The sequence below is a fragment of the Callorhinchus milii genome, unplaced genomic scaffold (assembly GCF_018977255.1).
Source record: "Callorhinchus milii isolate IMCB2004 unplaced genomic scaffold, IMCB_Cmil_1.0 Scaffold1, whole genome shotgun sequence".
In the NCBI taxonomy this organism is placed as follows: Eukaryota; Metazoa; Chordata; class Chondrichthyes; order Chimaeriformes; family Callorhinchidae; genus Callorhinchus; species Callorhinchus milii.
Window position 1 is genome coordinate 65,787,348 of NW_024704742.1, and position 120,937 is coordinate 65,908,284.

Here is a 120,937-nt window from a genome sequence, read left to right on the forward strand (position 1 = left end):
GAGGCTATTTTTAACTCCCAAGACAAAACATTTCTTCAGTTAAGACACTGTTGGGCTACTTAAAGCATGAAAGTTCAGCTTAATTTACATAATTTCCTCTCAACTCCACCGTTATTCCTTCACTTGTAAGCAGACCACAGGCCATGAAAATTGTGAAATTCAAACAATCACTAGTTGATAGCAGGAAGTGTTTTATTTTCATACATCTTCATGTAAGCTAGTGGTTGGGCCAAATTCCCTAACCACAGGTGAAAAATTCAATTCACTACTGAACTGAGTTTAAAAGCAGTGATGCCAATTTGAGTTTATCATTTGTGTGCATTACTATCAGAATGTTGCTTTAACAGAACTATGCTTATGTACACTGTCCTGATTGGTAACTGTTGCATAAGGCTGAGATGATACAATTGGAAAGGGGGAGGTGGGATTTTCTAACCTTTGTGGGTGGTGCCTTCTCTACTATCCCTACTGGTGTATTGGCATAAACTTACGTTTTACCTGACAGTGCCATGGTACAAACTTGCATAAGTCGTATCAATTGGGTCCATAACATTCAATATGACTTATGCAAATATGAGTTACAGGCAAACTTGCATAAAGTTATGTATAAGTCAGATTTTATACGACTGACACATAACCCAGTAAACAAGTATAAGGTCCTCATCCCTAACGTGCACTTATTGTACTTGTATTGCCCGATGCCATGAGAATGGGTCAAAACTAGAGTTCCCTCAAATTTTTTTTGGTTATGCGCAGAATGAATTTGGGCTGTGTGCACCACTGTAAAAAAAATCAAAACTTACTCCGAATAAGTGCACGGCCCACAACAGACTGCTGCACGGCTGCACACCCGCGCAGCTTAGAGGTAACAGTGGTCAAGACCTTGTTTCCCGCACTTGTTTCAATGGAATACACATAACTGCAGCTGGTAAGTGTGCATGCCGTGACGGATCAAGACTTCGAGCACTGCCCTGCTCCATACCCCCCACCCTGTCTGTTCCATCACTTCCTATACCCACCCTCTGGAACTCCATCCTCAGAGCTACTCCATGTCACCCCCTTCAATGCTCGTCTCAACACCATCCTCTTTTGACTGTACCTTCGGTCATCTTCCCATCTCCATCTCTCTCTCTCTCTCTAGTCCAGAGCTCAAGCTCAGGTGTATGCCCTTCACTATCCAGCGCACTGGGGGCATCCTCTTGACGTGAAACACGTTATATAAATGCAATATGTTGTTGTTTGTTTCCCATGCTGGTTTCAAATGGAACACTGCGCATGCATACTTCAATGTAGCTGGTAAGTGCAATAGCGGGGTTACGGGTTAGGAGATGATAAGCATGGGATTCGGGACCAAGAAACCTTTACAATTTAGCTGTTTATCCAACTTATAAAATACAACTAGTCGAAAGAAATTTAAGTATTTTTTGGGCAAAATTGAATGCGACTCGGGTGCATATACGACTTAGGCGATTGTATATGATTTAAAAAAAGACAACTTGTGCAAGTTTTACTGTACATTTGGACCATGGCTCTGTAACAGGGAAGATGCACCAACTATGTTCCTTCTAAACTATACACATTTGGGTTGGACAGTAAACAATATTCACAACTTTTGTTTAAAAAAACAATACCAAAAAATCTGAATATCATGCGCTAAGTTGATATCCCCCAAATCATGTTCCAGTACTAATGCCCACTTGGAACAAGGTTTTAGGTCCAATTCAATATAAAAGACAATGTTAAAAATTAAAAGATTTAAAAAAACATTTTGCTTAGAATATACAACTGAAACATTCAATACCACAGTGACCAACCCTAGATGATGGGAAGGAAAGGGAAATATACAACAGTCTGCTGAGTGGACAAGGTTAAATCTCATACAAGAAAATAACGGGTGGCATACATTCCAATTTAGTCCTGAGATGAAATTTCATTACTAATAAATTTCATTAATCACCCTGAAGGAAACTTTCAAGGTAGTAGCTGCAAGCTACCAAATCAGGGTGTAGGTGATGCCACAAGCAATATGCAAATAATGGAACATGAAAATTATTTATTTTTATCCAACATATGTTGGATAACAAATTTATACCACTGCATTTACAGACACTTGTGGTATAAAATGAAAATATCACTTGTGTAAATCTGAAAGCTGTCATGGGCTGGTCTACTCTTCGACCCTTACTGGAGCTACTGAAGGACGAGAATAAACCAATATATACAAAAAACTAAAGCTAGGGATTGAACCCTGTGAGCGTTGCTTTGAACAAAGCACAATGTCATAATTCATCTCACAGGTTAATAAAAAAAACGTTGGTTTCCTTCTTGTATGATTTTTGCACATTGTTAAAAGCAACATGTTATCCAAAAAATACAAATAAAACCTCTAGAGGAAACATCAACACTAATCCAAAACATTTTCAATTAAAGTGAACATGGTTCACAGTTTGGTACATATCTGACTAAACAGAACTTGTATTTACTGTTATTACAGATGGTTTAAATAAAATTTGTCTGACCAGAACTTTCCAGTAAAAAACCCAAATTGCTGTAATGACTGAGTAACAGCAATACAATTTCAATCCCTGTTTGGACTCATTTGGACAATTCAAACAGCCCTGAAAAAGAGACATTTTAAAACGCTGAACATGAATGATTATCTATGCACTGCCATAAAAACCAGCAGGGTTACAAAAGGTTCTATTAATGCAAACTACACTAACGCATACAAACACAATGAAGAACAACTAATAGTGTCATTTCTTTCAGTATTATATTTCTAACACTTTTAATGACTGATAAATGCTATTAATTTCTAGTTTCAATCTCAATCTGCATTTTGGTTTTTGTAATCTACCCTTTTAAAATGCTTTGATAGGATAGTTTAACCAAACATTCCCAGTGTAAATGTAATGCTGTGTAGTTTTGCTGTCCCGGTGACTGTGAGCTTATGCAGCCACAGTCTTGAGTTATCAGTGCAGACGCAGTTAAGACTGCCGGAGATGGCTCAAGGAATCAAGAATGCTTTTCCTGCAAACGTATCTTGTATAGTAAGTTGTGAGGAGTGTATGTCTGGAGTATTTACCAAAACAATTTCAAATAGTGTTTGCAGTTCAAGTAATTCACTGTGCATTGTAACTGGTTCGATTGCTGGCTTTGCGGTTCTTAAGACTCTGATTTCACTGTGTCCTTCAGAGAAAGGACGGTCTCCATTTTTTTGCATTGTTCCAGAGGTTCTGCTGTGTTGCAGTGGTCATGTTCGGAGCAGCAAGGACGTCCATCTAGTTTGGACTTGAAGACTGTCTCTTTCTGATGGTCCTTGCAGAAAGAGTTGGGGCAGAACTGGCAAAAAACAACAGAAAGCTTTCCGCAGACATCACAGTGGTGCCAGGGGCACTCCCACTTCCCTGAAAGAAGGATGACAGAAGATTAGTCCATAATTGAGTCATGGTTGCTAACAGCAGAACAGGACAGTTCATCAAGTGATTAATATTTTTTGTTTCCAGTCAAAATTACACCTGGATTTTCATTGAGCACCAAAGGTCAATAATTTGTGGTATTCCACAATCCCACTTCCCATGAAAATTGAGTTACTCTCTCCATTACCATGAATTCTGATCTAGTATGGAAACAGTTGCATTTTACAATTCAACACAATGGGAAATGGGAAACTGAGGAGAGAAACATGACCGATCATGCAAATCTATTATAGTTCAGGGATTCTGAGTGTATTTAAATAAACTGATGACCATCATCACAATGTCAAGATCTATTGTACCATATTTACTAAAATAAACAATCAACAAAATAAGGCAACTGAAACATTGCATTTCTATAGCACCTTTCACATCGGGAGGATGTCCCAAGGAATTGGACAGTCAAGGGCTTGTACACCAGCTGGGGGTTGGAATCAAGAGGGAAAAGGAGGTGGGGTAGGATGATGACTGAAGGCACAGTCAAAGCGGAAGGTGTTGAGGCAGGCCTTGAAAGAGGCAAGGGAAGGGACAAGAACATTCTGAGTATGAACTGTATTCCATTTTATTCACCTTACAGTTGTTGAGATTATTTTGAAGATATGTGACAGTTGTGCAGCACTTGGGAGAGATTAGCTGCTTCATAAAACTTAATTGCGTGAATGGACAAACTTAATTAAGCGTGAATAGGATTACTACTGAATTGGAAGAAAATAGTTAACGTTCAATAAGTATGTATCCAATTCTTTCATAGCAAGTTATTTTAGAACTTGGTATATCTGAAACGTAAAGTGTTCTCAGTAGTGTAGCATTACAATGTCAAGATAATGACTCACACATCTCAATAGAATACCTTCCTTACAAAGAATATACAGCACAGAAACAAGCTACTCGGCCCAACCAGGCAGTGCTAGTGTTTATACTCCATGAGTCTTCACCCATTCCTTCTTTCCTCCTATGCTCTTATATTACCCTCTCCCTCATGTGAAGGTCCTCTTGAACACATCTACACTATCTGATTCAACCACCACCTCAGGTTGCGAGTTCCACAATCTTATTACCCTCTGTGTGAAGTAGCTCCTCCTAAATTCTCTTTTAGGTCCCTTAGATATTTGTATCTGGTTACAGACCACCAACCAGTGGAAACAGCCTATCTATGTTAACCTTATCAAACCTTTTTATAATTTTATAAATACTTCTATTGGGTCCTCCCTTAAACGTCTCTTCTATAGTGAAAAAAGACCTAACCAATCCAGTCTATCCTGATAGCAGTAACCTGCCAGCCCTGGTAATAATAATAATAATATTTGCATTTGATATAGCGCTTTTCACGTCTTCTCGACGTCTCAAAGCGCTTCACAGAATAGACTGTAAGGTGAATTGACTGTATATTTGTGGGCGAAACATGGCAGCCAATTGCGCACAGCAGTGTCCCACAAACAGTTGTGGATTGAAAATGACCAACTTATTATTGTTTTATTTTGGAGGGATTATTATTCTGCGGTATCATTCTTGTAAATTCCTGAACTGCATCAACTAAAAATCTGACAACACAAAGATATATGGAGAATTATTCATAGCCAACCAAATTGTTTTGGAGTCTTTTTTACCCTGAAAAAAACTTGTTCCCAGGCTATTAATAATTCTGTGGAAACCCCAGTGGACCTTTTCACCACAGAGAGATCAGATTAGAAACTTCTCTGGGTATCAAAAATTCACCAAATGAGAAAATTGGTCTAAAGTCTAAATCTTATGACTTCACAGCACAATGTGTAGAGCATCAAATATAGCAAAGAACTTTGAGGCTAATCACGGTCAATTTGATATTTTATTGCAAGGTGGTGCAACCTTTTGGCTGCTGAGGGCTGGATGTCATCTTTGAGAAACATCCGCAGGCCACATAAGCAATATTTTTGTCTCCCCTCCAGAAACGTAACATATCCGGGTTTTGGAGGAAGCAGGTCGGCAAAATGAAATGGGTGGGGGGGGCGGATAAAATCAGCTTTTTTTTGTTTTCTTTAAGTGTCAGATCACACTTTTTAAAATGATTTAGTATCCTTGCCTAATCTGAAATGTTAACACTGACACTCTATGGCTGTGAGAGACATTTCACTGTGACAATGTAGTTCAATGCATTTTATATTGTCTCAAGATTCAATTTAAATATATTTAGATTTCACCAAAGCTTTCGACAAATTGCTACCCTGGAGATGGGTCCAGAAAATTGGAAGACGCAGAATGCAGGGGTTGAACTTCTAAAGTGAATAGAAAATTGCCTAAGTAGAATTTACAATTATAGAGCAACTTTCACATCAGGAGGACGTCTCAAAGCAATCCGAGGAAGTCTTTTTCCAATAGTGCCATTGCACATCAGTATGGAAGAAATAACTTTTTTTTGGTCAGCCTAGTGTCTGACACATGCGAAACCCATCACCACGCTTAAGAGTATTCCTGGAAATCCCAGAGATCAATTGTTGGAATGGAATGTGCACTCTCTCCCTGGAGGAACCCATCCTTCTTACATAATTCCGGAAAGTATTAGGTGCAGGGGTAACTGCTGGATTCCAACCAGCTAAAACCGCGTAGCTCACCAGATATTGCTGTTTAGCAAGTTTTCCCGCTGCTTGTCCAGTTAGGACCACCCTACCCGTTAAGAGCTTTGGCTTGCAGGGTTAACAGAAGCTGAGTGGGATGACTCCCTGCCCCCAGTGACTGGTCTGCCCTTCCAGGTCCTGCTCGTCGGCCAGGCTAGCTGGGCTGTCATCAGCAGTGCTCTGGAATACTGTAGACCCTTGGCTCAGGAACTGGACTACCAAGACCACCACAGATTCCGACATTCCATAGCCAAGCATGTCACCTTGGAGCCAGTTCAGCTCCAAGAGACCCCTGAAACAGGCTGTGATGGCTATAAAGAAAATGATCCATATTGCACACAACCCCCCCACCCCATATATTGTTTATATGGAATCATAGAAATTGACAATGCAGGATATCATTCAGCCCATTGAGTCTGCATCATCTCTCAGAGCAAGCTGTTTATTCAATTCTACTGCCCACTTTATCTCCATACCACTTAAAACCTTTTTCTTTCATGTAACCTAACAATATTTTTTTAACACGATAAAAAGAAGCTAGAAATGGGCACTGAATCTCAATAGAGTCATGATGAAGACAATTAATTCCAATTTAATTACTTCAAACAAAGTGGAAGTCTGCTCAGAGAGACAGTGGTGGCAAATTGCACTACCAAAGCCCAAGGGGGAATTAGATAGCCATTTGGCAAATAATTCAAATGAGGGATTTAAGAGCATTGCAGAATTACTGCACTCTTTGCCAGTCAAGGGCATTCCTATTTTTGAATTAGGAGGTCAATAATTTTCTGCAATTATTAGCTCAATAAACCAAAATACTATTAGGTTCTTGACAGTTTGATTAATAGTGATGGAGTGCATATAAAGACACTCATCATCATTGTAGGATGCTGTTAATCAACATTAATGAGACACCGCATCGAGCGGTTATGAACCCACGGCTTCATCAGCATCCCAATCAGACTCAGCTTCTCTCCTCATCTGTCTAACTGAATCTAAGAGAATACTATCATATACTTAGTTTTTCACCAAAAAAGTACCACATGGAGTTAATATTTCATGGATGACTGTTGAATTTAAAAGTTTAAGAATTTACGCAATTAACATTTAAGAGATTACACAGGTTATGAACTGCAGTTACCAAATGGAGGTTTTGTAAGACTGAGACAGGATAGGTGATAAGCCTTCGAACAGATTTTTCTGTCACACAGTACAAGCTGTCCTCCATCTCTGCAGCGAAAACATTCATCTTCATGCTCTTTCCTTCCTTCATGTTTAGTTTTACGTTTTCGGATTTTCTTCTTTCCCCTTTTTCCTTTGTCATCCGAACCATTGCTTGCAGTCTGTAAAATTAAAAACGAAAGTAAATGCATGATTGGTTAGCTAGATTTGGGGTAATAAAACTGGTTTCAAACTAGATTAAAAGTTGACTGACTAAAGAAAGAAATATCCATTAGCCCTGGTTTTCTAATAAGAATCCTTGCATTTGAAATAGTGCCTTTCCCAGCAGAAGGATGTCTCAAAGCAATTCAGAGGGCATAATAATAATAATCCTTGCATTTGATATAGTCCCTTGTTACGTCGTTGAGACGTTTCAAAGCGCTTCAAAGAATATATTGTAAAGTAGATTGACTGTATTTTATGAATGAAAACACAGCGGTCAATTAAGAAGTGTCCCACAAACAGTCGTGGTTTGAATGACCAATTTTATTTTGGGCTGGGGTGGGGTGGGAAGAGAGAAAAGGTTTATTACCCCGGGAAAGTGATCCGCTAGTTCCTAGTTACAACTGGGTTCCTAGTTACTGCTGGGTAAACAGAGCTGTGTGGAATAAGGAAACTCGTTTAAGGATTCGCCCCGCTCGGGAATTGAACCCGGTTCCTCTTGCTTGTGAGGCGAGAGCTCTAACCACTACGCTATAAGACACCTTTACACTGTAAAATGTAGTTACTGTAGATTTTGTAGGCGAATGGGATAGTTCGCACACAGCAATGTTCCCATAAACAGCCATAAAGTGAATGCCCAATTTTATCTGGGGAATTGCTGAGGCAGCAAAAAAGCCCAAATAAGCCAGCGAGAGTCCGAGTGAGGGAGCGAGCCATCCCATTTCCTTCAAGATTTCTTCAATCTTTCTCTAAATCATTTTAGTTGAAGAGATTATCCAGTTCTTTTTATGAACATTTTTAGTTGCACCAACGTAGGCTGTTTCACATGCTCATCATCCTTTCAATACAAAAATCCTGCAATTCCGCTAGTTTATTATTTTGAATACAAACCATCCTGTTCTTCAATTTTATAATAATAATCTTTGCATTTGATATAGCACCTTATCAAGTCTTTGAGATATTTCAAAGCGCTTCACCGAATATACTGTGAAGTGAATTGATTGTATTTTTGTGGGGGAAATGCTGCCGCCAATTGTGCACAGCAGAGTCCCACAGCAGTCGTTAACGTTTAGTTACTTATTGAAGGAATTATTACCCTGGAAAGCGATCCACCTTTCCACATTTGCAGATGTGGAAAGGTGGATCTGCAGCACCACATCTGCAGATAGTCTTCTCATTGCCAAGACAATCCAGGTTGTAATAAGACTAATAACCAAGTTCCTACTTACTAAGGTAAACATAAGCGTGAGGAGTAAGGAAACTTGCCTAAGGTTTTGCTCTGCCCAGGGTCCTCTCACTTGCGAGGCGAGTGCTCTAACCAGTTCTACAGAATTCCAGATTTTGAAACATTAGATGCCAAATTTTCCTCACAGAAGCCATCCTTTAGTTATCGTCCTTTTCAATGAATTAACCCAACATCCTCCATCAGAAGATCACAAGAGAGATTCAGATGAAGGTCTTTCAGACCATTTGCTCTCATCCTTTTGAAAACAAATTAAGTGATCCCAAAACCTAACTAGATTTAAATGTGACGATGGTTTAAAAATTATTCCTGGGTCGAGGAGAGCACAAGTTTCCTCTTTGGCTAATTAGGACCAGAAAAACATGATAAGCAATAAAAAAGTTACAAGGTACCCAAATGACTAAAAAAACACATTTTAAAAGTCTGATTTAAAAAAACTGGAAGAAGGAAATACAATGTACACTTATTATAACGCCTTTCATGTCAGAAGGATGTCAACAAATTCTGTCTGGGCACTAGAGCGGAGGGTGGGATTTGAAGAGGGGAACAGTGACCAAAAGCGTGGTCAGACATATATTTTCCACTTACCTGGAGTAGGTGCTCCACCTACTGGTACATATCGAATGTTCCTCGATTAATGCAAACAATCAAAAAAGACAAATTTTGCCCTATTACTTCCTTATTGTTCATACAGTTATATGCTTTCCTTCCTTACAGAATAATTAAGCATACCTTTGGTCTAACTCCGAGGAATCCACTGCAATTGGGTGCACCACATTTGCAGATAGTCTTCTCGTTGCCAAGACAGTCTAGGTTGTAATTAAAGGTGAGCTCAATCCCTATGAATGACAAATAAATAAAAATATGCATTATAACTGCCACAAACACCTTTTACAATATGAGAAGAATGACTTGGGTGGAAGAACAGACCTTTTATCAAAAATCCGTCCACTTGATATAATAAATCTAAGGTATATCTAAAAACTAAATAGATATTTGTTAGGTCAGGGTATTAAGGGATATGGGGCAAGGGCGGGTAACTGGACTTGAGGTACAGATCAGCCATGATCTTATAAAATGGCGGAACAGGCTCGAGACCTACTCCTGTTTCCTTTATCCTAATCAATGGAAATAAAACAAATAAACAAGACACAAATTGGCTTTACACAGATAACCTCAAGCTAGAAGGAAATAAATACCAAATTCTTACTGAGCATGTTTCTTTACTGTCAGTGTAACACTGCCAGAGTTTTTACAGATTTACTGTTCAGAAAATAGCCTAAAGTGGGAGTGAATCCATTGAGAAATTTAGGAGTCAATTGGTAGTATTTCCACCTCTTGAGTCAGAATGTTGTGAGTTCTAAGGCCCACGTTGAGATGTTCAGCTCATACTCCAGGCCAGTGTTTCTCAAATGCGGTCACATGCATCTCTTGTGGGGCCACAGCAGCCCCAGGGCTATGTGGAGGAACAGTTGTGGAACACAGTGCATGGTAGACCTTGCAGATCGAACGTGCGCGGAGCCCATTACTTCGGAGGAGCTGGCCAGGTTACAGCTCCTAGGGAGCACCGCAAGGGTGGGGGCTGGTTGGGCATGCGTGAGCTCCCTTCCAGTCTCTCAGACTGGTTTGAGAAGGGGAGAGAGGGAGAGAAGAGTAACGCGGATTATGAAAAGTCGCACCGCAGCCGGCAGTATGTGTTGGTGGCTGCATACCAAGATCACCAGATAAATTATTGGTTTAGGCTGACATTGGAATGCAGCACTGTATTGTTGGACATTAAATATAGGTCCCAGACGCCAGTTCAGGTTGGCATTAAAGATCCCATAATAAGAAAAGTAAGTTTTCCCTAGTGACCTGACCAACAAGTCACCACATTAAAAAATTGATCATTCACCATGTGACATTATTGTGTCTAAATCGCCTGCTGCGTTTGGCTACAAATACAGTCACTAATACTTTACAGAAATATACTCTGAAGTGTTTCGGGATGATTTGGTCTGATAAGATTCTATATCAAATGAAGATTTTTTTTTACTGGTACATTGTCTGGAATAGATCTTCTCCACAGTATATTTTGCGAAGTGATAAGGCGCTATATCAAATGCAAGGATTGTTATTATATAACAATATTCCTGACATGAAAGGAACAATACAATAGTAAATTGTACTGTAGTCAGAAAACTGAAAAAGAGAGCTCAAACATGTAATTGAGTGATGTTACTGTACAACGGATGAATTCTCACCAGCTGCAAGTTATTCAACTCAGCCATAAGCCAACAAGGACAACTAGGAGGTGAGAAAGTATGTTCTTCTAGGGAAGGGTAGGGAGGGGGGAAAAACATAGCTTGCAAAAGTTGGCAAGTCCCCTTTGAAATTCAGTGGTAAATCAACTACACACCTCAGGTGTAAAATCAGCAAACTGCATTGATCATACGGACTGCAGTAGATGAGCTATCTTCAATCTGAGTTTGCCTCTGATGTTACCGGTGATACACTAATCACTGATTGTGTTTAATTATTTTTGGAGAGAAACATGATATTCTGGCAAGTGAAGTTTTCAGCAATTGGCTGCACTAAAAACACAGCTGGTGTAAATCTAAGCCTTTAAAGTTTAAAAATCTCTGGTGGCCTGCTCACATTTTAATGATTAACAGAACTGACTACTTTGTCATCTGTGTCCAATCAGTTTAAAATAAAAGAAAATCACACTGTTGGCACTCAGTCAGTGAGCAGTGCCCCATTTGACCACCATGCAAGCAGGTGGTGAAAACATGGCTCCTGCCAAAGCTGGATTTTCGTTTGAAAGATGTGGTGTGGGGATGTTGAGGGTGCATTAACTAAATAGTCTTCAATTTGGTTTAATTATTTAGCTCCTATAAATGTTTCAGTCAAACTAGTTCTTTCTTTACAGCAATGGTATTCCATAGTATTACACAGTGGTGATAAGACTCTAATATTATGATTTTCTAATATAATCCTTGCATTTGATATTGCACCTCATTAAGGTCGGAAGGGTGTCTTGAAGCACTTTACAAGATGAGAATGAATGTTAGTGAATGTACTTTTTAGGCTGAATCAATGTTCCAGTCATGAAATGAATGACCATTTTTTTTAAATCTGGGGGATTATTGGCCAGGATATTAGGGAGAAATTCCTTTATCTTTTTTAAATAACGTCCCCTGAACAGACCGACGAGGCTCAAGTTCAGGATTTCATCTGAAGGATAGCACCTCCGACAATAAAGCTCTCCCAGCACTGCATTGGAGTGAAAGTTCAAAGTCCACACATGGGGCTTCAACCACAACTTTCTGACTCAAAGGTGTGAGTGCTACCAATGGACCCAGGCTGACATCTAATTTTACCTACAATAGAATTTTTTTTCAAAAAAGGTAAGGCAGTTGCTTCATGAATTCCTGGCTCTTTGCCAAATCTCTTAAAACACTAGTAACTGAGGGCATTGTAGCTGGAAATTCCGATCCAATTGAGGCTAAGCCCATTTCCCAATCATTTGCTTCCAACTGGGAAAGACACAATAGATACTACATATTTACTTTCTCGTCCCCTTGCTCTGAGAACTAGTACAGACTCAATGGGCCGAATGGCATCATTCTGCACTAATTTTTATGATTCTATATGGATGGTAAGGGCCTGTAAATTGCACTAGCTTGCTTTTGATCTTCCCGTGGAATGTATTTTGAAGCAGGTGAAGTGAAAAGATCAACAACAAACTATTTGATTTTATAATCCCTACATCTTGGAAGGAGATGGGAAAGTTAATTACTATAGAATTTCTATTACTTAGCAGTCATTTTTTCTCGAATTAAGATAAGCATCATAAGTCAAAAGTAATGTAGTGTGCCTCCACCCAAGCAATCAAAATTTAAGTTACAACTTGTAAAACTATGTAATAAAATTGGATGAGCTCATGTCGACTATAATATCCTACTTGCCAGACTACCCCAGCTCCTCCCTACACAAAGTGCAGACTATTTAGAACTCTGCAGCTTATGTCCTCTCCTTCAACAGATTTCATAAACCCATCACCCCCATCCTCGCTAGATTCCACTAGCTTCGCTCTACCTTTACAGCCTTCTGTGATCCTAGTACCCTGGACGTTCCCTCCATTCAGCAAACATTGGCCTTCCCACGGCCACTCAAACAACAATAAATTGCATTTATGTAGTGCCTATCATGTTGGGAGAACATCCCAAGGCAATCCACCCTACTATTGGTACATAACCGTTCAGTCATTCTGCTGCTGCTCTCTGAAACTGCATCCCACCTGCCTTGCCTTCAAAACCCAGCTTAACCCATCTCTTTAGACTGTGCTTTTGGTGACCTATCGGTCCCTCAACTCTCCACACCACCCCCACCCAAAGGCTCCCAGTCATTTGCATGCAACAACAACAACAACAACAAGATTCCATTTATAAAGCGCCTTTCACGTCACGAGGACGTCCCAATGCAGTGCTTTGAGATGTCCTCTTGATGTGAAAGGCATTATATAGACGTGAATTGTTTGTTAAAATGGATTATGAGGGTCTAATTGCAGGCTTCAAAAACAGATTCCCTTTTGTGAACCCTGAGAGTACCCAGATACATTTTAGACTGACTACGGAAATCCACGCGGAATACTCATACACTTCTGTAAAGTTGGATTGTAGTTAAAGAAGGTTCGTCTCAGGAGAATGGTGCCTCAGCAGAGTTCCTATAGGTCATCTTGAAGCTCATCCAAGTAGTGCAAGATTCACTCCTTACAAAACGTTTTGTGAATCTCACAAATTGCTCTACAATATTTGAAAGATCTGAATTATTATTTATGAGAACATCAATGGTGTAACCTACCTGCTGGAATGTCACAGACAGAAAATAGTCCAACCCGAGTCTCTCCATTCACAGTCCATTTCTGTGTTTCACAGTTGGGCTGACAACTATGGTTCATAAAGCGAGAATAGTTCCCTTTTGGACCAGCATCAATTATTCGGTCCTGAAACAAAGCAAATCATTAAACTATTATTGTAGGACAGTAAGGCTTTAAATAAAGTCTGCAGAACTACCATACAATAGGACAAGTACCTATAATAATAATAATCCTTGCACTTGATATAGCGCTTTTCACGTCGGGAGGACGTCCCAAAGCGCTTCACAGAACACACTGTAAAGTGAATTGACTGTATATTTGTGGGCGAACGCGGCAGCCAATTGCGCACAGCAATGTCCCACAAACAGTCGTGGGTTGAAAATGACCAATTTATTATTGTTTTGGGTTTTGGAGGGATTATTATTAGGCTCTGTGTGGAGTAAGGAAACTTGCCCAAGGTTTCGCCCTCTGCCTGGAATTGAACTCAGGTCTCTCGCTTGCAAAGCGAGTGCTCTAACCACTGAGCTACAGGGCTCCACTAATACTAATAATAATCACTTACAGTGCCTTGGGACGTCCTACCACAGTGAAAGAAGCTATATAAATGCAACTTTTTGTTGTTGTTGGCAAGAGGGACTCTGAATTGTTTTTATCCTACTTGACAACTTTCTCTTCTCCCTTTTCCAGCTTGACTCCCATTTTCCCCTTTTATTGGCTACGTTTTCAAAGTCGTCAATCATCCTCTGGTACCTCTCACAAGTGGCGGCTAGGAATTAAATGTCACCCCTCTATTTTACACCTTAGTAGCATGGTAGCTGAGTCTAATCCTGCCGTCACCCAAAATCCACACACATGCCCTTTCTCTATTACAAGTTGCTTCTTTCTACTTTGGGCTAGATTTTGTTCTTAAACTATTTCAGGGTTAACTAATTTCAATATTGTATTTTTATTAGATTTTTAATTAAGCTACAGTGAGGACGACGAGAAGGAATGAGAAAAGGAAATCTAAAATGAACAATTATCCGTAGAATGCGTTATCTACCTTGTTTTGGTACCTCCATTGCTTTAGACTGCTTTAAGACCCATGCAAATTTGCAGTTAATGTAAACATGTACAGTCTACACAGAGACCAACATGCTGAACTGGGCAGCAGCAGGTACGGTGGGGTACAGGTTTCTTTAGGTAAAACTTTATTTTTTAGTTATTTTAGCTTTCAGCCATAATTGTCTCCACCTCAGTGAGGTTCAGCTCCATATCTGATGTTTCTCTGTAATTAGCATTGAAACCATTAATCCTTAGTTACTATTATTTCCATCCTTTAATGTTTGTGGTCATTTTTTAAGCCCTGTTTATATCTCTATTTGTGCAACATCTAAGCACTTGGTTATACTTTGTTAGTGCATAGGTATATGGGGTATAATGATAATAATAATAATCATCCTTGCATTTGATATAGCGCCTCATCACCTCTTCAAGACGTCTCAAAGCGCTTTATAGAATATACTGTAACGTGAATTGACTTTTTTTTGGTGGGCAAAACACTGCAGTCAATTGCGCCCAGCAGTGTCCCACAAGCAGTCATGGATTGAAGTGACCAATGGAAGGTGCTATACAAATGCACCTGAAAGGTGCTATACAAATGTAATTTTGTATTGTACTCCCATTATGCTACTGGAAAGCAATTACCTAACAAAATTTTTTACTTAAGTACAGTATAAAATAATTTTAGATACCTTTTAGATACCTTGGAATAAGATCTGGGCCAATATTGATCTTTCAAAACTTTATAATAATAATCCTTGCTTTTGATATAGCGCCTAATCACATCTTGGAGACGACTGAAAGCACTTCACATGTAAAGTAAATTGATTGTATATATTTGTGGGTGAAATGCAGCAGCCAATTGCACACAGCAGTGTCCCACAAACAATCATGGATTGAAGTGACCAATTTTTTTTAAAAAAAAGGAATTATTACTCCTGGAAAAGTGATCCGCCAATCGACTAACAAGGGTTTCTACTTACTGATAGGTAAACAAAGACTTTAGCACCAATACAATCAATTACAACAACACCGTGCACTTATATAGTGCCCTCTGCTGAGGGTAGTGTCTCAGCGTGCTTAACAGTGGTGGAACCTGACTCCAAACCGGGGGGAGTGGGGGGGGGGGCGTACGCACGGTTGAAGAGGAAGGTTTTTAGGCGGGACTTGAAAAAGAGGAGAGACGGGGCAAGGAGGAGGGAGTCAGGGAGAATGTTCCAGAGTTTCGGGGTGTAGTGGCTGAGAGTTAAACCTCCGATGGTGGGGCAGAGGGTGAGAGGGCTGAGCAGGAGGCTGTTGTGAGTCGAGCGGAGGCGCCGGGTGGTGGATTGGAGAGTGAGGAGGTCGGAGAGGTAGGGACGTGTCAGAGAGAAGGGATTTGAACACGAGTGTGAGGATCTTGAAGTTGATGATGGGGAGCCAGTGGAGCCTGTCCAGAACTGGGGTGCCCCACAGGTGATGGGGCGGGGGCAGGAGGAGAAACCATTTGCCAAGATGAAATGGAGGCGGTTGATTAAGTAGGACTCAAACCAGGCAAGTGTGGTCCCACTGAGGTGGATGAGGGAGGAGAGGCGGTGGAGGAGAATGGCGTGGTTGACTGTGTCGAACGTGGCAGAGTCCAGGAGGACGAGGAGCCAGAGAGAGCTCTGGTCAGATAAGAGAGGACGTTGTTTGTGACTTTGATAAGCGCTGTCTCTGTGCTGTGGGCAGGGTGGAAACCAGACTGCAGGGACTCGAGGAGGGAGTGGAGGGAGAGATGTGACCAAAGTTGACCTACAACAATGCGTTCCAAGACCTTAGCAAGAAAGGGTAGGTTGGAAATGGGATGGTAGTGTGAGAGATTAGAGGGATCGAGGGTGGTTTTTGAGGAGGGGTGTGTTAACAGCGGTTTTCAGGGGGAGTGGAACAGAGTCTGAGGAGAGTGGCTGGTTGACCGTGTCGGCCAGCAGGGGGAGAAAAGGAGTTGAGTGACTAGCAGCTGGGTGGGGAGAGGGTCGAGGCAGCAGGTTGTGAACTTCATCTGGGTGATTGAGGTTGATTGGGAGGAGGGAGAAATGAGGGCAAAGGAGTGTAAGGAGGGAGGAGTGGCAGGAGCCGTGGCAGAGGGAGAAGGGGGCGTGGATGGTCTGAGTGGGGTGGAAGGAGACATGGGAGAGGTGGGGGGGGGGGGAAAGGACGATGCAGCCAAGCAGATGTTTTCAATCTTTGAAGTAAAGAAGTCTAAGATCTCTGACTGTGAGGAGGGGGCTTGAGGATGTGCATGGAGGAGGTGATGGATTGTAAAGAAAATATTCAACAAATCCAAACCATTCTCTCACTTTAAAATAATCACTTGCTTAAATTCCCCCATCCAAATAATTTGATGGAAGTTAACTTAATGTAAGATTGAATTTTTTCTCTCCAATACCTTATCAAGAGTGAGCATGTAGAAATTGGCGATATCATGTTCCTGGGCAAATCGAATTCTTGCTCGGCACTCATCCTCGTCAATCACTTCTCCAATGTACTCATTTACAAATACTCCCTGGAGGAATCAAAACATGCACTGATGGAACATTTTCAAGCAAGAAAAAGCCATTTTCACATTTCAAAACCTTTTTTTTNAGATTGTTCATTAGAATAGCATACTTCCAATCCCAAATAGCTGCCCTTCCAGATATGCTACAAGTCATTCCCCACCTAATGGCAGTAATTCGAGGGCATCAATTTATGATAATTAGTAAACATGCAAGTAGAGGAGGTTTCGAGAATTTTTAACACAGAAGTTATAATATGGAATGCCTACCAGAAGCGGTGATTGAGGCAGAATCATATTAGCTTTTAAGAATACCTTAAAAGAATCAGCTCTAGGGGTTTGGGGCAAGGCCATGTAAACAAGAATTAAAGGATTGTTTTGGAGTGAACTGGCACAGAAATGATGGATTGAATGGCCTCTGTGTGCCATCAAATCCTATGGTTTTACTGATCCTCTTCCAGATCTCTCCCACTGTTATTCTGTAACTCTAATAGTTACTGTGTCAAAATACAGAAATTCATCAATAATTTTTTATCTTATAGGAAGCACCTAAAGAGGCATATCAAAAAAGTTGGACACTGCAGTTTTCAACTGACGTCCTAACAGTATGATATTGCATTTCAGGGGCATCAGGAAAGCAGTACCGTTGGGACTGCCTCATATTGATGCTGCTTGATTAAGCAATTTCTGGGTAGAGAAAACATTATGAAAAATACTGAAAACAATTTAATAGTGTTCCAATTATTCTTCACTAATCTTTGTAGCCCATGGGAGTTGAGTGACTTAGGGTAACACAAGAAAATAGTTATAGCTGATAAATGGCATGATCATGATCATAAATACACTTAAAGAGAAAAGGAAAAAAAGGAAAGTGCAACAATTACTTACCTTTTTTATACCTGTCTTTGAAATCAGGCCCCAACCCTTTCCAACAGTTTTGACAACCTGAGTTTCAGGGTATTGACGTTTGGTAAAGCACTGGTTTTGGCATTGTCCAGCAGCTGGGCAGACAGATGGATGACATTCATACATTAACATTCTGTTCAGACACTCTGAATCCAGGCCACATGGGTTGTCATCAGTAGGCTTACAGTTGCACCTTGGGATCTCTGAAATATCAGCTGTGTATATCTGCACTCTTCCAAAAGATTTATTGATCTTTTGAAGCCAAAGAAGAAAATAATTAAAAACTCATCGAAACTCAAAAATAGAAGTAATTTATAGTGTTGAAATGAATGCACAATTAACCAATTTGAATACAATAGCTTTATTCACATATAGTATACAATTATATGTAACTCGTTTTCACTTTTTTTAACAATACCTTTTCATAAAGAACATGCTAAAATACAACACAACATTATAAAGGGGGAATATGTAAAACATTTATCTATACACCTTTTCAGAACTCACTCATCAGAAGTAACTGAAGTGCGAGCAAGCTAAGAGGACAGGATCAGCTCCATTAAAAAAAAATCTTGCCAATATTCACGCACCAGTACAATGGCCAGATGGTATACTTCTGTGCTCAAATATCTATGATTCTATTCGCTGTCAATACTTGCACACGAATGGTAATTTTGGGCAAGTGCTGGAGAGCAGCCCATATTCCATATGCCAGTGTCTTTAGTAAAAGGGTAAAGCAAATAAAACAGTTGACTATTGCATTCCTACCTTTATGGGTTTATACGGTGGAGGTTTTCTACCATTGCGCTCATTTTCCTGAGCCTCTCTCGTCTCTCGCTGAGCTTTGAGATCCTGAAAACGGTCTCCAGCTTCCTGTAAAGCTGCAATATTATTTTCATTAAAAACATTGTAATGAAGTACAAATGTTCACTTTATGATCATAAAAAGTGACAACTGATTGTGCTGCTAAAGAAAACAGGCTTGTGGCAACTGGAAATGAAAGACGATCTGCTAGCCATCAAGATTCCTTCCCCACCTCGTTCCCCTTCTAGCCGACAATATCAACCTCTCCCTCTCCACTGGCACAGTAGCCTCTCTATACCACTCTCTCTTCCATTCCCCCACCCAACCCTCACCAGCATACCTATCCATAATGAAGCACTTACTATCCATGTTCTCATCCTAGATGAGCACATCAATATTCTTGGGCTTAGGGAAACCTGGCTCTCCCCCCCTCATTGAAGCCTCCCCTTCTGGCTACAATTTTCCCCACACCTCATCCAAAGTGGCAGCGGGGTGGCATTCATTTCCCAAACTTCCCTTGGTCTATCCCCCTATTACTCTGGCTGTTTCTCCTCCTTTGAGCACCTCACCCTCTACCATCCCTCCTCTCTCTCCTCAAAATCCTCCTAGTTTACTGGAGGAGGTATGATCTCCTGGCTCCTTCCTCACTGATATCTCCTCTCTCCTCTCATCCCTGTCCCACTGCACTGAACACCTGCTCATAATGGGTGATTTCAATCTCCACCTCAACTACTCTTGCATCATCTCCTCAGATTTCACTGCCCTCTCCTCCCTAAAGCTCACCCTCCACATCAACTCGTCGACCCACTACTGTGGCCACCCCCTCGACCTCGTCATTACACATGGCCGAGACATTTCCGATTACGGACAAGGCCACCTCGGACCATTTCCTCATCTCCCTCTCCTCCCGCATCCCCCTCGCCTCTTCCAAGCCCTCCACCATTTTTTTCCACCCTTGGAAAAAGTTTCCCCATGTCCTTCACAAATGCCCTCTCTCCCTCGGACCTTCCCTCCCTCTGGTCCTCCACTCGCAGCGATCCTGATGCTACCATCAAGCTGTTGACCGTCTCTCCACAACATTCAATTCCCTGGCTCCCCTGAAATCCACTGTTTCCAAATCCACTCACTCCCCCTGGTATAAGTCATGTCTACTCATTTAAAACACAAACCCGGATTTTCTAACACAGATGGCAAAAATCCGTCCCCGTGATTCACCGCCAGCTGTAGCTTGAACACCTCCTTGCCTACTGCCTCTCCCTTTCACAGGCCAAAACTGACTTTTACTCTAAAGTCATCCTGGAGGCCAAAAACAACCTAAATACACCGTTTCCCACTGTCTATCACCTCCTCCGTGCACCCGCTCAAACTCCCTCTATCCTCACATAAAATGGCAGGTGTGAAGAGGTCCTAGACTTCTTCGCCTCAAAGAATGAAAATATCTGCTTGGCTGCATCGTCCTACCACAACCCCACCCCCCCCCCACGTCCCCTTCCACCCACCCAGATCATCCACACCAGCGTCTCCCTCCGCCACGGCTCCTACCACTTCCCCTTCCTTACACTACTTTGCCCCCATTTCTCTCCTCCCAATAAATTGAAGCTATCGCAACAGTGATCAGTAGCAGTGAGTAAGGCAAGCGAGATGCTGGGCTGTATCAAAAGGGCGATATTGAGACGAAATAGTGAGGTAAAACTGCCGCTTTATAAATTACTGGTGCAACTGCACTTGGAATACCGTATGCAGCTCTGATCACCGCAATATAAAAAGGATATTGCCGTGATTGAGAGGATACAGAGGAGGGCAACCAAACTGTTTGAGGGGATGGAGTGACGGGACTACGATTAAGTAAACTGGAGACGTTCACACTGAAGGAGAAGGTTGAGCAGCAATATGATTATGGTCTTTTAGATTCTGAAGGGAATAGATGATTTAGACCATGATAAACTGTTTTATCTTGTAGTGAACAGTAGAACCAGAACAAATCTGCGGAAACACTACTTCAGTCAGCGAGTAGTAAACTTATGGAACAGGCTTCCTACGGTCAGTGGAAGCAGAAAATATAGTTTCTTTCAAGAAAAAAAGATCTATTTCTGCTAGAAAATAGTATCTCAGGATACAATATATAGTTTGGGATACGACATGTCAAGCGACTGCTAGGATTGTGGAAGGCAAACTAGATGGATCTTGGTTTTCTTTCACTGAGCAAATTCTTATGTTCTCCTTACTCTCTTTGCTGGTCGACCCACTCTTTCCTTCTTCAGTCTATACTTCTTGCTCCACTTCCACTTCTGATCCTTTCCTGGTTTCATTCTAATCTATCCCAGCATCTTCAGCGCGCCTCTTCAAATAGTTCTCCTCCCATACCTGAACAGTCTCTTGCGGCATTCCTCAGGGATTTATCCAAGGTCCTCTCCACTATCTATTTGCTCTCCTTAAGTGATATCACCCGTGAGCCTAGAGTTCATTTCCACACGAATGCTGATTTGACCCAACACTCTCTATTTGCCTCTACCCATGATTCCAGGACTACTGCTGTTCTGACCAATTGCTGGATAAACATCACGTCCTGGATGAGTTCCAACTTTCTTTAGCCAAACGTCAGTAAAACCAAGGCTCTCCTTGAACCTTATGGAAGCTCACTCCATCTTACTGAGCCAGTGTGAAACCTCAGTAATTGATAACTGAAGCATGAAATACTCCCTTTCAGCTATTATTTCAACAATTATAACTCAAAACTCTGAATTATAGTATTTTGTTTAACATGGTTTTCTTATTCCAAATGATAATGCAGTGACCATTTCAGCTATTCGCGAAGTCGAGAGCCTAAAAACACAAAAATATTTTCAATTAACCATTACTTTCATTATAGTACCTTTTTTGAAGGCTTTGCTGAGGCCTTTGATTTTGTTGTCTTTGCATCCTTTATCCCCTTCCATATAGGGAAACACACGTGCCCGATGAGTCCAAAAGTAGTCGTTTGATCCAAAGAAATGAACTGGAAACTCTCCAATCTCATGTTTCATATTCTGAATGTTTGTGGGAACGCTCCTTGGGTGGCAGATCTCTGCTGGCCACCACCTGTATTCGGGGGGGGAAAAAATTATTTGAGATATTCGTTTCAAAAACATGATCTTAAAGAGGTTTTCAACTTCAGTCAAATGAAGCAAAGCATCAAAACAAATCAACTCTAGTCTCCAGAAACACATAAAAATCCATTCAGTTTCCAAATATTATAGCAACACAATTCAGCAATATTTACAATGAAAATGTCAGGCAATTATACACAATTCATATCCAGGACAGAATTCCAGAGAGCAGGGTAAATGGCTGAAGACCCACCCAATGGGGTGGATAAGGGCGGGGGATATGAAGTAGAACAAAGATCGTTCAACTAAAAACTTCAGGTTAATATTTCAAGTATACATTCATTTTATTCTGGTAAATGTGCAGTGCACATTCACCATTTTCTGCTTTTATTTCAGATTTCCAGTATTTTCTGTATTGCAATGTGACAGAATGAAACTGAATTATAGCCAATCTCTGCAAATGGAGATAGAAAAGCACAACTAATCAGCAAGCGTTCTTTCTTATTTTAAAATGCATTAAAATGCTCACTCTTTGTATTTATTCAAATTACTTTCATTTTAACTTCCCAATTTATATTATCTCAACATGAAATCACTGGTCAGCATTCCTCCGAATAAACACTGAGGTTTTACCCCAGCACAACACTAAGTGATATAGATTACACGGTAACAATTCCTTATAAATATAACATTAGATTTTTCAAAACAAAAAAATTATATTTATATTGTGCCTTTCATGTCAGAAGGGCACCTCAAGGCGCTGGACAGTTAAGGGTTTGCACCCGAATTGGGGTTTGGAATCAAGAGGGGTGGATGGGAGGGCGGCCGAAAGCACGATCAAAGAGGAAAGTCTTGAGAAGGGCCTTGAAGAAGGCAAGGAAAGGGGCGAGACAGAGGGATTCCTGGATCGAGTTCCAGAGAGTGGTGGCAGAAAAGCTGAAGGACTGGCTGCCAATGGTGAGGTGAGCAGGGTGGGGAACATGAAGCAGACCAGGGAACATAAAGCAGGCCAGTGGATGCTGAGTGGAGAGGTTGGTATGGTGTTAATAGGTCACCGAGGTAGGGAGGAGCAAGGCCGTGGAGAGCTTTATAAGTGAGGATGAGGAAAAATGACTCTGGGACTCAAACGGTTTCCTGCCATTGGAATTATGTATTTAATTTATACCTTCGTAATGCATTTTCATAGTTCACATGAAACAAAAAAGTTGTTTGAACTGACCTATAGCTTCCCAGTTTCACCCATATGATGTCTTTATAGTGTGGTTTCTTGCCTGCTTTGCAATCATTGCAATACCAGCTGCCTTCTGGCATGTCAATATTGAGGCACTCCGGGTGAAATGCGGCTGGACAGGACTCACAGCACAACAGGCTGCCCCCTGCAGGAAATACAAGACCTTTAGAGAAATCTATAACACAAAATCCATTATTCATCAAACAAAAATAACCTTTTACAGTAAGAGTGGAAGAAGGTTTTGTGAATTTCAAAACACAGATACCTTTTTGCCTGTGCTTTGGTTCAGTTTGTCTCTGGGAGCAACCTTGATGACTTGCTCAATCCTCTGACCAGCAGCTCTCCTTTTCCATTAATATAAAAAGGTACAGCTTGTACTTATCCAGGCCGGAGTCAGCTACGAATTAAGGCTCAGAGTTGAGGATTTCTCTGTACTACACTACATCTACACTATATCTCCCAGCTTCATTGATGAGCCAGTTCAGATGATCAATTATCAACAGTACTTTGTATTATTGCATACCAGCTTAGATAGTGACAGATGTGACCATGTGGAGCCACAGGCAGATTCCAATTTATCTTTTTCCCATCACCACATTAGCAGACAGAGTACTCATTTTAAAATCCTGAAGAGTGGAGAGCCGAACAGATCCACTGGAATTTCGACTTAGAACCTTTTGCATTTGGTGTTCAGCCAACTAAGTAGTCCAGGGCGTTAGATTAATGGAATTTTATGAAAACCAGTGATATTTTTCTACAAATGGATTCGGACTCCATACACTGAATGTGAAATAATGAGATACGTTCTTTATTTATAATAATAATAATCCTTGCATTTGATACAGTTCCTTATCAGTTGTTGAGACGTCTCAAAAGCACTTCACAAGATTTTACACAGTAGCTAATTTGCTCACAGCAACATCCCACAAACAGCCATGAAGTGAACGACCAATTTTATTTGGGGCATTGCTGGCCAGGATACTGTGAGAAACTCCCAGCACTTTTTCGAATGGTAGACAGTTACTGAAGAGACTATGCATATATATATATAATATATATATACACACATGCACACATATTTGCAAAAGAGCATTATCAAACAATTTAGGGGCACATGCAGCACAAAGAGAACAGGCAAGGAAGTAGGGTTAGATATTAAGTGTCAAATGTGGGGAAAAAACATCAGTTCAGATTTGGACCCCCAAAAAACTGCTTTTTGCCAAGCCATACATATGGAGAACCCTTGGTAGTTTGGTTCAGACTCTTAAGCACCATGATGAGTTTCTGCATGTGTCAGCTGACCAAAACACGTGTGTTGTAACTTTCTAGGATCTACTTAAATACTTTATTTTCAAGTTTAAATTTAATTTCAAAACAAATGATGCATATTTGAATTTGTTACTTTTATTAGTTTGGAAATATTAAATGTATTCAGTCCCAAAGATGTAAGTTTTAATTTATATTGTACAGGTCTTGAGGGCCTGCTAAATATCAATGCAGCAGATACAAATTGTAAGAGAAATCAAACAATTTCAAGTAATGCAAGGACAAGTAAAAAAGTAAAAGTAGTTAAACTTACCTTTTGAACACACAAAGCACCAGCTGACATTAACATGAGCATGGTGACTATAGCCCTTTTTTGGAACAAAATGGCTGGTGCAGATAATACTGTTTGCTGCCAGCACCACAGAACCTGCCGCAATACAGGTCTCTCCTCCATGATAAGCAACAGGACAGCGGACACACCGCATCATTCTTCCTGATAGGATACAGAGAAAATTTAGCATTATGCTTTAAATATAACTGCAAGCTTCCTAAAGCTCCATTCACCCATATTTGTTATTGAAATGTACCAAAACTAGTTTTAAAAAGACCCTTGGAAATACTTAAGTCTGAAGAACTGTATTTTTCTTCTTTAAGTAGAAATAGCCTCCATTTTTAAATGACACATTTGAGGCTTGCTGTTAACCGTTGTAATTTTCATTGTTAAGAATAATTTTTAATCTGAACCATTTTTCAGAGGAACTGCAAATACACAATAATTACGCAGAACATTATGATGCATATTTGAATTTGTCACTTTTACTAGTTTGAAAATATTAAGTGTATTCAGTTCCAAAGATGTAAGTTTTAATTTATATTGTACAGGTCTTGAGGGCCTGCTAATGATCAATGTAGCAGATACAAATTGTAAGAGAAATCAAACAATTTCAAGTAATGCAATGACAAGCTTTTCCAGCATTAGAAATAAACCAGTTATTAGCTTTACATTTGTATAATTGTTGTAGAAGTGACTTGGTTGGCTTTCCTATGGATTTCTATATTTAATTGCAGACAGAATAAATTTAAAAACTGCTGAGAACTGATAACAAGGGTGCATCGCCTCACAGTCATGAAGTGCATTGAAAACAGTCTACATTTTCAAAGGAGAAATAAATGAGGACTTCCTAAAAGGATTTAAAACAATAAATGGGGAAATGGAGCTTTAAGATATTTCTCATCAATTGTACACACACACACACACACACACACAACACAATAGCTCTACTTTAGCAAGTATAGTCATGTCTTGGCTTTTAATATCGTACCCACTCGTCCCCTAAGGTAGGTTTCAGACTAAGCAATAGCAGTTTAGATGCACATAAGTCAAATTGGGAGTTTATTGAAAATATTGTTTTATTCCACTGTGACTAAACCAGTTCAGGGACTTGGTACAGAAGGTACATATATGATAATTCTGTCGTATGACAGTGGTCTTTTAGAATTGGCAGTACAATTATACTGCATCTTAAGTTAGTTTTAAGTAGTGTAAGCAAAACTTACCGCGTTTCTTTTATAATATGCTGTTTTGAGCCAATTCCCATTATACTACACCTCAATACTGTACCTAATTTTATAGCTTATCTAAAGTTGAAACCCTGTCATACAAACTTCAACATTTAAGCAAATTTAAAAAAAATTACAATGCTTTTTAACAAATCTGTGCTCTAAGGAATTTTCACTTATCCTAGGGGTTTTGCACCTTTTGTTACCCTGGGGTTAGAGGGGTTTGTGGCGTTTGTGGCATGGCAGCTGATACAACTGTGCAGTGGGCATCGAAATCTCTTGTTCTCAAACACAGTTGGGGGGTATTTTCTCACACAGTCCTCGTGGTAGAACTTGCCACACAGAGGAACAATGCAACGTTTAACATCAGGCCCATTCTTCTTACACACAAAACAAGTGTGAACACCTGCACAAAATAAATACATAATAAAAAGAAAAACACAGAAACGCTTAAGACACATACCTTAAAATTGGCACAGAAGCAAATTTTCTTAAAAAACAAGTAAAATCAAAATACCTCACTATTTAATATTTAGTGCTTAAAAGCTGATGTATGTATAAAACTGCAGTTATTGATTGCTCTTTACAGTTTTCAGAATCGGTTGAAGTACTCGGTTGTGAACTATTTAAAAATGTGTTCATGTAAATATGTTTAAGCTGATTTAGTGCCTGAGAGATGTTATCAAATATACATTACCAAAGTCACATTAGTTTCTGAAGAATTATAACTACTGTAACAGAGACCAACACTATTTTTACAAATGAACTTGAAATGTTAGTTGCTCATCTTATCTCATAGAATCTTCACTCCCTGTCATCAGTGCCTGAAGCAAATTTGTGTGACATGGCAGTCAATTGGAAGCCTGACATGAATAACGTAGGAAAATGTGGCCAAGCAACTCAGCCAGTAAGCAACTTTTCTGCACCAAGTCAGAGTGCTTTAATTGTATAAAGCACTTGAACCAGCAGAGAACTGGGAAAATATGTATGCAAAGAGATTACACCAGTTTGGACACAGGTTCTGGCTGACGTTTAAAATTGGGGGGGGGGGGGGGAGGAAGAAAAAAAAAAGTCCAAAGCTTTATACAGGGCTGTCTCCAAAATAAATCTTTACCCTCTTTATACTTGCTAAAGCAGCTTGTTAATAGCAACAGACAAATATTGTGCAATATCTTTTGCTTTGTTGTGCTTATATATCATGCTGTAACAATGAACTGAACTTCACCTGGTAAAATCCATGGCAGAAACAGGTCTTGTAAGCAGTTGCAACTGCTGTGAGTTTCAAGTCAGGCAACTTGATCAGTCACGTAGCAGCAATAAGATGTACTGAAATGATCACACTACCCCACCTCATCACATAGCTTTATAAGTAGCATGGGGACAGAGCTGTCAACTTCAAAATATTATACTTGTGTTAGGATTGAAGGTGCAAAAGCAAAACAAGTGTGTGCAAAATGAAAACAAAAACACAAAGAAGCATAAGGAAAATTCCTATGATCACACAGGTGATGCATGTTACAATGGAAACAGAAAACAAAACACAAACAAGCATAGCATAAACAGATCAACTACTTGTTCTAGCAAAATTATAGCAGCACAAGTTAAAACCCCTGAACGTATGAAATAATGATAGTTCTGTAATGCACATAATACAAAACAACAATTTGTTCACCTTCTTCCTATTGTGGCCAGTCAATTGCTGGCTTAAAAACTTTTTTGGGATCAGTGTGAAAAGAGAGTAATAGCTGTTGAAACTGATTATAGCACTATAACGTGGAAACATTGCAAAGCATTTCACGGAACCAGGTAAAGTGTAAGTAATTATGCTATGCTGATGTTTTGCGTTGTACTGTCACAGACACTGATGATCCCACTTCACAATTAAAAACTAAAAGGTAATTTCTCCTGATGTGCTAGCCACCGACAATCCAAATAAAATTGGTCATTTACTGCATGACTGTTTGTAGGGCATTGTTGTGCGTAACTTGGCTGTCATATTCGCCCACAAAATACAGTCTCTCCACAGTACTTTGAGATGTCCTCCTGACATGAAAGCGTTATATTAAATGCAAGGATTATTATTTTATTTGATTGGAAGAAGTGTGGTACATGTAGCTTCACACACTAAAAAATTGGTGGCCTTCTGGGTCACCAGCGATGTGAAGGAAGATCAGATAACTCAGAAAAGACCAGGGTTTGAAACTGGCACCTGCAATAGTTCACTCACTCAATGGTTAAACACCATTGGAAAATGGAAAATGCAAATGAAGTTACAATGTATTCAGGAGGGAAATGGAAGGAAAAAAAGAGGGGGGTGGCAATACTGATTAAAGACAAAGTTACGGCCCTAGAAAAGGATGATGTGCTAGAGGATCAAACAACAGAATCTCTTTGGTTAGGGTTAAGGAGCAGAAAAGGAGCTGTTACTTTGTTAGGTGTAGACTATAGACCACAAATAGTGGGAAGGAGATAGACAAGCAAATCTACAAGCAGATTTCAAAAAGATGCAAAACCAATAAGGGGGGATTTCAATTATCCTAACAGCCTGGCAAAATAACAGGGTAAAGGGCAAGGATTCCTAAAATGTGTGCAGGATAACTTTCTGGATCAGTATGTTTCCAGCCCAATGAGGAAGGAAGCAGTGCTGGATCTAGTTCTGGGGAATGAAGTGGAGCAGGTTTCAGTAGGAGAGCATGTGGACAACAGTTATCACAACATCATTAGGTTTGGAGTACTTATGGAAAGGGACAAGGAGCAATCAAAGGTGAAGATACTCAACTGGAAGAGGATTAATTTCAGTGAGTTAAAAAGGGACCTAGCCAAGGTGGACTGGAAAGAAAGATTGGCAGGTAAAAAAGCTAATAAGCAATGGGAAGCCTTCAAGGAGGAGATAGTTTGGGGACAAATACATTCCCACAAAGGGGAAAGGTAAGGAATCCAAACCTCCCTGGATGAATAAGGAAATTGGGATTAAAATAAAACAGACAAAGGAGGCTTATTGATAAATGACAGGTCCAAAATATAGAAGATAATCAAATATAATATAGAAAGTACAGAGAGGATAACTGAAAAAGGAAATAAGAGGGGCAAAGAGATCGTATGAGAAAAGATTAGGAGGCAACATAAAAGGGAACCCTAAGGTATTTTATAAACATATAAACAACAAAATTATATTTGTAAAGCGCCTTTCACTTCGGGAGGACTTTACGAGGTGCTGGACAGACAGTTACAGACCCGAGCTGGGGGTCGGGGAGGGTGGAGGGCAGAGGGGAAAGCAGGGAGATCGAAAGCACGGTTGATGAGGAGGGTCTTGAGACAAAGAATAAAAAGGTTAGTCAAAGGTTGGGAGGGTCCAATTAGGGACCAAAGAAGAAATCTTCTTGTGGAGGCAGAGGGCATGGCTGACGTACTGAATGAGTACTTTGCATCTGTCTTCACAAAAGTAGAGATGTAGCCAATGCCACAGTATCGGAGGAGAGGGTAGAGAAATTGGATAGGATAAGAATAAACAGAGAAGATGTACTGAAAAGGTTGTCGGTGCTCAAGGTAGATAAGTCACCCGGTCTGGACAGGATGCATCCTAAGTTACTAAGGGAAAGGAAATAAAAGAATTGGAAAGTTGCGAATGTTACTCCCCTGCACAAAAAGGGGCAGAAGGATAAACCCGGGAATTACAGGCCAGTCAGCCTACAACGACAACAACTTGGATTTATATAGCGCCCTCCACGCCGGATGGGACTGTGCCAGGGGGAGGGGGAGGAAGGTGACCAAGGCGCGGTTGAAAAGAAAGGTCTTCAGCAGAGACCTGAAAATGGGAAGGGAGGGAGCGAGACGAAGGGAATGAGGAAGGCAGTTCCAGTGCCTCGGGGCATAGTGCCTGAAGGCATGGCCGCCGAGGGTGGAGTGGAGGACTCGGGGGACGAGGAGGAGGCCAGACCCGGAGGAACGAAGGCAACGTCAGTAGTGGGGAAAAACTTCTAGTGACTATAATCCAGGACAAAATAAATTTTCACATAGAAAAATATGGGTTAATAAAGGACAACCAACACGGATTTGTTAAAGGCAAATCATGTCTAACAAATCTGATAAGTTTTTTGATGAAGCAATGGAGAGTGTGGATGAAGGTAGTGCAGTTGATGTAGTTTATATGGATTTTCAAAAGGTGTTTGATAAAAGTGCCACATAAGAGACTTGTAAGCAAAATAAAAGCCCACGGTATTAAAGGGACAGTGGCAGCATGGAACTGTCTAGGAGCCAGAAAGCAGAGAGTGGTGGTGAACAGTTGTTTTTCTGACTAGAGGGAAGTGTGCAATGGTGTCCCCCTCAGCAGTCAATATTGAGACTTGGTCTTCGGTATAGGGAGTACAATTTCCAAGTTTGCAGATGATACTAAGCTGGGAAAAGTAGTAAACAGTGAGAAGGATAGTAGCATATGGCAAAAGGACATAGACAGACTGGTAAAATGGGCAGACATGTGGCAGATGAAGTTTGATGTGGAGAAATACAAAGTGATGCATTTTGGGAAGAAAAATGAGAGGCAGTATAAGATGATGGTACAATCTTAAAGGAGGTGAAGGGGGTTCATATAAGTAAATCTTTGAAGGTGTCAGGACAGGTAGATAAAGCTGTTAAAAAAGCATACGGGATACTGGGCTTTATAAATAGGTGCATACAATATAAAAATCAGGAAGTTATGATCAATCTTTATAAAACACTGGTTAGGCCTCAGCGAGAGACTGTGTTCAGTTCTGGGCCCCACACTTTTGGAAGGATGTCAAGGCATTGGAGAGGGTGCAAAGGAGATTTACCAGGATGGTACCAGGAATGAGGGACTTCAGTTATGAGGAGAGGCTAGAGAAGCTAGGATTAGTCTCCTTGGAGCAGAAAAGATTAAGAGACTTAATAGAAGTTTTCAAAATTATGATGGGGATTTGATGGAGTGAACAAAGAGAAACTATTTCCACTGGCGGGTGGGTCGGTAACCCAAGGGCACCAATTTAAAAGAAACATAGGGGAGGTGAGAAATTTTTTTTCAGACAGTGCATTGCCTGAAACTTGTCCTCCCCAAAGAATTATCTACTTCTCTCTTAATGCATTGCCTGAAAGGGTGGTGGAAGCCGATTTGATAACAACTTTTAAGAGAGAAGTAGATAATTCTTTGCGGAGGACAAGTTTGCAGGGCTATGGGGAGAGAGTGGAGGAGTGGGATTGAATTGGATTGCTATTTTCAAAGAGCCGGCACAGACACGATGGGCCAAATGGCCTCCTTCTATGCTGTATAATTCTATGATAAGTGGGAAGTCTGTAGCTAAGGAAAGTTTTCTTTAAGATAAGCTATTTTTGTATGAATGATGCATTGAAGGACACTGCATATTTATTACTGTATTATGTAGAATAGGTTGCAAAATGCAAAGAAGGCATTAACAATTAGTCAAAGCAATTATAAAAAGGCACGTGAACACTAAAACTGACATTATCAAGAAGCACAAGTTCTGATGGCTATCACACCAATAATTTTGTCAAATGACCATATTCTGATTAAAAAGGATCAAATCTTTATTTCATAATAATTTTCAGAGTATGGATTTAACTGTCAACCCTTAATGGAACGCTGCATGTAACCTCTCAATTCATGTTAAAAGGACTTTAGCATTTATAATAAAAATAAATTACCTGACAGGCATTCACTGCACATGAATTTGCCTTGAGGCATTTTAGACAGCCCGAGACAGGTCAAGTGAAAAGCCCCACAACATTGTCCTTCACAAAAGAGCAGTTCCCCAGCATTCTCGCACACCTTTAAGAAGAAAAGAACCATGCATTAATCTATGGAAAGGATAATATCCTCAAATTACAATCAACATAAATCCTTCATGCACCAAGATTTTTTTAAAAGGTGAGCAATCCAAGCTTAGTTTTGACATTTGAATAGTGTGTATGCCATTCCTGAATTTCAAATACTTGAGTATAAATCTCCAGCTTTAACCACGCACAATTATATTTAGTTTTAATCTACTGCACCTCAGCTCCGATAAACAAAAATGTAAATTCTGCTTTTAAATTAAAATAAACTAAGAAGAAAGATAGATTACTCACCTTTAGGTGCAGTATTCCTCATTCTTCAAATGAAGTAGTCCTCCACATACCGTGGGTGAGGTCAGCATACCAACATTGGAAATCACTAGGGACGCCTGTCCCTTTAAGACTTTCAGGCAGAACCACACCACCGCCCCCTTCCCGTTCCCTATTTACAGTAACCCCACGAGGCAATCTTCAGTTCTTTTTGATAAGAGAAGACAAGGCAGAAGAGGAATAAGCAAGGAGACCAACAAGGAATCCATTGCTCTCTCACTTTTTTTTAATATGAGTATAAACTCATTCAACTGTTTAACCTTGATGTTCATTTGTCAGTTTTTTAAAAAAGTTAAACACAGGTGTATAATGTAGGTATAGGAAATTCATAAACCCAAGTTAAGGAACTTAATAAGCCCCCAAGACATGCAAACGGTCAAATAATTGGTATGTGCAGGTTAACTTCATTTAAAGAATGCACATAGTGCTGCTCAACACCCGATGGAGTAAACTACCTTACTACTTTACTTTGTTATCCTCCACATACCAGGCACAAGTCCCCAAAAGTAATACTTCTTTAGGAAGTGGGTGAGGAGGAAGGACTTGTCCAATTTGTGTTCACGTTGAAGGTAGAATAACCTCTTCCAATCTAGTCAAACCGCAGCTTCAAATAACATTTGGTAAATGTGTAAGGATTTCTCGATGTGTTGGCTTACAGATGTTCTCTGATGCAACATATATAAAACCAGCCCACAAAGGTTGCTACACGGCCGAGATGGTGATTTTCCACGGAGTAACATTTTAAAAATAGTTTATATTTTTCAATTATAAGTTCATTTTCAATCTTCATTCTTTCAAACCATATGGAAGAATCACCGACTTGAAATGATTTCTGTGCATGCATGCGTGTGTACATGTTGGAAAGTAGGGGAAGAGAAGAATCCAGTCTTAATCTGGGATTGATGAGGCTATATTAAATCCAGAGGACTTGCAAACTAAGATGCTATATGATTTAAATTAAATCTGGAAATTCTCTGTTCCATACTATTAACCTGTAAACCAAATTGTGAAATATCTTCAAATTCTTCGGATATCAGTATTATCACCTGAGTGAAGGTACCTTCATCACGCAGATTTCCAATATTAAAAAAAAAATAAAACGCACACAAATAGGGAGCCAGTTTCTTTATTCATAAGTCAAGCACATAATAAAAAGAATATCCAGCGACCAGTAGTGTTTATCTCAAGTCAGAAAGACGGATGGAACGCAGTCACATCTGCAGCACTCATGATTTGAGTTTTCTTTCTTGCTCATGAAATAAATTGATCACTTGACCGAACAGCTATAATTCTTTCAACTGTATTTATGCTTGAAGTCCGTCTCACCTGACAAACACTTTCTTTCTTAGCTGCTGCACTGCCTCCTCGCTCTCCTTGGGATTTTTTGGATGACACAGATGAAGCCTCTGTTGGAGTCTCATCTGCACTTTCATCTGCTGACTCCAGCTGCCCATCAAATGATGTCTGCACATAAGGGCAAAAAGACGAAGTGAATTTAAATAACTTTTATACTTACATTTACTAGTATGACTAGTATGACATGACAATAGTACAACTCCAGTTCAAACAATGTCAAAATAGTACTCAAGAACAGCAATACATTAAAACTCTCATAAGTTCGACCTATACAAATCGAATAATCGCCCGAGTCGTACAGCTACCCTAATCCTGTTAAGGAGTTTATAGTCGATGCAAGTTTGACATAACTCATACTTTGCATAAGCCATATTAAATACATCAACTGATACGACTTTTGTGAGGTTAACTGTAATTGTATAAACAAGCAAACTATTCTATCTGTGAACCCCAAGAAACACTTAAAGCACCAAACATACCTACGTAGTTTGGGGGAATTTACATAGAACCAAATCAGTAACAATTCTACTCCCAGTCTGGATTTAAAAATCTTACATAAGCTGTTTGGTAGGTGTAATTAAATTTTTAATATCCATTCAATGTTTATAAATTCAGCAGTTGCTTAACAAGTTGTGTTTCTTAGACAGTATCCTGTGTGAAGGCTTCTATATCAATGCAAGTTGTTGTTTATTCCCATGGTTCATTCATATACCACAAAGGCACAGATTCAATTCATAGTCTTTGCTGATGTGTGATGAGCTCTCAGACACAGCACTGACTTTTTTTTGGTCAGCTGGGTGTCTGACACATGCAGAGTCAGCAGATGAAAATCCAGATGAAACTCCAACCGAGGCTTCATCTGTGAGTACCCAAACCAGAGTTCCATATAACAACAACAAATTACATTTGTGTAGCACTTTTATACATCCCACCTACACATGGAAATTCCAGAGATGTTTATTGGAATGGAATGCACTCTCTCGCTGGAGGGACACATCCTGCTTACCTAATTCTGGAAATTATTATGCGCAGGTTGGCCAGATCCAAGGCTTGGGGATCCAGAATGTGTGCTGGTGTACGACTGGAGTTTAACCAGCTAAAACTGCGTAGCTTGCTATTGACATCACTGTCTGGCAAGCTTCCCGCAACTTGTCCAGCTGCAACTTCCCGCAACTTGTCCAGGACCACCCTACCACCTGTCATCAGCAGTGCCCTGGCGTACTGCAGACCCACCTGGCTCAGGAATTGGACTACCAAGTCTGCCACAGAGGGTGGGCTCGATCCTGACATTACGTTGCCAAACATGTCACCTTGGAGCCAGTTCAGCTCCCTTTTGCCCAGCAGATCAACTTCAAGAGTCTCATCTTCTGTACCACAGCAACCTCCCTCAATCCTATTCCACAGCCTCACCCCCTCTCCCAATTGGCTGGGAAGCCTCAGACACCAGTCATTCTGGAACTCTCTTGCCAAATCCATCTCTGCCTTTTCCCATCCCTCGCTGCTTTCAAAACCAATCTTAAAAACTTGTGCACTCTCTTGCACCAGGTTCCCCACTCATTTAGCTTCACTGTTTCCCCATCCATGGGACTGAATTCAAGGTTCTTTTCTTCATGTTCATATCCAGCCCGGCCCGTGCGCTCTGCCCCGCAACTTAGTAGTATTGGCCAACTTGCAAATTGCAACTCAAAACAATGCTGTTTTGCTGTGCAGAGTCTGTGGCTACTCTCATTCACATTGCAAGGACACAAGTTCATTAATGGTTCCCAGAGGAGAAATCACCACTAGCCTGCCTCTTTGGATTATGAGTGCAGAATAATGAAGCCAGTTCAGTTCTATGCAACCGTCTTACTTTTTCATTACCTCATTTTCTGTAAACACAGTTAAAGGAGATGGATTCTTGCTGACAGCTGGTGCCAGAGTTTCTGTAGTAGATGCTCGACTTCTCTTTTTCAGTGGTTTACATGCATCAGAAAGTTTGCTTATATCTGTAAAATTGCATAAAGAGAACATGTAATATAAGACTGGTCAGTCAAAACGAAAATGAAGTACAGGTACACCCTGCTTATTTTGATTCATAGATCATAATAGAAATTAGAAAGCAAAATTAAGGCAATTTCTTCAAAATAATTTTGCATACTAAAATTCATTTTTCCAGAGGCATGTTGCCTTCACTTTACCTGACTGGCTGTTTTGGGGTGCGTTAACAACAGAAGAGGTTTCTCCAGCCTCAATACCATCACTTACAGATGCCTCAGTTTGGTTTGCATTATTGGAATCATACTGTGCATAAAAAGATTTAAAAAAAGTAATTTAGCATGAAAGAAATAAACAATGCAATTACATACACATGAAAGGCTACTATAGTCGTTAAACATACTCAAGTCCAGGCTGATATCTGCTGAGCATCATCTGATTGAAATAGATCAACTCCATTGGTTGAAGCACACTTGATGACGAGTTATTTTTCTACTTCACCTTCCTAATGATTTTAGCTTTCCCTAAAAAGCTTGTTTTCCATTTCTGCCCTTTTCATTAAATGTAAATAATAATTGTGAAAAACAAATTTTGAAGATAGATTTTAAATCAATAAGTACCTTTTCATCCTCGTAGTAATCACGCTTTAATCTTCTGTTAGAGCCAATTCGCTCTGGAGAATCCTCCCTGTAATCTACTATTTTCCTGGACAGTCTTCTTTGTCGAGTTGAATCTGAACTAACTATTAAAAACAACACAGAGGCATATAATTGAGCTTAGTAGCTTTTGTTTTGGTCAGCCCAGTGTCTGACATGCGAAAACCCACCACCATGCTTAAGAGTATTCAAACCAAGCTGAGATTTCCATGCATCCCACCTACACACGCAAATCCAGAGATAGATTGTTGGAATAGAATGCGCACGCACTCTCTGCCTGGAGGGATGCTTAGTCAGTTTGGAAATGTAGGCTTTTTGCTAAGATTTTCAGTTACCAATCCAAGATCCAAGATTGTCCCTTTCAGTTAAGAAATTATAATTTTGAAAACCATGGCACTAACCACTAATAGCATCTCCAGGAATTGTATTAGACATGGCAGTTATTATAATTTTATACAGACTGTGTAAATATTTCCATCATACTTGCATGAGGTATGGAAATGTGTCACTGTTATGTGTGAACCCTCAGATCCTCTTTCACATGTGTGAAACAGTCACTAGAGACCGTACACAAATGAAATAAGTGACTGCAAGAAAAACTCCATTTGACCTACCACTTGATCTAGTTGTTCTCTTTGGGGAATCCTGCAACACTTTACGTCTGGTAGCTCCAGGAGATGCTGCTGAAAATCCTGTACAATAGGAAAAGTTGCTTTGGAAATGCTTTTCCCAATTGCTTTAGGTTTCTAGTTTTAATATTAGGACGTGAATTTTTCTAGAATACAATTGCTTTCAGCACACTATGAATTCTTAAACATTTTAAATTACAATAAATCTGATGCAGCCAGAGAAATTTAAACTAACTACTACAGTAATTTGGTATGTGTTTTGGCAGTTTTCACCTTAATTTTAAATTTAAAAAAAGAGTAAATTTTACAACACTATGAAATTTTTTTTTTACTTAATACTTCACAAAATATTTAAAAAACTGACATACAATTTTAATGTACAGTAGGTCTTTGGACAACTGAACACTTAAATCAAGATATTTGACACGATTTCTTTTTTAAAAAAAGCTTAAAATAATAAGGTTATCCCTTTGAAGCAGCTGCCTATCTTTCAATTAATTAAAAGTGTAGAATCAAACTATTGCATTGATGATCTATTCTTACCTGAAGCTGCAGGAGATTTGTGATCAGTTACTGGAGTCACTAAAGAAAACTTGGTATTGTACCGAGCTCTCTGCTTATCACTAAGCATAGCCCACTGAGACTCGAGCAGCTCTTCAATCTCTTCACTGGAAGCATCTGGATGCTCTTCAGCTAACTGTAAATATCAACATTTTCAGAATTATTTCCCAATTTCAGCAGAGCCTTGACCGTTAAAACAAAATTAACCTTCTCAAAATACTGTTTCAAGACGTTGACTATTTTTGAATGTTGAAAAGCCTCAACATTCTTATATGGAGTTCAATACAATCAAAGGTTTTCAAGCAACTTTATATAGTACATCTAATTTTAAAAAACTTATGCTTTTAGGGCAGTGTGCAGTTTAGAAGACTGTTCCCCCAAAATTGTGCCATATAGCTGCAAGGGGAAAATCTGTTCCAGCAAACCTTAATGTTTATCACTTGAAATCCTCGTTTCCTACTTGCAATTTGAAGACATTTAAAATTGTTCTCTTACATCAAAATAAATGTTTATATGCTACACCTTCCACTTTCTTATTCATTAAAATAATACCAGCAGCAACACTAGCAATTTCACCCAAATTGTACTTTTTGGTTTGTGCATACATCAAAAATTGTTCAGTGAAGTCGAGACTCAGGCTGTAATCTGATCTGCATAAAAAGCTGCATTTTTTTATCTCAGAAAATACGATCAGCTTTTACTCCACCTTCTCTCTAATTGGGCAATATAGTAACTTCAGCTTTCTCATACCCTCTGAAGAGGAAAAACTTAAACTCAATGTTTAATATAGTGAAGCGCTTTGAGACATCTCAATGTGAAAAGGAAAAGGTGCTATATCAAATGCAAGAATTATTATTAGTGCCTAAATATTTTATTCCTGTAGAATGTTTCATACTACATTCCTGGAACTGCAAACCTGCCCCCATGGTCAGGGTTTGGAAAGAGAGAGAATTGTAACCTTGATGCACCACAAGAGAAAACTCTCTACAGCTTTAAGCAACCAAAATATAATATAATCCTTGTATTAAATATAGCCCCTTATCACGTTGTCAAGACATCTCAAAGTGCTTTGTAGAATATATTGTAAAGTGGATTGACTGTGTATTTTGTGGGCAAAACGTGGCAACCAATTGTGCACAGCAGTGTCCCACAAACAGGTGTGGATTGAGTGACCATTTTTTTGGAAGGGATTATTACCCTCGGAAGGCAATCTGCCAATCAACTAATAACTGGGTTCCTTCTTACTGCTAGGAAAACAAGTAAGGAAACTTGCCTAAGGTTTCGTCCTGCCTAGGAATCGAACCCGGGTTTTCTAACTTGCAAGGCGAGTGTTCTAACCACTAAGCTACATGACTACATGTGTCATTTAAATATCTATGGAATATCCAGTATCCATCAGTCAAAAAGTATACCAGGAGAATTTGCACTTAAGCTATCATGTTATTTCCAGTTGAAAGTAACGGGGAACTTATACTTATTACATCGCTCCTCAGTCTCGCCCCATGCTACCGCTGCAATGTTCTTCAACCCTACTGACCCAGCCACTAAGCAAGTGGCAGCCTGCTTCATGTCCTCTCCCCACCCCCCCATTGCCAAGGGGCTTTCAGTATTTCTCCACCCATCCCTCACTCCGACTCCTCCTCTTTCAAGGCATGTCTCAAATGCATCTCATTGACTGTGCTTTCAGTCATCTTTCTCCTCCCCACTCATCTCGGCTCACTCGCCCATCTCGGGTGCCCAGCCAACAATGTGAATGCAGATGTAAAAGGTGCCATTCAAATGTAAAGTATATGGTATACTAGCAATAAATTGAACCCCACAATACTGGACAATTTGTTTCTAATCTGAAAACCTAGAAATTTGATTTTGTTAAGAAATAAAACTTAAGGATCAAAATAAGCTTAATTTTAAAGGGCTTTATGCAATACAGACAAACCTCATCTCGGTGTTTCTGACAAAAGGCCATGAACTGAGCGAAGGCAGTATCACATTTCCTGATCCGCTGAGTGGGTGCTCCAGATTTTCTCTTAGTCATTGGGGAGCCAGTTCCACTCTCAGAGTCTGAAGATCTACAAACTGTCCTTTCAGATGGAGAACCTTCACTGGGTTCTACAGTCCGATTTATACATTGCTTAGTTGGAGTCTTTTGAGACTCGGATGGTTTGGAACATCGCCTGTTCTTATTTGGCACGCTACTATTTCTTTTTCTGGATCCTCTACTGTCCGCAAAATTTTCTTTAGTACTTAGAGATTCTTCAGCAGGGTATTTCCTGCCTTCTATACGTTCAACAGGAACCCCAGTTTCTTTTGCAACCTGAGGAGGTAGTAGTGGGCGGTCATGATCGTAGACAAAAGTATATTTAGCTTTTCGGTCCTCGGGAGTCATCATCAGTGCTTCTTCAGCTTGGGAAATGCCAACATCCCACTGAACACGTATTTTGGCAGGAATTGGTTTTAAAAGCTGGAAAACAAAAGGTTTCAGTGATTCCATATTTTAGAAACAAGATATTAATGAAAGATGAAGTATTACATAAAACCTCTTCAAACTTTCCAGTAATGGGTTTTACACAGCACATCCTCAAAATATACAGTCAATTCACTTTACAGTATATTCTGTGAAGCGCTTTCAGATACTCAATGACACAATAATGTGCGAGATCAAATGCAACGATTATTCTTATAATCAAATATTAATCTCACTAAAAAACAATTGCACACATATGCTTACCCTCAGAAAGTTGCTGAATAGCAATTATTTTAGTTTGATAACGCAGGACACTTATGAACTGCAATTAACCTGCAATAGTAGATATGACCATTTAACACTCAAGATTTTAAACAATTACTGGGACCTCCAGGCTCCCTAGACCAAATATATTTAAAAAGACAAAATGTTTTAAGTTGAGCCCAATGATAAAGCATTTCATACAGTGCCTTATCAAGTCCTTGAGACGTCTCAAAGCGTTTCACAGACAATACTGTAAAGTGTAGTAACTATTTTGTGGCCGAAATCCGGTAGCCAATTACGCACAGCAGTGTCCCACAAACAGATACCAGGATTAATATTCAAATATTCATGTCAGGATTAATATTAACATTTGACAGGTACAAGAAGGAGTTACACGGAGTCTGGGTTCATATATCCAGGGCTTGGAAATGACCCTGACTGGTATGCATAGAGGTAAGCAAATGTTGCTCAAGCTCTGCCCCTCCAATTGGTGGAACCATCACTCAAGGTGTCTCCAAGGTATGTATATGAAAGATGTGTCTGTGCTGCTCACCAGGAATCTTGCAGGGAGTTCTTGGTACCTGCCTTCCACCTAGTGAGGGGGCTCAAACCTGTGCTTGTCGGATGTCAGATGACCCACTAGTGGGGGAAGATATTATTGGGGTTTCTCTTCAAGGCGAACTGGCTTCAAGATGAGGTGTTTGACAGAGAAATGTCGGAATGTAATCAACCTGCTATGGTGGTCTTAGTACTGCCAAGCTGTGTGATTTTAACCCTTTAAACTCCAGCAGTACCCCAATGAACACTCTGACATCCCCAAGCCTTGGAACTTGCTAACCTAACCTGCACCTAACCCTCTCCAGAAATAGGGCATTCGCCAGGAGAGTGCGTATTCCATTCCAAACATGGGAATTTTCAGAAGTAGGGAGCATGCGTTGAACTGTCTGGTTACTCTTAGCATGGTGATGAATTTCTACATAAGTCAGACACCTGGATGATCCAAAAAAATTGACCAATATTAACATCTAATTTGATTTTAAAAAATGGGATATGGAGTAGAGGGGAAAGAGGAAAAAGCCAAGGTTTTCATTTTGAATTGCTATTCGATGACCTCTGCAGGAAGTTCAATGCAAGGGCAGGATGGAGCCGGGTTGTGTTGCACCTCCCCCACCAGACTTTTTCAAGTCTGACCACTCACGATCTCGGCTCACACACAAAGAACGTCTCATGGGTTTGCAACAACTGCTAGCTTTGATGTGAAAATCCTTTCCAATTCAACTTTTTTATATTGAGATATTTAACAAGTGAAACAAAGGGTGTGCTGTAACATCAAGTTTCCATAGTATTATGGAAGGAACATAAGGCAAGCTGTTTCTCAGTCCTTATTGCTCTTTCTGCTTTACATTTACATTGCTTTTGTTGTGTAACAGAAAAAATACAGGATTAGGATAGGTGGAAATAACATGGTGTCACAGAGAGTACTCGACCTCATGGACTCAAAAGTCCAGTTTATATCCATTTAAATACTCTTACTTCCAAGGAGATATAATTTTAACTGTAGTTTATATTTAACCCGATTAGATCAAGTTTGCTTATGTACATTACAAATTGGACATTGCTTCAATCCATAATAGGAAGATACTGTAGCATTTCAAGTAGAACCCTTCTTCAGAATGGTTGTGCTGGAGAAGTCTTAAAAAAAATACATAAACAAAATTCCAGCATCAGTGGTATATTCCGATTAATGTAAAGAAATGTAATGTGGATTTTGAAGGACAATTTCAATAAATACGTACAGTTCTAAGAATGGTTTTGGTCCACCAGGTTACTTCAGCTAACTTCCTGCTAAGGTTGGAACTACTACTTGTGCAGTAATTAAATAAAGAAAATTGTGGCTAGTTCCAAAATCAGATTTAGCATTTTATACTTTGTTAAGCTCCAGACAATTTTCTACCTTGTTTTTCTCAGCTTTGGAAGTTGCATGTTTGGCGCAGTCTTGGATCAACTGGTCATACTGTTGAGCTCCTTCGAAGGGCACTATACTCTTCTCAAAAATCCAAGCTCTTTCCGGGGCTTCTCCAAAAAACTGAACATGGTACTGACGACCAATTGCCCTGTTCAGACCTGAATAAGCACAATAGAATGGTTCAAATTAAAAAGATGACAACAGTTGACTGTATTCATTAAAATCTAGGACGCATAAAAATTGACAAATTAGAAATTTAATTCACTTTCCCTTGCCGCCCCACCTCTCTCGACTCCAGCTCTCAGCTTGGGTTCAAACCTTTCACTGTCCAACGCTTTGGGACATCCTCCTGAGATGAAAGGTGCTATATAATAATCCCTGCATTTAATATAGCGCCTTATTTCGTCTTTGAGATGTCTCAAAGCGCCTCACGCAATATACTGGTAGAGTGAATTGACTACATTTTGTGGGCGCAACACAGCAGCCAATTGCACACAGCAGTGTCTCACAAATAGTCGTGGATTGACATTTTATTTATATTTTAGAAGGGATTATTATCCCCAGGAAAATGATCCGCCAATCGACTTATAACCGGGTTCCTACTTACTGCTAAGTAAACAAAAGTGTGTGGAGTAAGGAAACCTGCCTAACATTTTGCCTGGCAGGGAATCAAACCCAGGTCCTCTCGCTTGCGAGGCGAGCGCTCTAACCACTAAGACATAGGACTCCACATATAAAAATGCCATTTGCTGTTGTTTTCATACTTGGTTGTAACACACACAAGAGTTCTAGGGTGCCCTGGTTGAATACAGATTTGTTCAAAGGTCTGAGGTGAACCCATGCTGCACTGTACACCTAGCTTCTGATTAGACAGTCTCTTCTTGCATTTTTTAAAGACAAAGGATGAGGAAAATTCTGTGATTTCCTTTACAAATTTGGTCACTGAACCACAGCAATGATTCTTTCTCTAAATAAATTGTTGAAATGTAAATCAAGAAGTATCTCAAAACTCATAACATTGAATTGTTAAGAGAATCACATTGTTTCATTAATTAAAAAAAGTATCATTTCAAATACCTTTCACTTTTGTGTGGGTATTCAACAGGGGATCTGAAGAAATCATACAGGCCCACCAAGGGTAACCAGAAACCTTGGACCACACCATGTCTCCAACATTATACTTCACTGGGACATCTTTTTCTTTGTCTTTTTCTTTTGTTTCCTCATCCCTTTCTTCTTCCTCCTCTAGGTCTTCTTTAGCAATCTGTATGTAAGAAAAAGACCAATGCTAGTGAACTTCAGAAAATAATTTTTCAGACTTCGATTCCACAAGGTTATACCATACGAATAACCCTTGCATTTGATTATAGCATTTTATCACATCATCAAGATGTCTCAAAGCACTTCACAGGATACACTGAAAAGTGGCTTGACGTATGTTTTGTGGGCAAACCACGGCAGCCAGTTTGCGCACAGCAATGTCCCACAAAACATGCCAATGTGCCAACAAACAGGACACCGGGAGAAACTCCCTTTTGTTTTTGAATAGTGCCATGGTATCTTTAACCATCTGAACAGGCAGACGCGACATTGGTTTAACGCCTCATCCGAAGGACGGCACCTCCGACAATGCCACAACCCCAGCACCGCATTGGAGTGACAGCTTAGAATATGTGATTCCAAGTCCCTATGCAAAGCTTGATCCCACAACCTTCTGACTCAGAGGGACTGAGCCAGGCTGATAGTCTTGTCAAAGCATTCATCAGCTGAGGCAACAGGTTCATCTACTTCAGCAATTTAAAAGTAGAGTTTGATGCAATAATCTGTATTGAGTATTCTCTTTTTGCATAGGTAGACAACATTAGTACAATATTATTTTTCTTTAAACTCAGTCACAAATTCTAAACCATGTCAAGATATTCTTGTATCATGAGCTGCAATGGATCTATACTACAATGCATTTAGCACAAAAACTGCCTATTAAAAGTCATAATTTAACACCTGTTGGTGGTTAGAGAACATCGGACAACAAGTTATGAAAATTCATTATTGTTAAGAATTCTGCTGGGCAATTCTGTTTGGTTTGGAAAAGTTGCAATTAGAAAAAGTAGGGAGTAAGCTCTTGGAAAATCTAGGAGGCAACTCTAGAATGACTGCTATTGACATTGGAAAAGATGATCAGTGCTCTTTTGTTCCCACTTTCAAGCACAATTAGTTTTAGAAGAGTACAAAACCTACAGCACAGTTTTCGTTTCCAATTACAAGTTAAAGTGGATTAATACGGTTTTAGACTTTTTGGTCTCAAATGAATGGTTTCCTCCTCCTCCGCAACACTTTGTTTCTATAGAAAGGTTCTACGATTCCATTGAGTTCCTTTCTTTAAGTACTGCGTAGGTAGTCAATGACAACTCATTACAGTACTACAGTTTATAATTTAGGGATTTTCGCAGGAAGTGTAGAATGTCTTGGTGTTTCCAACCCTTTTAGCATTTTTTTCAATGTCAATGTTGCTTGCATTTTTAATTATTCAAATGTGAATACAATATCCATAAGTTGATAATTTTAAGATTGTTTCTGCTGTCTCGTTCATCTAGTTCACCATCTTAATAATCATTCTAGCAAAAAAAACTCAGTGTCTTCACTTTTAAAGTCCTCCTTGGTCTTGTCCTCCCTACCCCTGTGACTGACTGAAACCTTACAAACCTGCTTGCTCTCTCCGTTTGGCAATGGGCTGCTCCATGCCCCCTGCCCTCCCCAGCATCGGCGGTCGGGCCTTCAGCCTTTCTGTCCCTGTTCCTATGTCCCCACCTCTCCATCCCAGCGTCCCTTTGCCTCACCCACTCTCTTGCCTCTTTCAAGGCACATCTCAAGGACTTCCTCTTTGACTGTGGCTTCGGTCATCCTCCGACTCTTACTAATTCACATGTCCAGCTTAGGTTCAAACCTTTGACTATTGGGTCTTGGTTGTCCTCCTGATCCTTTCAATGTGAAAGGTGCTATATAGATGCATTTTTTGGAGTTAACAACTGAAATTTAAGTTTGGAAAATTATCAACTCTCTGTATCAACTATCCAACATGTATTTGAACAGGGATTCTGATATTGGATGCTGAATGAAAAAAACTTCTTCTTTCAAAAGCGTTGGCGTAAGGACCCGAACTTATCTATATGCACAACTAAGTTGCAAACCATAATCACTGTTGAAATACAGCATGTTCACCTGTAGACAAAGCTTTGTCACCTCTGCCCCAAACCAATTTTTGTAAAATCGTAGAGTGTACTGTAACCACTTGTCCTTTGAAAATCTGAAACCTCCACCCCTCTCTGATCCCAACCCACAGGTCATGTGCAAGCCTATCATTGTCCAGCGCCTTGGGATATCCTCCCAATAGAAAAGCGCTATATAAATGCAATTTTTTGTTGTTCAAACTAGGAATTTAAGGATTCTGAATACATAAACTCATTTTTTTCATCACTTAGTATGCATACAATTCTCCTAACACACTGCAGCACTCCATCCCCCTAGAAGTTCATCAGCCAATAACCCAACTTTTAAAAAACAATTTCCACAAAATAGTTGGCAACCATCTCAAACTACTTTTATATGAAAAAGTCAAGTCAAAAATACAACTCTCTACCTAAAAATAAACATTTCAAGCTGCAGTAGAAATGTTCTTGTGCACAAATATCAGCCAATCTACTGCTAAAATGAAACCATACCAAGCAAGAATGCTTCTAGGTCTTAATTTCTGCGCTGAATCAGATGATCTGTGACAGGGCAGAGAGATAGAACTACAATTACATATTTGGCTTCAAAACCTTTTGGTTATGGTAAGGGGGAGGTGGGAGAGGAATTAGCAAGGATTATCCTTGTGAGTCCTACCGGAAAGAATGCTTGTATGAATGTGGGTGAGAAACAAACGTAGGTCATTCAAACCTTCAAGCCTATTCCATTTTATAAGTTAACAGCACATCTATAACCCCATTTCCCTAACCTCTCTAATTTTCTTAATATCCTGACTTCTGAAGTATCTATTCTTGCCCCTTTTAAACATCAAATAAGATAGGTACCAGCCACCCTTTGGCACCTTACTTAAGAGGTTTTGGGGGGAGCAATGCAGCTTAACAGGAGAGATAAAGAAGAATTTTGAAAAGTGTATTTATTTTTCAAGCTTGGAAATATTGCAGGACAAAAATGAGGTATGGAAACGATAGTTGAGGGATTTTCATTTCGAGAAGAAGCTGTGTGAGCAAACAAATCAAAAAAGCAGTTTTAAATATTGTACTAAGTAAAACACAAGCTTGGAACGCAAGGCACAATAAATAAATGATTAGTTTTTTTCTTTTATAAAGGATGTAGAAATTCAGCTCAACAATTAAGTCAAGTTTTAAGACTACAAATCCATAAACCTAAAATCTTATACAAATACAGTAATACAATTTTCAGGCACAACTTCAAACCAACATTACGCCAAATAAGATTGGTCATTCACTTCATGCCCTTTTGTGGGACATAAGCTGTCTGCAATTGGGCTACTGGGATTGCCTACAAATAGTCACTACATTTCACAGTATATTCTTTGAGACTTCCTCCTGATGTGAAAGGCATTGTACCACATGCAAGGATTATTAGTTCATCTTGGCTTCCAGATAATGAGCAAGCCGCATGCACGGGAATGAAGGGAACAAAATGAGAGGGAAGCTAAACATGCTTGGAAATGCATGCTAAAATTAAAATCAGCACAGGGTTTCATCTAAGAGCACCTCTTTGTCGATCCTCATCAGACAGGTCACATTTCCACACCTACTGGGAAATACAGTGAGTTTTATAAAGATAAATACAATACAGTACTTCACTGAAGCATTCCTTAAATCTTATTACTCATTACTGAAAATACATTTTATAAGTAGATATAGAACTACGGCTCATTTTAAGTTAAATAGTCTCAATACTGCAGCTATTTGCCTCCACAAAAAAAATGGGTTCACAATCTCTATTACTTCCTCTTGGTCACAACTTAGTGTTTTTGTTTTACACATACCTAAAATGCAATAAAATGGTCATTTTTAATGAGGAATCATGTAATATCCAGAAATTTTATTAGCAAGGTAAGTATTCACTGTTTATATTTCTTTGTTTGTTCTATTTTTTCAACCTTACTACCAAAGAAAACAAATTGAAGATATACAGAACAATCTGTGAATGTTGGAGTTAAATGACCTATGTCTGTTTCAGATAGCCACTTATTGTACTATGATCAATTTGAAAACACTAGCATGAAAGAATTGAGTCATGTTGCGTACTTTTATGCCTTTCCTATACGGTGTTGCAGAATTTCCCGCATGGCCTCCATTTCATGTCTTTTCTGCAAGTCTGTAATGAATTGTGAATGTGCACAGGTTCTGATGACATACTAATGGCAGGGTACACAACAGGAGGTAAACATTTTCATCACCATTACTTAAGCACATGAATACTTCCCATCATTTATTTAGAATTAATACTTTACAATGATAAGTTACTAATGTCACTTTTCACCATTTTAAAATTATATAAAATATTTTAGCTGAAATAAAAATGCACATTTTACCACCATTGCATTTTAATTCATGTAGCTATTCAGTAAATTTAAGATTCTAAAAAATATAAACTTATATTGTACAATTTTTATGTTTCAAATTGTCCTTCATTACATCTGATAATACTTTCATTCATTCTTTTGTGGTGACCTTTACTGGTCTTTCTTTACCTATTTGCCTTCTGATCTTTGATTAGATATACTTCATATCTTAGTTTTGTGTGTGAAAAGAAATCTCCTCATTTGCTATCCATCTTAAATTGACACCGTCTAGTCACCACCTCACAATCAGTGGAAATAAATGTCTCCCTACTAACTATCAAAACCCATCATGGTTTTAAAGATCTCTCTATAGTATGGCCCATTCTAGATTTGCAACTATTCCCATACAATATAGCTTTCCTGCAATTAAATATTTTTTTACTTCAAATACCTCAATGATCTGATTAAACATTTCAATTTGTCCAAAAATAGTACTCTTAGCAGTGCGTGCAATATTTTGCTATGTATTAGAAGAGTCAATGTAAGAAAGTGCAGTTTTTCCAGTAAGGTATGTTCTGTGGAAGGCTTTATGGGGTGTTGGGTGAACCTATAGTGCGATGCGAGAAGAAGTGACCCCAAGGACTCTCTGAAAAAGAAATCTTGAAATGAACTAAAGTTCAGCATTTTTAATTGTGTGATTTTTAATGGTATGCCTCATGGTATACTGTATATGCACACTATAAAGTTGCACTGATAAAATGAAACCAGTAAGTCTTAACATCTATTTGCAAATATCTCTTGTAAATGCTAAGAATTATGCAAAGAGTTCAGAAAGTTACACCAACCACACATTTAGAACAAGAACTTTACTACAGTAATAATTTTCCTCATTTCAAATACTCTTTTCCCTCCTCTGAATACTCATGTTCAACAGTGAGATTGGCATGAATTCAAAAGGTATCAGATGGTAGACTCCCAATGTTAAGGGCACCATCTATGAAAGCAAGGTGTACCATCTCTCCATCTGGATCACAGGATTTGTCGTAGATCCAGGTCACGGCTCTTCTGTATTTTGGAAAAGCTTCACAGTTCTCAATGTTCCACCACCAGTGCTTCTACAGTAAAACTTGCACGTCTTATCTTTATAAATCATATAATCGCCTAAGTCGCAGAATCCCACTCAGTTTCCTATTAAAATCACCCAGATTTCTTTGCACTACTCATATTAATCACCTCCTAACTCATAACACTGGTCTCCTACTCTCCATTACTCCCGCACTTTGAGGCTGTAGGGAATCACGGGAAACAACGCACTAACCATTCCGCACATGCGCACTTACCAGCTGCCTGCATTCAATCGCAGGAAACAGTTTTGATCCGTTGACACATGTACAGTATTTCTTTTCCGGCGATTCAATGCAGTGGGAAATTAAGTCCTGACTAGTCACCCCATACACACTTACTGGCTGCAATGAATTACGCATGCACAGTGTAGATTATTGATTAAATCAGATTTTATATGACTTCCACAAGTTGCCTGCAACTCAGACTTTGTGTCATATTGACTATCATAGTCCCGACTGATACAACTTGTGAGTTTTACAAAAGGAATACATTTTTGCAATCGGCAAATTGTGCAGAACCCTCACCCTGTAGAATACTGACTTACATATGTTGACAAACCGCACAACACAGTTGACGGACTGAATGGCGTACTCCTTTTTTTACATTCTTAACTCTTAAAGCAATCTGTAATCACAATCCCTTCTAAGTAAGTAACATGCTTCCTGGCAGGCTGAAACTTTGAGCAAGTTTTCTTACTCCACAGACTTGATAATAATCCCTCAAGAAAAAAAATCATAAATTGGGTACTTCAATCCACGACTGTTTGTGGGACACTGCTGTGCGCGATTGGCTGGTGGATTTCACCCACAAATATATAGTCAATTCACTTTACAGTATATTTTGTGAAGCGCTTTGAGATGTCTAGAAGATGTGAAAGGTGCTATCTCAAATGCAAGGATTATTATTATTATGCTTGTCAAATAGTTTTTTTTTTAAAAATTCAATATTAGTCACTGGCAAAAATGGAACAATCAAATGACCAAAATAAATTAAATTTAAGCACCAAATTGCAGAGAACCTAAATATCCATGGTATATTCAAAACCAACTTTTCAGAACATAACCAATAAAATATTCCTTTCAACTGCAACAAATTACAACTTAAAAGTAGAGCAGGTCGCTTAATATTTGTGTGAAATATTGTTTGCTTTCACAAAGAAGCAAATATTCTGTATGGTCCCCAGGGCACATAAGAATAAAATACATCTGCTTCAATAGTATGTAATCTACTTTGATAGTGTAAAGAAAAAAAGCAACAGCTGAGTGATAAAGAAATTTGGGTGTTCCAATAAAAATATACTTTTAGACTGGATATAGAAACATCCCATGTAAAGTATCCTGCCATACTTCATCCTACAAATATATCAGAAAGTATCTTATTTTTTTTAATCTTTGGGGCTTCATATCTTCACCAACACGATTATTTAACAGTTAAGAAATAAAATAGTTTGTGCATATTTCAAGAATATAAATAACAAAAGAAAATATTAAACTTGTATTTACCTAAAATTCACCATATTTAAATTGCAATATTAGAAGGAAACTTCTTGATCAGAAGTATTTGTAGTCAAATATATTCTGGAGGTAAGATTCTCTACCCAAATCGCTGAGAATCAAATCAAATATTTTGCCTGAAATTGCTTACTTTTTTTAAAGCTATTTTAATATTTGATAGACAGAACTTTACTACTGAATTTGAACTAATCGACATTAAAAAAAATCAATTTAATTAAGGTCTCTGGCACCCTCCTGTTAGATTAAAAATCCAGAATTATGAAAATCAAACGGCTCCACTAGTTCCACATTAACAGATGTTTTGTCCATGCCTCAACATAGTTTAGAAATGTAATACCAGTACTAGCCAGGCCCCACTGCTCCCTATCACCGAACGGATCGATTTCAGGTCTTCAAATCCTTTCATGCCCCTTCCTGCCTCTGCTCGACGAGCTCCGGACTCCTACTTGTCCCTCGTGGCCGCTGTTCTACCATTTGTGGCCACTATGCCCTGAAACTCTGGAACACTCTTCCTCTATCCTTCCGACTTGCCTCCTCTTTCCCCATCTTCAGATTGTCTGAAGACCTTCCTCTTCGACTATGCCTATGGTCACCTACGCCCTTCGCCACTGTCAAGCGCTCCTGGACGCTACCCTGCGTGAGGGGTACTATAAAAATGCAAGTTGTTGACTAAGTAAAATTACAAATGCACTAATTTTTTGTTTTGCCTACTAAACTACATTTACACGACTGAATGGGATTAGTGATCCAAAATATTGCTATTTTGATTGACAGTTTCCTAACATTGCCTGTGCACAAAAAGTGGTAAAAAAAACAATTCCAAATACCACTGAAAAAGATTTGCCAAATGGAGATGAAAAAAAGATAATTGATAAACTAAAGTTTGTAAGAAAATGCAAGCATAAGACTTCTAGCGTCCATTTTATAGAAACTATCCTCCTGGGTGGGTGTGCGGGGGGAGTGGCAGAAAGTAAGGATAACTGGCTCCAAGGTGACATGCCTGGCAATGTAATGTCAGAATCGAGCCAGCCCTCTGTGGCGGTCTCGGTAGTCCAGTTCCTCAGCCAGGCGCGTCCACAGTATTCCAGGGCACTGCTGATGACAGCACCGCCAGCCTGGCTCATTGGCAGGACCTGGAAGGGCAGACCAGTCACTGGGGGCAGGGAGTGCCCCCACTTTGCTCCTGTTAACCCCACTAGCCAAAGCCCTAATTCAGCGCCTTGGGACGTCCTCCCGACGTGAAAGGCGCTCTATAAATGGAATCTTGTTGTTGTTGTTGTTGTAGCTGGACAAGCAGAGGAAAAGCTTGCTGGACAGCAATATCAATGGCAAGCTATGCGGATTTAGCTGGATAGACTCCAGCAGTACCCCAACACTCTGGGGTCTCCAAGCCTTGGCTGTTGCCAACCTGCGCCTAATACGTTCCAGAATTAGGTAAGATGGATGCGTCCCTCGAGGGAGAGAGTGCGCATTCCATTCCAACAATCTATCGCTGTAATTTCCAAGCTTATTTTGGATACTCTTAAGCATGGTGATAAGCTTCCGCATGTGTCAGATACCCGGCTGATCAAAAATTAAAAAAAAGAAAGTTGCACACGGCAGACAAGTACACGAGTCAACGTGTTTGAACACACATCTTGCAGTTTTTAATATATTGCACAAGTAAGAAGATAAGTGAAAGCAGTTTTCTTTCAACTCAACACGTAAGTAATAGATTATACTAAAATGGATTTTAAATCCACGAAGTAGATGAATCATAAATAAATGTAACCAATTCAAAAGTAAACAGGAAGGAAAAACATCGGCCCAGTTGTCACCAGTTTGCTGATCGGGTATAAACAATAAATTATCAAAAATGCAACAGGAAATGCTTGTTACACCCCGGGTACTCAGAGACTATTACAAAATTCACCTAATCATTTTATCCATACTCACTTTTTCATCTGCATCAGGAGTATTGGATGTCTTGGACACAAGAGCCACCTCAGCCAGATTCTGCTCAAGAAGAGCATCATACTTTACACTTCTCTTCCTCTTCCTCTTTCTTCTCTCTTGATTTTCTTCTTTCTCCTCCACATTCTGCTGGTGTTCTATAATCTCAGGATCATCAATTTGGAGATCTCCACAAAGTGAAGATTCAAAAAGGGGTTTTCCATTCAAATAGGTTTTAGTAATCCTCAATTTAATCTCTGGTGAGCCACTCTTTTTAGGAGTGGTGTGAGGCGGTGTTTCACTCCCTCTATTCTCTATGGAGCAATCAACAGGAGAAGATGCCTGTACAGATAGTGGTTCTTGAACTGCACCCGAATCTCCATTTAACATAAGGGCAGTCAAATCCTTCAGTTTGTCCGATCTGTAAGCAGAAGTCGCATCGTGCCCATTTAATCGGTGCATCACACCATCCTGAAGGGCAGCAGATAGTTGTGTGGCAGTTTTGTCAGGCAGCAATGAGTGCTCGGAATCCATTTCACCATTCTGACTCTTTCTGTTTGCAATGCCGAGGATCTCAGGCACCTGCTTCATAGATATGGGATTAAGCAAATCCTGTGCTAGCGGCAAAGGATTTCCGATAAATCGGCAAGGTTGAGCCATGCTATGCAGATGTTACCAGTTTAAACACTGTAAAAGGAGAAAAAATTCTAATTATATGAAGCATTATTACAATAAGGGAAAAAATGCTTCAAATGCCATAAAAAACTTCCAGATTTATCAACTTTTAGCAATGTTGCATTCCCAAGACTAAAGCTAATTACATTGTTTGGCTTTGTCTTATTACAATAATATAATCTATAATTTTAAGAGTACTAAAACAGAAAATGAAATAGAAGTCTCTTCCAGCATAATTCACTCACACACAATTAGAGTTTTTCTTTATTCTGTGTTTGCATATGCCATGAGATTTCAATAATACGGTTAACATTTTAAAGATCACTTTAAACAGCCAGAAAGTGACTTGATTTCCAGAAGTCACAATGATATTCATCAACAATGCAATTAATTTTAATAATCCTTACATATCATATAGCACCTTGCCACATTGTTGAGTTGTTTCAAAGCACTTCATAGGATTTACTGTGAAATGTAGGCTATTTATAGGCAATAATACATTCTTAGTGAATTCTTGGTTCTGTTTGATACACATCACAAATAGGGTTGTATATTAGCTGCACAGGTGGTTATGATCACTTCTTGGGACATTAAAATAAAACGTAACTAGCAGTCTCCCTGAAAGAGTGCCTAAATTAAATTTGTGGAGCATCACTGAACCATACAGATCACGAAGGGTTTGATCATTGTTGTATATTCAGTTAACTTTACACAACTCGGAGTAGGATACAATTGTACTAATTCACTCCTGCTTTGTTTTTGGACGGTGAAGAAAGAAGATGCAGTTTATATTTCTGAGTAGAAAAAAGATCATGATTGCCCGATGGTTTCCATTTGTTTGGTATGGAGTATGCACTCTACCGATGGAATGATGTACACTGCTTACCTAATCCTGAAAGTTCAGGCAGATTGGTAAAAGCCATGCTTTGGTGACCTAAAGTGTGCATTGAGGTACTGCTGGAGCTTAACCAGTTTATAGGATGTTGCTGGTTGCAAATTGGCTGCCATGTTCTCCCACAAAAACACAGTCACTGCACTTCACAGTAAATCTTGTGAAGCATTTTGGGATGCCCTCCTGATGTGCAAGGTGCTATACTAAATGCAAGGATTATTAAAGCCATGCTGTTGGTCCAGCTAGGACTACCCTACCCCATTAGGTTCTAGGATTAACAGGATCTGAGAGGAAAAATCCCAAATTTGTAGCAATTCTAAAACTGTTTTCCCCACACCAAATAATCAAGATACATACATCTGCAATTTCAGAAGATTAGGACACTTAATGCAAGTTCTGTAATAAATTATTGTAGTGTGTTTACATTGTAGCCCAATTCTTAACCTTTTCTAAGTACTTTCTGATAATGAATGATAACAGTACGCTGGATACTGATAGCAACTCTACCATCAAGTTTGGTTGTAAATGGTTTGATTTTATTTTGAAGAGTAGTATCCAAGGGACTCATTACACTTTCTTTTGCCCAAAATTAAACAGAAATGTAATATATATTAAGGTGAGCAAGCAAAGCAAATCTAAAAATATTAAAACATAGTCAAAGGTTTATCTTGTGTTACTTTTGCAATTTGAATGCAAAGAATCACAGTAGGTCATGTTTAGCAAATCACAAAAGCAAGTTTAACCAATTCAAAAATAACAATGAGCTGCCACACCACTTTCCGGAGGCAACCCTAACCTGAGCATATTACTTTTAAGTCAAATTCTTCAAAGCAAAGCACGAGTCCAAAGGAAAAAAACAGACATCACAATATAGGTTAGAAAAAGCTACATTGCAACATGACAATTTTTTTCTTTTACACAAGATATTGTGTAAATGTAATCTTTTACATCATATGACTAAACCGGATGAAATTGAAGCAAACATTGGATTCCTCATTAAAAATCAAACAGTACTGTTCAAAGATATAAATTAACTTCAGTTATACAGGGTGACCAAAAAGTTATTTTCAGTTACCATATTATCTTTTTTAAAAAACTCATAATTTCTTTAAGATATATTAGACATTGTAGACAATTCTTGCATATTAAATGCAAGGATTATTATTGTAAAGGTATCACAACTTTTTGGTCACCCTGTAGTAACCAACTATAGTAATATACATTCAAACAGATTTGTATCCATAAAACAGTGCAATACCAATGCGTTTAGCATTTGCTATGAAACATGCTGACATGCAGATTTAACACAAGTTATTTAACAAATAAATTGTTCATGAAATTAAGATGTTAGTGTAATACAGTATATGAAGATTAAAAGATGCACAGTCCCACAGTCTCAGGAAAGCTAGAAGTGTTAGTTGATCTGTGTAATCTTAGTTAACTTGTTTGCTTCATCAAATTCAATATAAAGCAACCACTGCCAAAATTAAAAGTTGAAAGTAAACATCATATTGAAAAAAATCTTCCAAAGGCCTTTTTACACTTAATGCATTATTCACCTCACCTGCACTAAATAAAGTACATGGCCCTTAATTAGGTTCCTGCATAAATCAAACAAACACAGATTAAATGTTTAAAATCATGATACTATTATAACTTCTACGGGAAAAATAAACGTTTAAATTGCCGCTCCTCACATCAGCATGTACACTGCTCGTGATTAAAAGGCAGTCAGCGACATTCAATCTAACAGTTTTGTTAGTCCAACTGCAGCAAATATAACCAAGTTGGTGTGATACCAAAAATGGCCTTTTTATCATTCCAATGGTTCATTCTCAAATCTCCAGAAGCACATCTTACCCCGTTCTTCTCGAAACAGTAAGAAATATGCAATGAAGCTTGAACTATGCATCAATACTGTGTCTTCAAAAAAAACTTGTTGCAAAACTGAAATAAACGTAAAACCCATTAAGAAATCACACAGTAAAATTAAAAGCCCAATCTTAAAATTTTACAAACATGGCTGCCCTCCATACATTCAGCAGTAGCAGCAATGCACACAGACAGACACTCAACCCACATCACAACCCGATTAAATCTAAGCTCACCGCCTTTTGCACGTACATTTTCGTCATCCTATGATTGCGTTGAGGATTAATAGGGGCGCCTAACAGTAACTAAAACAAGCCTCTTTTGGATGGAAGTTGAAGGGGCAAGAGAGTAGTGGAGGGGGGGAAGGGGTGGCGGCAAGAAGACTGAAGACAAAAATCTGATGCCCCCTAACTCAAGCTTCTGTTTGGGCCAATTCGGGGCCTACTTCTCTGTAACTAGTGGCCACTCTCTCACACTTGGGGAGTCAGCCACCAGTTTTCTCCCCCTTCCTTCCTTCCTTCCTTCCTTCCTTCCTCCTCCTCCTCTCTCCCTCTCTCTCTCTCATTCCGTCCCTCCTGTTCTCTGCAATCCCTCACGGCCTCGAGAACCACACGTCCTTCCCCCCTCCCCCCATCCCCCCCCTCCATCACCACCAGAAGTTTACAAACAAGTTGTGTGATCAATTATTACATATCTATTTTTTTAAAAAAAAATACCAGCAAAAATAAAGAGACCTGTTATCCTTGCATCCTCAGCGGGGACACTGTACTTTCAATAGGGTACAGTAAGTAACTCCTCGGCTCGGCTCGGCTGCCTCCCCCCCCCCTCCTCTCCCCTCCCTCCCTCCCGCAACGAAGCCAATCAGCGCGAAAACCCAGGCGTCTCATTGGCTGCGGACACGGCAGAGCCGAGAGGGAGAGACAGTTTTCTTTGCTGCGTTCACACAACATTTGAAAGGAAAATAAAAATTCATCGCCGCCTCCTCCCTCCCCCCCTCCACTCCACTCTCTTTCTCTACTCACTCACTCACTCACACACGATAAACTCAGGCGGCCTCTCGGTTCCCCCCCTCCTCCCCTCCCCTCAATGTATATTGATATAGAAATACGAGCGTGTTTCGAGCACCATTTTTTTTCTTACCGGCTGGTGTCTCCGGGGATGATGATGATGATGGCGGTGGTCGGTTGGCTGGTGGTGAAGCAGAAAAGGGGTGATGGAGGGGAGAGGGGAGGAAGGAATTGGGAGGAGAGGACCGATTTAAAAAATATAGATATTTTGATATAGAGTATTACAATGGTATTGACGAGGGATGGGAGGCGAGGGGGGAGGGGGGGAAGAGAAATAAAACCGTAGCGCGCGTGACGTCAACCTCGGAAACACACACACACACACAAAAAAAAGGCGGAAGATTTTTTTTTGCCCTGAAACTGATGGAGAGAAAAAACCGCCAGTTGGTCGCGGGGAGGGCGGGGGAGCGAGAGGAAACGGGGTTGGAGGGGGGGGGAAGGGGGTGGGGAGCGCGCGCGCTCAACGCGGTTTGAAAAAGTCAGGGCTCGCGTGATTGACGCACAGACGTTGACGTGGTGGGTGGCATTCACAAATTGGCGCGAGATGGCAGTTGGCGCTCTACGTATGGACGTACGCATGTGCGTACCCGCGGACGGTTGGATCCTCCCCCTCTCTCTCTCTCTCTCTCGCTCTCTGTAGCGCGCGCGCGCGCGCAAGTTTTGCGCACGTGCCCTTCTGTTTCCGATCGAGTTCAAGCGAAGCTCCCGCTTTGGTCCGCGCGCGCGGCGCCGTCTCTCCCCCCCCCCCACCACCTCGACGTAGGCCACTTGTTGCGCATGCGCGTTATCTCGCCTGCTCCCCCATCCCCAGCCGCTGTTGCTGGAGCAAGCGGCGGCTCGGCGCGCGTGCGCACTGTGCTCGGTGCGGCGCCGCAGTGCAGAGTGGCTGCGCCCTGTTGACTTTCGAGGGCGAGTCACGGCACAGGCTGGGAGCAGCCGGCTGGTTAAAAGGACAGCAAGAGAGGTTTGAGGGAAATGGTCGTGCAACGTGCTGAGTCACTCAAACGTGGATATATTTCGAAGAAGATCTAGAGTTCCTTTTGTATTTGAATTATCTCTGACCCTCTCTCCCCCCCCCCCCCCCCCCCTCTCCTGCCGTAACGGCGTCTCCGCGGCGAAGGAAGAAGAAACCATGACCTTCATGTTGTTGTTTTCGAGCTGTCGCTCGTCTGTGTTGAAAGGGCCGAAAGTCTGGTGCGGAAAGATGGGGAAAGGTGAGTCCCGCTCCTTTACCGGGAGAAGGAGTGCTGTGTGCGCGTATGTATGTGAAACGTGAATTTAACTTGAACTTCACCGTCTCGCACGCGAAGCTCCCCGGGCGGCTCGGCTCGGCCCGGCCTGGCCTGGATGCTGACTGACCCGGGGTGGGTGGTGGGGGGGGAGGGCCCGGCATCGCGGTGGGTCCGGTCCATCTGCTTATGAGATTGGGCTGATTCTGAGCGGACGTGGGGCGAAAATAAAGTGAAATGACGATGCAAATACAATGTGAGCGTGTAGGCCCGAGCCTTCACCAGGACCCGTCTTTCTCTCCCCCCCCCCCCCCAACCCGAGCAGCGGGAGCCCCGCAGGGAAATCTGCAAATTCACAGCAGTGGCCGAGTCCCGCCGCGGTGGCGCCGTCCGCGGTAACGTTAGTACGTGTGACCGCTACAGCGGTGTCGTTTAACGCGTTTGTGTTTGTGGTCCCACACACTGTACTGAAAATAGTCCGCGCAGATTGCCTTTGAGGCGGGTCTGCGTGGACTCGGTTGCTATGGTGCTTGCGCCCTTCTCAACCCGCCCGCCCGCCTTTTTTTTGCCGGGAAAGGCCATGTCTCTTCCGAGAAACGCCGCCCCCTCTGCTCCCCTCCCTGACTGACACCGCGCACCCCCCGCTACTGCCGTGCGGTACGGCGCCCCCTTTCCCCTTCGTTGCCGAGTTATCCGTTGAGTGTTTATCTCAAAGGTTGACCCCCGTATCTCCCCGGTCGCAGTCTGGGCCCGAGCCGAGTCGCCGGGGCCCCGGTGCCGTTCGACCGAGTCCCCGACGTGTGACCCGCAATTTTCTCCCGTGTGACCGTTTCGTTGGGGGGTGTGCAACAGGGTTCAAAAGTGATGGCGGGTGCGAAGGTGACGGCCCCTGTGCTGTTGATCAGTGACAGTTCGTATGACTGGGAATCCCATCAGCGGAGTGTCAGTGCTGATCATTGCAGTATTTAACCGGGATGAGTAATCAGTTTTAAACGACATCTTATATAATGTGTTGTGCAATGTTAAATATCGAAGTGACTTATGCAAATGACTCCATTTTAGGATTCACTAGTTTTTTTTTAACCCCCCCCCCCCTCCCCTCCCCCACTCCACACAGCAAAGTAATTGCTTTTGCTGAATGGTAATTTGGGATTGTATATACAGTACTTCTTATTTGCGAGAGTATTGAATCTGGCTTTCAGATGTTATGATTGGCATTTACTGGAAGTATTGAGGGAAATCCCTGGTTGTGGCATCCTGGATTGCTTTCATCCCCTCCGCTCCACCATCGGTGGTCGTGCTTTCAGTCACTGTGCTCAGAAACGATGGAACTCTGCCGCAATCCTCTGTCTTGTCCCCTCTTTTACGTCTTCAGATCACCCCTGAGTACCTTTCTCTTTGACTGTGCCTATGGTCTCAAACCCTCGAAGGTCGCTATATCAATGCTTGTTGTTGTTGTTGACATAATGCAACATTTGGTGAAGAAATACAACCAAATGTATTGAAAATAACTTGTCGAGATCAATTCAGAAGATCAGAACTCATAGATTAATTGCAATTATGTCGTCTGTTGAAATATTTGCTTCAAGAATAATATTTGTTACATTTCATATAGCATCTTTCACGTTGGGAGGACAACATACCTTCCATTTATATAGCATCGCTCAACTAAGGTAGTGTCCCAGGCTGCTCCAAAGCACTTCGTAGGATACACTCACTGTTTTGTGAGTGATTACGGTAGCCAGTTTACACACAGTGACGTCACACAAACAGTCATGAAGTGAGTGACAGATTTTATTTGGATGAATTTGCGGCCAGGACACTGGGGGAGCGAGAAACTCTTCTCTTTTCGAATAGTGCCCCAGGATCTTCAAGGTTCACAGACAGGAAGTGAGAACCGCACCTCTATGGCATGTGCCAAATTAGTAATGCGATAGGACTTAAATATTAATACCAAATAGGTTTATTCATTTTTCAGTACTATTAAAGAATGAGTTGTATTCTTAATCTTCCCATTTTATTTAAGTTTCCATGACAAGAATGCACAAGATTCCATGACCAGTTTCTATGACAAGAATGCACTTCAGTTTGGAAGTATCTAAATTGTAATATTTTGTATTTGTATTTTGAAAGCATTGAAACATTTTTTTATTTACTACAAAAGACCAAAACTCTTCTGGTCAATGAAATTATATGATTTTATTCCCCTTAATTATACTTTTAGGATGTTTTGCTCTTATTCGGGTTATTTTTTAAGTTGATTGTAAAGATTAGAAAGCTTGAGCTTTTGGATTCAGTGCCCTAACCTCTGGACCTCCCTCACCCCTTTGTTCCGCCTCCTCTCTATCTGTCTACAAGTCCCACCTTAACACCTATCTATTCAATCACGCTTATGGTTTCCTTCACCTCTCCTTTGCTCGGTGAGTGACCCTATTTTCCTCTGAAACAATATTGTATGTGAAGGGTCCTAAATAAATGCAAGTTATTGGAATTCTGAGTAGATCACAATCGAGGAAGTACTTGGATTTTCAAATCTTCAGTTGGAACTTTATTATGTGACACGGAGCAGATTCGTATTTACTAAGTTAAATGTGGGCACTCAGCATTTATTACACTCGATCTTTGCAGCCTGGATTATGATTTTAAAGTGGTTTCAGCAACAACTTTAAATTATATAGCACCTCTCATGCAGGGTAGTGTCCCAGAGTGCTTGGATTTCAGTTGTATAATCTGCACAACTGCAAACTATTTAATGTTTTTTGTTGTAGTTTGTATGAACCATGATATGAGATTAACAGGGAGTTTGAAGGGAGTTTCTCCTGGCCAACAATCCCCCAAATAACAAAACCAGAGAGAGCTGGGAAAACTCAGCAGGTCAGGCAGCATCTATGGAGAAAGGAAAAGGAAAGTGGGTCAACATTTCGGGTCCACAATCCTTTGTCAGAACTGGGCATGTTGGGAGGGAGAGGTTGTTTAAGGACAAGTTGAGAGGGGGAGGCAGGATAAGGAAGACAAAAAAAGAAGACAAAGGAGAGAATGTGTTAGTTGATGGGTTAAAGAGTTGATAGAAGCATAAAACAAAAGGGGGTTGAAACCAAACTGGGGAGAAGAGATGTTAAAGTGCACTATTATTACTGGGACATTGCTGCGTATAAAACTGGCTGCTGTGTTTCGCCCGAGTATATATTATTGCTTTTTAATCACTCCCCAATATTATTCTCTATTTTAATGCCCAAAATCACACTGTTTCCTGTAAATCTCTGCAGGTATTAAATAAATAATATAAATAATCCTTGCATTTGATATAGCACTTTTCACGTCTTCGACGTCTCAAAGCACTTCACAGAATATGCTGTAAAGTGAATTGACTGTATATTTGTGGGTGAATGCGGCAGCCAATTGCGCACAGCAATGTCCCACAAACAGTCATGGGTTGAAAATGACCAATTTATTATTTTTTGTTTTGGAGGGATTATTATTAGGCGTGTGAAGTAAGGAAACTTGCCCAAGGTTTTGTCCTGCCTAGAATTGAACCCAAGTGTCTCGCTTGCAAAGCGAGTGCTCTAACCACTGAGCTACAGGACTTAACTAAGTAGCAGTGTAATCCAGCATCCTGTTTGCTTTGTTTAGTTCTGCCTTGCCCCATTTGGACATAACGATTGGTGACCCAACCAACAATCATACTCCAATACAGTAATATATAAGTGTTATTTTTGATCACTGAACATTTCCCTGAAGACTAAAACATTGCAGGAACTTCATCTGGAGTCCTGTGTAATGCCCCAGACATGTTGTATCTGGGGTCCTGCACGTACAGTAGTTCAGGTTGCCATAATACAGGGCACTCATGTTATTAAACAGCTCATTTACAGTGCAATTTTGCAATGGGTGTCCTGTGAACCCGTGTTTTCACTTTCAGCATAGACTGAAAGCAGAACGGGCTCCCCTGGGAGTCGGTGGAAGCAGAAAGTGTTGATTCTTTCAAATGCAAATTAGATAGATTTATTTTAGGAAAAAATACAGTATTTAAGTAGTTCAGGACATGACGTGTCCATGTGACTGCCAGGATGGTGGAAGGCGAACTGGGGTGGACCTTGTTTTTTGTTTAGTAATTCTTATGTTCCTATGACTGGCAGATAGATGTCTGGATGATTGAGCATTGCTCTCCCCCTTACTGCTGCTGGGAAGGGGGCTGGGAGAGATTTCTTTAATCTCTGTATTTTCATTAGCGGCTTCTTTTTACTTTGAGTCCTCCAGTTTTGCTTTCACAATTCAACTTGAATGAATGCTTCTTTAGAATTTTAATTTATAATTTTAAAAACTTGGTGCACTTTTCCCTTCCATCCTGGTTTGTTTGCAGTATTGAATTTGTCCGCTTCATGATTAAAGACTCCCAAGTATTAGAACAGATTTTCTTAGAACCCGATGCAAGTCTTTATTTTTCATAGGCTTTTTGCCCTATTCTTCCTGATATGAATGGCATCAAATTCAAGATCCTCATCCTCACCTACAAGGCCATTCGTGGCCTCGCTCCCTCCTACCTCTCTGACCTACTATCCCCCTACTTAACTGCCCTTACCCTCCGTTCCTCTGGCTCTGGTCTGCTCCACATCCCCCGCCCCAACCGCCCTACCATCGGTGGCCGGGCCTTCAGCCCCGAGGCTCTGGAACTCCATCCCCCAGTGCCTTCGCCGCTTCCTCCCTTTCCTCCTTCAAGGCCGGTCTCAAGACCTTTCTCTTTGACCGAGCCTTCAGCTCCTCTCTCAACTCTCTACCCCCCCTCGCTCCCTCCCTTCCCTCACCCTAACCATTTCCCCCCTCCTCACTCCCTCCCTTCCCTCCCCTCACCCTGACCATTTCCCCCCTCCTCACTCCTTCCTTCCCTCACCCTAACCATTTCCCCCCTCCTCACTCCCTCCCTTCCCTCCCTCACCCTGACCATTTCCCCCTCCTCACTCCTTCCCCCCTCACCCTGACCATTTCCCCCCTGCTCGGGTCCTGACCCAACTGTTCAGCGCCTTGGGACGTCCTCCCGACGTGAAAGGCGCTCTATAAATGGAATCTTGTTGTTGTAGTCAAGCCTAGATGTAATAAATGCATGAATAAGGGTTTTGGTGGCCTTAAGAGAGAGGCAGTGGAGGAGACACGGAGGTGGGGGAAGACTGAATGGGTCATGGCACGGATGTGGGGTAGAAAGAACAGTTGAGGGTTAAACAAGGCGCCAATGTTTCTGGACTGGCTAAGCAAGATGGAGTGTGCATCCATGGATGGTGATGCTGCCAGTGCCTGAGGTGTGGAGGTGTTGAAGGGATCCAATCAGGAGAGCCTCAGTCTTGTAGATGTTCAACTGGAGAAAGTTGGCTCTCATCCAGGACTTGATGTATGACAGACATTTTGTAGGGACAGCAGTGATTGGAGTCGAGGGCGGAGACCGAGAGGTACATTTGGATGTTATTCACATACATGTGGAATGGTGTCTGTGAATGATGTCACCAGGAAGGAACATGTAGATGTTGAAGAGGAGAGGACCAAGGACAGAGCCCTGAGGAACACCGTACAAGATGATGCAGGGGCTGGAGGAGAAGCCGTTCATGGAGACAAAGTGGAGGGTATGAAAGATAGGACTGAACCAGTCAAGGACAGAACCATGAAGGTTGGGGTGAGAGGCGGCAGAGGAGGTGGATAGAATGGTTGACAGTGTCAAAGGCAGCAGAGAGATCAAGGAGGATGAGGAGACGGAAGGAGCACTGGTCGCAGATGGACAAAATGTTGTTTGTCACTTTGAAACCCAAACTGTTTTTGTGCTGTGGGCAGCGCAGAAACCGATTGGAACGGTTTGTGAAGGAGCGAAGCTGGGAACACCGACTCGTTCCAGGACTCTGGAAAGGAAATTAAAAAAAAAAAACTTTTTTTAAATGTTGTCCTGAAATAGTCAGTTATATAATAATATTCCTTGCATTTGATATAGCGCTTTTCACGTCGGGAGGACGTCCCAAAGCGCTTCACAGAACACACTGTAAAGTGAATTGACTGTATATTTATGGGCGAACGCGGCAGCCAATTGCGCACAGCAATGTCCCACAAACAGTCGTAGATTGAAAATGACCAATTTATTATTGTTATTGGTTTTGGAGGGATTATTATTAGGCTCTGTGTGGAGTAAGGAAACTTGCCCAAGGTTTTGCCCTGCCTGGAATTGAACTCAGGTCTCTCACTTGCAAAGCGAGTGCTCTAACCACTGAGCTACAGGACTCCAAATTACGCAACTTCCTCCTCATCATATGCTTTATGATGTGAGGAGGAAGTTGCTATGAGATCATAAAGCGAGTTTTTTCACAATGGACAATGAGCGATGTTGAAACTGCACCGATTAAAAACAAACCCATCGTCATTCTTGGTGTAAGCCCACACAGTCTGATTGTTTTGGGATTTTTCTTTAACACATTGAGCACCTGGATCACAATAAGTAAACTTACAAGACCCCTCATATTATTAGAGTGCAGTTGACTTGCTGGATAGGTTTAAACATCGCAGGCTTAAACGACCGTAAGGTTGAAACCGAACTGAAGACGCAACAAAAGATTGAGAAGGGATTTGGCAATATAATGATGGAGTAGAATTGGATTAAAAGGTAAACTCCAAAATCATGGCTGTTCGCGTGATGATGTTTTCAGAGATCAAGATTAACATGTACCTAGGAGTGTTACAATGGTTGGAGTTCCTTCAGGGGATAGTGTTGTATTGAGATGGCAGTATTGCACTTTGATTCACAGCGGCTGAATGTACAGGGAAAATGACTACGTGGGAGTGATGCAAGTTATAAATTACGCAAATCAAGTTTGAGGACCTTGAAATTAATGGTTACTTTTTAAATAATAAAAAAATTGTGTGTGCGCGTTGGATACCATTGGTATTGGCAGCCAATGTGCTTTGTGCTGGTGATAAGTAGTGTTTGTGACATCCTCATTGTACCGTCACACCTTGAGTGACTGCTGTGAAATTCTATGCATTACAAAGTTGACCACGAGGTCTTTGCATTTATCCTCACTGAGGTATTAATTTTGATAGAGTTCTTCAAATTTTTCAGCTAAAAATGTAGATATTTCTTTCCAAAATCTTTCTTTGCCTTTCTAAATGTGAAGTGCTCCAGGACCTTTTATAATTTCCCATTCTGTATAGGAATTGCTCCTGGTCACCTACTTGAAAAGAACTGTATAGGGAAACACTATTATGTTCAGGTAGTCTTACATGATCAGAAAGCTAAATTTATTTACTAGTTTGAAAGGCACTGTTCATTAATTGAGCAGAATTATCCCTGCACCATGACATTTATTACAAATCCATGTCCAACAATACTGACAGTTTTTCTAAGTCTGTTTCTCTAGTTTGTCAGTGCAAAATCTATGCCAACATAGACAATGTGCATTATTCTGTGTTAATGGAAAACTCTTCCAAACATGTTTGAAGTGAATGTATTTATTGGTATGCTTGGTATTGCATGGCTAAAGAATGGCACTTTAGTTGCAGAACAGATCGATTTCAATTACCTCGCCCTTACTTTCAAATCACTTCACGCCCTGGCTCTCTGATCTGCTCAAACTCCACTAGCCTTCTTTGTTTAGCTGACTCGGATGTTATACCAATCCTTCATCCCCTACACCCCACCATTGGCGGCTGTTCTCCTCTATGCCCTGAATTTCTGGAGCTCCAGACTCAATCCCTCTGTTTTGCCCCTTTACCCGTCTTCAAGTCACACCTGAAGACTTTCCTCTTCGATTGTGGCTTTGGCCACCTCCCCTCTTTCCAGCTTGGTGTCAGACCACAATGCTATTAAGTGTAAAGTGTTGTAATAAAGTGAAATAAAATGTATTGTACACCTTAATAGTTTTTTTAATGTGTGTAAAACTGCTTCAGGGTTGTGTAATTCTATGGACAAAATTCATCTTAACATTTTATTCTTTTTCCTGTTATAGGTGGTTTTGGTGACATTAACTGTGTCAACTGCACTGAACTAAGGTTGACAAGTTACAGGTAAGGAAATAATATCATGTACAATTAACAATAAAAGCAGCAAAATCGATGCCCACTTCTCACAATATAAGCATTTTACAAATGTTTTTTTCTTTTAGTATGTTTATATACTTCCCCACACAATTTCTCCATACAATATACAACAACTGATGGGTATTCTCTGAGTTCTGTAAAATCTATTGGAGCAGACCAAAGTTCTCTAATTTAATAACATTTTTCTAGTTGATGAATGAAATATTCTATTTACAGAATGGGTGTTCTTAGTTACTCTACTTATAATGTGGGTCCAAAGTTGAGAAACTTGAAATCAAGCCAGTTATTATTATGTCGGTATTCACTATGTGACTAAATAGAAGCATAAAGTTAAGGTTAGTATGATGAATCTTGAGGGAATTGGCTTTGTAGAATTACTAAGAGTTACTAAAAGATGGAATTTCTTCTAATTCCAATCTATTCTAATTAGTAACTAGATGCTAGTTATCTAGAAAAATGTCATTTTGTCTGTGTTAGGATTCTGTTTAGCAGAAATTAAAGTTAAACTGTGTGCAGATAGAGCCCCAATAACTGTTTTATTTGTCATGTTGCAAGTGTAAACACTTGGTTCCCTGCCATTCTTTGACTGTCCAAATAGTTAAAAAATATAAGTAATTGTTTTAAAAGGTCAATATTCAACCTTACTATTCGTAAGTACAACTGAAATTCACTATTTCCCTGTTTTGGATCTTTACTGAGTGCTGATTTATAATATATATATTTATAATTGCAATATCATCAGAATTGAAATTAAAGCGGTCACTATTAAAATTGCTGATTGAGGAGGAGGTTGATTGTTGGAACATCACTACAAAGGAGGTGAATATAAATTACAAGGGTACAGCTTATTCAGGAAAGATGGGAGAGGTGGAGGGGTTTTTATGTGTAAGGAACACATGGGCAAATCAGGCAAACAATAATCCTTGCATTTGATATAGCGCCTTATCACGTCTTCGAGACGCCTCAAAGCGCTTCACAGTGAATTGACTGTAAAGTGAATTGACTGTATTTTGTGGGTGAAAGGAAGCTTGATGTGATTCTGTCATTGTTGACTCTTTGTTTTCCTTTCTCAAATGATTCTCAAATAATTCTGAAGCTCTTAATGGTTAGTGAGGTGGTTTTAGTGGAATCCTGGAAGCAGATTGCTCACTCTTTTGACTTTGAATTGTAGATGGAAAATGAGGAGAAAGCATATTTTTTGTTATTAAAGATTTTTGTCATTAAACCACACATTTTGTACATTCACTATTGCTGGTTGGGATTGAGCTATACTAATAAGATAATCAATAATATTTATTCATTGAAGTTAAAACCAGTTTGCACTGTTAATTATAGATATCCTGACAAGCGGTCCCATGATACAGCTTGTATTGATTCTGCACAGCTGTTCTGATGTGGCTTAGCCTTATCTAGGTTTACAATGTGAATGAAATGTGTGTGCCTAATGGTATCTTAATTGAATGTGCTGTGAGGTTTGGGTAAGAAGCATCTATTAAATGGTTTTAACAGTCCAGAAAAGAGATCATATACTGAGTGAAGTAGTCTATTCAGTGAAGCGCTTTGAGACGTCTAGAAGACGTGAAAAGCGCTAAATCAAAACACAAGGATTATTATTAGTCATTTGACGCTGTTGTTTCATGGGTGAAAAAAANTCACTTCTATTTATTTCTGTTGAAATTGCTCTAACTAATTTTTTTNCTACCTTTCCTTTTGCAGAAATGCTTTGTTCCGAAACTGCAGCACAGTGTCTGCAAGCAACAGTTCTTTGCATATAAGGGACCGCTATAGCTACTGCAGAAGAGGCCCAAAGCGTTTGTACTGTGGGGTGGTGGGGGCTCCCCTGCCATGCACCTCTGCTACCAACATGAATTTTATTGGAATGCCATGTGTTTCAATGAGATGGTGGCACTCTACTCATCAGCTGTATGATGACTCCAAAGTCGAAAAGTCTCTAAAGTCCTTGAAAGATAAGAATAAGCGTCTGGAAGAAGGCGGTCCCGTGTATAGCCCTATAGAAGCTGAAATTGTGCGACGGTCTCTTGGTCAGAAGGTTGCAGATGAGGTGAAGCATTATTACCATGGCTTCCGCTTATTGTGGATTGACACAAAGATAGCAGCAAGGATGCTGTGGCGGATTCTGAATGGCCATACTCTGTCGAGGAGAGAACACAGACAGGTATGTGTATTCTAGATACAGCTGGATGATCCAACTAGCATCCCGAGGGCTGATTTCAACCCCCCCCACCCCCGCCTCTATTTCACCGGGCCCAACTGCTTCCTCCATAACCCATAACTCTTAATTGCCAGCAACTGAACACTCCTCTTGAATTGGGTGATTTGAGTGAAATGACATCCGGTCTTATTTCATCGTATTAGTAAGGGAATAACCACTCTTGTTCGTGAAATAATGTGAAAGGATTGAGATGATGATAAATGCTGGGTGCTTGTTTGTAACTGTTAGCAAAAAACAAATTAGATTAGTCTTAAAATAACTTCAGTCTCTCTCTCTCTATATATTACATATAGAGAGTTAAATAGTGTCAGTGTGCAGTTTTCCATTATTTTTGCAGTTCTAAAGTAAAATTAGATTTATTGAGGGCAGAATGTAGGTTATCTTTTTGTTTAGCGTTGGTGTCTTTTGGGATGTTTTAAAGGGTTAAAAGAATGTAATGAGTTATTCCACTTGTAGGAAAATAATATGGTGTGCACCAGAAAATTAAGTTTCCGTCATTTTGTAAAGAGTTCCCACTGTGTTGAATTAATGGGGTAGAAAAAATTCTATACAGTACCAGTATGTTCTATGCCATGAAACCCTGTTTTTTTTGTATTCATGCCCATCAACTGCTGAAAAGACTGAGAGAGTCATGATAAAAGCTAACGTGTCATATCACCGAATGAGCACAACATGCTCTAGTTATTCAGCAGCTGAGTTTCTAGTGGGGGTGCCAGTGTTCATTGCTCTTTGTTGTATTAGGTTAGGCTCAGCTGTTTATTTATCTTGCAAGATAATTAAAAGCAGCCCAGAACAGGTATGTATGAAGCATCCAGGTGAGATGTGCTTCCAGGAGGAATGTTCTTCCATTTCAGACGTTGGCTTAAATGATTTTCGTTTAAAAGCAGACTGTTCAAATTGCTTATTCAATGTACATGGAAACCTCCAGTGAATGCTGTGTAAGTCCCTTTTGCTATTGAAAGTTGATTATTTCACAAACCTAAAGGAAGGCATTATGGCTATTCGAGCAGGGAATTTAAAAGATGAAGGGAATTAAATGTAGCATAGCATAATTTCATAACTACAAATCGTGAATTCAGTCAAGACCATGTGATTCTGTTGACAAATAGCCACTCAAAATGTTGACCTATATTAAATGGGGAAACCTTTTGTGATCAATTTTGTATATTTTGCATGTGTAATTGCTACATTTAATCATGGGTCACTCTGGGGGGAGGCAGGAGGAAGAGTTTGAAACTTTCAGTCAAAGACTCTTGCTGTTAAAATAAATCATGTGGGTGATGATGATGATATCTTGCACCTTGGAACCAGTAAAATATATATTTTTTAAGTATACTGTGGGATCATGCTTTTTGCTGGTTGTATGCATTTTATAAGTCACCTACAATATGTTCATTTTTATCACTTTAGTACAGGAGATTGACTTTATTAAGAATGTTCATGTAATTATGATGAAGAAAAATGTAATCATACCTGGAAGTTTAATCAAATGGAATTTTTTAAAAATTGTGCATTTATCTTTTGTTCACAGTTTCTGAGGACATGTGCTGATCTGTTTCGTCTGGTCCCCTTCCTTGTCTTCGTAATAGTTCCATTCATGGAACTCCTTCTTCCTGTTGTAGTTAAACTTTTCCCCAATATGCTTCCTTCAACTTTCGAAACCAAATCAAAGAAGGTAAGAATTTGAAAGCTTTTAATTTGTACACGTAAGTTTGTTTATGAAAACATTTTTAGTTAAGTAACTAAGTATACGTCACTTCTGAACTTTCCTGAGATCAAGTAGCCTTAGATCAGTTTACAGAATTCTAAAATTGCCCGTTTGTTTCTTTTTTTTTCCTCTCTCTGTCTCTCTCCCCCCCACTCTGTTTCACGCCACCCCACCGCTCCATCCACTGTGCTGGCTCCTCTGTGTAATATCACTAGAGTAGCCTGTTCCGGGAGCACATTGCCCCTGGAGCAATTTATCATTCAACTTTATTTCTCCCTTAAGAGTTGTTGAGAGTAAAAGATACATTTGGCATGAAAGATGATACCAAGCTTCTTGAAGATAGCTTTGGGAATGGAGGCGATCAGGGGAAGTAGTAAGGCTAACAATTTAATTAAGTGAAGAAGGATTAAGAATGGGGCTGTTAAAGGTGAGACATAAGAACTGTTTGTTGTGCTTCAAAGAGCGATGAAGCCGTCTTTGAAGAAACTCTTCTGATTATCATTGCCTAATTCAAGAGCATGGAGGTGCTGAAGATTTTGTTACTGCCATTGCTCTCGGTGAGGAGTAAATGTCACAGGCACTGGAGCTGCTATGATCTGATTAATGTAGAGTGGAATCAGTACAAGAGTATATATAGAGTTGGATGATAAGGAGAGCAGGTCAGTGGTGTGGAACAGAAACAAAGCGGGAGAGAGCATGCATTCTTGTGGAATTTCTCAGTTGATGGAAAGTGTCTGGATAAACTACCGGCTTCAGCCAGCTAAGGGAATTTTAGAGGAAACTAGATAGTCTTGAGATACCCTCCAACCGTTTAGAAATAGACGGTGCACGACTGGTTTGGAGATGTGCGATGTGGTGATAAATAAGAGTAAAGTTCATATGACGATATCAGGGATGAGACCTTATAGTTATGCAGTGAGACAAATAGACCTGCAGTGACCAAATCATCTGGAACAGGATGGCCAAGTTGTGATATGCGAGCCGCACTACGCATGGGTAAAATAGTCTGGCCATCCCTGATCTTCTGCACTACTGTGTGAGCTCAACTTTCTGTCTTTGGGTTTGAATGCATAACCTTCTGAGAGAGCGCGCTATCATCAGACTAGATTGACACCTGGAAAGGTGTCTATTAGTGTTTTTCTAAATTATTAATTTTTTTGTAGATTAAATAAAAGGAGGCTATTTGGATTGGTAAATCAGTACAGTGATTTTGTGAAGTATAATGATTTCTACTTTGTATACATTTTTCAATACTTTAAGTTTTCTTGTATTTCACTTGCTAAAATGTAGCAAGCAATCTAAAGGGTTATTAGCATTACCAATTATGAAGTTATCTGTTATTAGGTAATAAAATTCAAAAGCTCCCAGATAGGTTACAGCACAAATCTTTCATGTGTTTACAGGAGGAAAGGTTGAAAAAGGAACTGAGGGTAAAGCTTGAGATGGCAAAATTTCTCCAAGATACAATTGAAGAGATTGCCCTGAGAAATAAAGCAGCCAAAGGAGATGTCACAAAGGACTTTTCTTCGTTTTTCCAGAAGGTAATTCTCTGCTTTCATCAAAATCAACCAAACTGTACTTTAAGCTTATACACACCAAAGTACTTATTTTTCGTATGTCAGCTAACTCTGGGACACACCGACTGAACGGTGCTATATACATACAAGTTGTTGTCTAGATTACGATAATTATGATTAATAATAATACTAATAATCCTTGCATTTGATATAGCGCTTTCCACGGAAACTTGCCCAAGGTTTCGCCCTGCAATCCTTGTATTTGATATAGAGCCTTTCATGTCGAGAGGATGTCTCCAAGCGCTTCACTGGATTTACTGTGTAGAAGTTTATTGACTGTATTTTGTAAGTGAACAAATATATCCATCATACAGTCAGTTTAATGTTTAGAATTGACTTTTAGCATATTAGCGATCAATGGTCCTCTGCTAGAGTTTGTGCACTCATTGCTATCCAGTGATCTCTGCTACAAGGTATGTGTTTATGGGGATTAGGTGAGATTAGAATCGGGCTCAGTTGTGATGCTTTTCAGTCTTTTAGATACAATACAAAATTATGTTTGTAAAGCGCCTTTCACGACGGGAGGAAGTCCCAAGTCACTGAATAGTCAGGGATTAGGACCTGAACGGGTTGGGGTTAGGATCAGGGAGGATGTAGGGCAGAGTGGGTAATAGGATGGCCGAAGGCATGGTTGAAGAGGAGGATCTTGAGGTGTGCCTTGAGTTTCAGAGGGTGGGGGCAGAGAGGCTGAAGGCCTGACTGCCGATGGTGGTGCGGGCCGTGCTGGGAAAACGGAGCCTGCTGAGTGGAGGAGCGGACAGGTTGATAAGGGGGGGTTAATAGGTCAGAGAGGTAGGTGGGGACAAGGCCGTGGAGGGCCTTGAAGGTGAGTACATTAATTTTGAACTTGGTCCTCTGAGGGATGTGAAGCCAGGCGAGGCTGGGTGCGATGGGGTCACAAAGTCTGGTGCGGGAGAGGACACGAGCTGCAGAGTTCTGCAGATGTCCACTGTACTGATTTGACATATATAATAATCCCTCCAAAAAAACAAAACAATAATAAAATTTGTCATTTTCAAACTACGACCGTTTGTGAGACACTGCTGTGCGCAATTGGCTGCCGCGTTCGCCCACAAATATACAGTCAATTTCACATACAGAAGATGTGAAAAGCGCTATATCAAATGCAAGGCTTATTATTATAAATACAACTTGGTAAGGTATCACAGATGCACATCAAACCTTATCTCACCATTAGGAAGAAAATGGATATAAGGTGTGTGTATGTATGTGTATATATAAATATATATTATACTATATATATATATATGTTGGTAGCCTGGCAGCAATAAAAAGTGAATTTCTTAATAGTTTTCTTGTTTATGGAAATGTAATTGTAGGATTTTCAAAGCAGGTTTTCAGCAACTTTGCTGCTCAGCTACTCCCACCCCCACCAACAAATAGCTTGTGCTCCCTGTCAGAATGATTTTCCCCTCAGTGCAGTGAACATGTGCAACGGACTTGCAATGAAAGTAGTTGATCTGTCAGTTAATTCCTTCATAAAATAACTGGATAAGCATATGCTTGGAAAGAGTATTAGGGGAAGTATATGATTGTATGCAGATTGAGATGAGATTTAAGTGTGGATTTAAAAATATCCTGATGGTTTTGTTTTATTGGCCTTAGTTATGTAACTTTTGTGCATTTTTGGACCCGTGGTTCAATAGTGAGTGATCTGAAGTCTACATGGTGAAGTAAATTTTGCATGCGCTATGAAGAATGGTCTTGACAGAACAAATGTCTTTTCCGTTCTATAATTTCTTGTGTTATTAAAAGAAACTTACTATGAAGTTTGTGAAATGTAAGTAGTATCCTCTAACAGTACAAATTGATGGAGGAAAGTGATAAATGTACCATTAGGGTTTATTTGCCACATTTACAGATTTTTTTAATTCTCATTGTCTAATAAATTGCTCTTTGTTTTCAGATCCGAGATTCTGGGGAAAGACCCAGTAATGAGGAAATCATACGCTTTTCTAAATTGTTTGAGGACGAACTCACACTGGATAATTTGACACGACTTCAACTGGTAGCCCTCTGTAAATTGTTGGAGTTGCAGTCAATAGGAACCAATAACTTCCTACGATTCCAGCTGATTATGAAACTGCGCTCTATTCGTGCAGATGACCAGGTAAGTTATTGGTTGATTCATGGGATCTGGGAGGTCAAGGCTTTAGTAAGGAGAAGGAAGAGTTGTGTTTTCTTTTAAAGAATAGGGAATGGTCTTTACAGAAAGTGTGAAGTTTTTGGATTGTGCACTCTAAACTTCTGGTTGCCTTGCTGTGTGTGTTGTAGGTTTTTGAATGTAAAATAAGAGTAGTAGTAAAAGTAGTTTTACTGCATTTCTACAAATATGCCGCTATACCAATTATTTAGAACATTATTGCATAGAAATATACATTATGCTTTCTCTAAATCAATCATATATGAACTGTGGGATTGCCTGCTTTTGTTGAGCTTGATAAACCAGGTAGAAGTGGAAAAGCCTAAGAACACAATTGATAAGAAAATGTTTTAATGGGTAGGTTCAAACTGGCTTCTTCATTTGAATATCTTATTTTGTTTTTTGATACTTACAATTAGTTGGATTTGTCTCCTATTAGTATTGCTTGCTTCAAGTTGATTTGTTTTCATTCTTGTAATTTGGTCTATGTATGTTTCTACCTCCAGCTAATTGCACAGGAAGGAGTGGACACTCTGAATGTAATTGAACTGCAGGCTGCTTGTCGAGCACGTGGAATGAGAGCACTCGGTGTGACTGAGGAGCGCCTACGAGAACAACTTAAACAAGTGAGTGGAAAAAAAAGTCACGTGGTTAGCATCTGCCAACTAAACTGATGAAACACAGCATTGTGTTGTGAAAGAATGGAACAAGAGGAGGCTGTTTAGCTGGTCAATGCTGCTCCTCCAGCAAACCACATGCAACCAAGCCCACTGATGTATTTCTTTTTGCTTGCTCCTTTTCTGCTGAAGGTTATGATTAGTTGGTAAGGTTTCATGTACATCAGCAGTACTCTTATGCCTCGACCAAGTGGTTAGGGTGTTTTATATGAGCCCTGCTATTGAGTGTCTACAGGCTATTTGATTGCAGAGTAGATTGTAGCCAAGTCTGATCTTGTTCATCACCCATGTCCACACATTACATTTTTTCAGTATAGCAGTTGGCAGTGGAACCCTGGCTTTATTTTTTTTACCTTCCAAAAACAAGGCTGATTAGACTAGTTGAAACACTGCAAGTACTTCCATGGCTAATATCATCTAAATCATCAGTACAGACCAGGAATTTAGGTTATTTTTTTCCTGCCTGTATTACTAATCCACTGAGGGAACCCTACCCCATCTATTTATCCCCCTAGAGGCACTTTATATCCCAAGGTGTTTTTTTTTGACATTGTGGTGCCATTTACACTGTTGCTTTCTCTATCAGTGTTTCCAACCCCAATATGTAGCTCCTATTTTGCAGGAGTTGATGGTCATGTCATCAGCTGCTTCTGTGTGGCCTCTGATCCACGTTCTCTGTGTTGGCTAAAATTCTTTAGGATTTCTAAACTCATCTGAGGCTAGTTACATTTTAAATATAGTTTTATAGTCACAAGTCAAATAGCCTGCTTTCAGCAATATTATCTATGCTTCAAAGCAATTTACATACCTGGATCGTGTTTCTCTCTTCTCCAGTGAAAGCCACATAAGCTGTCTAGCTCTTCTCATATTGCAGTACGTTTTCTCTAAATCTGTTACGAATAGTACAACAGCAGGAGATCTAGAATATGTTCCTGCCTTGGGTTATGTCCAGCGACTTGGGACGTCCTCCCAATGTGAAAGGCGATACACAAATGTAATTTGTTGCTGTTCTTGTAGGCCTTCTGAGCTTTTTCCAAGCTTTTTCCCCTGCCTCCTGGTACCAAGTCAGTTTTCATTGCAGCTAGCCAACCTGTCATTAATTTGTGTTAATTTAGATCCCTGAGGACACCTTTCATCTGTCAGTTCAATTATATGATCAAATGATTCAAAGAGATTAGTGAGCACCCAACTGTCAATATGGTGTTCCATATTCTTGGATTATAATCCAGTCCTCGCATTATAAAATAACAATTTACCTACCTTCTCATCTTTGTTGTATAAAGCTGTTGTTTTTCTGTTGTCACATACTCTCAAAGAAAAAAAAACACATTACTAATATTTTCCTTTTCTATACCAAATATTTTTAAAAATTGACAAATAATCCTTACATTCTTATCACATTGTCGAGGCATCTCAAAGCCCTTCATGGCATGTACTGTAAAATTGTGTGACTGAATGTGTGTTGGGTGAATGTGACAACCAATTTGTGCCAGGAATGTCCACAAACAGCCATGGAGTGTGATTGTGTTTTTGTCCATTTAACTGATATCCTATTTATTTATATCAAGTGCCCATAACTTTGCTTGCTTTTAAAGTTGCATTTTCAACACACAAAATAATGTACTTTTATAATATCTGCCTGTCTTTGCTATAATTTTTAATGAACTCAGTCAAACACCAAACATGTATTGGGGCAGATATATTTTAATGAATTCATACAAATACTTTGTGGAATCCTATAGTTTAGTGGTTAGAGCACTTGCCTTGGAAGTGAGAGGGCCTAGGTTTGATTCCCAGGGTGCAATATTGGCCAGTTTCCTTTCTCCACAAATCTCTGTTTACCTTGTAGTAAATAGGAACCTGGTTGTTAGTCGATTGATGGATTGCTTTTCCGGAGGTAATAACCCCTTTTAAAAAAAAATCTCAATCCACAACTGTTTGTGGGATGCTGTGCGCAATTGGCTGCTGTGTTTTGCCCACAAAATGTACAGTCAATTCACTTTACAGTATGTTCTGAAGCACTTTGGGACATCTTGAAGAGACTTGGTAAGGTGCTATATCATATGCAAGTATTATTACAAAACAAATTGTTGCTACATAATCCTTCAATTTGATTTAGTGATTTCATGTCAGAAGCCGTCTCAAAGTGTTTCACAGGATCTTCTGTGGAGTATAGTGACTGTGCATTTCTAAACATACTAAATAAATTCCTACTGGGATTGCATGAAATGTTCTATAAGCCCCAAAATTTGCTCTGTCAGCGCTGATGACCAGATGAAAATATAAATTCAATAGAACTCTCAAGTTTCTAGAGTTCCATAGCTGAAGCGAACAATATTCACGTCTATTCCTTCAGTTGAGAATAAACCATAATAGAATACTTTATTTCAAAATGATCAATTTATTTTTTGTTGTTGTTACAGTGGGCAGAGTTGCACCTGAACCAGCACATTCCAACTTCACTGCTACTTTTGTCCAGGGCCATGTACCTTCCTGATACACTTTCACCTGCTGATCAACTCAAGACAACCTTGCAGACCTTGCCAGATAATGTGGTATGTAATTCCTTGTTTTACCAAACACCAGTGTGTGTTGGAATCTAAATCCTGACTCCAGAGAAACCCCTCATTGCTGTCCTAATCCTACCAAGGGATGCTGCTATCTGACTCTCAAAGCGATTCCAGCTTGCTGTTTGACCTGACTCTTTGTCCATATATTTGCTGTAGGCAAAAGAAGCACAAGTGAAAGTCGCAGAAGTTGAATGTGACAAAGTGGATAATAAAGCCAAGTTGGAAGCAACCTTACAAGAAGAGGCGGCCATTAAGAGAGAAAACAAGGAGCGAGAGATGGAACGTATGGCAGAGGCTGCTGAAAAAGCTAAAGAGACTTTGCAGGTTGAAGCCAGGGTATGGGTGTTTATGTAAAGCAAATTCATATAAACTGGTTCGTTTCTAAGTGCAGAGCCCTCTTGAGAATTGAAGCGAGAATCATAAATACTTTGATTTACCAGCATGGTAATCGGTCTGAACACAAGTATGCCATTATTTTTGGCAGATCTTTTCATTTCATTTCCTCTGCCTTATTTAATATAATTAAATAAGTGGGCAGAGTTGCACTCTGAGCTCTCCCTTCCAAAGTTTCTATCTTCCTTTAAAAGCTCTTATTGATTCTATTTTTGCAGCCTTCTAGGGTAGTGAGGTCCACCTTTTAACAACCCTTGAAGAAACGATCTTGCCTCTAATTGACTTAACCATAAATTCAGAGTGAAGTGTCATCCATCTAGCTTGTCAATTCCCAGGAAATCAGTAGTCTTCCGTTGGAAAGAAATTATTCTATTCAGTTATTGTATTCAAGTGAAATAAGACGTTTCCAGGCAGTTGTTTCATTTGGAAGCACAACCTGTCTAATTTTGTATTGCAGAAGGAAGTGGAATCGGCAGTAAATCTGGAAGCTCAGGTAGTTAATGTAAAGAAAAGCCAAATTGCTATGGATACAGAACAAGAACTGGCTAATGTAGACCTGGCAATGGATTCAGAGACCTTGAAAGACACCGCTCCAGTTTTAGAAGGCATTAAGGTATATTTCCACACAGAGCCTTTGCTTTTCATATTCCTTTTTAAACTTTTATTTTCATCTAATTAATGGTTGCTGAATATCGTGCTGAAAACATAATTGACTTTTTGCGTAGAAAATTTACTCATGAATTTTGATGACTTGATATTTAATTATCTAAGGATTTACAAGGCTGTCAATTTTTTTTTCATGTTCAGATATTGTCTGATATTTAGAGGAAAAGTTCCACATGCAGAAATCATTTCAATGAGCTTGAGTCAGTTGGGAGGATGCCCAGAGTTAAGCACTTTAGTGAAGGATAAGAAAGAAGTCAATTGTAAGGCCAGGTGTACTGAGGTCAGAAGCCACTTTGTTGTCCTGACCAATTTGTGTTTTGCATAGATATTGCTTTTCCACTTGCATCTTTGAAAAGGCCAAACCATCATTGCTAATGAGGATATTATATGAAGAAGATAATACATAATACAGTACTGATAGTACTGTTAGAATGAATCGTGTGTTCTCTAACTGGGTTAGGACCAAAAAATACAGACAAAATACAAATATCGATGGTCTTTTTAAAATAAACTGGCCATCAGGTTACTGCTGATGTTGCTTCATGACATCAACAGGCAACCTGGTGGCTTGAATGCCAGCCTTTTTAGTGCGCAGAGCTAGCCAACACACCGGAAGCTCTGCACAGTGAATTCAGAGGTGCTGACCCCAACTACCTACCGCCATAAGGGGCTTCAATGTATAAGATTTAACTCAAATGTTTCTCACTGCTCACTCTGGTATAATTCAACAAGTTAAATAGGATGAGAACACGTGCCGTTTAATCAATTAAAATTCTGCAAGAATAATAAATCGGTATAATTGGCTAATATGAGTGGATAGTAGGGTGAGTATCAAATGTATCTTGTTCTTCTGAACTTCTAGTGATATCTAGAAAACTGTTCTAATAGAGCTGGTGACACCTACAGGAAGTCTGGTTGGTCACTACCTTCAGCACAGGAGGAAATTAACGAGGGGCAAAAGATATGTGTGTTTGTGTGCATCTAGTTTAAAATGAGATGCAAAGCAAAGGTACTAACTTTTTATTAGAGGCACTGCTAGTGTATTCTTACTGTTGGAGTGGTGGGGGGAAGAGAGAGAGAGAGACTCCCCTGCCAGCCAGCAGCTGGTTTGCATTTTTTTCTAACACTTCGAGATTGAAATCTGACTCAATGAGTGTTGATGGATTTATCAGCTGGTTATATGCAGGTTTCAAGTGTCCTACTGAACTATATAGAGGTGGTATTGACTCTGTTTGCAAAGAATATTTTATTACCATGCACTATGCTTTGTTTCATCTGATAAGATACCAAACCTTAGCAAGTAGGATATTGTGTAATGTAGCACTGCTGTGCGAGGAGTTATCGCTATGTTGGATCTTAGGTATAACATCAACTGTGTTGCAATGCGACTGTTTGGTTGCTTACAAACATTACCCCCGGAAAAGCGATCTGCCAATCGACTAACAACCGGGTTCCTACTTACAGCTAGGTAAACAGTTGTGTGGAGTAAGGACTCACGCATTGTTTCGCCTTGCCTGGGAATCGAACCCAGGTCATCTCGCTTGCTAACCACTAAGCTACAGGACTCCATCATTATTATTATTTATTAAAGATTGAGATTAATAATAATAATATAATAATCCTTGCATTTGATATAGCGCTTTTCACGTCGGGAGGACGTCCCAAAGCGCTTCACAGAACACTGTAAAGTGAATTGACTGTATATTTGTGGGCGAACTCGGCAGCCAATTGCGCACAGCAATGTCCCACAAACAGTCGTGGATTGAAAATGACCAATTTTTTATTATTGTTTTTTGTTTTGGAGGGATTATTATTAGGCGTGTAGAGTAAGGAAACTTGCCCAAGGTTTCGCCCTGACCTGCCTGGAATTGAACTCAGGTCTCTCGCTTGCAAAGCGAGTGCTCTAACCACTGAGCTACAGGACTCCACAATAAGCCACACTTCCTGTTTTTTTTATATGCTGCTGCAGTTTGATTGTGGCAAATATATCTGTCTCAAGGTTAGATGCATATCTTTCAAGTCTCCCTCACTTTGTATACAGGTACATGTTCTCCTGTATAATTTCCCCATTTTCAACCTAAGTTTTTTTTTGTCCCCCGTTTCCTATTCCTGGGTTAAGACCTTCTGCGGTGTATTGTTTCCAGGTTTGGCAGATTGCTCTGAATGCTGCTTGCTTTTTGTGTAAGATGGTGCACATCCCGAGCTTGCCAATTGGTCGATTCTGTGGTAGACTAGCTTGTAGTGGAAATAGTCACTGACGACCTCTGGAGGCTGCTCACGGGGACTAAAATGACAATTCAAGCTGCTAGAACTCCACTGGTTCTGGTGACTTACATTTAAAAGAGCATAACATCTGATGTATAAATGTAGATTAGGTCCAAGCAACAAAACTAGTGACTCTTACACAGAACAACACTAACCATATCTGTGAAGGTGTATGACTTTATCTAACTTGAAACCCCTTTGTAATTCACTTACTTGTTTGTAGGGTGAAGAGATTACCAAAGAGGAAATCGATATACTCAGTGATGCCTGCACAAAGCTGAAAGAGCAGAAGAAACTTCTGACCAAAGAGAAAGAAGAGTTGGAAGAATTAAAGGGTGATGTACAGGAGTATAATGAGGTATGAAAAGTATTTCAGGTGTTTACTTTAGTCAACGTTAAACTTCTTGCAAGAATGGGTGTGTTTGAGTAGTTTAAAAGTGGGAGAGTGCCTGTTGAGATCCGGAACGTACCTGGCAAGGTTCGTATGTGTTCAAAAATTACTATCCTCGCCAGCAGAGAACTGTTTGGTGTGCACAACTACATTGATCAAACACTTTGAGACACTTTGTGTGAAATGCACTCTTTAAATGTAACTTGTACTTGATGAATGAGTGAGGTATTGTTGGGCACCAGTGAAGCTCTAACCCTGTAGAAGGAAAAAGAGTGAATGCTTTAAGCATAGGTAGCTTGTGGCAATGGGGAGAAATCAATATGGATGCTTATTATTATGGTATTGATTAATTGTCTTAACTTGATTCCATTTAATGGGCAAAATGAACCAATACTGGCAGCTCAGTGGTGACTGGTGTTCAACCAAACAAGATGGATTTGTGTCTATATTGAATACATTTTTTTCTTTATTTTTTACAACTAAAAAGACTTATTGCTGGATACTTGCTCTGTTAAGTGCTTGATTATTTTTTCTCTAGGATTTAGAAGAGATTAAAAAGGAATTATCTAAGTCTGGACAAGAAACAAATGTAGAAGAATCGAAAGCGAGCAAGCGTTTATCAAAGAGAGTGAACCGAATGATCGGTCGGATTCATACCCTTATTAGTGAGCTGGAGAAGGACAAAGCATTGCTGGATGGTCAGCTGGGCAGTGGTACAACGCCACCCATTGGGTAATTGGAATAATTTTAAACAACTGAATTTTTCTTCTTGATCTTCCCAATTAGAAATCAAAGCGAAAGACGATCTTGATTTTTGCTCACTTATTCATTGCCTTTGTTCACAGCTTACCTGCGTATGGAATTGGCTTGTAACGTATTTACTTTTCCTTTTTCTATTCTCGATTCAGAAAGCTTCACTGTTTTTCTTCCTATTCTCGAGTAAGAAAGTGATTTAGATTGATCACGTGTTTAGCCATTTCACTTTTCCTTTTGCTGTTGTCAACCCTAGCATCAGAGTTTCTGTTCGAGTAGAGAAAAGCAGGGAGGGGTGGGATTTTGAATCTCAGAAAATTGGGATGTGCGGGCACGATCAGGTCAAGGACTTGGGCATGGTAAACTATAGATATGGGAAAAATTTAAAGTTAAATGGTTAAAAAAAAACAGCTGGGGTTCTTACTGCTGGTCACTAACTAGCAACTTCTGCTGGAAGGTGTGTGTGAGCATTATGTGAGAAGGTGTGATTCTGTTTCAGTAATGACCCACAGTCTTTAACCCTTCACAGTCTAACCTCCAACATGAACAATAGATATTTAGATGAGCAGCTGGAGAGTGACCAGGCATCACGGAACTATACCCAGCAGGACTCAGCACCATCAGGGAGGAGGAAATATGGAGAAGGGGAGGGAAACTGAAATTTCTTTACAACAAAGAAAGCCAAATATAATACAGTAAAACATGCATATGTCTTGATTCATATAAATTACAAAATCTCCTAAATGTATATCTGCCAAGACCTGTTGAATTTCCTATAAATTATGGTACTTCAACATAACTCATACTTTCCATAAGTCATATGTTCCCAACTGATACGACTTATGTAAAGTTTACTATATATTGTAAACCAGGACAGCTATTTATAGATTATACAAATTAAGTTAGGATTTATTCAAATATTGTTTTGTTTGCTTATGTTAAGATCATGCACCAGAATCATTGTAATCTTCTTGTATGATTTTTTTTCCACCCTCTCTAGGCAAACACATCTGATTCTGAATCATAAAATTAACCCTTAATTGTGTCTGATTGGCTGCAATATGCTGGACAAATTCTTGTAACTTCTAGATTCTGGTAATGAAGAAATGTGGGGAATCCGTGGCATGAAGTTTTTCTTCATGTCTTCATTCCTCCTCTCGCAACTGATTTCCATTAACCTTTTCCTATATGCAGTTTGTATTTCAACTTTAGGGAAAACCTCATCAGCATCAGTGAGCTCATCAGTGCAATGAGGCAGTTCCAGAATATCCCACAGCACAAATTACAAAAAATTGCTGATGCCCTGGATGAAAACAAGGATGGAAAGATTGATATTGACGATGTCATAAAAGTAAGTTCAAAATAACTGACTGGATAATTATCCTTGATTTTTGATATAGCGGCTTATCAGGTCAATTATACATTTCAAATCATTTCACAATGATTTATATTGTAAAGTGGATTGACACAACCAATTGTGCACATCAGTGTCCTTCAAATAGTCATGGAATGAATAACCAATTTTTTAAAAAATATGTGGGGGTGTGTGGAGATTATTACCCTTGGAAAGCAATTTGTCAATTGACTTAATGACCAAGTTTCTACTTACTGCTGGGTTAAACGGGTATGGAGTAAGGAAATTTGACCAAGATTTCGCCCTGCCCGAGAATCAAACCTGGGTCCTCTTGCTTGCGAGGTGGGCTAACCACTACACTGGGACTCACAATTTATCAATCATTGACTGGATTGCAAACATTCTCTTTGCTACCTAGGAATGCTAGTGTGAAAAATGATATATTCATACCTCTTTTACTCTAATGTTGCATGCAAATGCCATCAATACATCTGTTGTGGATTTTTCATCAGCACCTATTTTAAGAAAGAAAGCCAGTGGGGTCTTGTCTCACAGGAGCAGAGTATTCCACTTACTTGCATTGTCATAAAAATGTGTGAGATTTCATTGGAGAGAGAGAAAGTTTGTCAAATTCCCGTCAAAACCTTGAATGACATGCTAATTTATCATCCAAATAATTTGTAAACTCAGGTTGTTTCTGAACCACTGCGACAATCTAGTTACATAAAGAGCTCACTCAACCATTTTAGATCTGATTTACGAGTCTATTAATTTAACATTTTGATGACAGGGCAGAGGAAGTTTAAAGCACAAAATCAGTGATTTTAATGTTGCTTTAAGAGTAAATGTTTTATGTAAAAGAGATGGAGTGAGGTAACAGGTTTACTGAACTTTTACTGTGTGTTTGATCTGCGCAGGTGGTGGATTTAATTGATAAGGAGGATGTGGACATCTCGACCAACCAGGTTGCTGAAATTATGGAATTGTTGCACAAGGAGGAGAAGATTGTGGAGCAGCAGAAAGCTAAAGAGAAGAGTGAGAAGGAAAAGGTGGCTGAGGTCCAGAACTAAACAACTTCAGCTAATAAAATGCCCTTGGCAGCAGAACCCATTTAATTCCACTGGTGTTTTGATCTGAAATTTGTTAAATTATGTGGCTAAAGTAATCAAGTGGAGAATAAAGTGCTGAAGAGCAATTCTAGATTACTTCATTGTGGTAAAAGAACGGGGGAAAAAAGTTTTCCTTTTCATCGAGAATTGATTCCCAGCATAACAAAATAACGTTTACCCTAGAATTTTGACACTTGCACAATAATAGATGAGTGTTGTGATTTGGCGAGCTCTGATAGTGTTCTAGAAATTGGGGGGAAAAAAGCTTAGTGTTAGTGATGATTGGTTGCAGAGGAGCGGTTACAGTAGACCCTGGGTTAGCCGATGTGCATCAGTACATTACAATCAGGAGAGTTCTGCCGTTTGGCTGCTGAGGGCAGGATTCCCTATTTGAGAAACGTGCCCAGCTGCGTGAGCAATATTTTTGTATTTCCCTTTGAGAAACGTAACATAATAACATTTACTGGTTACGGGGGGCAGGTGAAATGGAGTGGGGGGTGGGGAAACGATTGGACCCCTCTGCATTACACTTTCAGGGTAGTTTGTATGAACATTTACGTAAGGAGAGAGAGGCTACTTTTTTTTGTTCTAAACAATCTCCAAATCCTCAACCCTTTTGAGCACTGAGACTTTTTTTAAAAAAAGCTTTCAAAATACAACATTGATTGTAAAACTGATTGATTGTCTGCAATTTGCAACAAGCATACTGTAACACGGAAATTAAATGAATGTAACACCTTGCAATAAGCAAAATCTTTTCACTCAGATATTGTTGTATATTCTCAAATGGTTAAATATATTATACAGTATACTTTTCCTCCCTCCCTTCTACCCTCTTTTTCTCTTTTTCACCCCCCAAAAAGGCAAGAGAAACCAACCTTATCCAGTAATAAACTTGCAGATGCTGGGGTGGTTGTAATTGGGGAGAGGTTGTGCTGTACTACAGGAGGATGTGGCTGAAAGAACCCTGAAATGTTAAGCACATTTATATCCCAGAACCATTCCATATTTTTCACCGAATATTTGCTCTAGTGTTTTGGTAATTAAAAAATAATGCGAGTTTGATACGTAAGACTTAACTGCAAGTGTACCAGCTTTACAGTTGCTTCATGTTTAAAAAGCACCACCATGTAAATAAGACAAATGTATAAACCTGCAGTTTGTACACTGAATGCTGATATTTAAGATTTTTCAATCCATCTGACACCGCCATACATTCAAGTACAGTATATATTGATCATGACTGTTTCCTTAATGATTATGTGAGATTAATATTTGTTGCATCAAGGCCCTTATGTCAGTGACGTAGCTGTGCAGCATCTGCACTACAGTCAACTTGTGTATGACTTAAATTTGGTAAAATTCATGTTAACCATCAATGGAAGGAAGGTCTTACTAACCACAAAAATGGTGTATTCATATTTAATATAATTTGCCAGTTGAACGTAGAAATTATGGACTGGAAAATTATTTTCTAATGTGCTTTATTGAAATTAAACTATATTCAGGCAAAGTTAATTATTTAAGTTATTTTTTTTGGTCTTTATAAATTTAGCTAAAGAACTTTTAGGCATCAGCATAAACTAATGTAACATTCCCCGCCCCCTTCCCATACTGAAGCTTTCAAGTTTAAAAATGTTTTCAAAGCTATTTCTCCAAAATTTGGGAGGTTAAATATTTTGCATAGGAAAACCTTTCACAGCGTTTTAATCTCAGAATGAGCATTTTCCAGTCCAGGCCATGTTTTCTGAATAAAATTGGAGGCACAGTGTAGTTTATAAGACCGATCACACAGATTATCTAAGCCGATGAGTATTACAGAACTGGATTCAAGAACAATTTCTTGGTCTATTCAGACCAAAGGGGTAATTAGTTTATGCATTTGCCCCATGTCCTTTTTTTTCTCAGCAGCCAAGTTTGTGAGTGCTCCCTTGCTCTAGGTTTCTCAGACTGTATTATGATAGTATACTTTAGCTTAATGTTTGTCTTCCCCACCTTTCCTCCCTTTGATATTGGGCATTGTGTGTGTTTATTGGGGAAAGTAAATTTCCCCAGGTGTCCAGCAGTAGAGCTCTTGATACAGACTTTCAGAGGTTCTCCTTGAAAGTGTGGCCAGATGTCAGAGAACAACTATGGGGGAGTTGAGTGCAAGTACTATGTGCACTCACTTGAAATATTCAGTGGGTTGGATCACTTGGTAGAGGGCTGGATGGTATAGTTCAGTTGAGAGATGGAATTAAAAATTGCCATCTCTATAGGTCCTGTATGAAATGAAGGTGGATAATTGAAAGTGAGTTTTTGATGAGTGGACGCTACAGTGAAGAAAGGATTAGTATGAGAAGTAGAGAGATTCACACCATTCATGAATGGTTTTCCGAGATTGGGGCTCTGCATATTGTTGGAATGGAGTGGGGAAAGCTTTACTTTGCAACTGCCTGAGCTGAATCTGGAAGTATTGTACTATGTGGAAGAAAAAATAAAATGTTTCTGATGGAGAGGAGTAAATAGGAAAAGAAAGACTTCCCTTAAAAATTCTCATCTAGAGAATTTAAAAATGAAAATACTAGGCTGTTCTTGCATTTTGTAACTACAGTTTAAATGAGTTCCTTTGACATGTTGTACTGCAATAGGAAATTGAACTGCAATCCAAATGTAATGATGAGCCAAGTATGTGATTTCATGCAAGCTCTGTGAGCAAAATTGCCAGTGTTAAATGATGGCCATGACGTTTGCTGTTGAATGCTTTCAAAAGGTTGGAGCTCTTACCGAGAAAGTGAGTTAACCTGTCGTATCATGGTATAAAATACTGTATGCTGTCTATTCTAATCTCTTTGCCTGTTTGATATGATATGTGCAAGCTGTGGTCATGCTTTATTAGTGACCTTTTTTTTCCTGCTCTAACTTGAATGTGCGAGGAAGTATTGCACTGATCTTTGAAAATGTAACTGGTATTGTGATATGATAGAACATTGAACTGGGGGAAATGAGTTCAAATTCATCTGGGCATTTGTTTTAAAGAAAAGCAAAATCAACATGATTAAACTACATAAAGAATGAAGTCTCTGCTGTAATATTTTGAAAACTAATTTTAGCTTAAAATACATAAATTGTACATGTGCTTCTAAGGGTTTGTTTTGGCTCGCTTCTCAAGCCGAGTTTTTCTAAGCTGTCTCCAGAATGTCACTCAAAAGAAAAACACTAAACTCTACAGGGTGGTCCTGAGTCAAAGTTTCCAAGTGGATTACAAGCTCTGCTACTTTCACTTAACCTTGCTAATTTAACTCAATGTTGTTAAGTTAACATCAGCCTCACAGCACTTGAGACACAAACAACTTGACCTCCTTGTAATGTACTGTGCCCAGCTCAGCTATACTTGAAGGAAGGAGTTGACAGCGAGTTTAGTGAGAATTTGGACAGATGCTTCATCACTAGTGAAATATGCAGATGTAACCTGCTGCCAAATCCTTTCACAAGAGCTGGTGTGGTACCACATTCGGGGCTTTCTGTGTAGACTGGTGCTGGAGAGAGGCCACGTGCCTGCGTGGGAACAGACTACTTTTTTTCATTTTAGCTCACGAAGCTAAATTCAAAGAGTATGATTCATTGATTGCATTTTAGTCTGAATCAGCTGATGTGTGCTCGCCTGGGCCGCCTGTGTCCTGATCAGGTCCCAGGCCTGTCCCAAATTGCTACTTGGTAGACTGAATGGAACTGCTGCACATGCACATGGTTCCTCTCAGTGATGGACATCATAAGATCAGTACAAAACCAGAGAAGCAGGTTTCAGAGTCATGCGAAATGATAAATTCCAGAGTATTTCTGCCACTGGATAAAATTGAACAGAAAATATTACTCTTGGGACTTTTAAACATTCATGGTTATTTGAATGGGGCAGAGTGAGTGGGGGGCCCTCTAGCACAGTGGAAGACGTGATCTATAACAGGACATAAACTTCTGGCATTTGTTAAGGATTTCAGGTCACCTGGTTGTAGACTTGAGTGGCAAGGCTTAAGCCTTTAGGGACTTCAGACTCACGTCTTGGCTGAGTGGATGGGGGGTGGGGACTATATTGTTGTTGATCCCATCCTTCAGATGCATTCTACACCTCAATGAACCAGTACGAACCTTGGCGTCTTGTTTGTCCCTCAACTGCCCTTTAATTCCACATCTATACCATGACCTGCCTTCCCCCACCTCAGCAACAATGCCCGGTTCCACCACTGCCTCTCCTCAGGCCGCAGGGACTCATCCGCCTATTCATCTCTTTCCCCACTCCCTCCCCTGCACCACCCCTCCACTCGGCTTGATGAAGTCCTGTTGCGTATTGGTTAGAGCATTTGCCTCGCATGCGAGTGGAATCAGGTTTGATTCCTGTACAGGACAAAACCTTAGGCATGTTTCCGTACTCCCATGCCTCTGTTTACCTATAATAATTTGATCATTCAATCCATGACTGTTTGTGAGACACTGCTGTGTGCAATTGGCTGCTGTGTTTGGCTCACAAAATATACAGTCAATTTCACTTTACGGAATATTCACATTTTGATGTGTTGGTTGAAGGAATGCAAGTTTGTTCAAATTGGTCTCTTGAAAAGGATAGATTCTCCACGTGTCCAGCAGATGGTGCTCTGCGATAACATAAGAGCACATAATGGTTTTACTCTTCCCTCCTCATTTTATAATAATCCTTAATAATAAAATCCTTGATATAGTTTCTTAACGCATCATTGAGATATCTCAAAATGTTTCACAGGATTTTACTGTGGAGTGATTGTATTTATAGGTGAACTTATTATTAACTCGGCAGCCAATTTGTGGATAGTAATTTTTCACAAACTACCATGAAGTGAGTGACCAATTTTATCTGGGGGACTGTTGGCCAGGACATAAGGAGAAACTACCCTTTTCAAATAGTGCCATGGGAGGGTTAAGCCCCACCTGAATAGGCAGACGGGACTTTGGTTTAAAATATCCTTGAATTTAATATAAAACCTAAAGTGTAATGACTGTATTTTGCCTTTCCTGTCCTGAACAATAATCTAATAACCCTCCTGAATGGTAATCTAATAATTCTTGCATTTGATATATTGTGACAGAACCATAGCTCAAATACTTTAAATTGTACATCCAAAGACCAATTTCCATTCACATAACTCTAAAGCACTGTTTTGAGGATAAAATCAATTACAGTGGCTTGAGTACTGATGTGTTGTTACAATTGCTCTCGAGTCCCCAAGCTAGTTCTTACTGTTAATTGTTACCTTCTGAGCCTTGCTCCCTAAAACATAATATTGGGCGAGAAAAAGATCAGATAGGAGTACACTTCTGCTCCCACAGTCCCCCCCCCCACCCCCGGATCAGATGCCCAGCTCGCAGTATAAAGCGCTTTGAGATATTGTCCCAATTGGAAAGGTGCTATATAAATGTATATTGTATTGTAGATATAACTTGCTGACACTTACAAACTGTGCTGAGGTACAAGGCATTCTGAGGTATCAGGCTGGCTCACTCTTTATCTCTTGATGAAGTTTTTTTTGGTCAGTTGGGTACCTGACACATGCGGAAACCCATTACCAAGCTTAAGAGAATCCAAACCACGCAGAGAATTCCACCTACACATGGAAATCCCTGAGATATTTATCAGAATGGGCACCCTCTCCCTGGAGGGACGCATCCTGCTTACCTAATTCCGGAGGTATTAGGCCTAGGTTGGCAAGAGCCAAGGCTTGAGTACGTGTTGGGGTATTGCTGGAGTCTAACCAGCTAAAACCACATCGCTTGTCATTAAGAGCACTGCCTGTCAAGCTTTCCAAACTGACATTCCGTTGCCAAACATTTCATGGTTCAGCTCCAAGGAGACTCAGTTTAACTCCCACCAAGGAGGATAGTTATTAGTTTGCCATTTAACATCCGACAAGCATGGGTTTGAGCCCTCACCTGGTGGATGGCAGGTACCGAGAACTCCCTGTGAGGTTCCTGGTGTACAATACATCTGAGCATGAAATGCTGGAGAGCATTGCAACCATTTTCCTGCCCACAGCTCAGCCACACCGTCACTTCCCATTGAGCGATGATGGTTCCACGAGGTGGAAGTATGGAGCTTGAGCATCCTCTCTTACATCTCTGCAAACCAATCAAAGTGGATTAATTCCAAGAGCTGGATATATGAATGTGTGTTCACAAACTCTAGGTAACGCCTCCCAGCAGCTATGGACCAAAGTCTGAGTTTCCTCATCAGCTATCTGATGATGCCTGCCTTCAGCATGGTGGAGGAACATTTACAGGACAGCTCAAAGACCAACGCTGGATAACAGGCTTCCTCAGCACCAGCTACTGAATCCAGGACCTCATGTGAGGGGCCTGGTAAAACAGATGCTGATTGGTGGAATGCTGTGTTGTTGGAGGAGCTGTGCTTTGGATGAGATGTTGGATCAATGCCAAGCTATGGAGGTTTAGCTGGTTAGGCTCCAGCATACCCAACACACACTCTGGGATCCCCAAGCCTTGGCTCTTGCCAACCTGTGCCTAATACTTTGCGAAATTAGGTAAACAGGATGTGTCCCTCCAGGGAGAGTGCACATTCCATTCCAAAAATCCATCTCTGCGATTTCCATATGTAGGTGGGATGCCTGGATTTCTCAGTTTGGTTTGGATACTGTTAAATGTGGTGATAGGTTTCCGCATGTGTCAGACGTCTGGCTGGTCAAAACAAAACGATGTACGAATAAGTTCTTATCCGCCTGTTCATCTTGGGCTTCTTGGGATGGCTTTCCCAGAGAACACAGCAAGTTCTTTTCATAACAAAGGAATTTGTTGCAGCAATATCTATCCTGGAGCGAGAAGGGAGCGAAGGTGTATGGGGGGAGTAGAGGGTAGTGGAATTAGGAGGGTGAAGGCTCATGTAGAGTATAAACATCTGCACAAAACCTTTGGGATGAATGGGCTGGTTCAGCGCTCTAGATTCTATGTAACTACTGTGTAGGAGGTTGTAATTTGTCCATCTTGGTTTCCTTTTTGGTGCTGGATTCTCCAGTTAGTGAAATATTCATGCACTCTTACAGCACCAGAGTGTCGCATACTGTACAACTAAGTGGTGTGCCTGGATGGCGATTACATTGTAATTTATCGTCTCCGCAGTTTACTGAGTCACTCACAGTTAACAGACGACTTTGGAAACTTGCTGAGAGCACTTTGCTGAGTACATCAGGTATTAATTAACTATAATAGAGTTCTGGAAGACCTTTCAACACCTCATTGCTGGAATAAGCCCATACAGTATTTTCAATAAAAAATATTTCTGGAGAAATGGGAACTTAACTTCCTTTAAAGCTATTTCATTGGCCTAGTTTAGATCGGTAACACAGATGAATAAGACACTGAAGGACAGTGAAAGTGCGAGAAGTAATTAAAATGATCAATGAGATGCAATAAGAAAAAGAGAAGGGATTTCAAGGATATAATTAGTTGACCATTAAATAAAAATCACTCAATGACTTAATGAGTGAATGTACTAGTTGTCATTAGCACGGAGTCATCAAGACGTGATCATTTCAGTAGAGGGATCCACTACAAGGGCATAAAGTCAGAACCAAGACTATTTGAAGTGAGGTCAGGGAACACTTCAGAGGTGGAATCAAAACAACAAAATTACATTTGTATAGCGCCTTTCACGTTGGGAGGACGTCCCAAGGTGCTGGACAATAAGTGTTTCGGACCTGAGCTGGCGGTCGGGAACAGGGAGGCTGGAGGGCGGGGGGTGGGGAAGAGGGTGATCAAAGGCATGGTTGAAAAGGAGGGTCTTTAGATGGGTCTTGAAGGAGGTAAGGGAGGGAGTGAGATGGAGGGAATGCGGGATGGAGTTCCAGAGGGTGGGAGCAGAGTGGCTGAAGGCCCGCCCGCCAATGGTGGGGCAGGTGAGGTGACGGATGTGAAGCAGGCTGGAGCCCCCTGAGCGGAGGGAGTGGGCAGGTTGGTAGAGGGTTAGGAGGTCACAGAGATAGGGGGAGCAAGGCCATGGAAGGCTTTGAAAGTGAAGACCAGGATCTTGAACTGTATCCTCTGTGTTATAGGAGCCAGTGGAGTCCGACAACTGTTTAAAAGAGAAATAGACAGATATTTAGGTAGCAGAGGTATTAAACGATATGGGAAAAAACATTGCTATTCAAAGAGGTAGAACAGGCTGGAGGAGCTGAATGGCCTCTTTCTCATAAGAACAGGAATTGGCCTTTCAGGCCCTCAAGCCTGTTCCACCATTCTATTAGATCATGGCTGATAGTTCCTCAACTCCAATTACCTGCCTTTACCCCAAATCCCTTGATACCCTTTACCTAATAAAAATCTATCCACCTCAGTCTTGAAGATTTAAATGGATTAAGTGGATACATTTTTGTTAGATAACGGTACTCAATACATTGAGTGCTTAAATTTGAAAATACATCAAGATTTCCTGGGGTCAGAATTTTTATTGGAAGCCATGACGTTGAAGTCATTGAAAGTGAAAGACCTGGGTTAGATTTCCAGCAGAGTGAAAAGTTGGGCACCTTACTCCACGTGCATCTGTTTACGTAGCAGTAAGTAGGAACCTGGTTGTTAGTCAATTGGCGGATCGCTTTTCCGGGGTTAATAATTCCTTATATAAAAAAATAAATTGGTCACTTCAATCCACGACTGTTTGTGGGACACTGCTGTGCATAATTGGCTGCCGCGTTTCACTCACAAAATATACAGTCAATTCACTTTACAGTATATTCTTTGAAGCGCTTTGAGACTTCTCGAAGATGTGATAAGACGCTATATCAAATGCAAGGATTATTATCTGAGTTCATAACAACAAACAGGACATCTTCCCAACCTGAAAGACGATATTATATAAATGCAATTTGTTCGTGCGCTAATAAGAAACTCCCTTTTCTTTTCGAACAGTGGGACAAGATCTTCCTGAACAGGAAAGTAGGTCTTCAATTTAATGTCTCATTGAAAGAACAACTTTGACAATGAAGCACACCCCTGTACTGTGCTGGAGTGTCAGTCAGATGTGGACATGTGACCTTCTGGCTTTGAGGTGAGAGTGCTTCCCACTGAGTCAGGCTGACAAGTCATCAATGATAAATATATATATTTTTAAAAATCCTTGCAGGAGGACACTTCAAAGCATTTCATAGGCTTTAGTGCTGAACAGAAACAGTATAACTAACTATGAAATTAATATTAATGCCACAGTTGCTTTTCCTGATAAAAATTGTTATTTATATTAATTTAAGTTATTCGTTACCGTGTAATAAATGTTCAGATTGAATGATTTTTACTCACTGTTCTCCAGCCTGCTATTTCTGTTCGATACATTGAGTGCTTCTCAATCATCCTAAATTATCTCTATAATGGACCCTGGCTGACTTTGTACTGTTTTACATTCGGTGGGAACAATGGAGAGAATGGTCTGCCAGACTTTTAATAGCTGTGTAAGAGCTTTACTTGGAACAGTAGTTCTTGTTGTGAGTGGAGTCAGTCAAGCTTGCGATAGTGCACACCAAGGACTTAAATGAACAGATGGGGACATACTGTGCTTGCCACGGCATCTCATTCGTTTTAACAGCTTCTCTTTCTTACAAGATATGCTATTGAAATCATTGAGAAAGGGGGAGGTGCAGACAGGCCTAGTTACATTATGGTGCAATAATATTGCTGTCACCTAAGGCTCTTTAGTCTTGAGAGAAGACGTCTCAGAGGGGACTTTATAGGGGTGTATAACATTTTAAATGGGATTTTAAAAGTAAACCTAGAACAATACTTTCAGATGCACCGAGACAGTAGAACAAGAGGACATAGGTTTAGAGTTGCAAAGAGCAATTTCAGGGCAATTATTCCAAGCATAATTGACATTCCGAGGGTAATTGACAACTGGAGCAAGTTATCACGGGGGTAGGTCACTGGACTCATTTAAAAAGCAGCTTGATGCAGTGACAGGTAGATTCTTAGCTGTCCAGCACCTTGGGTTGTCCTTCTGACGTGAAAGGCACTATATAAATGTAACTTGTTGTTGACGATAAGGTGGGTATTCTGGAGGAATGAGATCAGATAGCTCCAAGGTCCTCCTTCATCCAAACCAATCATGTGATCTTGCAATGTGTTTCCCCCAAAAAATACAGTTAATCCACTTTACAATATATTCTGTGAAGCGCTTTGAGACATCTCAACAATGTGATAAGGCGCTTCATCAAATACAAAGATTATTATGTGTTCTGTCATTCACATCCAAATTACACGTGAAAAGCACTGTATCAAATGGAAGAATAATTATTGTTATAATATTTTTTCGGGTGAGATTTTCAATGCAAATTGCGATGTTGGCATTTGCAGTGTCAGGTCTAAACACTGAAAACAAGGTTTGGCAAACACCTTTCATTAAAGCGGAATTTTAATTTCCTCTCTGGTAGAAACAGAATCTTACAACAAGGGCTTGGACAGTTAGAAGGATCAAGAAACTCTTCTTCGCACAGAGGGTTGTAAGAGTGCAGGAATGTATTGCCACAGAAGACCATAGAGGCAGAATTGATGGAATGTTTTGAGTTACAGGGAACCCGATTATATGTAATACGGTCATTTGGGGTCCAATATCTTACGCCTCATGTTTTTAGCTGCAAACTAAAAGGGTCTTCTATTTGCAAGTTTGAGGTAAGCACAGGCAAGTTGAAAGGGTGCAGGAAGATAGCTTTTGAAGCTTTGCGCCAGATTTGCATCTTCAACCTCTTGTGTGGCCTTAAATTCAGTCCAAGAGGTGGCGTTTCACTTCCAATTCACTTTGACAAATGAATATTGAACAATTCCTTTAACCCAGTCCTATTCCACCATTTTATTCGATCGTGGCAGATGTTCTAATGTCAGTTCCCAACTTTTCTCCATCTTGCTTATTTCTCAAGTATTATTTGAAAATGTTGGAAAATGGCTGTTTTCTAAGTTGTCAGAAGTGCTCCTGGTTTTCCTTCCTTCCCAAAGTGACGTCAGCCCTGCTTCCTGTGCATAGCCCAAATGCACAGCCAGCAGGAAGTGACTTCCTGTGCCTAGCACACAATATGCAGGAAATAACATCAGCATCAACCTGACAATTAATAATATAATATATTAGCCATTTTTTAACATGGGAAGCCAGAGGCCAGGTGTACCACATTAGCCTGGGTCGGTCCACAACCAGAATCTGTACTCTAAACAAATCTGCACTCAACCGAGGAGAGGGGTGTGGGTGGGAGTAAGTCTTTCTAAAGTGCTTGTCCTATAAATACATACTTGGGAAGTAAGTGAGATGGAGAAAAGGTGGTATCTGGGATTGAAGCATCTGCCATGAACTAATAAAGTGGTGGAACAGAAATTGGTTAAAGGAATTATTTAATTTCCGTCTGACAGAGAGAAATGGAGGTGAACGCCCTCCTCCTGGACTTAATTTAAAGCTACCCAAGAGGTTGAAGAGGCAAATTTGATGCAAAGCTACAAAAGCTAGTTGCCTGCACCCTTTCAACTTGCCCGTGCATACCTCAAACTTGCAAATAGAAGCCCTGTTTCGCTTGCAGCTGGTATCTATCAATACCACGGCTGCTACTCAATCATTCAACGCACTTTCTTTTAAATACTATCTGCAGGTTAACCTCACTTATCATAATTGTTTTCAACTGAAACAGCACATTTGACATCCTCCCTCGGAGCCTAACAATGCTGGCTTGATCCACACAAGCACTGACGTGTTCACTGGATACTTCAATCTGTTTCTAGTTCAGATCCCACAGGCGTGTGTGTCTGTCTGGGGTGCTTCAGTGATTCGCTCACTTACCTATTCCGTAAGCCCCAAGACCCCAGTTCTTGCCAGGCTCCATTGGCTCCCTATCGCACTACGTATTAATTTCAAAACCCTCCCACTCACCTACAAATCACTTCATGCCCCAGCACCTCCCTCCCTATCTTTCCAACTTCACACCTCACTCCTCTACCCACCCTCTTTGCTCAGCAGGCTCGACCCTTCTGCATATCCCTCGACCCCAGCTGTTTGACACGTGTGGAAACCCATTCCCATGCTTAAGAGTATCCGAACCAAACTGAGAATTCCATGTATCCACCTACACATAGAAATCCCAGAGACAGATTGTTGGAATGGAATGTGCTCTCTCTCTCTCTCTCTCTTTGGAGGGACACATCCTGTTTACCTAATTCCGGAAAGTATTGGATGCAGGTTGGCAAGAGCCAAGGCTTGGGGACCCCAGATTGTGTGTTGGGGTACTGCTGGAGTCTGACCAGCTAAAACTGCACAGTTTGCCATTGATATTTCTGTCTGACACGAGTTTCCCATTGCTTGTCCAGCTAAGGCTTTTGGCTTGTAGGGTTAACAGAAACTGAGTGGCAAGAGTCCCAGCCTCCAGTGACTGGTCTGCCCTTGCAAGTCCTACCAGTGAGCCAGGCTGGCTGTGCTGTCATCAGCAGTGCCCTGGAATACTGCGGACCTGCCTGGCTCAGGAACCGGACTACCGAGACTGGCATAGAGGGTGGGCACAATTCTGATATTCTGTTGCCAAACATATCACCTTGGAGCCAGTTCAGCTACGATATCCCGCTTCCACCCCAACCCCCTCACCACCCCATCTCCCCCCACCCACCTTATCCTTAGAAGGATAGAACTATTCTCCCTGATATTGTGTCCCAGGCATTAATTCCCTTCTGGGTAAAGAAAACTTTTGTCCTTCCCTAAACCTTTCATCTTCAAATGACTTGCTTACTCCCCAAACTGCTACACGCTGTCTCCGCTCGACTGGCTCCGGCCTCCTGCTGATCCCTTGTGCCTTCCGTTCTACCATTGGTGGCCACGCTTTCAGCCACTACGCCCCAACACTCTGGAACACTTAATCCCTTCTCCTTGCCCCTTCGTCCCTTTCTTCAGGTCGCGCCTCTTTGACGATAGCTACAGTCACCTCCCTCCGGCTCGGTGTGGTGCTCTGCCACTGTCAAGCATTCTGGGACGCCACCCTGTGTGAGGGCTGCTATATAGATGCAAGTTGTTGTTGTCCTCTTGTTCTACTGTTTTGGTACATACAAAAATATTGTCCTGGGTTTACTTTTGCAATCCCATTTGATAAGGCCACCTTTGAGACATTGCCTTTCAAGACTGAAGAGCTCCTGCTTGTCCAATTTTTTAGTCCTCAGGGGTTGCAAATTCTGGTTAATTAGGACTAGTTTTAGAAAACAAAAACAGAAGTCGCTGGGAACACTCAGCAGGTCAGGCAGCATCTATGGAAAAGGAAAGTGAGTCAACATTTCGGGTCCATGACACTTCGTCAGAAATGGGGCATGTTGCGAGGGAAAGACTTTTAAGGGCTAACAGAGAAGGGGGAGGCAGGACAAGGAAGACAAAGGAAAAAATGGGGTAGAGGACACAGGATGATGGGTTAAAGAGATGTTAATGATGCAAAACAAAGGAGGGGGATTGCAACAAAGCAGGGGAATAGGGATGCTAATTCTGCAGAACAAAAGGTGGTGGGGGTGGGGAAGAACCTGCAACAAAACGGGCAAATCAAGGAGAGAAAAGGTATGTCTGGGACCCAGATGATGTGGTAATGGTCACAGAAGAAGGGGAGGGGGAAGGTGAGCTGTTATAGTCTGAAATTGTTGAAATCAATATTGAGGCCAGAGGGCTGTAAGGTCCCTAGTAGATAAATGAGGTGCTGTTCCTCAGCTTGCGCTGTGGCTCATTGGAACAAAGTAGGAGACTGTGGATGGAGAGGTCAGAGTGCGAGTGGGAGGGAGAGTTGAAGCTGCAAGAAACCAGAAGCTCAGGGTTGTGCTTGCGGACAGAACGGAGGTGTTCGGCAAATCGGTCGCTGAATCTGCGTTTGGTCGCCCCAATGTAGAGGAGACCACATTGTGAGCAGCAAATGCAGTAAACTACATTGTCGGTAGTACACGTAAATCACTATCTCACTTGAAAGCTGTGTTTAGGGACCTGGACAGTGGTATGGGAGGAGGTGAAAGGGCAGGTGTTGCATCTCCTGTGCTGACATGGGAAGGTGCCGGGGGGAGCAGAGAAACTGTTAGGGGTGATGGAAGAATGAACCAGGGAGTCACGGAGGGAAAGGTCCCTTTGGAATGCTGAGAGGGGAGGGGAGAGAAAGATATGTTTAGTGATCGGGTTATGCTGGAGGTGCCGAAATGGCGGAGAATTATTTTTTGGATGTTGAGGCTGGTGGGGTGGAAAGTTGGGTGGATGTCTAGTTTTAGATATCATTTACTGTGTTTTCCTAACTTTTGTGAAAGCACAAATTCTGAAAGATTCTTAACTTCAGCCTTGATTCTGAAGCCTTAATTCTGAAGATTTCCGCAAGTTCCCATAGGGACTGTGCAAAACCAGCTCCCAAATTAACACTAAATGTAAGAAATTACCAAATATTTCACACTTAACAAGACTCAAACCGGGAAGAATTTCTATCCCCACAAACAGAACCCACTTGGATTGAGGAATCCTGTCAGAAATGGCCTTTTTATGTAGATTTAGTCAATGTTTTTACCGTTAGATCTCTCATTATATTAACAATGGAAGCTCCTCTAAATGCAAACACATGCTTGCATTTAAATGATGAATTCCAAATTCCCACTGAATAATAATAATCCTTGCATTTGATATAGCACCTTATAATGTCATTGAGACGACTCAAAGTGCTTCACAGAATATACTGGAAAGTGAATTGACTGAGTATTTTGTGGGCAAAACGTGGCAACCAATTGCGCACAGCAGTGTCTCACAAATAGTCGTGGATTGAGTGACCAATAATTTTTAATAGAACATTTAATAGTTGTTATATCAAATGCAAGCATTATTATTATGACAAATTTGCTGGTAAAAGAAGAGTTTAATTGTCTAAACTGCATGTTTATTTTTTCAAAGTATGTTGCAAGTCTTTTATCTGGTAAGTTAACATCAGTTTACAGTACTCCTTGGAAGTGGGAGTATAAAGACTCCCCCTTTGTGCTCTTGTGGAGATGTTGATAACTTTGAGCTGCCCTTAAGTGTGTTTTGTAAACACAGGCACTTGCGAATGATGGCATGACAGAAAGTCAATAGAAGGGCATTGTGTGACGTTTCTATCAACCGTTCAGGGAAAACACATTATTGAGTAATGTCTGGCACAGGTGTGCTGCCAAAACATTATGTGACCAACTCTGTTCGCATCCTTATATTCTATGTAATTTACTCATCAAGCAAATCATTTATCACTTTGCAGCTCACCTATGGATGAATGGATGGATGGAAAAGGATAGGATCCAAGAAGGGGAGGGAAGCGAGGAGGGAAGATTCTCTGAGATGCTTAGTTCTCCACATTTTCCATACGCATACCTGAGGAGCATTCAACCAGAGTCATTGACAGGAACTGTCAACACGTAACTGTGCTGTGTGTCAGCCTGGCTCAGCGGTAGTGCTCTCGCCTCTGAGTCAGAAGGTTGTGGGCTCAGGCCCCACATTGGGACTTGGAATCACAAAGTCTAAGTTGACACTCCAATGCAGTGGTGCGGTGTCAGATCACCTACATCGTCAGAGGTGCCGTCCTTCTTATGAGACGTTAAACCGAGGTCCTGTCTGTCTGTTCAGGTAAATGTTAAAGATCCCATGGCAATATTCAAAAAGTGAGGGGAGTTTCTCTCTCCCGGTGTCCTGGTAAACAATCTCCTTAAATAAAATTGGTTATTCAATCCATGACTGTTTGTGGGACACTGCTGTGCCAACTGGCTGCCAGATTTTGCCCATAAAATACACAGCCAGTCTACTTTACAGTATATCCTGTGATTTGGGTTTTGAGACTTCTCAACGATGTGATAAGGCACGATATCAAATTCGAGGATTAGTATTATTAATTATATTACTATTAATAAATCCAGTGTATTGAGTAATAATCCCCACATTTGATGCAGCATTTGTAATGTCAAAACTACTCAAAGAGCTTTACAGGTCGTTGCTGTCCAGATCTAGTGACTGTGCATATGTTAAGCAAATGGCAGCAACCAATAATAATGATGATGATAATAATAATCCTTACATTTTGACTTCAAGACCCTCACCCTCAACTACAAATCCCTTCACGCCTTAGATCTCCCTGCCTCTCTGCTGCTCATACCCCACTCCTCCGCTCGCTGTATTCCTCAGCAGAAACAGGTTTCATGTCACTATGTGTCAGACATCCAACTGACCAAAATAAACATTTTTCGTAGGTGAACACAGTAGCAACTATCACAAAACAATATCACACAAACAGCCATGAAGGGAATGACCAATATTTTTTTTCTGAGGTGTCGCTAATCAGGACACCGGGAGAAACTCTCTTCTCTTTTTGCCATCTTAGACATCTCTGTGAACAGCCAGACAGGATTTCGGTTTAGCATCAGATGTGACGGGAATGGAAATTATAATAATAATAATCCTTGCAATTGATATGTCGCTGAGATGTCTCAAAGAGCTTCACAGAATATAATGTAAAATGGATTGACTGCATTTTGTGGGGAAAACGAGGCATCCAATTGCGCACAGCAATGTCCCACAAACAGTTGTGGATTGAATGGCCCAATTTTTTTTGAAGGATTATTTCTCCCACAAAATGATTCTCCAATTGACTAATAAACAGGTTCTTACTTACTGCTCGGTAAACAGAAATTTGTGAACTAAGAAAACTTGGAAAAGGTTTCGCCCTGCCCTGGGAATTGAATCCAGGTCCTCTTGCTTGTGAGGCGAGTAAGCTAACCACTATGTTATGGGACTCCACTATATTTTCTCATTGAACAGTGGGTGCAGGATGGCCTGTGCTCCCATTGTGAGGTCCGTGCCATGTGCGGTAAAATAGGCAGGATCTTGCTATTTCCTGTTGTTTGACACAGATGCCCTGGGAGTAACATTATTATCTCCTGCTGCTGTGTTTTGAATGTACAGCTTGCCAAGGAATAGTGTTTCAATAATGTATTGAAAGGCAATGGGGGAGATGGGGCAGCAGGAAAAATAAATCAAAGTCAATATTAAGGGAACCCTCAGCCGCCAGGCTCCTCCTCAATAAATCTTTAATTAAAATTCAGTTGCACTGCTCGTTGCAGGAAATTTGCAAATATCCACTCTACGAAGCCTGTTCAGTGAAGGAGGAAATCACTGAAATCCACTATGAATATCCTCTGGCTTGTGCCAACTCACTCCACAAAGCTAAGAGCTTGAAGAGAATGTACATTCTTTATTACAGTACTCCCGACGGGCTAACAAGGCCGGAAGGAAAACGTTGGGATTTTTGGGATCAATGTAGTTACAGTTCTATTCTCTGTACCTGGTTGGGCGGGAGGCCAGGAGATTGCAGAGAGCCTCCGAACACTGAGCTAGCATTAGTCGGGAGGTGCTTGATGCAAACTACTTCTCAGAGACAGTCGTGTGGAAAACGTGCAATGATAATAATAATAATCCTTACATTTGATATAGCGCCTTATCACATCATTGAGATGTCTCAATGTGCTTCACAGAATATACTGTAAAGTGGATTGACTGCATATTTTATATAATAATTTATGCATTTGATAAAGCTCCTATAACATCAAAAACTTTGAAAATCACTTCACACATCTTTCTGTAAAGTGTAGTACTATATTTGTAGGCAAAATTGGCAACCAATTTCTGCACAGCAATGTTCCATAAACAGACACAAAATGAATGATGATTTTTTTGTCTGGAGGATTGTTGGCCAGGACACCTGGAGAAAGTCCTTTCTCTTTTTCAAGTAGTGCCATGGAATCTTTAATATCCACCTGAACAGGCATGGACAGTTTAACATCTCATCCGAGGTACAGCACCTACAACACTAAAACTCACATAAGTCGTATCAGTCAGGACTATAGCATTTAATATAATAATAATAATAATAATCCTTGCATTTGATATAGCGCTTTTCACGTCGGGAGGACGTCCCAAAGTGCTTCACAAAACACACTGTAAAGTGAATTGACTGCATATTTGTGGGCAAACACGGCGAATATGACTTACGCAAAGTCCGAGTTGCAGGCAAACTTGTATGAATCATAGGAAATCTGATTTAAACAATAATCTACACTGCACATGCATAATTCAATGCAGCTGATAAGTGTGCCTGCAATGATGGGTTAAGACTACATATAACATAATATGTAGGAGCAGGAGTAGGCCCTTCGAGCCTGCCCCGCCATTCAATCATGGCTGATCTTCTAATCTAACTCCAGCTAATAACCTGACCCTGCCTTATCCCCATATCCTTTAATCCCTTTTGCAATAAGAAATCTATCTATCTCAGTCTTGAATATGTTCAAGGACTGAGCGTCAACAGCCCTTTGGGGTAGCGAGTTCCATACATTCACCACCCTTTGAGTGAAGAAGTTCTTCCTCAACTCAGTGCGAAAGGGCTGGCCTCTGATTTTAAGGTTGTGACCCCTGGTTTTAGTTCCTCCAACCAGGGAAACAATCTCCCACTATCTACTCTATCATGCCCTTTGATGATCTTATACGTTTCTATAAGATCCTCTCTAATTCTTCTATATTCTAGAGAATATAGGCCCAAATTGCTCAGCCTATCCTCGTAACTCATCCCCTTCATCCCTGGCACTAACCTGGTAAATCTACGCTGCAGCCCCTTCAAAGCAAGTACATCCTTCTTTAAATAAGGAGACCAAAACTGCACACAGTATTCCAGGTGTGGTCTGACCAGGGCCCTATACAGTTGCAGTAAGACTTCCCTACTCTTATACTCTAATCCTTTCATAATGAATGCTAACATACCGTTCGCCTTCCTAATTGCTGCTGCACCCGCAGACTAACTTTCTGTGATTGGTGTACAAGGACACCCGAGTCCCTCCGGACGCCAACACATTCCAATCTCTCCCCTTCTAAAAAATAACCCGCTCTACTGTTTTTGTACCCAGGTGGATGACTTCGCACTTCCCTGCATTATACTTCATCTGCCACCTACCTGCCCAGTCACCTAACCTATCTACGTCTCGCTGCATTTTTTTAATGTCGTTTTAATGTCGTTCTCTGTGTTGACACTTCCTCCTAGTTTTGTGTCATCTGCAAATTTAGATATATTAGCTTTGATGTCCTCATCTAGATCGTTGATGTAAATGGTAAATAGCTGAGGCCCAAGGACTGATCCTTGTGGCACTCCACTAGTTACATCCCGCCAATCTGAAAAGGACCCTTTTACCCCTACTCTTTGTTTCCTACCCGTTAACCATTCCCCAATCCACGTTAATATGCTCCCCCCAATTCCATGGGCCCCTATCTTTTGGACTAACCTTTTATGTGCACTTTATTTTCCACGATTTAATACATCTTGACCTCTTGCCGCATGTGCACTTATCAGCAAGCATTGGAATCTCACCGAATCATGGGAAATGAAGTTCTTCTGCGCATGTGTTGACGTATCAGGATAGGTTTCCGTTCAGTGTAGCCTGACGGTAAGTGAGCATGTGTCAATGGGTCACTTCTCGTGTTTCAAGGCAGCTGATACATGCGGGAGTAATAGAGGGTAGGGGAACCCGTTATGAGTTAGGAGGTGATGAATATGAGTAGTACAAAAAAAAAGTGGTTTTAATACTATTATTTAATAATAATAATAATCCTTGCAATTGATATAGTGCATTATCACATCTTTGATACATCTCAAGGGGCCGTTTTTCGTTATTAGCAGAAAGTTGAGAAGAACACATTAATGAGACAAACTTCTGTTCTAAACTTCAGTGTGACAGATTCCTTTGCAGATTGCAAGGGCCAATCTTGAAAAGGTTGTGCCTTTTATTTAGTCAAATAAATTGGATGTTTAAGTCAAGAGGCCATCTAATAATATCTCCTGTCTAATGTGGCCCTGATAAGATTAATAATACTTGCTGTATATGACACAGATACTAATGATATTGATTCTCATATTCCTTTAATGACTTGTTCTGTCACAGTATTACACAGTACTTAACTCTCTTTCTTAGATATCAGCAAGGCATCGTGTAACGGTTTGTACTGTGTCTGTGAACAAAACGCTGTCTACAAACCTTCCCCCCAACTGCTCTCTAACAATGGAAAGTTTTCAATGCATTTAGTTATTCTGATCACTTGGTTTGTTGTTGTGATCACACTGGGTTTATAGTGATCACTCTCTGTTTATAGTGTAGTAATTGCACCGGGTGTGTAGTAATCACTAGGTGGGACACTGCTGTGAGCAATTGGCTTCCGTGTTTTGCCCCACAAAATACACAGTCAATTCACTTTACAATATATTCTGTGAAGTGCTTTGAGACATCTCAACGATGTGATAAGGTGCTTTATCAAATGCAAGCATTATTATCATGATATAGTGATCACATCGCCTAGGCTGACACTCCAGAGTATTGCTGATCCTCATCCTCACCTACAAGGCCATTCACGGCCTTGCACTCTCCGACCTACTATCCCCCTACCTACCTGCCCGTACCCTCCGTTCCTCTGGCTCCGGTCTGCTCCACATCCCCCGCCCCAACCGCCCTACCATCGGTGGCCGGGCTTTCAGCCTCTCAGCCCCTAGGCTCTGGAACTTCATCCCCCAGTGTCTTCTCCTTGCTTCCTCCCTTTCCTCCTTCAAGGCCGGTCTCAAGACCTTTCTCTTCAGCCGTGCCTTCAGCTCCCCTCTCGACTCTCTACCCCCTCCTCGCTCCCTCCCTTCCCTCCCCTCACCCTGACCATTTCCCCCCTGCTCGGGTCCCGACCCAACTGTCCAGTGCCTTGGGACGTCCTCCCGACATGAAAGGCGCTCTATAAATGCAATCTTGTTGTTGCTGTGTGGTATGCTATCTTACAGTAGGTGCTGTCATTATGGATGGGATATTAATCTGTCTATGCCAGTTCAGGTGGACATTAAAGATCCTGTGGCACTAATTGAAAAAAGGAAAGGACTTTCTCCTGGTGTCCTGACCATTCTTTAATGATCAAGTGGACGAAGCCTGGATCAATCACTATTACTGAAGTCAGGTGGTGCAGCAGGTGGTGCTTTGTCACCGGAAGGTTTTGTGTTAAAAGTGAAACCAATATAAATTCCTGGGATTACCTGCAATACATTCTGCTGAGATCAATTACATAGTGATCTGGAGTGGCGCAAATCTCCTAGCTCTTGCAAACAGCTGCACTTTATCCAGTTCACTCTTCCTAGCCTGATGGTGGACACATGACCTGGCATTTGCTAAACTAAACAAAGAATCTTTCAATACACAGGCCCTTCCATAAAATAAATCCCCATCGAAATTTGGAAATTAACCACTTAATCAATCATTAATCCAGCTGTCCGCTTTATTTTACATCTAATTTATCTTAAAACACTTTATTATTTCAAGTGATAATGGCAAAGAAAATTAAAGGGAAGGTAGGGGGAGAAAGGGAAGAAAAATTATTTGGGGTCATAGAATTCTCCACTACAAATCTCAGTTGATATACAAGGCCCATCAGTTATTTTAAAGGGGAATTAGACCAACGCTGGAAAATGAGGGGTATTAGAGAGTGCGGGAGTTAAGGGGGGGTTAAGGGTGTGTTGAGTGGGGGGAAATGAGGAGGAGAGTGGAATTAGACTTTGCGGTTTATTTGAAGAAAACCAGCAGTGCAGACTCGATGAGTTTAAAGGACCTGTTTCTGTGCTGTAATGTAATGTTCAGTGATTCCAGGCTCCCAGTGCTTGCAGGGCAGGTGTGACAGGCTCACTCTTGTATTTGTTGCTAGACGGAGGCATGAGATACATTAGAATCATAGACATTTACAGCACAGAAGGAAGCAATTCGGCCCATCAAATCTGCACTAGCTCTCAGAGCAAAGTGTTCATACAATCCCTATACCCTGCCCTACCTTATCCCCATACCCCTACAAGCCTCTATCCTTCATATATCTGTCTTGGACCATAGTGGTCAGTGCACTCGCCTTGCAAGCAAGAGGTCCCAGGTTCGATTTCCAGATGGGTGAAACCTTAGGAAAAGTTTCCTTACTTCACACACCTCTGTTTAACCAGCAGTAATAATAATAATAATCCTTGCTTTTGATATAGTACCTTATCACCTCTTCAAGATGATTCAAAGCACTTCACAGAATATACCGTAAAGTGAATTGACTGTATATTTTGTGGGCGAAAGTGAATAGGAACCTGTTTGTTAGTCGACCGGTGGAATGCTTTCCAGGAGTAATAATCCTTCAAACAAAACCAAAATTTTGGTCACTCAATCCACTACTGTTTGTGGGTCACTGCTGTACGCAATTGGCTGCCACGTTTCACCAAAAGAATACATGGTCAATCCACGTGGCAGTATATTCTGTGAGGCGCTTTGAGGGTCTGGAGGACATGATACGGCGCTATATCAAATGCAAGGATTATTATTATTTAGTTTTGGGTGTTGTTTGTGACGGTTTTACATTGTATTAGGAAAATTAAATAAATGCAAATTAGGATTTTAAGAAAAAAAGTGCTCGAAAGGGAAAGTTACAGTGCAAATAATAATAATCCTTGCGTTTGATATAGCCCCTTATCACATCATTGGAACGTCTCAAAGCTCTTAACAAAATATATTGCAATGTGGAATGACAATGTATTTTTGTGGGCGAAACGTGGCAGCCAATTGAGCACAGCATTGTCCCACAAACAGTCATGGATTGGGTGACCAAAATTTTGGTTTTCTTTGAAGGATTATTACTCCTGGAAATCATGTTTGCCTTTCAGTTAAAAAGGACGAAACAAGAGGGCTGCTGAGGGAGATGCCTGGGTGCTCTCACTTGCGAGACGATGTGGATTTTCAGTAAAAAAATCATTGCAGGTCATACAGTTTTTGCAGGTCTTCATCAACACTGTCTGCTGACTCTGAGGCCATCGAGGAAAATGCAGAAGTTGAGAAAATTCATTAACTGAGGAGTATGGCAAACTCCAAGGGATAGGAGGGCTGGTTATGTCGGGTTGAAATCAGAGCTCACTGAATGAACACCAATGGTTAAACCGAGCCAAGATCAATCTTTACTCAGTCTGTGCTCAGATAAGCTTTGAATGTTTTTTTTCTCTCTCTCTTTGGTGAAATGGAAACTTGGAATGACTTGGATTTGTCTGGAATTCGACTGAAGCGAGACTTGAGGGGCCACTTGCCCATCCTGATAAGGAATTAACCCCTCAGTTTCTGGATTTTCGCGGCTTTAAGATTTTCTTCAATTATAATAATAAATAATAATAATCATAACAATAATTCTTGAATTTCATATAGTGCTTTACAACGCCTGATACAGCAGAAATGGTTGTGTATATTTACCTAGTCTCCATTATAACACTGGTCTCTAAACATGAGCAGTGAAAAAATATTTAGGAAATAGCTGAAGGGTTGGGGGGGGGGGGATAGAGCTGGAAAGTGGCATCAATAATAAAGGAAACAATGAAAGAGACTCCATGTGCCAAATGGCCTCCTTCTGTAGTGAAACTCTCTATCCCTCTATTATTGGGAAACTTTATCTATTTATACTTATATTGATTTATATTTTCGCCCTCAAAATATACAGTCAATTCACTTTAAAGTATATTCTGTAAAGCGCTTTGAGATGTCTCAATGATGTGATAAGGCACCATATCAAAAGCAAGGATTATTATTATTAAATCTCATTTCCCTGCTCGGTGGACCCATCCTCTGCCCTGTGAACCTTTATAAAGCGCTTTGGGACGTCCTCCCGACGTGAAAAGCGCTATATCAAATGCAAGGATTATTATTATAATAATAATCCTTGCATTTGTCATAGCGCCTTATGTCATTGAGATGTCTCAAAATGCTTTGCAGAATATACTGTGAAGTGAATTGACTGTGTATCATGTGAGCGAAACGCAGCAGCCCATTGCACACAGCAGAGTCCCATAAACAATAATGAATTGAGTGACCACTTTTTTTAGCACCTTCAGGAATGGAAGAGGAGAGAAAATCAAACAAAACAAATAACCTTTTTTGTTAAAAGAAGTATCTTTATGTCATTTGCCATCGTTAAGACAAAAATGAAACTCAAATTCTCCTCCTGCCCCAAACACAGAACATTTCCCAATACAGATTTGTAACAACTTGCCCTTATATAATAATAATCCTTGCATTTTATATTCCACCTTTCATATAAGGAGGACACCTCAAAGCGCTTCACAGGTGGAGTGGCTGTATTTTGTAGGCAAACACGACAGCCAATTATGTGTACAACAATGTAGTGAGTGACCAATTTTTTGAGGAGATTGTTGGGGTGGACACCGGGAGAAACTCCCACCCTTTTTTGAGTAATGCAAGGGATCTTTAATGGCCACTTGAACAGGCAGATGGGACCTTGGTTTAAATGTATCATCCTCAGGAGCACCTCTAACAAGGCAGCTCACCCCCCACCACTGCACTGGAGTGTCAACCTAGAGACCATGAGTTCAAAGTCCTGACGTGGGGTTTGAATCTACAACCTTCTGACTCAGGGGTGAGAGTGCTACCACTGAGCAAGGCACCTTTCACAGGGATAAAGTGGAACACGGAGTGAGATGGGAGGAGGAGCAGAGATAGGAGGAAGGCCACCGAAAATATGGTAAAAGAGGTAGGCTTTTGGGGGGAGGGAGTTTGAAAGCAGTGAGTGAGGGCGAATGAGACTGAGCGATTTAGCAAAGGAGTTTTAAGGAGCAGGAGAGAGGGTATAGTGGCTGAAAGCTTCTTTAGGAAAAGCAGTTCCCCTTTAAGAAACTCAAAGCAATAATAATAAAAAAAATCATGGATAATAATGAGAAGAAAGTATCTGAGGATGTGGATGGCTCACAGTTTGTGTTACAGCTGGAGAGCTGTAACACATCAGAGTCCTTCCCTGTTTTCTCTGGCACACAATACTGCCGCAGTCAGACATAGCTCTACACAGAGATCAGCTTTGTCGTTTATATCCACAATTAACAAGTTTAATGCCTCTTTTAGCATAAACGATATCACGGGCGCATTGAATAAACAACTTTTCCTCCCTACCCCCTCCTGCCCTTCTCTAGAGTTCAATGAACTCCAAGCTTATTGCTAGGAGATAAATAAATAGTGCCTGGAATATCTCTCCTCCCCCCTCCCTCTCCGGGTTCTCTCCCCCCACTCCCCTCGACCCCGCCCCTACACTCCCACTCCCCAGCAGGTGTCGGATGTTTTGGAGAGTGGTGTTTTGTTGGGGTGATGGCTGCCAGATTTAGTGCTTGTTCACAGCTGGTGAGCACTTGGCTTCTCTGAGGATGCTTGGCAGTGAACAGGAAGGAGGTTCAGCCTTCTATTGGGAGGTGAAACTCTCAGGAAGCAATGGCTCAATGGACGTCATTCTTTGACCCTCTCTCCCCCCCCATCCCCGCCCCCCACTGCACCATTGAAACTAAGAAACATTTGTTAAAAAGGGCAAAACAAGAGGGCTGCTGAAGGAGATGCCAAAAGCAAACTGAGGGCTCTTTAGGTGGATGATAAATCGTTGCTCCGGATTAATTAGACGTCCAACAAAATTGGAAATGTGTTCTTTGAGTGAATGAAGTGTGTTCCTCCGCTTACTGTGACTGAACGCTGCCCTGGTCTAGTGTCTGTTTGTTCTGCGGAGCTAATTCGCAGCGTGTAACAAGCGGAAAGCGCTCTGATTCGGGCTGATCTGTTTGTTCTGACCTGTTGCTGCTTGACCGAGAGTCCTTCATGTTGACAACATTAGCATTGCATTGAACTGTCAGCTTAGACCTAGACTTGAGTGTAGTGCTGTAGCATAGTGGTTAGCACACTCACCTCACAAGTGAGACGACCCAGGTTCAGTTTCCGGGTGGGGTGAAACCTTCGGCAAGTTTTCTTACGGCACATGCCTCTGTTTACTTAGCAGTATGTAGGAACCTGGTTGTTGGTCGATTGGCAGATCACTTTCCTGGGGGTGGTAATCCTTCAAAAAAATTAAATAATAATAATTCAAACAGTCAACCCATGACTGTTAGTGGGTGGCTGCTGTGCGCAATTGACTGCTGTGTTTCACCCGCAAAATATACAGTCAATTCACTTTACATATATTCTCTGAAGTGTTTGAGACATCTCAACGACCCGATGAGGCACTATATCAAATGCAAGTATTATTATTATTATTATTATCAGAGGTGTGCAGAGTCTTTTGCGTAGAACCATCGCCTCAAAGTACTTCACGAGGTGAAGGAGAGTGGTTCCGTAGGTGTTGATGTTGTAGGTGTTTAGCGGGTGTCCAGTCAGGAGGATGTCTCAAAGTGCTTCACGAGATATATTGTAAAGTGTAATTTGTAATGTATACTGTGTATTTTGTAGGCGAACCCGGCTGCCAATTTGCACATCCCAATGTCCCACAAACAGCATGAAATGAATGACCAATTTTTTGGCGGGGGATTGTTGGCCAGGACACCGGCAGAAACTCCCTTCTCATTTCGAATAGTGTCCTGAGATGTTTAACATCCACCTGAACAGGCAGACCTTAGTTTAATGTCTCATCCAAAAGACGGCACTTCTAACATGCAATGTGGAGCCTCGCCCAGCACTGCATTGCAGTGTCAGCCAAGACCTAGATGATATGAGTTCCAAGTGCCAACATGGGGGATTGAACTCACAACCTTCTGACTCAGAGGCAAGAGTGCTCCCAAGTGAGTTAGGCTGACACATCTTCATCCTGACCTTCAAATCCCTCCACTCCTGCCTACCTGTGCAATCCATTCTACTTCTATTTCCTGCTTGTATTCTCGGCTCTTCTCATTTGGTCTATTGCTCATTACTCATTCCCTCTATTTCACCATTAACAACTTAGCTTTCAGCCATGGGCCTCCCTGGAACATGCCCCCAAAATCTCTTTGCCTTCTGCCTTCTCCAATAATAATCCTTGCATTTGATATAGCGCCTTATCATGTTGTTGAGATGTCTCAAAGCAAATAAACTATATATTGGATTGACTGTGTATTTTGTGGGCGAAAACCTTCTTAAACCTTCTGCTTGCCTTCAAAACATTCTCAAAATGTATCTCCGTGACCTTGTTCCTGGGCAACATTCTTAAACTACCCTCTCCTCTCATCCCTGTGATTGGTCATCCCCATCATTGTTGGGAAGTGCTTCGAGACATTCGTCCTACTTGAAAGTGCATTTTGTTGAACCCACATTTGCTCTGTGCTGTTTGCAAACTGGATGTATATTCTAGCCCCGGATACAAAAAGGAAACAACCAGAAATTGTGCATTCAGCATGTGGTGGAAGGCCAGATAACCCTGTCCTCCACACAGCCTGGACTCCCTCTGTTGGCAACCAGCCAGGGCCAGTGCAAACAAAGGCACCCATTGACTCTAATTTCCCTGTCAGAAATGATAAGGTCATAAGTCACCTATTTCTTTCCAAGCTGTCTGTCCTGTCTGCATCTCTATTCTGTGCATCTGGGCCCAACTCCAGAGTGGAATCAAGTGAAGTGGTGTGGAATGAGTGACCCGCCTACTTGACTCAGAACAATTCTCCGTTCGATGCTATGTGCACATTTGCAACGTTTTCCTGCTACAAACAACTACCACAGACGTATGCGACTAATAATAATTGCATTTGATATAACGCCTTATAACGTTGGTAGGACGTCTCAAAGTGCTTCACAATATACTGCAAAGTGAATTGACTGTATATTTTGTTGGCGAAACACAGCAGTGACCCACAAACTGACGTGGATTGAGTGACCACATTTTTTTAAAGGGATTATTACCCCCGAAAAGCGATCCACCAGTCACCTGACAACCGGGTGTCCACTTACTGCAAGGTAGACAGAGGTGTGTGGAGTCAGGAAACTTGCCTAAGGTTTCGCCCTGCCCAGGAAACAAACTCAGTTGCTCTCACTAGCGAGGTGCTAACCACTATGTTACAGGATTCCACAAAGCGAAGAGAACAAGGGAAAACAATGAAAAGCTTTAAGCTCAGTCAGCTAGTCTGTTTACAGCGGTGAGAGAAATATTATGATCTACATGTAAATTGTGTTCAGTGCAATGTGAACACTAGGCCGGTGATGCTAACAGCTGAAAATTCAGCCACTCTGATCTCCCCTCCACTCCCTGGAAGTCTACCCCCCCATCCCTCAGCCTCACCCCCTCACTCTCTGCCTTAGGACTTATTTTTCCACTGTGTTTTCTGCCACCTTCCAATCAGCTTTGTGAGAGGTGCTTTGAAACAACTTTCCGACAGCTGAAGAGGTTGCCAAGAACGTTGGTTGAGGCTGGGACCCTGGTAAGAGTTAAGTAGCAGCTCGATGCTGTAAAGGGGAGCTAGTAACTTTGGTATATTATGTAAGGATTTGAATCTCTCGTGATCTTAGTCTGTGTGTCAGCCAGTAAGTGGTTTATATGGTTCCTGGGGGCACGGATTCTTCCCACTCAGCTCCTGTTAATCCCGTTAAAGCCAAAGCCCTAATAGATAGGGTCCTAGTTGGAGAGTCAACAGGAAGCTTGCCAGACAGCGCTCTCAGTAGTTTTAGCTTGTTAGACTCCAGTGCACACTCTGGGGTCTTCAAGCCTTGGTGTTTGCCACCTGTGCCTAATATTCTCCAGAATTAGGTAAGCAGTTTGCACATTCCCTTCTAGACAAAGGTAAATTTCCATGTGTAGCTGGCTATACATATGGGGAATGCTTGGTTTGGATACTCTTAAGCATAGTGATGGGTTTCCACATGTGTCTGACACCCGGCTGACCTAAAAGGTATTGTATATGCAGGGCAAGTTTCTTTCTGAATGGTTGAAAATCCCAATAAGAATTGCTGTAATACATGATGCGTTAGTTCCCTTCCTCCCCACTCAATGGAGTATCAATAATAATAATAATAATCTTTGCATTTGACATTACTCCTATAAAAATCAAAGAACTTCATAGGTAATTCTCTCAAGTGTAGTGACTGTATATTTGTATGTAAACACAGCTGCTAATTTTGCACACATTGAGATCCTACACATGGCCATACATGACAATTTTATGTGCAGCATAATTGGACAGGACACCGGGAGAAACTTCCTTTCTCTTTTCAAATAGTGTCATGGGATAGGATTTAAAAACATCCAGCTAAACAGATAGACAGGACCTTGGTTTAACACCTCACCTGAAGGACAATACTTTCAACAATGCAACGCTCCTCCAGGACTATACTGAAGTGTCAGCCTAGAAGTCTTTGATAAATTAGATTGAATTGGGTTAAAGGGGGTATTGACACCATTTTGACAAGATAGTATTCAAGCTAAGAGGATCCCTGATTCTAGTGAAGTGATGCTGAGTGTAAAGCCAAGCAAACATTGCTTGATTTTTCTATAGACCGGGAGCAACTTTGCAAGTTCTTATCTCAGGAGTTATATCATTTGGGTATAGTCCATGTTAGCATACAATGTACATGGACTCGATGAGCTCAATTACATTTTCATGATGTGTGCTTATGTTCTTAAAAAGAAGTGTGGGGTAAAATGAACCCATTCCTTGTGCTAATTAGCAGAAGGTGTGTGCAAATTAGTCACCATATTTACTTACCAGAATCTTGAAGAGAAGGAATTTATGCAAGCCAAAGCTCTAACAGGTAAGGTGGTCCTAACTGGACAAGTAGAGGGGAGCTTGCCAGGTAGTGCTATTAATGGCATGCTATGTGGCTTTATAAATAATAATAATAATCCTTGCATTTGATATAGCTCCTTTCATGTCTTCTAGACGTCTCAAAGTGCTTCACAGAATATACTGTAAAGTGAATTGACTGTATAACTGTGGTGAAACGCGGCAGCCAATTGTGCACAGCAGTGTCCCACAAACAGTCATGAATTAAAGTGACTGATTTAATGTTGTTTTTTTTCTTGAGGGATTATTATCATGCATTTGTAGAAAGGAAACTTGCCCGAGGTTTCGCCCTGCCGGGAATCAAACCCAGGTCTCTCGCTTGCCAGGCACATGCTCTAAACCAGTGAGCTACAGGACTTTAGCTGGTTAGACTCCAATAGTTATCCCAATGCACACTCTGGCGTCCCCAAGCCTTGGCTCTTGCCAACCTGCGCCTAATATTCTCTGGAATTAACCTCCAGGGAAAGAGTTCGCGTTTTGGGGAAAGGCCAGGAAAATTGAACTAAAAGGATTGCTCTTTAAAGGAGCCAGACAAACACGGTGGGCTGAATGGACTTGTTCTGTGCTGTAAATTTCTATGGTTCTATTTCATTCCAGACACAGGGAAAGTTCCATGTGTTGGTGGCGCAGGTATGCGCAAAGTGCCAGGGGACGTCTGTGGAAGCATGGTAATGGGTTTTTCAGCAAATGTCAGATCCCCACCTGACCAAAAAAATTAGATTCTAAATGGAAAAGTGATTACCACCCATGACTGTCGTTGGAACAGAGTAAACAAGAGCTAGAAAAGGGTAGTGGAAATCTGCAACTCTCTCCACTAAAAGGCTGTGGATGCTGGATCAATTCAAATTTTCAAGACTGAGGTGGATACATTTTTGTTAGGTCAGGGTAGCAAGGGATATGGGGCAAAGGCGGGTAATTGGAGTTGAGGTACAGATCAGCCATGATCTGATAGAATGGCGGAACAGGCTCAAGGGTCTGAATGACTTACTCCTGTTCCTATGTTCCTAGGACTGAAAGCAGGAACAGGGCTTCCTTTATTCTCTTTGACGTGGAAGATTTATATCATTTAGAAACTTGACATGATTAGAAGCGGTGAGTCTCTTCCAGCCCCACATTCCCCAGTGGCAAAGGAAACACATAGCAACATGTTTGGGTTGCACAGTGCTTCTGTGCTGCTACTGTTTTGCAACGTTCAGAACAGCTCCGGGGCAGAACTGCTATAAATCTGAGCGGAGTTACAGTAAGTGCATAATAAAAGGTATTGTTATTGCAGGTATTAATATGCACGTTTACCCTCGTGTTTCAGTTATGTTCAGTGCTCTCTTGTCATTCTGATTGTGATTTATTGCAGCTGAATTGAACCTGCAGCTCCTCCCAGTTCAAAGCCAAAGGGAAATTGCTGCTTTAGAAAAAAGGATTTTTCTTCTACATAATTTTTGAAAAATCCTGTTACATATTGCAAGACGGGTTGGACCAAGAAAATAGAAAGTTACCAATAAATACTTTTGCTCATAAGAAGTTTGGCTTCAAATCTGGAGCAGGGACTCTACCCACTCAGCTGCTGTTAACCCTGCAAGCCAAGGCCTAACAAGTAAGGTGGTACTAGCTGGACAAACAGCAGGAAAATTTGCTAAACAATGATATCAATGGCAAGCTATGCGGTTTTAGCTAGACAGTCTCCACAGTTACCCCAACAATCATTTATTGGGGCTCCTAAGCCTTCGCTCTTGCCATCCTGCACCTAATACTTTCAGGAATTAGGTAAGCAGGATGTGTCCCTCCAGGGAGAGAGTCACATTCAATTCCAAGGATCTGCTCTGAGATTTCCATCTGTAAGTGGGAGGCATTGAAATCTCAGCTTGGTTTGGATACTTTTAAGCATGGGGATGGGTTCCCACATGTGTCAGACATCCACTTGACCAAAAAATACAAATGGTAAGCTATGCGGTTTTACCTGGTTAGACTCCAGCAGTACTTCAACGCACACCCTGGGGTCCCTAAGCCTTGGCTCTTGCCAACCTGCACACCTAGTACTCTCCAGAATTAGGGAGAGAGTGCTCATTCCATTACATACACAGGGTAATTTCCATCTCTAGGTGGCATACGCATGTGGAACTGTCAGGTTTGGATACTCTAAAGCATGGTGAAGGGTTTCTGCACGTGTCAAATGCTCGACTGACCAGAGAAAAAAAAGGACTGACTATCACTTTTTTTTCTTTGGTCCATCTCCAAAATATCTACGTCAATGGAAGGTAGGGTGCCCATCTTACAACCTTCCTTTTTGCCCATGCCTTCGGTCATTTTCACTCCTCCAACATCTTTGCCCTCTATCCCTCACCAATCCCAACTCGCAGCTCAGGTGCAAACCCCTCATTGTCCAGTGACTTGAGATGTACTCCCAATGTGAAAGACGCTGTATAAATACAATTTAGCTTCGTTGTTGTTGTAGCCTGAAACTGACATCTCAGGAGCTCAGTCCCTTCGGATAAGAGGGTTCGGGGTTTGAAGTGCTGTGGGTATACTTATGCTTTCACCCTTATAAGGTTTAACACCCCTGGCTTCGGCATAATGGTTGGGCCTGAAGATTTCACCAGCTTCCATTTGCTATTTCGTATCGCTGTGTTTCAGTACAGATTCTCAGGATACAACTTTAACACGATCAGTATATCGAGAAGCCGTGCTGGAATGCTGAATCTGATCTTTGGAAAAATAATTGGGGCCCCGCTATGTGGGAATAACAACAATAACTTGTATTTATAAAGTGCCCTTTGTACAGGTTAGCGTCCCAGAGCGCTTGACAGTGGCAGAGCACGACGCCGAGCCGGGGGGAGTGGGATGTCACCGTAGGTACGGTCGAAGAGGAAGGTCTTCAGCTGCAACCTGAAGATGGGGAAGGAGGGGGCAAGGTGGAGGGATAGGGGAAGAGTGTTGCAGAGTTTCGGGGCATAGTGGCTGAAAGTGCGGCCACACATATGGTGGAATGGAGGGCACGAGGGACAAGCAGGAGGCTGGAGCCAGTTGAACGGAGGCAGCGGATAGTAAGTTGGGGAGTAAACAGGCCGGAGAGGTAGGCAGGTGCCAGGACATGAAGGGATTTGAAGTCGAGTGTGAGGATCTTGAAATTAATCCATTCAGTGATAGGGAGCCAGTGGAGCCTGGCTAGAACCGAGAATCCAAGAGCACTTCAGCTTTGGGACAACCATTGTACTGAGGTCAAGAGTAGCGGGGGGATGGGTTGGAGAAGAGTTCAAGTTCACAACCACAGTCAGTATTTAGGAGCGGATGGAAAAAGTCTGATGTCTTGTAAATAGTTTGATAACACTTTTGAAAAATTAGCTAATGCATCGTCCAAAGTTTTGAAACGTAGCGTTCTGCGCCACAAAGAATCTTTGGTCCTTCGAGTCACATGTGGTCCAAGTTGTTTTTGCCCCACGGGTTGATATTTTAAAATAAAAATCCCCCAAAAACAAGCATTGTGAAGTCAGCTCTGGGACGCAGTCCAGTGATCTGCACTTTAACCTTTTGTTTAGGCACATTTTACCCCCTGGGTTCCGCATTTCAGACTGTTTACATATAGAGGCAGCTTGTGTTGTGCAAGCAATTTATCAAACCACTTGGATGAAGCGCAGTTTCCATCTAGGTCATGTTTATTGAAGCCTCCTTCATGTAACCATTTAATAGACAGTGATAAAAATTGCTTATTGCTCAAAAATCCCGTGTGAGTATGTCACAGTGAATAATAATGAGTATTAGTACTGCAAACATTTGTATGTAGCAAGATTTTCTTGTGAATATTTTGCTATTTCCTCCTCGTCTCTTGAACTTCTACTGGAATATGGTTCCACAAGCATGCTTTACTACCCAATCCAAATGCCACTATTCACGTTGGAGACTTAACAGTGACTGATGGTAGGTTATTCGATCACGGATATGAGAGAACGGCAGGGGAGTGGAGAGGATGGTTGTCACACCTTAACCTGGCTTTGACAAGCAAGAGTGGGTCTTTGGGTCTTTGGAGCCTGGACCTGATGCTCTCTCCCTCACCCTCAGGTACCCCTTCTACCACTCCAACTGAGATAAAATGACTCAATGCACACATGGATTCAAACCCATAACAACAACAAATTACAATTGTATAGCGCCTTTCACATTGGGAGGATGCCCCAATCTGCATGACCTACACCAGGCATTGCCACTAAGGTATCGGGGGAGTTTGCCTGACACAAATAATCCCTTTGGATCTTTCTATGAGATTACCAGAGTAAATTTCAAACAATGCCAAATTGGAGTAGGGTAAGGCTGGCTCAGTTGCGAGCAGGACTCTCAGCTCTGAGTGAGAAGGTTGTGGGTTCAAGCCCCATGTTGGGATTTTGAGCTCACAACAACAACAACAACAACAACTTAGGGTAGCTTCCCAGATCGCTTGACAGTTAAGGCTAACACGCCAGTGCACTGTTGGGCAGAGCTGCATTGTTGGAGATGCCATCCTTTGAATGAGGTGCAAAACAGAGGTTCCATTTGCCTGTTCCTATGGCACTATTTGAAAAGAGAAGGGAATTTCTCCTGATGTCCTGGCCAACAAATCCCCCAGATAAAATTAATGTTTCAATTCCTGGCTGCTTGTGAGATATTGCTGTGTGCATATTGGCTGCCATGCTTGTGCTAGAAAATAAATGCAGTCACTAGACTTTATAGTAAATCTGTGAAGTGATAGATTTTTATTGTGTAAATAAAAGGTGGGTCATTTTCACGAAATCGTCACAGATTCACCACCAAACTGTGACATCTAAAACCTTCATGTTACATTCATATTGGGTGTAAACTATTTTCCAATGTGGTTATAAGGAGTATGTCAAAGAGATTTCCAAATGCTCAATGAAAAAAATGGGATTTAAATTTAGTTCACAGAGTAGCACAGGGGCAGGGCTAGTGGCTTGTCAGCCAAATGGTCCGTCCTCATGCATGAAATTACCCTACACTTGCAGAAAAATAGCTTCAAAATCAAGACTGTGTTTACAAAGATTTGCCAAATTCTGGACACTGTGAAATGTTAAAAAGATGGAGTAGATCTAAACCCAGTTGGAATTTCCCCCCCATTTGTTGGCCAACAATTCCCCAATTAAAACGAGTCATTCACTCCATGGCTGTTTGTGAGATGTTCTGTGTGCAAATTGGCTGCAGTGTTCGCCCATAAAACACACAATCACACCACTTTACAGTATATTCTGTGAAACACTTTGAGACATCTCAATTATAATAATAATAATCCTTTCATTTAATATTACTATTATGTGATACTGTTATTATTATACTATTAGTATTTACTAAGGCACTATCTTTTCTTTATTATTAGCAGCATTCTCTCCATTTGAGAACTTTAAAGAGACTGTAGTCTTTGAGGCTTTGTTGAGTAGCTTATTTCAGAAGCTTGTCTATGCATCTTCACAAAGAAAGACTTTTTCATAGCTCCTTTTTGTGTCAAAACACCTCATACCATTTTGCAGGCAATTACTGTTGAGTGAAGTAATAATAATAATCTCTTGTATTTGATATAGCGCCTTATCACATAGTTGAGATGTCTCAAAGCGCGTCACAGTATATTCTGTAAAGTGAATTGACTGTATATTTGTGGGCAAAGCGCGTCAGCCAATTGCACACAACAGTGTCCCACAAACAGTCATGGATTGAGTGACCACATTGTTTTTTGAGGGACTGTTAGCCCCCAGAAAGCGATCCGTTAACCGACTAACAACCAGGTTCCTACTTTCCACTAGGTAAACAGAGACGTGTGGAGTATGGAAACATGCCTAAGGTTTGACCCGCCTGGGAATCAACTGGTCTTATAGGCAAACAAGGCAGTCATGAGGTGAATGACCAAATTAAAGCTGGAGGATTGTTGCCCGGGACACAAGAGTGTCATAGGATCTTTAGCATACTCTTGAACAGCTAGACGGGACTACAATCTTGTGCCTCACCTAGATCGAGTCACTAGATTGTCTCGGACGGCACAGTGTTCCCTGAGTACTATAATCAGAATTCTTTGATATAGCGTCTTATCACTTTTTCCGGATGTCTGAAAGAGCTTCACAGGATATACTGTAAGGTGGTGGGTGTATTTGCAGGCAGTACTACGTTGGAGAGCCAGCCTGGACTATGAGCTCAAGTGTCAATGTGAGGTTTGACCCATAACCTTTCTGACCCAGAGGGACCACTAACCGTGCACTTCCAACTACACTATAGTGAAGAAGAAAGAACAACAATGTGACTCATTTGTGACTCGCAAACCACATCAACAACAACAACTTGCATTTATAGAGCACCCCTCATGCAGGATAGCATCCCAGAGTGCTTATTTGCAACATCCTGTTTGCCTGTGCTAGCACCAAAGTGCCCCTCACATTATGCGGCAGCTTGTTTTGCAACAAAATAAACTTGAAAAGAAAATCTATTACCATCCTAAGCAAAAAGCTTTTCATTGCCTGCCCCAGCCCAGGAGCCCTGCGAGGAAGTCAGACTTGGAGACAGGATGTGGAGGTCAGAACATTCCTAAGACAGGAGCCAGGTCAGCCTGGGAGACCAGCCTGACCACATGGGACTGAATCCTACAGGCAGCTGGAGTCTAAAGGTAAAATTAGGTAAACTAATAAGACAGTAGACAGAGACTAGCTTGAAAATCGCTGAAAATGAAGTCACTCGTTTCTTTTAATGATAGAGGAATAACACACACTGTGTGTAAGCGTACTTCTCTGACTCACTTTTGATCATTTTCCCCTTCCTTGGGTACCCACCCCTAGCTAGGATACACAGCCAGCCGCTTTGGGAGACACTAAGGAGGAAAACTGCCCTCTCAGGAAATAGTCTCTTCCTTTCAGACCTTGATCACCGCCAAATATATTCACACTTGAGGTGAGAAATTCTAGAAATTTGTGAGGTGCTCATGGACAGTGAGTACCTCAGTTGCTTCTTTAAGTGGAAGTTAAGATCGCATGGCACTGTGCTTAAAGGTAAGGGAGTCTCTCCCCCTGTCCTGGCCAACAACAACTTACATTTGTATAGCGCCTTTCACATTGGGAGGACGTCCCAAGGCGCTGATGAAATTACTCATTCACAGCAATGCCCCAGATGAAATTGCTTAGTCACTTCATGGCTGTTTGCGAGACGTTATTCTGCGCAAATTGGTTGCTGGGGCAGAACGTGAAAATGTGAACAACCCAGCACAGCATCTACAGAGAAAGGCAACGCGCTATTTATAGTAATAATAATCGTTGCATTTGATATAGTGCCTTATCAAGTAATTGAGACGTCTCAAAGCGTTTCACAGAATATATTGTAGTAGATTTAACGCTGACATTTAAGCGCTCTGAGACGCTACCCTGCACGGAGGGTGCTATATAAGTGCAAGTTGTTGTTGTTAACGCTATATCAAATGCAAGGATTATTATTATTTTATTACAACACTGGGCAACATGACCTCAAGTCCTGCTGTACCTTTGCACCAAGCAAGCCTATTGATTAAATCCAGTTGCTCCCGCTTACAAAGGGGAAAGTTTTACATCAGAATGCAAGCTGG

At 40.8% G+C, this 120,937-nt stretch overlaps 2 protein-coding genes across 10 annotated transcripts; one reads left to right on the top strand and one right to left on the bottom strand.

The window, feature by feature from the left end:
- Window positions 1–2,821: 2,821 nt before the first annotated feature.
- Window positions 2,822–56,750, bottom strand: nsd2 (nuclear receptor binding SET domain protein 2). Of its 6 annotated transcripts, none has more exons than XM_007900386.2 (24): window positions 56,673–56,750; window positions 55,521–55,607; window positions 52,097–52,780; window positions 43,040–43,226; window positions 41,951–42,120; window positions 39,205–39,729; window positions 37,251–37,404; window positions 36,693–36,770; window positions 36,043–36,164; window positions 35,626–35,728; window positions 35,309–35,433; window positions 33,419–33,556; window positions 31,634–31,757; window positions 26,157–26,366; window positions 24,714–24,893; window positions 23,123–23,279; window positions 21,690–21,895; window positions 18,782–18,894; window positions 17,996–18,265; window positions 17,000–17,116; window positions 13,536–13,677; window positions 9,423–9,529; window positions 7,206–7,407; window positions 2,822–3,407 (listed from the first exon to the last, which is right to left on the bottom strand). In XM_007900386.2, exons 3-24 carry the CDS (start codon window positions 52,751–52,753, stop codon window positions 3,166–3,168), a joined length of 4,329 nt encoding a protein of 1,442 aa, XP_007898577.1. In that variant the 5' UTR covers window positions 52,754–52,780; window positions 55,521–55,607; window positions 56,673–56,750; the 3' UTR covers window positions 2,822–3,165. The 6 variants fall into 6 exon arrangements, with proteins under 6 accessions (XP_007898577.1, XP_007898578.1, XP_042199086.1 ...); XM_007900387.2 differs by lacking the exon at window positions 56,673–56,750 and adding an exon at window positions 56,267–56,364; XM_042343152.1 differs by lacking the exon at window positions 26,157–26,366.
- A 946-nt stretch (window positions 56,751–57,696) lies between these two features.
- Window positions 57,697–86,810, top strand: letm1 (leucine zipper-EF-hand containing transmembrane protein 1). 4 transcript variants are annotated; one of them, XM_042343159.1, is made up of 14 exons: window positions 57,697–57,813; window positions 65,802–65,859; window positions 67,609–68,068; window positions 69,657–69,800; window positions 71,237–71,374; window positions 73,338–73,541; window positions 74,081–74,200; window positions 76,675–76,806; window positions 76,978–77,157; window positions 77,672–77,827; window positions 80,369–80,503; window positions 81,075–81,268; window positions 82,484–82,640; window positions 83,561–86,810. In XM_042343159.1, exons 1-14 carry the CDS (start codon window positions 57,732–57,734, stop codon window positions 83,711–83,713), a joined length of 2,313 nt encoding a protein of 770 aa, XP_042199093.1. In that variant the 5' UTR covers window positions 57,697–57,731; the 3' UTR covers window positions 83,714–86,810. The 4 variants fall into 4 exon arrangements, with proteins under 4 accessions (XP_042199093.1, XP_042199105.1, XP_042199099.1 ...); XM_042343171.1 differs by having other exon boundaries at window positions 82,502–82,640; XM_042343165.1 differs by having other exon boundaries at window positions 76,978–77,145.
- Window positions 86,811–120,937: the final 34,127 nt, after the last annotated feature.

What these genes read in the sequence shown, in the direction of transcription:
- letm1 (XM_042343159.1), top strand. Translation starts at nt 57,732, where the DNA reads ATGACCTTCATGTTGTTGTTTTCGAGCTGTCGCTCGTCTGTGTTGAAA. An exon ending in CGAGGAGAGAACACAGACAG is followed by an intron (nt 68,069 to 69,656) that starts GTATGTGTATTC and finishes TTTTGTTCACAG; the next exon opens with TTTCTGAGGACATGTGCTGA. An exon ending in TTTCTTCGTTTTTCCAGAAG is followed by an intron (nt 71,375 to 73,337) that starts GTAATTCTCTGC and finishes CTTTGTTTTCAG; the next exon opens with ATCCGAGATTCTGGGGAAAG.
- nsd2 (XM_007900386.2), bottom strand. Translation starts at nt 52,753, where the DNA reads ATGGCTCAACCTTGCCGATTTATCGGAAATCCTTTGCCGCTAGCACAG. An exon ending in CCAAAGCTGAGAAAAACAAG is followed by an intron (nt 39,730 to 41,950) that starts GTAGAAAATTGT and finishes TTTGTTTTCCAG; the next exon opens with CTTTTAAAACCAATTCCTGC. An exon ending in GTCAGAAACACCGAGATGAG is followed by an intron (nt 37,405 to 39,204) that starts GTTTGTCTGTAT and finishes TGATATTTACAG; the next exon opens with TTAGCTGAAGAGCATCCAGA.